The sequence below is a fragment of the Oncorhynchus masou genome, chromosome 8 (assembly GCF_036934945.1).
Source record: "Oncorhynchus masou masou isolate Uvic2021 chromosome 8, UVic_Omas_1.1, whole genome shotgun sequence".
Taxonomy (NCBI): Eukaryota; Metazoa; Chordata; class Actinopteri; order Salmoniformes; family Salmonidae; genus Oncorhynchus; species Oncorhynchus masou.
In genome coordinates, this window is record NC_088219.1 from 10985945 (window position 1) to 11113323 (window position 127379).

Genomic DNA, 127379 nt, shown 5'->3' on the forward strand with positions numbered 1-127379 from the left:
ACATGCTTAACAGCACGGAACGCTCTCCATTCCAGAATGACCTTATGATCACATACCTGGATGACAGAGAGAGAGAGATGAATGTTGTCAGCTCTTACCTTGACATAATGAAAGAGTTTCAAGTTGTGTCATCCAAGAGTGACTTTGATAAAAGAGTGCTTGATCAAGTTAATGACTATGCAGTGTGTTTGGCATTGTCATCTTTGAAGGAGGAATAGAAGCAGCTGGGAGACTTGGAGAACTACTTGAATCAAAAAGTGCTGGTTCTCAATTACAACCCCCAAATCTGGTGCAGAAAAGTGGTTTCACTCCGGTAAGGTGACCACCCTAACCAGACAAACCATATGTCTGTTCCTGGACTTCAATGAATCATACAAAGTCTTGCATTCGGCATTGCATCAATTCCAGACAAACTCATCACTGCATCCTCCATCCATGTCTATGAGAGAGGGACACTGTTGAGTCCCCAGTTTGAACTGCCATCAAAGCCAGGTGTCCCCACCATCAAGAGTCTGGAGCATGACTGTGTCCACGTGCAAATATACCCTCCCAACCTTGGCGTCAAGTCTGTGAAGTCGTACCAGGTTTTGTACCAGGCTGTGCAGGCTGAATCTGAGTGGACAGAGTCAAAGCTGATACTACCGCTAACCAGGTCACCATCAGATGTTTGAACCCCTATAAAGACTATCGCTTCAGCTGCAGGGCGCTGTGTAGACCTGTGGTGTGACCCTCTCCAGTGACTGGACAGAATAATCCAGGACCCGGCCATGTAGCCACAGAGACAATAATAGAATCTGAAAGTATCAGAGTGAACTGGGACATTCCTACCATAGTGGGAGACAATGTTGAGGTCATAGTCTATGAGGTTGACAACAGAGAGTGTGCGAAGGCTGTTGACAATAAGATGTGGCACACCATCAAAACCACCACCAGAGAGTGCACACTGGAAGGTCTAAAGCCTGAAACTGCTTACAGTGTCAGAGTCTCTGCTAACCGTGGTGAGGTAGTGAAGTTTGCTCAGTCCTGAGACTGAATTGAACACTGTCAAGATGTCTGACTCACCAAAAGTAAAACGTTTGACCGACGCAAAAAGTGATAAATTCCAGGACCAATCAGAGACGTTGCAGAAAGGCAACCTCTCAATCCATAAGCTTGCATTGAGGAAGATAAATGTGTTGATAAGAGTTTTCACCAGTACATGTTTAGGAGGCAAGTGGAGAAAGTAAATAACAAGGTAATCCTGCTTCTGGGGTCCACGGGTGCAGGAAAAACCACTCTGGTAAATGTCATGATCAACTACATTCTCGGGGTAGAGTGGGAAGATCACTACCCCTTTATGCTCATCCATGAGGTGACCAACAGGTCACAGGCTGAGAGCCAGACTTCAATTATAATATCATACGAGCTCTACAACCAGCCAAGCTTTCAGATTTCATATTCGCTGACCATTATTGACACAACAGGGTTCGGAGACACCAGAGGGGTGGTGGAGAAAGTATTCAATTGTCATACTTGAGTAAAAGTCAAAAGTCAAAGTAAATGCTATACATCAAATTCCTTATATTAAGCAAACAAAACTGCACAATTATTATAATTATTACATTTTTTTTTACGCACAGCTAGGAGCACACTCCAACACTCAGACATAATTTACAAACACAGTAGTTGTGTTAGGTGAGTCTGCCAGATCAGAGGCAGTAGGAATGACAACACATTATTATTGATAGGTGAGTGAATTGGACCATATTTCTGTCCTGCCTGAGAATTCGAAATGTAATGACTACTTTTTAGTGTCAGGGAAAATGTATGGGTGTAAAAAAGTACATATTTTCTTTAGGATTGTAGTGAAATAAAGTAAAAGTTGTCAAAAATGTAAAATAATAAAGTGAAGTACAGATATCCCACAAAACTACTTAAGTAGTAGTAGTATTTTTATTTAAAGGACAACTTCACCCAAAAACTATCTTATTGTATTTGTTTCAATAGTCCATTATTGACATGGTCCCAAAATGTTTTGCTTGTCAGCAATCAAGATATGTAACTTTCAAAATACATAAATCATTCCCGTATGATGTGTTTTGCGTCATTTAATGCTGCCTTTAGCTCTCATTCTTGAAAAGGTTGAGGACCCCTGCTTTGACCCAAATACAATGCTTTCGGTTTTAGATGTGTTCAAGACCAGTTTATTGTTAATTACCCATTCTGGCACTGACTGTAACTTCTTGCTAAGAGTCTCAGTGAGCTCACTGGCTGTAGGTGATGATGTGTAGAGTGTGCAATCATCAGCACACTCTATAGTATTTTTTTTCTTCTATATAGTAATTTTAGCTTATTGTAAGACAAATTGCAAATCATTTGTAAAAATAGAGAAGAGTAACACCCAAGGCAACTGCCCTGAGGGATACCACAATGTACATATATGATGTTAGAGAAGCTTCCATTGAACAATACTCTCTGAATTCTATTGGATAAGTAACTCTCCAATCATGTGATGTCAGGTGATGTAAAGCCATAACAAGTGAGTTTTTTTCAATAACAAATGATGATCAATAATGTCAAAGGCTGCACTGAAATCTAACAATACAGCTCCAACTATCATCTTGTTATTCATTTATTGTAGACAATCATCAGTCCGTGCATCAGTCAATGCAGTACAAGTTGAGCACCCTTCCCTATATGCATGCTGAGAGTGAGTAATTAACTTGTTCTTTAAAAAATATAATTGTATTTGTTCAAAGACAATTATCTCCATCAGTTTACTAAGAACAGGCAGAAAAAGAATTGGGCAGCTGTTAGAGCCAGCAAAGGGTGCTTTACTATTTTTGGGTAGTGGAATTATTTTAGCTTTCTTCCACACCTGTGGACATAAGCTCCTTTAGGTTTTGGTTAAAGACATGGCAAATAGGGGTGGCAATGCAGTCTGATACCATTATCATAGTTTCCCATCTAGGTTGTCTATACCTGGTTGCTTACAGTGCATTTGGAAAGTATACAGACCTATTTGACTTTTTCCAAATGTTGTTACGTTACAGCCTTATTCCATCTACACACAATACCCCATAATGACACAGCAAAAACAGGTTTTTAGTTTTAGGGGGTATTGTGTGTAGATTGATGAGGGGAAAAAAACGATTTAATCTATTTTAGAATAAGGCTGTAACGTAACAAAATGTGGAAAAAGTCAAGGGGGTCTGAATACTTTACGAATGCACTGTATCATTATTGATGGATAACGACCGTTTTTCCACACCAACTTGTCCAAATTCAAAACGGCAATCCTTCTCTTTCATTATTAGATATTTAAATCACATCAAATTGTATTTGTCACATGTTCCAAATACAAAATGCTTACTTTCAAGCCCTTAACCATCAATGCAGTTCAAAAATAGAGTTAAGAAAATATTTACTAAACTAAAGTGAGAAAAAAAAGAAAATAAAGAAAATTGCATAACAATAACGAGGCTATCGGGGTATCGGTACCGAGTCAATGTGCGGGGGTACATATTAGTCGATGTCATTGTAAAGTGACTACGCATAGATAATAAACAGCAAGTAGCAGCAGTGTAAAAACAAAAGGGTCAATGTAAACAGTCCAAGTGGCCATTTGATTAATTGTTCAGCAGTCTTATGGATTGGGATTAGAAGCTATTGAGGAGATTTTTGGTTATAGACTTCGGTACTGCTTGCCATGCGGTAGCAGAGAGAATAGTCTATGACTTGGGTGACTGGAGTCTTTGACAATTGTTGGGGCCTTCCTCTGACACATTTGTTTTAAGTTTAGTCACAACATTTCTCAATTATGTGACCCTGCTGGTCATCTATGAACATTTGAACATCTTGGCCATGTTCTGTTATAATCTCCACCCGGCACAGCCAGAAGAGGACTGGCCACCCCTCATAGCCTGGTTCCTCTCTAGGTTTCTTCCTAGGTTCTGGCCTTTCTAGGGAGTTTTTCCTGGCCACCATGCTTCTACACCTGCATTGCTTGCTGTTTGGGGTTTTAGACTGGGTTTCTGTACAGCACCTTGAGGTATCAGCTGATGTAAGAAGGGCTTTATAAATACATTTGATTTAATTTTGATTTGAATTGACAATATGTCAACCAATCACCTGAGCAGGCTGACATGTTTGCCACCGTTTTTGCATCTGTCACATCCGCTCCCCCTCTCCGGTCTACGAACCATCGGTCCTGGCAACCCATCCTTATGCACACCTGGCAACCTTTATTATGCACAATTGCGCCTCATTAGGCCCACCTGGACTTCATCACCTCCCTGATTACTTCCCCTTTATCTAAGCACTCTGTTGTTGTCACCCACCAGGCTATATCGTTTATGTTTCCATGTTTAGACGATTTTCTTTCTTTGTCCTTAAACTCACTAATTGCACTTGATTCCTGACTCACTACGTTACAGCATCCTTTCTTTGAAACATATGTTTCAAACAGTGTTCTCACGGTTAGTTTCTTAACAGGTGCATGTTTGTCAACAATTGGCAATAATAATATTACAAATAATATCTGGATTCTCCTCCTTATACACCTCTTACATCTTTAACAAAATAGTCCTGAGAAAACATTTTGTAGGATTTCTTATAACTTTAGGCTCTGTCGATACTTTGGCTTTCCCTGTTATTGTCACAAAATGGTGGTAAATGTTTTAACCCCTAAATTGACATTCAGTATTACTGAATCAGACATTGTGTAACGTGTCTATTCTTTATATTCAAAGATTACTTATTACTGACTAACATGATTTAAAACATTTTGTATTGACATAAACCTCTGACAAAATGTGCATATAGAAATGATACTATTGATTTCAATGAATGTAAGGAATGTTCTTAAATACATTGTTGGAAATGGGTTTATTGATTGCCAATTGAACATTTGTTCTTATGCATGTTTACTTCCACTGTCAATGTCCAAGTACACATTTTAGTACTTAAGAAAAGGCCACCGATCACATAATTCATAACTTAGGGGGAAGATCGGTGTGTTAAAAGGTTTTCACCTCGTTCAATTTAAAATCTGTTTTAGAAAAAGAAGTTGGATTGATAATCATGTAATGTTGTCTAATACCTAGACGGGATCAAAAGGGCCTTTATTTATTGGTTTACATACACAAAGCATCAAGACATGACAGAGACAATAGTTTGAATGTGCCGTCTGATTTGTGCAACCATAAATTGACATAGCAGTCTCGACTTTCAGTCAACTGGGCCGAACCGAAGGTGATGAACTTCAGTCGAGACAAGCCACTCACTTCCTGGTATGTAGCGCCCTCTATGCTTCACCCAGAGGAATGCTACACAATAAGGGTTGGTCCCATGGTTCGTGATTTGAGATCTGGGTCCTTTTGTATGAAGCATCTCAGTTGGAGTGATGATCTAGGATCTCAGTTGAATTTCTGATTATAAACAAGATTACAATGGACAGAGGTGCCTGAGTCAAAAAATATTGAAACAATAAAAAAATATATAATTTTCTAATCACATGTCACATGAGCCGAATACAACAGGAATACAACCTTACTTACAAGCCCTTAACAAGCCCTTAACCAACAATGCAGTTTTAAGAAAATACCTGAAAAAGTAAGAGATAAAAATAACAAATAATTAAAGAGCAGCAGTAAAATAACAATGGGGCTACCGGTACAGAATCAATATGTGGTGGCACCGGTGTACTTTTTAGATTCTCAATATGTTCACGTCACCAAATAATTGATTAAAGCACACTGTTTTGCAATGAAGGTCTACAGTACCCTCAACAGCACTCTCTGGGGTAGCACCATGGTGTAGCCGGAGGATAGCTAGTTTCCGTCCTCCTTTGGGTACATTGACTTAACTACAAATGCTAGGAGTTTCATGGTTCTCACCCATTTCCATAGACTTACACAGTAATTATGACAACTTCCGGAGGACGTCCTCCAACCTATCAGAGCTATTGCAGTATGAGCTGACATGTAGTCGATCCAATCAAAGGATCAGAAAATGAATCTAGAAAGCACAAACTACAGCTAGCTAGCACTGCAGAAAATGTCGTAAGTAGTTGACTCAAAGAGAAAGACAATAGTTTAACAGTTTTTAATAAATAATTTTCTTAAAAAATGAAGGATAATTGAGAGGAGAGAGCCATCTATATTTCCTTGTATTTTTTCCCCTTTCACCGAATGCAGCTAGCTAGTTTTTCCACCCCCTCTAGTAAAATACAAGAACGTGCCTGCAGTTACTGACATACAGAGTTTAAAGGCGGGAGGGGATGCTCCTCAAGGGAGTGTTCTGGGTCCTCGGTGACCAATAGAGGATACATATGGGCCTGATCCTTGGGCAACGGGGTAATTGCAGTGGTAATAACTCTAGTGGCCAATGTGCGGGCACAGGGAATGCAGCAACAGCCGCAAAGGGGCAGGATAGCTACAAAAACGGCAATAGACACTAGGACAGAGGAAATCAGGGTCTTATATTTACCAAATGCATCCATCCAGGAGTCCCACATAGAGGTGTCAATACCCGAATGGTATTTCATTTTAAGAGTCCGAAGTCCCTCTAAGGCAATGGTCAGACTACCATCAGTTGCTGTGTTATTGGGAATAAAGTTACAACATTGTTCACCGAACATAGCACATACGCCTCCACGTTCTGCCAACAGCATATCGACTGCGATCCTATTTTGGAAAGCCATGAGGGATGTGGCAGCCAATTGGCCATGAACAGCCTCGAATCCCTGTTGAGTCCAGTTGCCTAGTTTCTGGACATTAAAATGAATATAGTTTATCCTGTCAATATTCTTATTCACTGTGCACCACCAGCAGATTGAAGATTCAAAACCTGCAGCAACTTGATCGACTAAGTTATACTCATCTGGCACCCCCCTGGGGACCCCGATAGCATCAATGTAGGTTGGATCCCCAGCGAGTGGGCCAACTGCACGCTTGGTCCTGCTAGGCCAATATATAGGGACCTGGTTTGTTATGCGAGTTAGCAGGTCTTGGATGCCTATGGGGTAGACAGAGATGGGTAACAAGAGGTTTATGAGTGCACAGGTACCCGTGGTGTTGCAGGTGGGTTATCTTTATCCATAAGGGGCATTAGGCAGTCACTGGTAATAACGGCTGGCACTATGCGGAGCAAAGGCCTGGCTCCCATGCAAACAACACAACTTTGCAGGGTTGTATTGGCTGCTTGTTCGGTTAATAAGAGCCAATTATTGGAAAACCCCGAAATTCCAGTGGCAGTGAGTATGGTGTCATCAGAGGTGGTAGGAGTGGTGACCAAAGTTACAGGACCCCATGCTCCCTTCCCCTTAGGTTTAGAAACGTGTTTTATTTTATCGTCTTTTACAGTAATAGCAGTGGGCTGAGCCTGTTCCATACTACAGAGTTTTAATTACCAGTAGAGTTGAGCCTTGCTGGAATCTACATGTGGAGCAAGTATAAAATCCTGACAACCAGTCCCAGTGCTTGGTCGAATAATTAGTTTTAGGTTGGTACCGGTCCTAGTTAGTGACAATCTTTTCCGCCAAATAAGAACTGTTTGTTCTGATGAGTAGCTGGACCAGTCTTGACCAGTCTCAACTACCAGGTTATTCCAGGACCATTCCTCAACCCCCCCCTTTCGTCATATACCACTTAAATCTGCTGTAAGAAAGAGCATGCCCTCCCAATCCAAACCTAGCATGTCCCAGTACCCCCCATGGTAGTGTAATGGTGGTGGTTGCATTTGAGGGTACACATAGGGTGGTGCTCCTAACCTTGTCTGGGGTGCAATGTAGTTTTGTGGGTGTAGTACTTCGTTTGGGACGGGAGTGATTGGAGAGAGTGATGTCAGGGACGGTTTCAGTAAGAAGGGTCGGGGTATATGACCCCGACGTCCCATTGAATGATTGTCGTTCCATTAACCTGTTGAAACTCCCCATCCCGGATCCGGGATCGTGACTAAAGCCTCAGGCTCATTAGCATAACGCAACGTTAACGATTTCTGAAAATCGCAAATAAAATGAAAATAATGCGCCTGCTCTCAAGCTTAGCCTTTTCTTAACAACACTGTCATCTCAGATTTTCAAAATATGCTTTTGAACCATAGCAATTGACTAATTTGTGTAAGAGTATGCTAAGCTAGCTTAGCATTTTGAGTAGCATTTAGCACGTGGGTTACATTTTCACAAAAACCAGATAACCAAATAAATAAAATCATTTACCTTTGAAGAGCTTGCGGATGTTTTCAATGAGGAGACTCTCAGTTACATACCAAATGCGCAGTGTTTCCTGAAAGCGTCTGTGTGTAGGAGAAATCGTTCCGTTTTGTACATCACATTTGGCTACCGAAACGAACCGAAAATTCAGTCACCTACAACGTCAAACTTTTTCCGAATTAACTCCATAATATCGACCCTTGGCAAACGTTGTTTGGAATCAATCCTCAAGGTGTTTTTTCACATATCTCTTCATTGATATATCGTTGGGCTGGAAGCCTGCATTCTCCTCTGAATTCTGTGGAAAAATACTTGCAGCTGACTTTTGCGCACCAATTTCGGCGCAGGACACCGGTGCGGACACCTGGTAAATGTGGTCTCTTATGGTCAATCTTCCAATGATATGCCTACAAATACGTCACAATGCTGCAGACACCTTGGGGAAACGACAGAAAGGGCAGACTTACTCCTCTCGCATTCACAGCCATATAAGGAGACAATGGAAAACAGAGCCTCAAAAATCCTGCTCATTTCCTGGATGCCGTCTCATCTTGGTTTTGCCTGAAGCTCACGTTCTAGGGCACGCACAGAAAATATCTTTGCAGTTCTGGACACGTCAGAGTGTTTTCTTTCGAAAGCTATCAATTATATGCATAGTCGAGCATCTTTTTGTGACAAAATATCTTGTTTAAAACGGGAACGTTTTTCATCCAAAAATGAAATTGCGCCCCTAGAGTTAACAGGTTAACCATGTCAGAGTACCCAGAGATACTCCAAATATCAGTAGGAATATCACAAACAAGGGTTCAGACATTCCTAGCCTTGCCCAGGGAGAGCCTCTAACTGGGCGAGGTTCCTTCGTCAGGGGAGGTGGAGTTTGATGCCCCATCACCTGAGTCAGGAGTATCTTCATTTGGAATCGAATTTAGGTTGCTTAAATTAGTTCTGACTTCTGTCAGTGTTCTGGAAGGAATTGGGGCTGGAGTGCAATGTGTAAGGTGGTGCCAAGGTGTGCCTGATTTACCTTTGACCTGGACTGAGTGTGAAGTAACCTCCTTCACTTCATACGGTCCAGTCCACCTGGGTTCCAGCCACTTTCTCTTGTGGGCTTTAACCCAGTCACCAACTTTTACCTTCAGTGGTGGCGTGTCTCCCGGCAGCTCCCCCTCCTGGACCTTGTGAACCTGAGAAGAGAGTGCTGCAGAGAGTTCCGTCAATTTTTTCACATAGTCTGACATTTCAATTTGTTGCACATCAAGGGCGGGCATATGACCTCCCTCCCTTGGTGGACCAGGCATGACTCTTCCAGTCATTATCTCATGAGGAGAGAGATGGGTGCCTGCTCCTGGTGAGGCCCTCATAGCCATCAGTGCCAGGGGCAGGGCTTCAACCCATGTCAACTTCGAACCTGCACACACTTTAGCTATCTTAGCTTTCAACGTTTGGTTTGCGCGTTCCACCAGACCTTGCAACCAGGGGTGGTACACAGACCCAAATCTGTGTGTTATGCCAAATCGTTCCTCCACCTGTCTTAGGTGTTTGTTACTGAAGTGCGACCCATTGTCGGATCTGATCTGTCGTGGGATGCCATACCTGGGTATTAACTCGGTCTGTAGCCACCTAATGACTGATTTGGCATCCTCCCTTGCTGTCGGTATTGCTTCTACCCATTTGGAGAACCTATCTACCATGACTAGGAGATAACGTTTTCCTTTGGATATATTTTCAGGGCCCATGTCGGTGTAGTCTATGCTAATGTCCTGAAAACATGCATTAGGTACTGGGTAAGAACCCATCGGTGTTTGGTACGGTTTCTTTGGGTTGTGGCTGCCACAAATGTTGCATTCGTCACAAAATAAGTCAGTAATTTCTTTCATGTGAGGGTGCCACCAGATGTGCGAGACCTTTTGAAGGGTCTTCAGTTTGCCTTCAAGTGTGGGGCCATGTGCTTCTCGTAAGAGTTCTGGGCAGAGTTTTGCTGGAGCAACCAATCTTCCGTCGTGACATCTCCAGAGTTCATCTGAGCCTTTGGTTGCCCCTTTCTGTGCCCAGACTGAGTGTTCATAGGGTCCCGCTGAGTCTTGTAGCTGAGCTATATCTTTCTAGGTAAGCTCTGTCTGCGGTATTTGCGGTTGCAGTACCATTTGTTTAGGTTGGTAGCCTCCGGCTTTCTTGGCTGCTTTGTCGGCTGCATCATTCCCCGCACTGATTCTGGTTTTCAGTAGCTGGTGTCCCTTACACTTCATGATAGCTACCTGTGCAGGCAATGTTACTGACGCTATCAGTTTCTCCATCTGTGTCTTGTGTTTGATTGGAAGATTTCCTGCTGTGGTGAAGTTTCTTCTTACCCACTGTGGTCCATCAGTGTGGACTGCTCCATGGGCATAAGCTGAGTCGGTGTAAATGTTCACAGTCTTTCCTTTTGCTCTGATGAGGGCCTGTGTCAGTCCAATGATTTCAGCTAGTTGTGCAGATGCCGGCTGAGGGATGATGGCTGATTCAAGGGTGACGTGTGAGCCATCAGGGAGTTTCTGTACCACCGCATATGCTGCTATGTTTCCATCTTCTCCTTTGTAACAGCACCCATCAGTGTATAGCCATTGGTCAGGATTGGTCAGGGGTTCATTCCTCAGGTCTGGTCTCAGTTTTAGTTCTTGTGCCGCTCTCTCGGCACAAGAGTGGGGCAGTCCTTCTTCTGAGTTGAGTGCATCTGCCATGTTTTTCTCGGTGTTCACAAACATGATATGCGATTGTGTGCATTTGTTCTGGATTTTGTTTTTTCTGTCGGCGCTGAACGTGAATTCTTTACTCATCAGGTAAGCAGCGACGCCATGATGGGTGTGAATCTCCAATGGATGACACATCACGAGGTGAGCTGTTTTTTCAATAGCTTTTGCTACTGCAGCGAAGTATCTGGAGCATGTTGTCTGTCCTACCTCAATGTGGTCAAGTTTTGAGGAGTGGTACATCAGTACCTTTCTCTCCCCCTCTTGTTTCTGGAAAAGGACGGATGATGTGAATCCTTCTTTTTCAGAAACATCCAAATGGAACTTGCTGTTGTAGTTAGGTGCAATAAGTGCTGCTGCTACAGAAAGATCGGTCTTCAGGAGTGCAAAAGCTGTTGAGGCTTCTGGGGTCCAGGCCAGGGGAGCATGGAGGTTTCTTGGTCCTGCTTTACACACGATTTCCCGTAGTGGTTCCGTTCTGGCTGTATAGTAAGGGATGTGTGTACGGCTGTAGCCTGTCAATCCGAGGAATGACAACATTCCTGACACAGTGATGGGGCGTGTGTGATGTAGAATAAAGTCTCTGTGGGACTTGGTGAGTCCTGCACCCTCTCCTGAGATTTCTCTTCCCAGGAAGATGACTGTTCTTCTACAGGACTGTACTTTGCTCAGTTTGACCTTGTAGCCCTTGGCGGCTAGGAAGTCTAGCAGTGTTTTTGTCATCTGTAGGCAGAGGTCAGATGTAGGAGCTCCAAGCAGTAGGTCGTCAACGTATCGAATCAAGACTACTCCTTCTGGGATCCTGAGTTCAGACAGGTGAGTCTTCAGTATGTGGTTGAAGATTCCTGGAGAGCATCTGTAACCTTGTGGCAAAACCGCATATGTGTACTGTTGACCTTCATAGGTGAACGCAAAGATTGGTTGAGATGCTTCATCCAAAGGAATGCTGAAGAAGGCATTAGCCAGGTCAATCACAGTGAAGTACTGATGCATGGGTGACAGATTACTCAGTGTGATGTGTGGATCAGGAACAGGAAGGTCGATGGGTGCAGTGACGTCATTCACTGCTCGGAAGTCTTGGACCATCCGGTATGTCTCCCCTCCTGCTTTCAAGACAGGTAGAATGGGTGTGTTCCATGGTGAGACAGTGGGGTAGATGACACCTGTTCCCAAGAGGCCAATTTTGGTTGGTTTGATTCCCAGTGTCTGTTCGGGTTTCAGGCGGTACTGTGCTCTGTAAACCGGTGTCTGATTTGGGTTCAGTAGGGTGATGATCACTGGGGCAACTTGGAGCTGACCCACATCGAAAGGGGATGTGGTCCAGATTTTGTCATCGATAGTGGAGATCAGGGCTTTTGATGAGGGATGATCAGAGTAGGGTTTTCCATGGTGTCTTGGCAGGGGTAGACGTTCTGGGAGACAGCTTTCTTCGGTGTCTGGGTCAAGGAATCGCCACATTTTCTCCGAGGTAGCCTTGTGTATGCCAGGCGTCGAAGTGGGTTCCCAGGTCAGTTTTGAGGCGCGCCTGATCATAGGACCTAGGCTACGTGCTTCGAATCCATTGCCTACCGCCAGTGTGACATGAGGTGATGATTCGTCACCCAACATATACCAGGGTTTCAAATGTGGTTGTAGGAGGACCGGTGCTGCCACCAGTCCTCTACCATTGTGGGCCACACACAATGGTAGAACACCTGATAGTTGGGGTTAGGTGCATCATGTTCTCATCCCAGTCTTCAGTGTAGGGGCAGTCATCAGTGTCTGTTACATTGAGTGTGCAATGGATCTCAGCTTGGGGAGTTTTATAAGGGTGTAGGGTGTAGATTTGCACTTTCAGTTGGTTGAACTTGAACTGTATGTGAGGGGTGGCAGGCCCTGTGGCTAGGCATTTGAGCCAGTACACTTCCTGAGTTTCGGATAGTGAGGGCGTCGGCAGGAGTGGCATCATCAAAATTCTTACTGGGTGACCAGGTGTTGAGGAGGGAGGGTTGGTGGATACTTCCACTCCACTTTCAGTAAGATATATGGTACACCCCATTTTGCATAAAAGGTCTCGTCCTAGTAGATTAACTGGGCAGTTGGGACAATACAAGAACTGGTGTTTAAACTGAGAGTTTCGTGAAAATAAAAATAAAAGAGAGCCGCACACTCTTGGAGCTCAGATGCAAAAATTTTAATACCAACGTTTCGACAGCCAAGCTGTCTTCATCAGGGTATAATCACAAACACTGCGGGATGACTCGTTTATATAATGTCAAAGGACACAGGTGTCTGTAATCATGGCCAGGAGTGCCTAATATCATTGGTTAATAATCAAATATTAAAATGTCATACAAAGAACAGCATACAAACAAATGGATAGCATACGATCATAGATTAATTTGACTATACAAGTTTACACACAATTACAATGGCAAAGTCACAATAATCACAAGAATGGCTTCAGATCAAAGTCTACGTTGAGATCGAAGGGCGCAAGGGTCTTTAAATTAAAGATCCAGGCAGCCTCTCGTTTTAACAATAAATTATCAAGGTCACCCCTCTCCTAGGGAGGGTGACATGTTCGATGCCAATATAACGCAGAGACGAAATCGAGTGGCCTGCCTCCAAGAAGTGGGCCGCAACTGGATAAGTCAAGTTTTTACACCTAATGGTGCTACGGTGCTCTGAGATACGTACTTTTAATTTGCGCTTTGTTTTACCTACATAATTTTTACCACAAGGACAAGTTATAAGATAAATAACTGCCTTAGTGGAGCACGTAATAACACCTTTTATTGGGATCGATTTCCCTGTTTGTGGGTGTTTGAAGGATCTACATTTATAAGTGCCATTGCATTAAGCACAGCCATTACATTTGTAATTTCCATCCAGTAGGGGCGCAAATAGACGTTGTTCAGGAATATCTTGGGGTGGTAAATCAGAGTGTACCAATTGGTCTCTGAGATTTCTGCCCTGCGAGAATACGACCAAGGGAAGGTCCGAAAACACATTACCAAGACTATCATCGGATTTTAGGATGTGCCAATGTTTGTGAACAATTCCCTTAATTTGTTCAGAGCACTTTGAATAACGGGTAGTTTCTTTTTGCGAGACTTACCTTGAAAAAGGTCATGTTTTGTTTTGAATTTTCTCAATGGCAATATTAATCTGATCATTCTTGTAGCCCCTTTCCTTGAACTTTCTTTGCGTCTCAGCCATATTTCTGTCGAAATCGGACTGTTTTTTGCAAATTCCTTTGATTCGACAGAATTGGCTGTAGGGCAAACTGTTTTTCAAGGGAAGTGGGTGACAACTATCAGCCCTCAACAAACTGTTACGATCAGTAGATTTCCTGTAAAGATCAGTGTATAAAACATTATCTTCACACAAGATCAGAAGATCAAGAAAACTGATTTGACGTGTATCAAATTGCATAGTAAATCTCAGATGCTCAGAAGAGGAGTTAAGAAAAGCATGGAACGCCTGGAGCTGTTTAGCATCACCCCTCCATAGAACAAAAATATCATCAATATACCGTTTCCAAATAATGATGTGAGGCAAGAAAACATTTTTGAGAGGATTGAAAATAGACTGTTTCTCCATGTAACCCACATACAAATTAGCATAGTTAGGAGCCATGGGGGATCCCATAGCAGTCCCTTTAATCTGAATAAAGAAGTCATTTAGAAACATGAAATAGTTATGCGTGAGTACTATTTCAGCCAATGTTACAATGCATGCACTGGAAGGTAGTTCATTAGGGTCACGTTGTAAAAGAAAATGTTCCATAGCTTCAATACCGCCCTCGTGTGGAATATTAGTGTATAATGACTCAACATCAAAAGTAACTAACAAGGTATTCTCAGGGAGAGGATCAAGAGATTCAATGATAGAGATCATACTGCTGGTGTCCTTTACAAAGGAGGGTAGCTGTTCTGCGAGTGGTCTAATAAAAAAGTCAACAAAAGTAGATAGAGGGGCCGTTACTGCATCAATGCCCGCTACAATAGGGCGCCCTGGAGGTTGTGTAACATTCTTGTGTAATTTCGGCAAAGTATAGAAAGTGGCAATTTTAGGGTGTTGAATAGCCAAAAATGCATGTTCTTTTTTGGTTATCTGACCAGAACTTAAATACCCGTCTAGGACAGACAAGATAGTATTCTGAAATTGGGAAGTGGGATCACTTCTGAGTTTCTTGTAAAAGGTGTTGTCAAGCAGCTGTCTATGACACTCATGTACATAAGCTGTCCTATCCATGAGTACAACCGACCCACCCTTATCAGCAGGACGAATAAGGACTGACGTATCAGATTGTAAATCAAGCAAAGCTTGTTTTTCATTCTTGGGTAAATTAGGGAAAGATTTGGATCCCTGTTTATTCTTAAGGAGAAGTCCAACATCATGTTCCACAAGTCTGCAATATGTCTCGATAGAGTGATTGCGATTGGCTGGAGGTATAAAATAACTCTTGCTTCTAAAAGGAGTCGGAGTATGTGCAGGAGAGCAACCTACTGGTTCAATAGAAGTGTCAGAATTAGGGGAGCTAAAGTATTCCCTTAAACGGATGTTTCTGAAAAACTTAAACATGTCTACCTTAACATCAAAATCGTTGCACTGAGTTGAAGGCACAAAAGATAACCCTTTATTAAGCAAAGAGACATGGGCAGGGCTCAATATCTTGCTTGATAAATTAAAGACACTCAATCCCGTGGGTTCTGGGACCGTGTGAACGGTCTCCTCTGCCTCTGATATTCGTTTCTTCGTACCCCGTCGGGTGCGACATCTCGTCGATGCGCGTACCTGCGGCCTCCTCCGCCCTTCCGTCCGTCCAGTCTCTCGTTGGATAAAAAACTAATGCTGGAAGCCGATGAGGCGCTGGTTGTGGAGCGTTGATCAGACAAGGGTGGATAGAAGTAAGCGGCATCCCTCCTGCGTCTGTCATGGAGAGGGGGAGCAGGACCTCTTTTGTCAGGGTTTCTCCAGAAGTAGACTTTACCATCGGCCTTGTCTTTTTTGTCTTGGTTGAATTTCTTGATTTTAAGTTATTTTATTTCTGTAGACAACTTGTCCTGGAGCGCTTGGTTAGTTTTCATCAGTTCATTGAATATGCCATCATCATTAACAGCTGTTTGTAGAGCTGTGCGTTTGTCTTTAATCGTGTTATCCATTTCAATAAAATCCTTTTTCAACTGAGAGTTTCCCCAGGAGAAAGTTAAGGGGATTGTGCGGCTTTGAGCCTCAGGTGATCCCGTGACCCCCACCACCGATATGGAATCAGATGACAGCATTTGAGGGGACCTGACAGCAGAATAGGTGCATCCTGTATCTACCAGGAACTGATGGGGAACATTCTCAACTTCACACATCATTGTTGGTTCGGTGTGTAGCGGAAAGTGTTGCCTCCCTTCTCCTGCCGTGGGTGGTGGGCATCTTCAGGGCCAGGGCATGGCATTCCCGGCCATACCTTGGAACTGCGGTTGGTTGTATTCCTGCCGTTGCATGTGAGCAGATCCTGGGTGGTTGTAAGCAGGCTGTTGCTGCTGCATAAAGCTGGGTCTGGGTTGATTGTATTGTAGAGGAGGGGGTCCTCCTCTTCCTCTTCCACGTCCCCTTCCGCTCCATGAGAGTGGCTTAATGCACTCTCTAGCAAAGTGACCGGGAATTCCACAGTTATAACACTGGTAGTTTCCCCTTCTGGGTGGTCCCGTGTAGAGGCCCCGTTGAGCCCATTGAGACTGTGGGACATACTGCTGTGGGGGAGGGTACTGGGGTGGAGGAGCTCCCATTGGTGCAGGGAGTTGGGTGGTTGCCTGCTGCTGGATCATCTGAGAGACAGTCTGGGCCACTATCTGAGAGATGTCTGTTTTGGTGTCTGTTTCCTGGGTTTCTTCCACCACCATCTGTTTCTTTGGTTTTTCACCCTTCTGTGCCTCTTTTAGTTGGAGTTTCAGCAGTTGTACCTGGAGAGACTGGACCTGGTTCTCGGCTCCCCCTCTGTCTTTATTGTGTTGGGTCACATGGTGGTGCACATGAGCGTTGAATTGGACCAAGGGGAGTGCAGTCAGTCCCACTGTTCCTCTCAGTTTGGTCTTTACATCTCCTGGGGCAGCCATTGACCACCATCTCTTTCCACATGTTGAGGGTGGTGTCAGTATGGTCAAAAGGTTCTTCATGTACTGACCTCCAGGCGGTTTTAGCTCTGTCTAGGTATGCTGCTAGATGCTGACCTGGGCTGATGGTGAAGGAGGACAGGGTGGCATGGTTCTTTTCCGTAGGGTACGCTCTGCGCAGTTCATCCCATAGTGCGGTCCTGAAGCGGTCCAGGGGTAGGGTGGGTTGCTGGTATTCGAGATTGGCTGCTGTCATGATGGCAGTCATGGTGCCATGGTTGGTAGTTCTGGCCAGTAGTGCTTTCATGTCGCCCAGGCAGAGATCCAGACCGGAGGTTAGAGTCTGAAGCTGGAGTAGCCATGCTGAGGCTCCTCCATGTAGACTGGGCATTTGTTCCATCAGTGTGGTCAAATCAGTCATCTTCCAGGGCTGGTATTCTACGTAGGCTGGATCAGCTGTTGGCGCAGGGGATACATGTTGGCCCCACCCCGCTCCTGGTCCCAGTCATCTCTGGTGGTCACTCCTTTTGACCCCAGTTCAGCCAGTCTGGCAGACTTCCGGACGGGGTTCGCCCACCGGGCATCGGTTACATCAGTCACCTTTCCTTTCACTATGCCTTCAACGTGGTATTCACCCACCCTGTTGCCGTCAATGCCCAGCAGTTCTTTCGCTTGGGATATTGATGCACCTAGTTATTTTCTCATTTTCTTCACCTCATATTCTATCTCTGAGACAGTGGGGGTCCTTCTACCACTATCCTCATCATCTTCTGCTGCCTCGCTCGTGTGGCTCACAAAAGAGCCTTGCCCTGTTTGGAGGCTACCCAGGGACCGCCTTCGGTAGAAAGCAGGGTCCAGTTCTGAGAAACGTCGCCCTTCTGCACCGTTTCCCAGGCCTGGGGGGGCGCTCACGGCGCCTCCGAAATCTATGAGGTGGGAACCTATGTAGTTCCCGGGGGAGTCGTTTACTTTGCATTGAGGTTCTTGCTTCTGGGAAGTGTGTCCTGCATATGGAGTGCTGGTGGTGGGGAGTTGCTCACACAAGATCTGTCCTCCCGTTATTCCGAAGGCCACCGCCCCATCTAGTCGGCCTTTCTTTACACTCAGGACTGGTGCCTGTACTGTGGGCTGGGTCCCGGCGAGGAAAGGGTTACCATTGAACGGGTTGTGAGACGGGCTCCGGTGATTATGCTCCATTGAGTAGAGCAGGGGCTGAGCCACCTCTGTTGGTATTACTGGGTACAGTGGGGAAGGAGCGGACGCCGTGCAGGTGTTGGCTACTTGGGGAGCTGTGGGAAAACACTCGAGAGGAGCTTTGGTCTCTGCTGACGTTGCAGAGGCCACACACATCATGTCCAGTTTGTTTTTTGGTTGCACCCTCCTACTCTCTTCTATCGCCCATGTTCCTATTTTCAACTCCGCTTCTGCTCGCTCTCTCTCTTTTGTGCCTTCCTTTTTGAACAATTGAGTCTCACTTGCTGTCAATCTCTCTACGGCTTCTTCTAGCCCTTTCTGCATAGATTGGAGTTCCTCTTCTACACGAGGTCCCCCTCTAAGGTAACCTGTGTCCATTTCAGTTTTATCCCTACCCACACTTTCTTCACTTTCTTGTACTGTTCTTTCCCTCCCGCTCTATCAGTCATGCGCTGTTCTAGGTATTCATTGAACTTGAGTTTGGGTGTAGTTGAGCCAGACATGTTATCACAAAATAATTACGTGAACTGCTAAGGTAATTATTAACGTGGTTAGGCAAGATATAACTAAGGCAGTGATTATCTGAAAAAGGTCTTATTTGGCTCCTGTCTGTAATGTGTCCTCTAGGTTTCAGTCAGCCCTCTACTATGTCCTGTGTATGTGTGTTTATTTCTATCTTTGTATGCTTAGCCCGTCCTTGGTCGAGACCAGGGATGTATTCGCGGTGCCGGCACAGACTTATCTCTTGTTCCCCACCCTCGCATACAAAGATTTTATCAGTATGTGGTGACAATTACGTGTGTGTTTTTATTTCAATCTGTTCAGCGATTTATTTGGGTATTTTTTAGAAATAATTCGGCAATTTCCTTTTGGAACAATATATTAGTAAATTCAGGCGATTCTATAACAATTATCAGAACAATTTTATCCCTTTGGGAAATACCAACAGCAAAAAGAAAATCCAAACAGTCAGTATACAGCTCGGCGGCTGGGTTAATCAGCAGCCAGGCGGCTGGTATAACCAGTATTTCGGCCCGGCGGCCGTCTTTAGACTACTTTTAGTGCGTCCAATAACACGGGCTCATATGACTCAGTAACGTAGATTAGTATGGCAGTTATTCCCCAACAAATGTTTCTTTTAATTGGGTATAAATGTAGACCCGTATTTTTAATTTCCCCCGGTCACAAAATCGTGGAACGTCAACTCCAGTTCATATGATTCTCAATAATCACGTTTCATCTGTATCAATTTCACATATCATATCCAATATCCATTATGTACTAGAACACAGCCTCAGTTTAACTTCACTTCATACACAACCCATTCAGTATCTCAATATCTCAGTTCACTCAATATCTCAGTATCTCAATATCTCAGTAAAAACAAAAGATTTTATCAACACAAGATCTCTTTGAACAATGCCTTTGGTTCTTATGTCAAAATAATTTAGCAACGATTCATACTCACACTCAGTACTTCAGATCAAAATTTGGTTTAGCCTATAATACAATATGCAGATTTTGATTTAACAGGTTCTGCTTACCTTTTGGTAGAGCTCTCTGATCAGTTTCCTGAGGCAAGTCCAATGGTTGATGGTCTCCTGGATGACAGGTCACTCTTCTGTCTGAATCAAACCGAATGATTTGTCTCGTCCTCTCACACCAACTTATCATAAATCGAATTCAGGATTCAAACCATCCTCTGCTACCAAGTTTGTTAGTGTTTAAATACTGGAGAGTGAGACCAAATCAACGACGCTGGACAGAGTGGAATCAGGTGTATCAAAAAGGCAGTTTATTTAAAGTCAGAGATATCTTGTCCTGCAGTTAAGCGTGCACGGACCTAAGCATATGACTCTGCAAGGAGTCAGGTAATTAGGGTGCTTAGACAGAGTGTGCAGCGGATTTTATACATAGAATGATGTAGGTTGAGCCTCGTCGTTCTGTCTTCTGACTGGATGGTGAAGGTTGGAGGCGGGCCTGCTCGAGCCTGAGTAGGAGCCCCATTGGTGCACAGCAGAGTCCTCTGCTCTAGGCACCCGACCAGTAGAGGGGGTAGAGTGTGAGTGTTCGTGCTCATGCAATGTCTGTGTGTCCAGGAGCGTGAGATAAGGGGAGCCGGTGGTTACTGTCTTGGGCTACGGCGTTTCCTGTTTTGACAGGAGTGCTTGTAAAGACCAATATCAGTGGAACAGTTTGGCACTCAAAGCTTGTTAGTGCTGTGAGAATCTGCTAAGAACAGGACCGAGAGCAGGATGTTCTTTGTGGGTTGCGGGGGGAGTATATTTTTGAGTGATGCCAGTCATGTGTCCTTCCCTTAAGTTGTGTTGTGCAAGGATACTTGTGTTTTTGCACGTAGGCTCTATGCTTGACTGAGGACACCTAGGCAAGAGTTGTCTGAAGACAACTGGGTTGACCAGAATATTGGCTAACTAGTGATGCTTGGTTATATGATTATTTATATAACATTGCTCACCTGATATTGTTCCGAATTTAAAACTGGCCAATGGGGAGAACTGCTGGATGCAAAAGTTTCTACGACATTAATTACAAACAACTGTGCGCAGGGAGACCAAAACGACACTGCTCCAAGGATCGTAATAATCTTCTTCATCCAGAGGTAAAGCTGGCATATATACTCTTCCTCATCTGTTCGTCGTTTCATCCTTCCGTGCCCGAGCTCCCTTGGGATTTTATAGACTATACATACAAATCATCCAAGCGCACAGAACGTGTGATTAGATACCGTAAACCCATAATAATCGTGCCCGACAGTCAGTGACCCGGAAGACACAATACATCAACGATGTATTAAACAGATCATGCATCATACTTCTAATCATTGTCATTGGATACATCTCAGCAGTATTTCGGCTACAAATTTCTTCTCAGATATCCTAATCTCACACGATAACGGCAACACTGTCCTTGTTTCTTCAGCAGTCTAACATCAATATTGAGTCTAACATTAGAATTAACTCAATTTAGCAGACACTGGCAGAACATAGATTTAACAAAAGGGATATAGCATCTATGGAAAGTATTCAGACCCCTTGACTTTTTCTAAGTTTTGTTACATTACAGCCTTATTCAAAAAAATGATTAAATATATTTTTTCCCTCAGCAATCTACACACATTACCCATAAATGACAACGTGAACCCTGTTTAGAACTCTGAGACAAGATTGTGTTGAGGCACAGATCTGGGGAAGGGTACCAAAATAATTCTGCAGCATTGAAGGTCACCAAGAACACAAGTTTGGAACCAAGACTCTTCTTAGAGCTTGCCACCAACCCAAACTGAGCAATCGGGTGAGAAGGGCCTTGGTCAGGAAGGTGACCAAGAACCCGATTGACCTGGACAGGCTTACTCGCTGCCAAATGTGCTTCTACAAAGTATGAACCTGGGGTGTAAGTGCTTATGTAAATCATATCTGTATTTAAATGTACAACAGTCTAAAACATGTTCACTTTGTGTGCACCATACCCTGTAATGACAGTGAAAACATTTTATACATTTATTGAAAATGAAATGTGGGAGCTATTTAATCCATTTTGACTTCAGGCTATAACTTAATGTGGAATGCCAAGGCACTGTACATGTCAAGTGCGTCTATAAATATTGGTTCTACATATGCATTCAATTACTGTTTCCATCTACTTCACTTTTCAGACAAATCCATTGACACTACCTACCAAGGGAGTTATATTTTTTGTAGCTGCCTACATACCAAACGGATGGTGGCACTAAGACCACACTCAACGAGATGTATAAGGCCATAAGTACACAAAATACTCACCCAGAAGGGGAACTCGGGCCTTAGAGCAGGCACTCAATTGCTAACAGTATGTCACACGTGCAATGAGGGGGAAAAAAATTCCGATGCGTAAAGCCCTCCCTCGGCCTCCATTTGGCCAATCTGACCTCTATAGGAGACGTGTCAGAGGAAATGTCCTAAAAATGGGCACTCACTGTTCTGCTACTGCACCAGCACACCAAGTCGAGGGTCTAACGGCTTCATCCCCCAAGAATGCTCAGTGGTTAGCCTAGGGGGTAGAGATTGACTAGTAACTGAAAGGTTGCAAGTTCAAATCCGAGCTGACAAGGTACAAATGTCATTCTGCCCCTGAAAAGGCAGTTAACCCACTGTTCCTAGGCAGTCATTGAAAATAAGAATTTGTTAACTGACTTACCCAGTTGAGGTAAAAAAGTCAAAAGGCTCCGCGGGATATTTATGCATTGTCACCTCATCCCTACACATTACCTGCATTGCTGGTTAAGGGCTTATATGTAAGCATTTCATGGTAAGACACAGCATTTGACAAAATAGAATGTGATTAATTGATGTTGACTCAGCCGCATTCCTTGCTCCTCCCAAGTGCTGCAACTGGCCTGACAGAAATATTAACTTTACATGCTAACTTTCCAGGGACCAAGTCCTCATCCACCCTTCATTGACCAACAGACAAGTAAATTAGTGAGACAAGTATGTATATTTCAAGCTCATGACCAACAGGCTTAATGAGAACGCAGAGCCAGTATGTTCTATCACATTCACTAAATCAAAATTTGCTTCTGAAATCCAAGTGGTTCCCTTCTGCAGCAGCTGTGTTAGGACACCTGTACGTTTGTATTGAACGGGTTTGAGTCAACATCCAAAGCTAAATTAACTATCCTTAAAGGGGATATTTAACAGCTGTTTTAACCCATCCCCCAACAGGTGGCCTTAGCCACCATGTCTGAGGGACCTTACTTTCAGAAAAGTGTGGGGGGGGGGGGGTGTAAGCGATGAGGTAATCATGCAAAGATATTAAAAGCTATTATGGCACAACTCACACATCTGAATTAGTAGGCAAATGTATTACTCCTGAATTTACAGGCTTCCATAACCAGGGTTAAACAAGGCTCACATTTAATATTTTAATTATTCAACTGACACTGGGTACTGTGTGTAGGCCGGTAACAACCTCAATTTAATTCAAGCTGTAAAAAACATGGAATAGAGTCCCGGAGTGTGAACACACTGAAAGCATATACAGTTACATCTTAAAGAGGTGAAGTGCCACAGTACAACATTTACACATTTTTAAATATCCCACTCAAAGTGAGGGCCCATAAACAAACACCACTCTTTAAGTTCAGAACTAAATATCACCACTGAACAAAACTCAGACAATAGATCGGAAAGGCTCTTCTAAATTGTGATCGGGTGACTGTGCCCCTGAAGGGTAGGTTGGGGCTGAAAATCAGCAGGGGGCATCAGACGAGGAACACCTGAAATAAAACGACTGCCATTAGCTGAATAAATGGGAAGTTATCAAACACGGTGAAGTGTACTAATGTCTCAGAAAACCGAATATCACCACTGTACAATCTGACGGTAATTCCAGCTGTTTCAGTTTGGGATTCATCATAGCATAAATAAGCAATTATTCCTTCCAGCTGACCACAAGGCAGCTTGTTGCCAGGGTGAAAAGCCTTACCCCAGTTGACATGTCCAGTTCTGAGACTGCAGGGATGTTATGCAAAGGCAACCTACCTGAAAAGTAAAAAGCTTGAGTGAAAATGTACAATTTCATATAAACAAATGACAACTCATAGCCAGTCATGTTCAGAAAACCGAATATCACCACTGTACAATCTGACGGTAATTCCAGCTATTTTCAGTTTAGTATTCATCACAACCAGACAGACAAGTGACAGGTGGGGTGTAGCCCGAGGGTGTTCTGCCTACCTTTCACAGCGTTGGTTCAGTTCCACACCTGTTCAAAACAATCACAAGAGCCAAGATTTGAAAATGAATAAAAAGGCCTAATCAGTCCACTAGAAAGAACAAAACTACAGTAGGACTGTAACGTCACTGCCTGTCCTGTTCAGAAAACCGAATATCACCACTGTACAATCTGACGGTAATTCCAGCTATTTTCAGTTTAGTATTCATCACAACCAGACAGCTACTCCAAGAATGGGCCAGATGAGGTGTAGACTAGGGGGCGGGGTCATGTACCTTTAAAGATGGTCTCCACTCCAGCCACATCATTGGGTCAGTTCTACACCTGTTCAAAACCACTATTAGAATAGGCACACAATCAACTGGAGTTCACAACAGTAGAAATTGAGAGTCACTGTCTGTCATGTTCAGAAAACCGAATATCACCACTGTACAATCTGACGGTAATTCCAGCTATTTCAGTTTGGGATTCATCACAACAAGATTAGACAGCTACCCAGAGAATGGGACAGTCGAGGTGTGGGTTTAAGTCTGACCTTGGCAGATGGAGTCTCCATGCCATCAACTCATAGTGGCAGCGTCACACCTGTTAAATGGCATAGGGGTTATGAAAATTAGTAAAAGCAACTACTCATTAGCAGTTCTTAGAGAGAAACGCAACTAGAGAATTGAAAATCACTGCCTGTCGTGTTCAGAAAACCGAATATCACCACTAGACAATCTGACGGTAATTCCAGCTATTTTCAGTTTAGGATTCATCACAACCAGACAGTTAGCCAGAGTGAAAGTCTGAGGCTGGAGTGGGTGTGGTAGTTTTACCTTGAGGTGATGTCTCCACCATTAAGTCATTTGGGTGGAGTCTCCTGTTTAAAAACAATCATAGGGGTTATTAGAATCTATAAGCAGTAACCACAACTATGCATGATGATTTAAACAGCTTTGTTACTCAGTAGTTGAATAAACTCATCAGTTGTCGCATCAAACTCTTCCTATTCAAGCTTTCATCACTGACAGAGCTGTGGCTATGGTGCCTCTGATCGAAGATTCGAACAGAGAACAAGATATGACGTTCTTTTAAATTAAACTTTTACTCAATTTGTATTTGAATACATTAGTCAGGCTGAACTTTTTTTTAAATTACATTTACTTGCCGCGTGTATGGCTTCATGTGTATGGTTCAGCCACAGGTCACTGCGTAGTCTCCCAAATCTAAGAACAAAACATACAATTTCATCAAAGCATTATTGACAGGACCAGCAGTTCAACAGTGTTAGCTAACTTAAAGGGCAATGCATCTACGAGGTGGCTTTCATTGTGGATCAGATGGCTAGCTAGTAAGCTAACAGTTTAGGAATCTTCGTCAGTTTCGCGTCGGACGGCACTTCCTATATTGGTATCATCACATCCAAACTGTCCAATTAAGCCACTTGTTACTGGCCAACTTCCACACAAAGTCACAGCGCCCAAGTTTCTAAATATCACCACTGTACTATTGACAGTAACTACAGCTATTGTCTGCTTAGGATTAATCACCACCAGCCCGCCGGGGTGTGTTAATGTAATGTACCTTTTCAGATGCCTCCACACCATCCTTGGTTCTGTTGCACACCTATAAACACACCATGAGTAAAAAGAATAGAAACATAAGAGTTCATAAGGAATAGGAAATTTGAGTATGAAAATTAAAGTCATTGCCTGTCCTGTTCAGAAAACCGAATATCACCACTGTACAATCTGACGGTAATTCCAGCTATTTTCAGTTTAGGATTCATCACAACCAGACAGTTGTTAATAGTCATCGTCTCAAACGATGGAGTGGGTGTGGCAGTCTTACCTTTCGAGGTTAAGTCTACTTTAAATCAAGTCATCAGGGCAGCGTCTGTTTAAAAAAAAATATAAATAAATAAGGGTTACAATCTATAAAGGCAATAACCTAAACTTTATTTAGGAGATTACTTCTGAGCAGCGAGGTTACCGTTTTTTAAATTTTTTTTTGCAAACTCCTCCTATTCAAGCTTTCGTCACTGAAAGCACTGTGGCCATATATAGTGACTATTCAATTATTTGATCAGACTAGATACCAGTTGAAATTAAAAGACAAAATCTTAAGTGTGCCATGGAATAGCCAACCAGACATTAGTCAGGCCTAGTTAGCGGGGAAGATCCCAGTTGAATTTACCTGCCATGTGCGCAGTCATTGGCGTGTACGGCTTCAGTTGAATCCACATAGGCCAGGTACAGACAGCTAGAACAAAATGTGAGATGTATTAATGCATTTGGACTAACATTTTAAATAGTGTTAGCAAAATGAGGGCACTGCATCTGCTGTGGTGGTAACTGGTTGGTTTTCCGTGATCGTGGATCAGATGGCTAGCTAGCAAGCTAACCGTTTAGGAATCTTCGTCAGTTTCGCATCGGACGGCACTTCCTATATCGGTATCATCACATCCATAAACTAACAAAATATACCACTTGTTATTAACTCGAATGCATTAGCAGCAAGCTAACTAGAATATCTTCGCCTTGAATATAGACTTACCCCGGCATGGTTTCAAAACGTTCAGAGTTGCCCACGTGCATGGTTCTGCAAGTCCTCATGCTCCAAGGTAGCTACTGTTAACTACTTAACTAATAACCAGGGCAAGACTTACGGGACAACACTATACCAATAAGTAGATACTAAAGAAGCATTTCTAACATATCAACTTCCATAATGCAGAGGACGTTCTGCTCCAGCAAGTCATCCACAGGACTCAACAGAGAGAAGAACGCGCGAGAGAGAGAGAATAAACGTCGCCAGTCAGTATTTATAGTGCACCGGTGACGTACACCACAAATGCAGTCGGCTGAAATTTACATAAAGGCACAACGCTGGTAGGACGTCATCCAATGTGTGTGTTCCCTTCCCTACCAATCACTGCACACTTTACCAAAAGTCATGTTAAGCGTGAGAATAATGAATATAAACATTTTATTCAAACTACTCTAGAGTGAAGCAGAGATAAGCATTGGTTAAACCTTCATCATATCAGCTGTCCCAAATAGTATGAAAATGTATTTTACTTGTATGTGGGTAAAATAAAAGCATCAATCATAAAAATAAAAGTAATTTCATGGAAATATTGTACTTTTATTTTGTCGTTGATATAGGCTATTAAAGGGATTTGACTCTTGTATATGACGTTCAAAATGTTCATACTTAAAATGTTTCACAGAAGGCTTGCGCGCACTTCAGGACAGCTCACCCGCACCTCGCTCTGGTCCAGGGCGTAGTACGTGTTTCTTAATCATGTAAGAACGGGCACTACGCCCTGGACTAGAGCTAACCCACTCACTGGGAGCCTACTGGAGATGGTTGAGCTAAAACGGAGGTCCATAATTTGAGTCATCTGTTTCCACTGCTGAGTTCGCAGCTCTGGTCTGCTGCTCACTAGCCGTCTTCGGGTGGATGTAAGCAGCCCTAGGAGACTTTCTATTAGCGAAAAATACGTAATATGAGTTTCGTAGAATATATAGTGTTCTACCGCAACCTATTGACGAATTCGAGTTTACTTTTCGCACTTTCAGTGCACGTGCAAGGTAAAGTATTATTCTTTATGATTACATGATTTACTATCATGCCAATGAAGCCTTGATGTAGCGATAGTCCATCTTCATGACAACACTATCATTTGAGTTTAGTTTATTTTCACCAATTCTACATGTTGCTTGATTTTTAGCTGTGCTACAGATAGTCTGTAATGATGATTTAGGAGATTATGATACCATGTTTTACTGCATAAACGTTCCTTTTCATCGCTCCTTCATGATCTTAGATGTGTAAACTTTATAAGGTAATGTGTAAAAGTCTAGAATGGCATCATGTTCAGTCCTGTGATCTGGCTGCAAGTGACATAATGTCATGGAGACAAATAATGCCATGTAAGAGTCTCTACTTCCTTCCCCATTGCAGGGCTGGTATTTGGTTGCTATAGTTGCCAGGTGAGTGGACAAGGCTGAGTTGCCACAGTGACACTGTATACTTTTCCACCAGATAAAGCAAACCAGAGGGCCGATATGCGCCATGTTGGCAGTTTGTGAGTTTACTTTGATGTGCAGACAGCTGCCAGTGGTCTTTTGCATTGAGGTGTCACCTAGGAGATTCAGGGGACACTTCCTCTGTTGGTGTCAGACTATAGATTAGGCTACACATCAGGTTACATAATGTTCAGTTATTCCTTCTCTTTCAGCTGTTTGACGTTTAAGCCTTTCCATGGAGAAGCCCCTATTCACTCTACTCTACATCTGTATGTGAGAGAGAGAGAGAGAGAGAGAGAGAGAGAGAGAGAGAGAGAGAGAGAGAGAGAGAGAGAGAGAGAGAGAGAGAGAGAGAGAGAGAGAGAGAGAGAGAGAGAGAGAGAGAGAGAGAGATAGTGTTTCTGTGTATTTGTCCTGTCTGAGTGTGATTGTCTGCCTATGATTGTTGGAGCGTGTGCGACTGGGTCTCTTGTGTGTGTGATTGTTTGATTGTGTGTGTGTCTATGTATATCCCTACCACCCGTAACTTCCACTTGAAGAACATGTTGCCACCTGTGAGGAGAGACCGCATCATCGCTCAGCTTCCAGAGGTGACACACACCTTTTTTAGATTTTGGACAATTTTTTCTTGTGGGGATGGTTGGGTGCCTCAACATGATTACAAATCATTTGTAGACTGCAAATCGTCCACAAGAAGCCCAAACAGATATAATATTTGACTAAAACATAATAATTTCAAACCTTGCATCTGTGTATCATCACATGTCTATTGTGCATGGGAATACTTGGGAACAGATTTCACCAATTAAAATCAATTGGAGCTGATTTCCTGGTGTTTGTAAAACATTTGTATGTCCAACGATAATAAAAAATAATATTATTATAATTATTTTTGGATCAGAAAACATGGGGGAACAAATAAAACCACCAGGCTGCCAGTTGGGGTCTTTTGTGTCACACGTACACACCACCTCAGATACTAATCTAATAACGTGTCTCTGTAACACCGTGACTAACCCTTTCACAATTCTGGAACCCTGTAATGAAGCAGATGATTAGACAGTGCTGGGTGGTCATTTGCTGTTTATTAGTCTGTTTCACACACTTAATGTTCTTAGTTTTGTTCTGGACTCGGTCACTGGCTCGTGCTAATGTGCCAGAATTGAAGAGATTCCGTTCCATGTCCCCACAAGGCAGTTGTCCTTCTAGCCTCTGATTTATGTGGGATGCCAAGCTGATATACTTTCTTGCTTTGAGTTGACACCTTGTTGACACCTTGTTTAAACCTCTCTCTCTCTCTCTGTCTCTCTTTTTTCTCTCTCTGTCTCTCTCTCTCCTCTCTGTCTCTCTCCCTCCCCCCCTCTCTCTCTGTAGTGTTTTACCCCAGCTGCAGCGCTACACACTAAAGATGTCTTCCACTCACAGGTCAAGGCTGCCTGTCAGGGGCAAAAGACGGGCGCAGTGGGGTGAGATGAACACACACACACACGCACGCACGCACGCACGCACGCACACACACACACACACACACACACACACACACACACACACACACACACACACACACACACACACACACACACACACACACACACACACACACACACACACACACACACACACACACACATTTGTATATTATCAGTGTTTGACTGGACTGTTCTCTTTATGTGTCTGTAGCTTTAACATCGCCAAGGTGATTGTGGTAGGGGATGTGGCAGTTGGGAAGACATGTCTAATCAGCAGGTAAGGAAACACTACAGTCTATGGCTGCATATGAAATGGCACTCTACTCCATATTTAGTTCACTACTGTTAAGAGAGTCCTGTGGGCCGTTTGGGAAACAGTCTATGACAGATCTTATCCCCCGGGGGGCATGCTGATCTCCCTCAGGATGTGTACTTGCCAATTAAAAATACTACTGACCATTTCACTTCCTATTAGTCAGTTGTTGCCATGACACCCAGGTGAATCCACACACAGCAGAGCACCTGCCTCTTCAGAAATCAGCAAAACTGTTACCCCTGCTCTCCCCAGCTTAGGATAATAGAGACTGTTTGTTGACTAATTTGATTGACTTGTGGGTTTGATTATTGGCATATTGAAGTAAGTTAGTTCAGTGATCAAATCTCCTGAAAAGCTGCTATTTATAGTCAAAGCTTTGGGTACATGAAGAAGTATACTGTATGCTAAACTCTTAATGTAGTAATGTTTCCTCTCTATTGTTACTGTCCTATTACTCTTCTGTTACTGTCCTGTTACTGTCCTATTACTGTCCTATTACTCTTCTGTTACTGTCCTATTACTCTTCTGTTACTGTCCTGTTACCCTTCTGTTACTCTTCTGTTACTGTCCTGTTACTGTCCTGTTACTCTTCTGTTACTGTCCTGTTACCCTTCTGTTACTCTTCTGTTACTCTTCTGTTACTGTCCTGTTACTGTCCTATTACTGTCCTATTACTCTTCTGTTACTGTCCTATTACTCTTCTGTTACTGTCCTGTTACCCTTCTGTTACTCTTCTGTTACTGTCCTGTTACTTCCTGTTACTCTTCTGTTACTGTCCTGTTACCCTTCTGTTACTCTTCTGTTACTCTTCTGTTACTGTCCTGTTACTGTCCTATTACTGTCCTATTACTCTTCTGTTACTGTCCTATTACTCTTCTGTTACTGTCCTGTTACCCTTCTGTTACTCTTCTGTTACTGTCCTGTTACTGTCCTGTTACTGTCCTGTTACTGTCCTGTTACCCTTCTGTTACTGTCCTGTTACTGTCCTGTTACTGTCCTGTTACTCTTCTGTTACTGTCCTGTTACTCTTCTGTTACTGTCCTGTTACTGTCCTATTACTGTCCTATTACTCTTCTGTTACTGTCCTATTACTCTTCTGTTACTGTCCTGTTACCCTTCTGTTACTCTTCTGTTACTGTCCTGTTACTGTCCTGTTACTGTCCTGTTACTGTCCTGTTACCCTTCTGTTACTGTCCTGTTACTGTCCTGTTACTGTCCTGTTACTGTCCTGTTACTGTCCTGTTACTCTTCTGTTACTGTCCTGTTACTGTCCTGTTACTGTCCTGTTACTGTCCTGTTACTGTCCTGTTACTGTCCTGTTACTGTCCTGTTACTGTCCTGTTACTGTCCTGTTACTCTTCTGTTACTGTCCTGTTACTGTCCTGTTACTGTCCTGTTACTCTTCTGTTACTGTCCTGTTACTGTCCTGTTACTGTCCTGTTACTCTTCTGTTACTGTCCTGTTACTCTTCTGTTACTGTCCTGTTACTCTTCTGTTACTCTTCTGTTACTGTCCTGTTACTGTCCTGTTACTCTTCTGTTACTCTTCTGTTACTGTCCTGTTACTCTTCTGTTACTCTTCTGTTACTGTCCTGTTACTGTCCTGTTACTCTTCTGTTACTGTCCTGTTACTGTCCTGTTACTCTTCTGTTACTGTCCTGTTACTGTCCTGTTACTGTCCTGTTACTCTTCTGTTACTGTCCTGTTACTGTCCTGTTACTCTTCTGTTACTGTCCTGTTACTGTCCTGTTACTGTCCTGTTACTCTTCTGTTACTGTCCTGTTACTGTCCTGTTACTGTCCTGTTACTCTTCTGTTACTGTCCTGTTACTGTCCTGTTACTGTCCTGTTACTCTTCTGTTACTGTCCTGTTACTGTCCTGTTACTGTCCTGTTACTCTTCTGTTACTGTCCTGTTACTGTCCTGTTACTCTTCTGTTACTGTCCTGTTACTGTCCTGTTACTCTTCTGTTACTGTCCTGTTACTGTTTTGTTGGTGTCATGTTACTGTCCTGTTACTGTTTTGTTGGTGTCATGTTACTGTCCTGTTACTGTCCTGTTACTGTCCTGTTACTCTTCTGTTACTGTCCTGTTACTGTCCTGTTACTGTCCTGTTACTCTTCTGTTACTGTCCTGTTACTGTCCTGTTACTGTCCTGTTACTGTCCTGTTACTCTTCTGTTACTGTCCTGTTACTGTCCTGTTACTCTTCTGTTACTCTTCTGTTACTGTCCTGTTACTGTCCTGTTACTCTTCTGTTACTGTCCTGTTACTGTTTTGTTGGTGTCATGTTACTGTCCTGTTACTGTTTTGTTGGTGTCATGTTACTGTCCTGTTACCTTCCTGTTACTGTCCTGTTACCATTGTGTTACTGACCTGTTACTGTTTTGTTGGTGTCATGTTACTGTCCTGTTACCTTCCTGTTACTGTCCTGTTACCGTCCTGATACTGTCTATATATTACTCAGGTGCTGTGAGGACAGACGTTAGTCACCCAAGTGTAATAATGACATTGATTATGTAATGTCCCCCCCCCCCTCTCTCTCTCCACAGGTTCTGTAAGGACTCGTTTGATAAGAACTATAAGGCCACCATCGGAGTGGATTTTGAGATGGAGCGGTTTGAGGTGTTGGGGGTGCCCTTCAGTTTACAGCTGTGAGTGCTACACACGCACGCACGCACACACACGCACACACACACTTCACACTCATCATCCTCACCCTTTCCCCATCAATTGTCATCTGTTGCCTCTTGCTCTCACTCTCTCTCTGTCTCTCCCTCTCAGATGGGACACAGCGGGTCAGGAGAGGTTCAAGTGCATCGCCTCCACATATTACAGAGGAGCACAAGGTATGAAATCAAACACAGACGCATGTTAAAGGAAGCCCTTAATAGATGTATTGTGGTGATGCCTGCAGCCTGTCTCTTCTCTAATGTGTGTTGTTCTCCTGGTTTCTCTCAAGCCATCATAGTGGTATTTGACCTGAGCTGTGTGACCTCTCTGGACAACGCCAGGTAAGAGATGCCAACATATTACATATTGATCACATCTGCAGCATCCAGATAGAATGTCTTTTCATCATAGTATCTCAGCGGCCATCAGTCAATTTCTATGAAAGTCTACTTTATTGCATGTGATAGACATTATGTGTGTCTGTACGCGTGTTCAGGCAGTGGCTGGAAGATGCTATGAAGGAGAACGATCCCTCCAGTGTTCTGCTGTTCCTGGTCGGAACCAAGAAGGACCTCAGTGTGAGTCTGATGGAGAAGATCCAACCTGACTAAAGACAGTACAAATGATCTGTCATTGATTGATTTAAAGATGAAGTATTTCAAACTGTGTATCTCTCTCTCTTAGTCTCCTGATCAGTTGGCCTACATGGAGCAGGAGGCCATTAGACTGTCAGAGGAGATCAGAGCAGAGTACTGGACTGTGTCTGCTAAGTCAGGTAGTGCTGGGAACACACACACAAAACCACACATAACATCCCCTGGTTTACTCCCTCATGTCCCCCCATCATATCCCATTCTATCTCTCTGTGTGTTTTGCTTTCTTCCTCCCCTCAAACACTCTCTTCCCCTCCTCTCTCTCTTTCTCTCTCTCCGTCCTCCCTCCATCCTCTCCTCCTCTCTCTCTCTCTCTCCGTCCTCCCTCCATCCTCTCCTCCTCTCTCTCTCTCTCTCTCTCTCTCTCTCCGTCCTCCCTCCATCCTCTCCTCCTCCTCTCTCTCTCTCTCTCTCTCTCTCTCTCTCTCCTCTCTCCTCCCTCCATCCTCTCCTCCTCTCTCTCTCTCTTTCTCTCTCTCCGTCCTCCCTCCATCCTCTCCTCTCCTCTCTCTCTCTCTCTCTCTCTCCGTCCTCCCTCCCTCCTCTCCCTCCTCTCTCTCTCTCTCTCTCTCTCTCTCCGTCCTCCCTCCATCCTCTCCTCCTCTCTCTCTCTCTCTCTCTCTCCGTCCTCCCTCCATCCTCTCCTCCTCTCTCTCTCTCTCTCTCTCTCTCTCTCTCTCTCTCTCTCTCTCTCTCTCTCTCTCCGTCCTCCCTCCATCCTCTCCTCCTCTCTCTCTCTCTCTCTCTCTCCGTCCTCCCTCCATCCTCTATCCCTCTCCTCTCTCTCTCTCTCTCTCTCTCTCTCTCTCTCAGGGGAGAGTATTAGGGAGTTTTTCTTCCGGGTAGCGTCTCTAACCTTTGAGGCCAACGTGCTGGCAGAGCTCGAGAAGAGTGGGTCCAGACGTGTTGGTGACATTATCAGTAAGTGTATTTTATTACATGTAGGAGACAGTGGCAACGGCTTTCTACTTGCTCTCCTTTCTTCTCACATTTTAGCAACATGTTTTCTGCAGGAATCACAGAGAGCACAGAAGAAGAGTACAAACCCACCAAGAGAAAAGCAACCTGCTGCTGATGGGGAAGGATACACTTCACTACACAGGACAACACTACACAGGACAACACTACACAGGGCAACACAACACAGGACAACACTACACAGGGCAACACTACACAGGACAACACTACACAGGGCAACACTACACAGGACAACACTACACAGGGCAACACTACACAGGACAACACTACACAGGACAACACTACACAGGGCAACACAGGACAACACTACACAGGGCAACACTACACTACACAGGGCAACACTACACAGGGCAACACTACACAGGGCAACACTACACTACACAGGGCAACACTACACAGGGCAACACTACACAGGGCAACACTACACTACACAGGGCAACACTACACAGGGCAACACTACACAGGACAACACTACACAGGGCAACACAGGACAACACTACACAGAGCAACACTACACTACACAGGGCAACACTACACAGGGCAACACTACACAGGGCAACACTACACAGGGCAACACTACACAGGGCAACACTACACTACACAGGGCAACACTACACAGGACAACACTACACAGGACAACACTACACAGGACAACACTACACAGGACAACACTACACAGGACAACACTACACAGGACAACACTACACAGGGCAACACTACACAGGGCAACACTACACAGGACAACACTACACAGGACAACACAGGACAACACTACACAGGACAACACTACACAGGGCAACACTACACAGGGCAACACTACACAGGACAACACTACACAGGACAACACTACACAGGACAACACTACACAGGGCAACACTACACAGGGCAACACAGGACAACACTACACAGGACAACACTACACAGGACTACACAACACATAACACTACACAGGGCAACATAGGACAACACTACACAACACAGGACAACACTACACTACACAGCACAACACAACACAGGACAACACTACACAGGACAACACTACACAGGACAACACTACACAGGACTACACAACACATAACACTACACAGGGCAACATAGGACAACACTACACAACACAGGACAACACTACACTACACAGCACAACACAACACAGGACAACACAGGACAACACAACACAGGACAACACTACACACAACACACAACACAACACAGGACACAACACACAACACAACACAGGACACAACACAGGGTAACACAGGACAACACTACAACAACACTACACACAGGACAACACAACACAGGACGACACTACACTACACAGCACAACACAACACAGGACAACACTACACAGGACAACACTACACAGGACGACACAACACAGGACAACACTACACATAACACTACACAGGGCAACACAGGACAACACTACACTACACAGCACAACACAACACAGGACAACACTACACAGGACAACACTACACAGCACAACACAACACAGGACAACACAGGACAACACTACACAGGGCAACACTACACAGGACAACACTACACAGCACAACACAACACAGGACAACACAGGACAACACTACACAGGACAACACAACACACAACACTACTCAGGACAACACAACACACAACACAACACAGGACAACACAACACACAACACAACACAGGACAACACTACACAGGACAACACTACACAGCACAACACAACACAGGACAACACAGGACAACACTACACAGGGCAACACTACTCAGGACAACACAACACACAACACAACACAGGACAACACAACACAGGGTAACACAGGACAACACTACACAGGACAACACTACACAGCACAACACAACACAGGACAACACAGGACAACACTACACAGGGCAACACTACTCAGGACAACACAACACAACACACAACACAACACAGGACAACACAACACATGGTAACACAGGACAACACTACACAGGACAACACTACACAGCACAACACAACACAGGACAACACAGGACAACACGACACACAACACTACTCAGGACAACACAACACACAACACTACTCAGGACAACACAACACACAACACAACACAGGACAACACTACACACTGAGGATGACCACATGTGAAGATGAGAATAATACTGCTACACTCAATTCCCACAAAACAACTCTGAATACTGAAGTATGGGAGACTTGAATGCCAGAACACAATCACGCATCTGTGTGTTTGTACGATGTGAAAGTGTTGTCTCAGTGAGGACGATTCCATGGACTGTCAGCTGAACGAGAGAAGAAGTAACAGCAACAGCAATTGCATTTATCCCCATCAATCCATGGATAACAGATTGTGTTCGTAGTCTTTGTTTTACATGGTCATAAAGAGAAATAGGCAACACTTGCATGGTCTTTAAAGCAGCTTAAGAGAAATAGGCAACACGTGCATGGTCTTTAAAGCAGCTTAAGAGAAATAGGCAACACTTGCATGGTCTTTAAAGCAGCTTAAGAGAAATAGGCAACACGTGCATGGTCTTTAAAGCAGCTTAAGAGAAATAGGCGAAGCACGTGGACTGGAAGAAACCTCTATAATCACAAAACCAGGGTTTGGAGTCTAATGCTGCTCCTTTACGTGAAACCCTCTCCATAAACAACTGGAGATAGTGTAGGTCCCATAGCTTTGAGTTTTTCCTGACCATGTAACCAGACCAGGAAAAACTCTTATCTATCCCCTTCACCAGAGCCCTATGCTGTGTAGTGTAGTATGGTACAATACATGGAGCTCTGGTCTAATGTAAAGTAACTCTGGTCTAAAGTAATGTAGCTCTGGTCTAATGTAAAGTAACTCTGGTCTAAAGTAATGTAGCTCTGGTCTAATGTAAAGTAACTCTGGTCTAAAGTAATGTAGCTCTGGTCTAATGTAAAGTAACTCTGGTCTAAAGTAATGTAGCTCTGGTCTAATGTAAAGTAACTCTGGTCTAAAGTAATGTAGCTCTGGTCTAAAGTAATGCTCAACACTCAGACTTAGTTTGGTTCTCGTTTGAGATTTGGTCAGACAGATTCCTGCATTCTAGTTGAAGACGTCATCAGCAACAGGCATGCAGACCTCCGTGCGTTGGCTGGTTTATTGTCCTCCTTCGTCCCCTCCTGTCATGTGTCTGGTCTGTTAATGGGATGAGTACGCTGCCTCCCATGACCACCCAACATCCCAACCACACCACAGCCACAATATAGACTCTCAGGGCTCCTAAAATACAGCGTTTGTTTAATCACGAGAAAAGATGGAGAGAGAGTGAGAGCGATGGAGAGGGAGAGAGAATGAGAGATAGGGAGAGAGAGATAGAGAGAGAATAACATTTAATTTACATCTGATGATCTGGGGCAAATTGAATTAAGACTGTTGTGAAGAGGCCAGAAGCAGGCCAGACATTCAGGTCTACTGCTTTACCATGTCCTTGAAATGTTGTTATGACTCACTACTGATGATTGTATTACATTTGATGTGATTTGTGATATTTTATGTCCTATAAAATCAATATAGATGACTATCCTTCACTGTTAAAGATTGATTTCATTCTTCAGAAGAGTAATGGGAAGTTTATTACTATGGCCTACACAAAGAAGCAAATGCCTGTATGTGTGTGTGTTCAATAACACTGCACCAGTGAAGGCTGGTGGGAGGAGCTATTTGTATTTATTATGGATCCTCATTAGTTCCTGCCAAAGCAGCAGCTACTCTTCCTGGGGTCCAGCAAAATTAAGGCAGTTTATACCATTTAAAAAACATTACAATACATTCACAGATTTCACAACACACTGTCTGCCCTCAGGGCCCGACTCCACCACTACCACATATCTACTGTTGAAGTCAGAAGTTTACATACACTTAGGTTGGAGTCATTAAGACTTGATTTTCAACCACTCCACAAATTTCTTGTTAACAAACTAGTTTTGGCAAGTCAGTTAGGACATCTACTTTGTGCATGAAACAAGTCATTTTTTCAACAATTTTTACAGGCAGATTATTTCACCTATAATTAATTCACTCTATCACAATTCCAGTAGGTCAGACGTTTACATACACTAAGTTGACTGTGCCTTTAAACAGCTTGGAAAATTCCAGAAAATGATGTCATAGCTTTAGAAGCTTCTGATAGGCTAATTGACATCATTTGAGTCAATTGGAGGTGTACCTGTGGATGTACTTCAAGGCCTACCTTCAAACTCAGTGCCTCTTTGCTTGACATGGGAAAATCAAAAGAAATCAGCCAAGACCTCAGAAAACAAATTGTAGACCTCCACAAGTCTGGTTCATCCTTGGGAGCAATTTCCAAATGCCTGAAGGTAACATGTTCATCTGTACAAACAATAGTATACAAGTATAAACACCATGGGACCACGCATCCGTCATACCGCTCAGGAAGAAGGTGCGTTCTGTCTCCTAGAGATTAACATACTTTGGTGCGAAAAGTGCAAATCAATCCCAGTACTACAGCAAAGGACCTTGTGAAGATGCTGGAGGAAACAGGTACAAAAGTATCTATATCCACAGTAAAATGAGTCCTATATCGACATAACCTGAAAGGTCGCTCAGCAAGGAAGAAGCCACTGCTCCAAAACCCCCATAAAATAGCCAGACTTCGGTTTGCAACTGCACATGGGGACAAAGATTACACTTTTTTAAGAAATGTCCTCTGGTCTGATGAAACATAAATAGAACTGTTTGGCCATAATCACCATCATTATGTTTGGGTGAAAAAGGGGGAGGCTTGCAAGCCGAAGAACACCATCCCAACCATGAAGCACACCATCCCAACCATGAAGCACGGGTGTGGCAGCATCATGTGGGGTTGCTTTGCTGCAGGAGGAACTGGTGCAATTCACAAAATAGATGGCATCATTAGGCAGGAACATTATGTGGATATATTGAAGCAACATCTCAAGACATCAGTCAGGAAGTTACAAGTTGGTCGCAAATGGGTCTTCCAAATGGACAATGACCCCGAGCATACTTCCAAAGTTGGAAAAATGGCTTAAAATGGCTTAAGGACAACAAAGTCAAGGTATTGGAGTGGCCATCACAAAGCCCTGACATCAATCCTATAGAACATTTGTGGGCAGAACTGAAAAGCGTGTGCAAGCAAGGTGGCCTACAAACCTGACTCAGTTACACCAGCTCTGTCAGGAGTAATGGGCCTAAGTTCACCCAACTTATTGTGGGAAGCTTGTGGAAGGCTACCCGAAACATTTTACCCAAGTTAAACAATTGAAAGGCAATGCTACCAAATACTAATTGAGTGCATGTAAACTTCTGACCCACTGGGAATGTGATGAAAGAAATAAAAGCTGAAATATATCATTCTCTCTCTACATTCTTGAAATAAAGTGGTTTTCCTAACTGACCTAAAACAGGGAATTTTTACTAGGATTAAATGTCAGGAATTGTGAAAAAATGAGTTTAAATGTATTTGACTAAGGTGTATGTAAACTTCCGACTTCAACTGTACATTACTAAATCCATGTGTATGTATAGTGCTTATGTTATCGTATGTGTGTGTATGCATGTGTCTATGTTTGTGTTGCTTCACAGTCCCCATTGTTCCATAGTGTTTTTTGGATCAGTTTTTTAAATCTAAATTGTACTGCTTGCGTCAGTTACCTGATATGGAATAGAGTTCCATGTAGTCATGCCTCTATGTAGTACTGTGGAATAGAGTTCCATGTAGTCATGGTTCTATGTAGTACTGTGGAATAGAGTTCCATGTATTTATGGCTCTATGTAGTACTGTGGAATAGAGTTCCATGTAGTCATGGCTCTATGTAGTACTGTGGAATAGAGTTCCATGTAGTCATGGCTCTATGTAGTACTGTGGAATAGAGTTCCATGTAGTCATGTCTCTATGTAGTATATATAGTCATGGCTCATGTACACACACACACACACACACACCATGTAGTCACACACACATGGCTCTATGTAGTACTGTGGAATAGAGTTCCATGTAGTCATGGCTCTATGTAGTACTGTGGACTGTGGATACATACGTATATATATATATAGATAGGAGGATGGGCTCTTTGTATGGAATAAATGGAACAGAGTCACACAGACTTCAATAACACAATATGGGGACTGGGGCGTAAATAACAGAAACACTTTTATTAAAGGGATCACCGGTAGAAAAGGGCATCAGCAGTGTAATAACAGAGGCTAAACCTCTCCCTTCATCTATCCCCAAGTCATCTTCTCCCACTGACAGCTACCACAGGCTTACTGAAGGTCCAACATCTCATATTGACAATAGAAAATACAAACCCACAAGTCAACCAATTAGTTTCCAAGCCCTAAATAAAACCTATACCTCCCTGAACTAAAACATCGCTTACCAGGCAGGTTGAGTCAGGTTGATTCATCCTTATTTGCAATAATCAGCCTGAGCATGTTTAAATGAGACAATACATTGAACATGGTTTTTAGCCCAGGAGTAACCCTAGAACCCTTAGGAACCCTCAAGAACATAAAGACCAAAACTGTATATCAGCAACCCATTTGACTGTATACCAATAGAGCAAATAGTCACAATTGCAAAAACATATTTCCCAGAAAACAACACTGTGATGTGTTTGAGTGACACTAGGCAGTGTCACTTAGAGATATATGCTGTGTAAAAAATAAATAAAAAAACCTGGGGAACTCGGAAATCTCAAGACTTCCGACTTCAGTGCCTCTGACATCAGTGCGTTTAAGACAACTGGAAATCCTGAAGAAGAAAAAAACGAGCTCCATCTGGGAAAAATCGCTTTGAAAAGATAATTTAACTGAGAATTCCAAGTCAGAAACTCCGGCAATCTTTCTAGAGCTCAGACTTTCCGACCTGAAGATCACAGACGTCATAATTTGACCTCGCTTTTTTTGTTGTCTTGGAAGCACTAATACACATGGTCTTTCACCACTGATATCAATCCTTATTATGATAATGATCTGTGGATCGGACAAAAGGTCTAATGTGTTCACATTTTAGTCAGTAGCCTCCTCCCCTTCCTTTAGGACCTAGTAATAGCCCGTTAAGAGTTCACAGATCTGCACAGGTCTGGATAGATGAACGCAACACGGCAAATTAGAGCTCCACATCTCATCTTGAGGGGCTAGGTGGAACCATCTCCATAGTGATCACAGATATCCTCTCTTTGGACATCTGTGGACTTTAAGGGGGCAGGAGTTAGGAATAGAGGGACACATTTAAAACAGACCACATGTAAATGTGAGTGACGTAAATGCACACATGATGATTGAAAGTCAAGGACAAAAGGATTTAAAGAAATGCTAAGTTCACAGACACAACCGTTAAAATATCTAGTTCCACGTAAGTAAATTCACAACAAATCTTCCTATGCTTCAAACTACCAGCGGATGCTTTACAACACCAAAAATAACTTCACATGGAAAAAAGTTGTCACAGCAAAGCAAAGCTCAAGGCTTAAACCTAGTTCCTCCCTAACATACTGCCATCTCTTACAATCTAGTTCAGTTCACCTGGGACGTCGTCATGGTATCAGTTAAGAAGGTTACCGGTAGTACTAAATCTTTTATTCCGTGGTTAGAACACAGAAACAAAGTCTAGCAGCTCACTCTCTGGTCTTCCAAAGAGATATGACAGTAGAGTAGACCATGTTATATCCATACCCCGTCCGTCTGTCTAAAACCTCAAGTTTATCTTTGTTTGTACACTGACGGCAACACTAATAAACCAGTAGGTTTTTGACATAAGACAATATTAAATCTCACCAGTCTGTGTTGTTGAGGTTTCAATCATTCACACATATTAAGATGGAGTTTAAGGAGAGCGCTCTTCATATTCAATAGCAAAGATTTCTCTCAATACCAGAGACTCATAAGCATGTGTGTGTACTGTCAGAGGTGTGTGTACACACTACTGGTCAAAAGTTTTAGAATGCCTACACATTCAAAGGGTTTTTCTTAATTTATTATTTTCTACATTGTAGAACAGTGAAAAAATCAGAACTATGAAGTAACACATATGGAATCATGTAAAAAGTATTAAACAAATGAAAATATGTTATATTTGAGATTCTTCAAATATCAAGGCAAAGGTTGGCTAACAGCTTTGAAAACTATTGGCATTCTCTCAACCAGCTTCACCTGGAATGCTTTTCCAACAGTCTTAAAGGAGTTCCCACATATGCTGAGCACTTGATGGCTGATTTTTGTTCACTCTGCGGTCCAACTCATCACAAACCATCTCAATTTGATTGAGGTTGGGTGATTGTGGAGGCCAGGTAATCTGATGCAGCACTCCATCACTATCCTTCTTGGTAAAATAGCCCATACACAACTCAAATGAACTTATTCTCTGCAGCAGAGGTAACTCTGGGTCTTCCTTTCCTGTGGCGGTCCTCATGAGATCCAGTTGCATCATAGCTCGATGGTTTTTGAGACTGCACTTTAACTTCTTGGTGACAGGGGCCAGTATTTTCACGTCCGGATGAAATGCACGCCCAAATTCAACTGCCTGCTACTCCCCAGAAGATATGCATATTATTAGTAGAGTATAACAGAACTTATTTAGCAGGCGAAACCCCGAGGACCATACATTCAGATTTTTTTTTTTTAGGTCACTCTCTTTTCAATGAGTTGTCATTGGGAATCCAGATTTCCTTGCAGTTCCTACCGCTTCCACTGGATGTCAACAGTCTTTTGAAATTGGTTGAGGTTTTTCCTTTGTGTAATGAAGAAGTAGCCCTGTTCAGAACGAGGGTCACTTGTAGTGTACTGTTAGAGGTGCGTGACCAGAAAGCTAGCTACAGTTTGTTTTCCTCCTGTATTGAACACAGGTCATCCCGTCTTCAATTTTATTGATTATTTATGTAAAAAAATACCTAAAGTCGTATTACAAAAGTAGCTTGAAATGTTTTGACAAAGTTTACAGGTAACGTTTGAGATATTTTGTAGTCACATTGCGCAAGTTGGAACCGGTGTTTTTCTGGATCAAACACGCCAAATAAATTGATTGAGATATAGATATATATATAGATAGATAGATAGACGGAATTAATCGAACAAAAGGACAATTTGTGATGTTTATGGGACATATTGGAGCGCCAACAAAAGAAGCTCGTCAAAGGGAAGGCATGAATTATATTTTTATTTCTGCGTTTTGTCTCGCGCCTGCAGGGTTGAAATATGCCTTTCTCACTTTGTTTACGGAGGTGCTATCCACAGATAATAGCATTGTTTGCTTTCGCTGAAAAGTATTTTTGAAATCTGACATGTTGGCTGGATTTACAACAAGTGTAGCTTTAATTTGGTATCTTACATGTGTGATTTCATGAAATTTTGATTTTTATAGTAATTTATTTGAATTTGGCGCTCTGTATTTTCACTGGCTTTTGGCCAAGTGGGATGCTAGACTCCCACATATCCCAGAGAGGTTAAGAAACTTTCAATGTTCTTGACATTTTCTGACCTCTGGATTTCTGACCCCTGGATTGACTGACCTTCATGTCTTAAAGTAATGATGGACTGTCGTTTCTCTTTACTTATTTAAGCTGTTCTTGCCATAATATGGACTTTGTCTTTTACCAAATAGGGCTATCTTCTCTATACCACCCCTACCTTGTCAGAACACAACTGATTGGCTCAAACACATTATGAAGAAAATAAATTCTACAAATGAACTTTTAACAAGGCACACCTCTTAATTAAAATGCATTTCAGGTGACTACCTCATGAAGCTGGTTGAGACAATGCCAAGCATGTGCAAAGCTGCCATTAAGGCAAAGGGTGGCTATTTGAAGAATCTCAAAATATATTTTGATTTGTTTTAACACTTTGTTGGTTACTACATGATTCCATATGTGTTACTTCATAGTTGAGGTCTTCGCAAGTATTCTACAATATAGAAAATAGTAAAAAATAAAGAAAAACCCTTGAATGAGTAGGTGTTCTAAAACTTTAGACCAGTAGTGTAGGTTTGACAGACCATGTGAGGAGTGCAGGGTTAGGGTTCATACTGAAAACAGTGTCTTTATTCATTTTGATGCATCAATACAAAAACGCAGACAAGCTTCCTGATTGGCTCGGAAAAACGCTCGTTAGGCTGCCTCTCGCCACAACCCGCCAATCACCAGGAGGGTAAGGGGCGGGTCTATGCAGCCAAAGGGACATTACATTACCAGCCTACCACGGCATGAGACAACCCGCGAACCAATCAGATGCTTTCGGCAGCATCTCCTAATCTTTTTATAGATTTTTTAAAAAATCAAACAGGAAAAAGAAAATACAGCATACCCCATGTTATTAAAAGAAAAGGACAACGGTTGTCATGACAACCAAACAATCATTTCTCCATTAGGTCCATGTCCTATTACATCTATGTCAGCGGTTTGTTTCAAGTGTTTGGTGGTCTGTATCGACATTTCTGCCTGCCTGACATACAGAGTTAATATCCTTACTAAATAAAATACTGGACTATGTGGCCGGCAAAAATACAGTGAGGAAAGAGAGAAGGATAGACGGAAGAAGTGCCGGGAGAGAAACATGGCTAGATACACAGTAGCTAGGAACAGAATCCAATGGGACACAAGAAGAGCAGGGTTAGTTTAGTAGGCTGGGAGGAGAGGTGGAGCAGGGTTAGTTTAGTAGGCTGGGAGGAGAGGGGGAGCAGGGTTAGTTTAGTAGGCTGGGAGGAGAGGTGGAGCAGGGTTAGTTTAGTAGGCTGGGAGGAGAGGGGGAGCAGGGTTAGTTTAGTAGGCTGGGAGGAGAGGTGGAGCAGGGTTAGTTTAGTAGGCTGGGAGGAGAGGGGGAGCAGGGTTAGTTTAGTAGGCTGGGAGGAGAGGGGGAGCAGGGTTAGTTTAGTAGGCTGGGAGGAGAGGTGGAGCAGGGTTAGTTTAGTAGGCTGGGAGGAGAGGTTTAGCAGGGTTAGTTTAGTAGGCTGGGAGGAGAGGTGGAGCAGGGTTAGTTTAGTAGGCTGGGAGGAGAGGTGGAGCAGGGTTAGTTTAGTAGGCTGGGAGGAGAGGTTTAGCAGGGTTAGTTTAGTAGGCTGGGAGGAGAGGTGGAGCAGGGTTAGTTTAGTAGGCTGAGAGGATAGGGAGGAGAGGTGGAGCAGGGTTAGTTTAGTAGGCTGAGAGGATAGGGAGGAGAGGTTTAGCAGGGTTAGTTTAGTAGGCTGGGAGGAGAGGTGGAGCAGGGTTAGTTTAGTAGGCTGAGAGGATAGGGAGGAGAGGTGGAGCAGGGTTAGTTTAGTAGGCTGGGAGGAGAGGTGGAGCAGGGTTAGTTTAGTAGGCTGGGAGGAGAGGTGGAGCAGGGTTAGTTTAGTAGGCTGGGAGTAGAGGGGGAGCAGGGTTAGTTTAGTAGGCTGGGAGGAGAGGTGGAGCAGGGTTAGTTTAGTAGGCTGGGAGGAGAGGTGGAGCAGGGTTAGTTTAGTAGGCTGGGAGGAGAGGGGGAGCAGGGTTAGTTTAGTAGGCTGGGAGGAGAGGTGGAGCAGGGTTAGTTTAGTAGGCTGGGAGGAAAGGTGGAGCAGGGTTAGTTTAGTAGGCTGGGAGGATAGGGAGAAGAGGGGGAGCAGGGTTAGTTTAGTAGGCTGGGAGGAGAGGTGGAGCAGGGTTAGTTTAGTAGGCTGGGAGGAGAGGGGGAGCAGGGTTAGTTTAGTAGGCTGGGAGGAGAGGTGGAGCAGGGTTAGTTTAGTAGGCTGGGAGGAAAGGTGGAGCAGGGTTAGTTTAGTAGGCTGGGAGGATAGGGAGAAGAGGGGGAGCAGGGTTAGTTTAGTAGGCTGGGAGGAGAGGTGGAGCAGGGTTAGTTTAGTAGGCTGGGAGGAAAGGTGGAGCAGGGTTAGTTTAGTAGGCTGGGAGGAGAGGGGGAAGAGGGGGAGCAGGGTTAGTTTAGTAGGCTGGGAGGAGAGGGGGAAGAGGGGGAGCAGGGTTAGTTTAGTAGGCTGGGAGGAGAGGGGGAAGAGGGGGAGCAGGGTTAGTTTAGTAGGCTGGGAGGAGAGGGGGAAGAGGGGGAGCAGGGTTAGTTTAGTAGGCTGGGAGGAGAGGGAGTAGAGGGGGAGCAGGGTTAGTTTAGTAGGCTGGGAGGAGAGGGGGAAGAGGGGGAGCAGGGTTAGTTTAGTAGGCTGGGAGGAGAGGGAGAAGAGGGGGAGCAGGGTTAGTTTAGTAGGCTGGGAGGAGAGGGAGAAGAGGGGGAGCAGGGTTAGTTTAGTAGGCTGGGAGGAGAGGGAGAAGAGGGGGAGCAGGGTTAGTTTAGTAGGCTGGGAGGAGAGGGAGAAGAGGGGGAGCAGGGTTAGTTTAGTAGGCTGGGAGGAGAGGGCGATCTGAATGGTATGTGACTGGTCTGAGGGGGCATGCAAGTAGGCGGATGGATGGAAGGATGAGTTGATGAGAGTAAGCGGGGGTATATTTGGGGAGGAGGGGGGTATAGTCGCCCCCCGGCCTCTCCTATCGGTCCATCTCGTCCAGAAGGGGCGTGGCATCTCCAGCGATTGACATAGGCGTGCTCTGGATCATGGGGCTGGGAGAAGGTCGCGGGGTCATCCTGGGGGTCTTCTGCTTCTTCCTCTCCGCCTCCTTCTCCTGGAGCCACTGCTCCGCTACCTTGCCCCAGTCCACCGCCGTGCTGCCGCTCGACCTGCAGGGGGAGACAGTAGGGCCGGGGGGTTACGTACAGGCCAGTTAGGATGTTGTAGTCAAAAACCACCTCTGAAAGTCTGCAATCAAGTATTTAAACTAATTCCCTATAAACATTCAGAACTTTTTCATTCCAGATCGACCCGTTGCCCAGGATACATAGGCATTTCTTCAAGAATTATTCTGACATTCTAAATACTCCTAACTACTAAAAAAAAACATTTTCCATCAACTGACTCATTCCACATTCAACTGAAACACACAAATCGGTCTGTCTCTCTCCGTCTCAACTTACTTAGGCTGCTGCTGCGGAGTGCGTCCTCTGGAGGAGGACGAGGGAGTGTTGGACGAAGGTCCCTGGTGGCTGCTGTGGCCCTGGTTGCTCTGTGTGTGTCCATGGGAGTGGGAGGACTGGGGGGTGGAGGGGTACTGCGGGGTACCCATGGTCTGCTGGCTGGGGGTGGTGTATGAGTAGCTGGGGGTCATCATGGGTGTCGCCATTGGCTGTTGGGGCGTCGCAAACACCTGGAGAGAGAGAGAGAGGGAGAGAGGGAGAGAGAGAGAGAGAGAGAGAGGGAGCGAGAGAGGGAGCGAGAGAGGGACGGAGGGAGCGAGAGAGAGAGGGAGAGAGAGAGAGACGGAGGGAGCGAGAGAGAGAGAGGGAGAGAGAGAGAGACGGAGGGGGAGAGAGAGAGAGAGAGAGACGGAGGGGGAGAGAGACGGAGGGGGGGAGAGAGAGAGAGAGAGAGAGAGAGGGAGGGACGGAGGGAGAGAGAGAGAGAGAGAGAGGAGGGAGAGAGAGAGAGGACGGAGGGAGAGAAAGAGAGAGAGAGGGACGGAGGGAGAGAGAGAGAGGGACGGAGGGAGAGAGAGAGAGAGAGGGACGGAGGGAGAGAGAGAGAGAGGGACAGAGGGAGAGAGAGAGAGAGAGGGACAGAGGGAGAGAGAGAGAGAGAGAGAGAGACGGAGGGAGAGAGAGAGACGGAGGGAGAGAGAGAGAGAGAGAGAGAGAGAGAGAGAGGGAGGGACGGAGGGGGAGAGAGAGAGAGAGAGAGAGAGGGAGAGAGAGAGAGAGAGGGACGGAGGGAGAGAGAGAGAGGGACGGAGGGAGAGAAAGAGAGAGCGAGAGGGACGGAGGGAGAGAGAGAGAGAGAGGGACGGAGGGAGAGAGAGAGAGAGAGGGACGGAGGGAGAGAGAGAGAGCGAGAGGACGGAGGGAGAGAGAGAGAGAGAGGGACGGAGGGAGAGAGAGAGAGAGAGGGACAGAGGGAGAGAGAGAGAGAGAGGGACAGAGGGAGAGAGGAGAGAGAGAGAGAGGGACAGAGGGAGAGAGAGAGAGAGAGAGGGACAGAGGGAGAGAGAGAGAGAGAGGGACGGAGGGAGAGAGAGAGAGAGACGGAGAGAGAGAGAGAGAGAGAGGGACGGAGGGAGAGAGAGAGAGGGAGAGAGAGAGAGGGGGACAGAGGGAGAGAGAGAGAGAGGGACAGAGGGAGAGAGAGAGAGGAGGGAGAGGGGAGGAGGGAGAGAGAGAGAGGGACGGAGGGAGAGAGAGAGGGACGGAGGGAGAGGAGAGAGGGACGGAGGGAGAGAGAGAGAGGGACGGAGGGAGAGAGAGAGGGACGGAGGGAGAGAGAGGGACGGAGGGAGAGAGAGAGGGGACAGAGGGAGAGAGAGAGAGGGACGGAGGGAGAGAGAGAGAGGGACGGAGGGAGAGAGAGAGAGGGACGGAGGGAGAGAGAGAGAGGGACGGAGGGAGAGAGAGAGAGGGACGGAGGGAGAGAGAGAGAGGGACGGAGGGAGAGAGAGAGAGGGACGGAGGGAGAGAGAGAGAGGGACGGAGGGAGAGAGAGAGAGGGACGGAGGGAGAGAGAGAGGGACAGAGAGAGGGACGGAGGGAGAGAGAGAGGGACGGAGGGAGAGAGAGAGTGGGAAGGAGGAAGAGAAGTGGTTAAAACAAAGCACTATTTACACAGTGGCCAACAGCAGCAGAGAAAGAACATTCTACACTTCATTATTTACTTTACATCTCTCCAATGTGACAAAGACCAACGATGGATCTTTCTGCCACAACAAGCTTCCTTAGTATCACCGAGGTGGTTGCTACACACTGGCAGTGGATGAGGTTTCCTTCATCTGACCCCAATACAAAACCATTGGACCATCGGTAAGGCAATGCTAAAAATCCACTCACGTGATAGGCTGAGGAGCTGCCTCCCCCGCCCCCACTGCTGCCCCCGGTGTAACCGTATTGGCTGGAGTTCCACTGGGCAGGCGTAGTGTTAGCGTTCTGGCCCTGCCCCTGCCCCGTCACCGCGGCGATGGCACTGAACATCTGAGAGGTCATGTTGCGTGGGAGAGCGCTGACCGCTCGCGTCAGGTCTGAAAGAGACGGAGAGAGAGAAGAAAGGTTTAACCCTAAAGTAGCATCAGACATCCACCAGAATTACTAAAGTGGATATTTGACCGGATAAAATGCTTATCAACTTTAGGATTGATACATTTCGATGGGGATGAGTGTGTGTGAGAGAGACTGACCTGCGATGTTGATGTTTGCTGGTGTAGCGTTGACAGAGGCAGGTGTCCGTGTTCGACTGCTACTGCTGGGGGTGATGCCTGAGGGAGACAACGAAACAGACATTGTAACCACAGGATAGGACAGTTGTCACCAACCGGTCGAGGCATTCCTAGTCGATCACCAAACATTTCTGTAGAAAATCCAACGTTAAAGGTTGTGATAAAGGCTTGCTCTCCTTTTAAATTCATGTTGCGCTGTTGGCGAGAGGTGCGCTTGATTTGAGAAGCCCTGCGCACCAGGTAAGCAAAGTGTTCCCCATTTTGAACCATTTCAGTTGTCGGAAAAGTTAAACTGGGGGACTGGGAGATCTGTGGCTAAATCGAGTGCGCCTACTTGGGCGGCCAATCTGATATATCAAATCACAGTGCCTAAGGAGCTTCCACGACCCCAGGCCATAGCAAAGTTTGATACAAGCCCAACTTAGATGTAATAACTTGTAAAACCATGACCACAGAGAGACTGTCAAAGAATACAGCAAAGAGCTGCTCTTTTTAGGAGCGAGTTCACGTTTAAGTTTTTAATCAACACTATTACAAAACATAAAACAGCTTCTCAGTACTTCCACTGCTGCAGTGAATGAGCCAAGCGTATCGATGGTCCGGCGCTTTTAAGATTATTAGAAGCTCGTCATGGATATTTTAATATCTCTGGTCATTGGAACAACATGAATTTGTGCCTGACTAATGCAGATGCGGTGCGATTCAAGCCTCGACCACCAGGTGAACTGTGTTCCCCTTTCTGGTCAGTCTAACCAGAGGAAAGGAAGGAGAGAGCAGGGACCGTGAGAGGCAGACCCTCTGCTGCTCTCTCCCTCCCTCCGCGGAGACTAATGCTGTGTTCAAAACAACTCGGAACTCTGGGGGGGGGGGGAGACGGCCATCCAACTATCTGGACCTCTGATTTTTCAACCTGAAGATCACCGATGTCATGATTTGACCTTTGTTTTGTTTTCCGAGTTCTCAGTTGTCTTGAAAGCACCACGACCATCAGATACAGGTACCATCAGTCAAGTAAAATAAAAAAATCATTATTTACATGGCAGTGCCTCGCAAATGCTGCACCAACTGATCTATTTAGTTATCAAAGCTCGAGTTTTGATATGTAATATAGTCTGAGAAGACCAATATTGTCAGGCCAGGCATATAGCCAATATTCTATGATAACGAACTACGCTTATCACTCAAACATCATTCCTACAAAACTGTTCATGTCACATGTTTTAAGTTATCATATGAGCGGTCGATCTCGGTTTGCTTTTTGACTGCAAAAGTGATGTTGATTCAGAAAGGGTTGATGACCACTAGGAGATAAAAAAAAAAACACCTTTACAACCAATCTAATCAACATAGCACAACTACAGCAGTGGCACACAGGTCTAGAGAGATTGACAGATGTTCTAGCCAATGGGCAGGCAGTATGTACCTGGTACCGGTTCCTGGAAGTGGTCTTTGAACCAGCGGAACAGTCCGTTAACGGTGGGGAACATCTGGGAGCGGTACCGGAAGCCGTCAGGAGAGATGGTCACATACTCAACACTGCAGACACAGAGGACATCTTCAAAACCAAACCATAACTCTACTACTCTGAGCTCTGTCATAATCACACACCCTAATTCCATTGTCAACACAATAATGCTGAACAATCCTTCTAGGATTTGTATAGATGTTATTGTTACTCATTGTGTATTTATTCATTGGTGTTATTATTTGTCTATTTTGCTCTGAATTGTTGGGAAAGACACTGTTAGTCTACACCCGTTGTTTACAAAGCACGTGGACAAGTAACATTTATTTTGATTTAAGGCTGTGTGGAGAGACCCTAGTATTTCTATGGAAGAGATGAGGTCAGGGACAAGGTCCACACAATAGAAATAGAATGAACGGAACCTCCAACCCTGGCAATTAGACTGGTAAACTCGTGGGTACACTCGCAATGGCTGCATGGTATTGTGAAGCAGTCATTTCCATGGTAATGTAGAATATTCATTTAAATTACGTTAACTGATGAGGCTCATGCAATGGAATATATTTTTTTGTAAATCAAAGCAGATTGATGGGTACATGTCCTGCTTTTACTTCCTGCTTCGCTCCTATGGGTACACTCAAAATGTCTGCCAGTTCACCCATTGTGGCATCATTTACTTGGAGACACCCCTTCTATTCATTCTATTTCTATGGTTGTCAACCACTCACCAAGGTTAGGGGTTAGTTAGCTGTAGTCATGGTAACTCACCATGGTTAGGGGTTAGTTAGCTGTAGTCATGGTAACTCACCGTGGTTAGTTTGCTGTAATCATGGTAACTCACCGGGGTTAGTTCTGCTGTAGTCATGGTAACTCACCATGGTTAGGGGTTAGTTTGCTGTAGTCATGGTAACTCACCATGGTTAGGGGTTAGTTAGCTGTAGTCATGGTAACTCACCGGGGTTAGTCTGCTGTAGTCATGGTAACTCACCATGGTTAGGGGTTATGGTAACTGCTGTAGTCATGGTAACTCACCGTGGTTAGGGGTTAGTTAGCTGTAGTCATAGTAACTCACCATGGTTAGGGGTTAGGTTAGTCATGGTAACTCAGTTAGGGGTTAGTTAGCTGTAGTCATGGTAACTCACCATGGTTAGGGGTTAGTTAGCTGTAGTCATGGTAACTCACCGGGGTTAGTTTGCTGTAGTCATGGTAACTCACCGTGGTTAGGGGTTATTTAGCTGTAGTCATGGTAACTCACCGTGGTTAGGGGTTAGTTAGCTGTAGTCATAGTAACTCACCATGGTTAGGGGTTAGTTTGCTGTAGTCATGGTAACTCACCGGGGTTAGTTTGCTGTAGTCATGGTAACTCACCGTGGTTAGGGGTTATTTAGCTGTAGTCATAGTAACTCACCATGGTTAGGGGTTAGTTTGCTGTAGTCATGGTAACTCACCATGGTTAGGGGTTTTACAGGCTGAGTCATGGTAACTCACCGCTGTAGTCATGGTAACTAACCGTGGTTAGGGGTTAGTTTGCCATGTTCTACCAGGTTAGGGGTTAGTTTGCTGTAGTCATGGTAACTCACCATGGTTAGGGGTTAGTTTGCTGTAGTCATGGTAACTCACCGTGGTTAGGGGTTAGTCTGCTGTAGTCATGGTAACTCACCGTGGTTAGGGGTTAGTTAGCTGTAGTCATAGTAACTCACCATGGTTAGGGGTTAGTTTGCTGTAGTCATGGTAACTCACCGTGGTTAGGGGTTATTTAGCTGTAGTCATGGTAACTCACCGTGGTTTGCCACGAGGCTGGTATCCCAGTATGAACTTCCCTGGCAGGTCTTTACAGGCTGAGACAAAGTAGGGTATGAACGTAGGCTTCTCCTTCTTAGACCTGATCAACAACTCCTCCATTTTCTACCAGACAGACGGGGAGAGACAGGGTGATGAGGGGATGAATAGAAAGGAGATATGTAGCTCTATAAATAAAGAAAATAGAGACAAACTATGGTCACTGGAGAGATCAAACATGTTTTCTAAACAGGAAGGAGGTTATTTTCTTTGTAAGTGAATCAAAATAAACAGTTCTGTAATAGTGTCACATTCTGTGGTTAAGACAACATCCCCCCATACTTTCCTGTCCCCTCCATTATTCTCCCCCTGTACTTTCCTTCCCCTCCATTATTCTCCCCCTCCACTTTCCTGTCCCCTCCATTATTCTCCCCCTGTACTTTCCTGTCCCCTCCATTATTCTCCCCCTGTACTTTCCCTTCCCCTCCATTATTCTCCCCCTGTACTTTCCTGTCCCCTCCATTATTCTCCCCCCCCATACTTTCCTGTCCCCTCCATTATTCTCCCCCTGTACTTTCCTGTCCCCTCCATTATTCCCCCACACCCTCCTGTCCCCTCCATTATTCCCCCACCGCCCCCCACCCTCCTGTCCCCTCCATTATTCCCCCCCATCTTCCTGTCCCCTCCACCCCCCCTTCCTGTCCCCTCCATTATTCCCCCACACCCCATACCTTCCTGTCCCCTCCATTATTCCCCCACCTTCCTGTCCACTCCATTATTCCCCCCCATCTTCCCCCCTCCCCATACCTTCATGTCCCCTCCATTATTCCCCACCCCCACCTTCCTGTCCCCTCCATTATTCCCCCACCCCCCCACCTTCATGTCCCCTCCATTATTCCCCCACCCCCCACCTTCATGTCCCCTCCATTATTCCCCCACCCCCCCATACCTTCCTGTCCCCTCCGTTACAGTCCTGGAAGTACTTGTGTCCCAGCAGGTCACGAGCGAACGCTGCCATTGGCTGAATATAACGAGCTGTGATCTCATCAAGATCCTCAAACTCCTAGAGAGAGAAATGGAGAGACGAGGGACAGAGAGAAAGACAGAGAGAGAGAGGAGGAGCGGGAGAGAGATTAGTTTGAGTTGTGGAACAGGCATGTGGACAACCCATCTCTCACACACGGTCCTCACCTCAGTGTTGATCCAGAGTGTGTGTCCCAGGCTAAAGGCGTTCTCCTTGCCCTCCTCTCTCACATCAACATGCTGGTAGATGCCGTCAGCTACCTACACATAACACATCTAATTAGCATCTAACGACAAATTCAGTCAACACACCGCGACATTAACGGTTCATTGAATGAGGGAATTATTTTATAAAGACGAACAGTATTTGGTTGTAATTGAAATGTTGCTGGTAGGCCAACCTCCCTCCAGGAGATTCCAGGAGAGCTACTGGGCATGCAGGCTTTTGGTGCAGCCCTGCTCGGACACACAACATTGTAAAGAAAATCCGCTGTTCCAACAGGACCTTGATAAGCTGACTGGTGTTTGAGCAGGGTTAGATCAAAAGCCTGCACAGCCAGTAGCTCTCGAGATGGAGGGTTGACCTGTGTTTTATACAGTAGCCTATCAGGGCACTATTTTACTGTGGGGGGGGGGTTTGGCACCCATCTACATCCCCTCCCCTCTCCAGACGTCCTCTCCCCTCTCCAGACACCCCCCCCCCCCTCTCCAGATGTCCCTTCCACATGACAACGTCTCCCTGACCTATCACCCCCTCCATACCTTCCAGGTGACAGTAAGGTGGTTCTCTCCCTTGCTGCTGGGCCTGATAACAACATCTCCCTGGTCCATGGACTCCATCATCTTCTCAGCCTGCTTGAAGTTAATGTTGTGGAAGGATGGGTGTGCAATCACACGTTTTATATAGGCTGGAGAGAGAAGAGAGGGGACAAGAGGGTGAATGGAGGGAGGAAAAAGAGGGAGGATGGGAAAGGGGAATAACTTTAAGAACATTGAAGTCTTGACCCTGACCCTGACCCAGTGTACTAACTGGTTCTCTGTATAATACTGTTTACTAACTGGTTCTCTGTACAATACTGTTTACTAACTGGTTCTCTGTATAATACTGTTTACTAACTGGTTCTCTGTATAATAGTGTTTACTAACTGGTTCTCTGTATAATAGTGTTTACTAACTGGTTCTCTATATAATACTGTTTACTGGCTGTTTACTAACTGGTTCTCTATATAATACTGTTTACTGGCTGTTTACTAACTGGTTCTCTGTATAATACTGCTTACTAACTGGTTCTCTGTATAATACTGTTTACTAACTGGTTCTCTGTATAATAGTGTTTACTAACTGGTTCTCTGTATAATAGTGTTTACTAACTGGTTCTCTATATAATACTGTTTACTGGCTGTTTACTAACTGGTTCTCTATATAATACTGTTTACTGGCTGTTTACTAACTGGTTCTCTGTATAATACTGCTTACTAACTGGTTCTCTGTATAATACTGTTTACTAACTGGTTCTCTGTATAATAGTGTTTACTAACTGGTTCTCTGTATAATAGTGTTTACTAACTGGTTCTCTATATAATACTGTTTACTGGCTGTTTACTAACTGGTTCTCTATATAATACTGTTTACTGGCTGTTTACTAACTGGTTCTCTGTTTAATACTGCTTACTAACTGGTTCTCTGTATAATACTGTTTACTAACTGGTTCTCTGTATAATACTGTTTACTAACTGGTTCTCTATATAATACTGTTTACTGGCTGTTTACTAACTGGTTCTCTGTATAATACTGCTTACTAACTGGTTCTCTGTATAATACTGCTTACTAACTGGTTCTCTGTATAATACTGCTTACTAACTGGTTCTCTGTATAATAGTGTTTACTAACTGGTTCTCTGTATAATAGTGTTTACTAACTGGTTCTCTATATAATACTGTTTACTGGCTGTTTACTAACTGGTTCTCTATATAATACTGTTTACTGGCTGTTTACTAACTGGTTCATTATATAATACTGTTTACTGGCTGTTTACTAACTGGTTCTCTGTATAATACTGTTTACTAACTGGTTCTCTGTATAATACTGTTTACTGGCTGTTTACTAACTGGTTCTCTGTATAATACTGTTTACTAACTGGTTCTCTGTATAATACTGTTTACTGGCTGTTTACTAACTGGTTCTCTGTATAATACTGCTTACTAACTGGTTCTCTGTATAATACTGCTTACTAACTGGTTCTCTGTATAATACTGCTTACTGGCTGTTTACTAACTGGTTCTCTGTATAATACTGCTTACTAACTGGTTCTCTGTATAATACTGTTTACTAACTGGTTCTCTGTATAATACTGTTTACTAACTGGTTCTCTGTATAATACTGTTTACTAACTGGTTCTCTATATAATACTGTTTAAAGGGCTGTTTACTAACTGGTTCTCTATATAATACGGTTTACTGGCTGTTTACTAACTGGTTCTCTGTATAATACTGTTTACTAACTGGTTCTCTGTATAATACTGTTTACTAACTGGTTCTCTGTATAATACTGCTTACTAACTAGTTCTCTGTATAATACTGCTTACTAACTGGTTCTCTGTATAATACTGTTTACTAACTAGTTCTCTGTATAATACTGTTTACTGGCTGTTTACTAACTAGTTCTCTGTATAATACAGTTTACTAACTAGTTCTCTATAATGCTGTTTACTAACTAGTTCTCTATATAATACTGTTTAAAGGGCTGTTTACTAACTGGTTCTCTATATAATACGGTTTACTGGCTGTATACGAACTGGTTCTCTGTATAATACTGTTTACTGGCTGTATACTAACTGGTTCTCTATATAATACGGTTTACCGGCTGTTTACTAACTGGTTCTCTGTATAATACTGCTTACTAACTGGTTCTCTGTATAATACTGCTTACTAACTGGTTCTGTATATAATACGGTTTACTGGCTGTTTACTAACTGGTTCTCTGTATAATACTGCTTACTAACTGGTTCTCTGTATAATACTGTTTACTAACTAGTTATTTGTATAATACTGTTTACTAACTGGTTCTCTGTATAATACTGTTTACTAACTAGTTCTTTGTATAATACTGTTTACTAACTAGTTCTCTGTATAATACTGTTTACTAACTGGTTCTCTGTATAATACTGTTTACTAACTGGTTCTCTGTATAATACTGTTTACTAACTGGTTCTCTGTATAATACTGTTTACTAACTGGTTCTCTGTATAATACTGTTTACTAACTGGTTCTCTGTATAATACTGCTTACTAACTGGTTCTCTGTATAATACTGCTTACTAACTGGTTCTCTGTATAATACTGTATAATACTGTTTACTAACTGGTTCTCTATATAATACGGTTTACTGGCTGTATACGAACTGGTTCTCTGTATAATACTGTTTACTGGCTGTATACTAACTGGTTCTCTATATAATACGGTTTACCGGCTGTTTACTAACTGGTTCTCTGTATAATACTGCTTACTAACTGGTTCTCTGTATAATACTGCTTACTAACTGGTTCTGTATATAATACGGTTTACTGGCTGTTTACTAACTGGTTCTCTGTATAATACTGCTTACTAACTGGTTCTCTGTATAATACTGTTTACTAACTAGTTCTTTGTATAATACTGTTTACTAACTGGTTCTCTGTATAATACTGTTTACTAACTAGTTCTCTGTATAATACTGTTTACTAACTGGTTCTCTGTATAATACTGTTTACTAACTGGTTCTCTGTATAATGTTTACTGTTTACTAACTGGTTCTCTGTATAATACTGTTTACTAACTGGTTCTCTGTATAATACTGTTTACTAACTGGTTCTCTGTATAATACTGTTTACTAACTGGTTCTCTGTATAATACTGCTTACTAACTGGTTCTCTGTATAATACTGCTTACTAACTGGTTCTCTGTATAATACTGTATAATACTGTTTACTAACTGGTTCTCTGTATAATACTGCTTACTAACTGGTTCTCTGTATAATACTGCTTACTAACTAGTTCTCTGTATAATACTGTTTACTAACTGGTTCTTTGTATAATACTGTTTACTAACTAGTTCTCTGTATAATACTGTTTACTAACTGGTTCTCTGTATAATACTGTTTACTAACTGGTTCTCTGTATAATACTGTTTACTAACTAGTTCTCTGTATAATACTGTTTACTGGCTGTTTACTAACTAGTTCTCTGTATAATACTGTTTACTGGCTGTTTACTAACTAGTTCTCTGTATAATACTGTTTACTAACTGGTTCTCTGTATAATACTGTTTACTAACTAGTTCTCTGTATAATACTGTTTACTAACTGGTTCTCTGTATAATACTGTTTACTAACTAGTTCTCTGTATAATACAGTTTACTAACTAGTTCTCTATAATGCTGTTTACTAACTGGTTCTCTGCTGTTTCTTCTTGCGTTCCTCCTCTGTCTTGGTGTCCTCTGTCTCCGTGTCGAAGTCGTAGTAACTGTCTTTAGGGAGCTTCCACTCGTTGTTTTTATCCATCAGGTCAGACGTACGACATGTCAGGTCCACGTTGAACTTCTCAATGTCAATCTTCATGATGCGACAGTGTACCGTCATACCCACCTGGGAGAGGAGGAGTTAGGTGAACACTTGCACAGGCACTGAAACAGCTGAACCAACTTCAGTCACCAACAGATCGAGTCCTGAAGAGAGAGAGAGCTAGAAGATGGGGAATCAAAGCCTTGGTGGGTGTGCTCGAAAGGACCAGAGTAGTATGTGTGTGTGTTGGTTTGTGTGACAGTGTGTATGGCAGGTCTGCGTGTCTCACCTTCACCCTCTCCTCAGGGTGTTTGACCACCTTGTCACTGAGAAACTTGGTGGGGATAAAGCCCTGGACACCGTTGTCCATCCGAGCCCTCACACCTATAGCCTGGCCAGGACACGAACCACTGTCAAAATGGTTCCACACCTAGCAGAGAGAGAGAGAGAGAAAGAGATGAAGAGAGAGGGAGAGGAAGAGAGAGAGGAAGAGAGAGGGAGAGAGAGGGAGAGGAAGAGAGAGAGGGAGGGAGAGGGGGGAAGAGAGAGAGGGGAAGAGAGAGAGAGAGAGGAAGAGAGAGAGGAGAGAGGGAGAGAGAGAGAGAGGGGGAAGAGAGAGAGAGGGGAAGAGAGAGAGGGGGAAGAGAGAGAGAGAGAGGGGAAGAGAGAGGGGAAGAGAGAGGGAAGAGAGAGGGGAAGAGAGAGAGGGGAAGAGAGAGAGGGAGAGAGAGAGGGGAAGAGAGAGGGAAGAGAGAGAGGGGAAGAGAGAATGGGAGAGAGAGAGAGGGAGAGAGAGAGAGGAAGAGAGGAAGAGAAAGAGAGGAAGAGAAAGAGAGGAAGAGAGACAGAGGAAGAGAGAGAGGAGAGGAAGAGAGAGAGGAGAGGAAGAGAGAGAGGAGAGGAAGAGAGAGAGGAGAGGAAGAGAGAGAGGAGAGGAAGAGAATGTTGGAGGAGAATGTAAAGGTAGGCAGAAAGCAAGAGCAAACAAATCATTTAGAAAGAAATAATCCATCATGTGGAGATATTAGAACACATCAGAGAGACGTCAGAGTCCTGCGGAACATGACTTCTCACCTCGCTGAGTTCAGGGAAGTTGTCCTGTTGACAGAAGGGGCACTGCCACAGCCCTGTAGCGTCGTTCCTAATGGCCTGGTCATAACTCTCCCCCTGGGGGCGCCGGTGAGCTATACCGGTCACAACACTGGTGATCAGCTTACCTGGAGACAGAGACGGGGCAACTGTAGAATCTGACGGAATCTGAGCGTTTGTGTGAAGGCAGTGTGAGTGAATTAGGGTGGCTTTTATACCTACATAGAAGGTAGAGGTGTGTGTATACCTATATAGAAGGTAGAGGTGCGTGTATACCTGTATAGAAGGTAAAGGTGTGTGTATACCTGTATAGAAGGTAGAGGTGCGTGTATACCTGTATAGAAGTTAGAGGTGCGTGTATACCTATATAGAAGTTAGAGGTGCGTGTGTACCTGTATAGAAGGTAGAGGTGCGTGTATACCTATATAGAAGGTAGAGGTGTGTGTACCTATATAGAAGGTAGAGGTGTGTGTACCTATATAGAAGGTAGAGGTGTGTGTACCTATATAGAAGGTAGAGGTGTGTGTACCTATATAGAAGGTAGAGGTGTGTGTACCTATATAGAAGGTAGAGGTGTGTGTACCTATATAGAAGGTAGAGGTGTGTGTACCTATATAGAAGGTAGAGGTGTGTGTACCTATATAGAAGGTAGAGGTGTGTGTACCTATATAGAAGGTAGAGGTGTGTGTACCTATATAGAAGGTAGAGGTGTGTGTATACCTATATAGAAGGTAGAGGTGTGTGTATACCTATATAGAAGGTAGAGGTGTGTATACCTATATAGAAGGTAGAGGTGTGTATACCTATATAGAAGGTAGAGGTGTGTATACCTATATAGAAGGTAGAGGTGTGTATACCTACATAGAAGGTAGAGGTGTGTATACCTACATAGAAGGTAGAGGTGTGTGTATACCTACATAGAAGGTAGAGGTGTGTGTATACCTACATAGAAGGTAGAGGTGTGTGTACCTATATATAAGGTAGAGGTGTGTGTACCTATATAGAAGGTAGAGGTGTGTATACCTATATAGAAGGTAGAGGTGTGTATACCTATATAGAAGGTAGAGGTGTGTATACCTATATAGAAGGTAGAGGTGTGTATACCTACATAGAAGGTAGAGGTGTGTGTATACCTATATAGAAGGTAGAGGTGTGTATACCTACATAGAAGGTAGAGGTGTGTATACCTATATAGAAGGTAGAGGTGTGTATACCTATATAGAAGGTAGAGGTGTGTATACCTACATAGAAGGTAGAGGTGTGTGTATACCTATATAGAAGGTAGAGGTGTGTATACCTACATAGAAGGTAGAGGTGTGTGTATACCTACATAGAAGGTAGAGGTGTGTGTATACCTATATAGAAGGTAGAGGTGTGTATACCTACATAGAAGGTAGAGGTGTGTGTATACCTATATAGAAGGTAGAGGTGTGTGTATACCTACATAGAAGGTAGAGGTGTGTGTATACCTACATAGAAGGTAGAGGTGTGTGTATACCTATATAGAAGGTCTCTGGTGTCTCCTTGGTAAGCAGGTTAAACACCTCCTCAGTGTTAGGAGCTCTGTAGGGAACTCTCAAGTCCTTATACCTGCAGCTCAACTCAGCACGGATATCATACAGGGTGATGCCCTTGTTACCATAACCCTACAACCACAGGAAAAACACAGGTTAGTGTGTAAAAATGATATGCCCTGGTTACCATAACCCTACAACCACAGGAAAAACACTGGCTAGTGTGTAAAAATGATATGCCCTTGTTACCATAACCCTACAACCACAGGAAAAACACTGGCTAGTGTGTAAAAATGATATGCCCTGGTTACCATAACCCTACAACCACAGGAAAAACACTGGCTAGTGTGTAAAAATGATATGCCCTGGTTACCATAACCCTACAACCACAGGAAAAACACTGGCTAGTGTGTAAAAATGATATGCCCTGGTTACCATAACCCTACAACCACAGGAAAAACACTGGCTAGTGTGTAAAAATGATATGCCCTGGTTACCATAACCCTACAACCACAGGAAAAACACTGGCTAGTGTGTAAAAATGATATGCCCTGGTTACCATAACCCTACAACCACAGGAAGGACAACTTCCGGCGCCGACAGAGATGGCCGCCTCGCTTCGCGTTCCTAGGAAACTATGCAGTTTTTTTTTTTTTTTGTGTTATTTCTTACATTAGTATCCCAGGTCATCTTAGGTTTCATTACATACAGTCGAGAAGAACTACTAAATATAAGATCAGCGTCAACTCACCATCAGTACGACCAAGAATATGTTTTTCGCGACGCGGATCCTGTGTTCTGCCTTACAAACAGGACAACGGAATGGATCGCGGAAACGAGGCGGTCTTCTGGTCAGACTCCGGAGACGGGCACACCGTGCACCACTCCCTAGCATTCTTCTTGCCAATGTCCAGTCTCTTGACAACAAGGTTGATGAAATCCGAGCAAGGGTAGCATTCCAGAGGGACATCAGAGACTGTAACGTTCTGTGCTTCACGGAAACATGGCTCACTGGAGAGACGCTATCCGAAGCGGTGCAGCCAACGGGTTTCTCCACGCATCGCGCCGACAGAAACAAACACCTTTCTGGTAAGAAGAGGGGTGGGGGCGTATGCCTTATGTCTAACGAGGCATGGTGCGATGAAAGAAACATACAGGAACTCAAATCCTTCTGTTCACCTGATTTAGAATTCCTCACAATCAAATGTAGACCGCATTATCTACCAAGAGAATTCTCTTCGATTATAATCACAGCAGACACATCGATGGCTCTGAACAAACTTTATTTAACTCTTTGCAAACTGGAAACCATTTATCCGGAGGCTGCATTCATTGTTGCTGGGGATTTTAACAAGGCTAATCTGAAAACAAGACTCCCTAAATTTTATCAGCATATCGATTGCGCAACCAGGGGTGGAAAAACCTTGGATCACTGTTACTCTAACTTCCGCGACGCATATAAGGCCCTGCCCCGCCCCCCTTTCGGAAAAGCTGACCACGACTCCATTTTGCTGATACCTGCCTACAGACAAAAACTAAAACAAGAAGCTCCCACGCTGAGGTCTGTCCAACGCTGGTCCGACCAAGCTGACTCCACACTCCAAGACTGCTTCCATCACGTGGACTGGGACATGTTTCATATTGCGTCAGATAACAACATTGACGAATACACTGATTCAGTGTGCGAGTTCATTAGAACGTGCGTTGAAGATGTCGTTCCCATAGCAACGATTAAAACATTCCCTAACCAGAAACCGTGGATTGATGGCAGCATTCGCGTGAAACTGAAAGCGCGAACCACTGCTTTTAATCAGGGCAAGGTGTCTGGTAACATGACTGAATACAAACAGTGCAGCTATTCCCTCCGTAAGGCTATCAAACAAGCTAAGCATCAGTACAGAGACAAAGTACAATCTCAAGTCAACGGCTCAGACACAAGAGGCATGTGGCAGGGTCTACAGTCAATCACGGACTACAAGATGAAATCCAGCTCAGTCACGGACCAGGATGTCTTGCTCCTAGGCAGACTAAATAACTTTTTTGCCCGCCTTGAGGACAATACAGTGCCACTGACACGGCCTGCAACCAAAACATGCGGTCTCTCCTTCACTGCAGCCGAGGTGAGTAAAACATTTAAACGTGTTAACCCTCGCAAGGCTGCAGGCCTAGACGGCATCCACAGCCGCGCCCTCAAAGCATGCGCAGACCAGTTGGCTGGTGTGTTTACGGACATATTCAATCAATCCCTATACCAGTCTGCTGTTCCCACATGCTTCAAGAGGGCCACCATTGTTCCTGTTCCCAAGAAAGCTAAGGTAACTGAGCTAAACGACTACCGCCCCGTAGCACTCACTTCCGTCATCATGAAGTGCTTTGAGAGACTAGTCAAGGACCATATCACCTCCACCCTACCTGACACCCTAGACCCACTCCAATTTGCTTACCGCCCAAATAGGTCCACAGACGATGCAATCTCAACCACACTGCACACTGCCCTAACCCATCTGGACGAGAGGAATACCTATGTGAGAATGCTGTTCATCGACTACAGCTCGGCATTCAACACCATAGTACCCTCCAAGCTCGTCATCAAGCTCGAGACCCTGGGTCTCGACCCCGCCCTGTGCAACTGGGTACTGGACTTCCTGACGGGCCGCCCCCAGGTGGTGAGGGTAGGTAACAACATCTCCTCCCCGCTGATCCTCAACACTGGGGCCCCACAAGGGTGCGTTCTGAGCCCTCTCCTGTACTCCCTGTTCACCCACGACTGCGTGGCCACGCACGCCTCCAACTCAATCATCAGGTTTGCGGACGACAACAGTGGTAGGCTTGATTACCAACAACGACGAGACGGCCTACAGGGAGGAGGTGAGGGCCCTCGGAGTGTGGTGTCAGGAAAATAACCTCACACTCAACGTCAACAAAACTAAGGAGATGATTGTGGACTTCAGGAAACAGCAGAGGGAACACCCCCCTATCCACATCGATGGAACAGTAGTGGAGAGAGTAGCAAGTTTTAAGTTCCTCGGCATACACATCATAGACAAATTGAATTGGTCCACTCACACAGACAGCATCGTGAAGAAGGCGCAGCAGCGCCTCTTCAAACTCAGGAGGCTGAAGAAATTCGGCTTGTCACCAAAAGCACTCACAAACTTCTACAGATGCATAATCGAGAGCATCCTGGCAGGCTGTATCAACGCCTGGTACGGCAACTGCTCCGCCCTCAACCGTAAGGCTCTCCAGAGGGTAGTGAGGTCTGCACAACGCATCACCGGGGGCAAACTACCTGCCCTCCAGGACACCTACACCCCCCGATGTTACAGGAAGGCCATAAAGATCATCAAGGATATCAACCAACCGAGCCACTGCCTGTTCACCCCGCTATCATCCAGAAGGCGAGGTCAGTACAGGTGCATCAAAGCTGGGACCGAGAGACAGAAAAACAGCTTCTATCTCAAAGCCATCAGACTGTTAAACAGCCACCACTAACATTGAGTGGCTGCTGCCAACACACTGACACTGACTCAACTCCAGCCACTTTAATAATGGGAATTGATGGGAAATGATGTAAATATATCACTAGCCACTTTAAACAATGCTACCTTATATAATGTTAATAACCCTACATTATTCATCTCATATGCATACGTATATACTGTACTCTATATCATCGACTGCATCCTTATGTAATACATGTATCACTAGCCACTTTAACTATGCCACTTTGTTTACATACTCATCTCATATGTATATACTGTACTCGATACCATCTACTGTATCTTGCCTATGCTGCTCTGTACCATCACTCATTCATATATCCTTATGTACATATTCTTTATCCCCTTACACTGTGTATAAGACAGTAGTTTAGGAATTGTTAGTTAGATTACTTGTTGGTTATTACTACATTGTCGGAACTAGAAGCACAAGCATTTCGCTACACTCGCATTAACATCTGCTAACCATGTGTATGTGACAAATAAAATTTGATTTGGAAAAACACAGGTTAGTGTGTAAAAATGATATGCCCTGGTTACCATAACCCTACAACCCTATTGCTGGAGAGATCCTCCTGTAGGTTTTAACTCCAACCCTGTTCCTGGAGAGAAACCCTCCTGTAGGATTTAACTCCAACCCTGTTCCCGGAGAGAAACCCTCCTGTAGGTTTTAACTCCAACCCTGTTCCTGGAGAGATATCCTCCTGTAGGATTTAACTCCAACCCTGTTCCTGGAGAGAAACCCTCCTGTAGGTTTTAACTCCAACCCTGTTCCTGGAGAGAAACCCTCCTGTAGGATTTAACTCCAACCCTGTTCCCGGAGAGAAACCCTCCTGTAGGATTTAACTCCAACCCTGTTCCTGGAGAGATATCCTCCTGTAGGATTTAACTCCAACCCTGTTCCTGGAGAGATATCCTCCTGTAGGTTTTAACTCCAACCCTGTTCCTGGAGAGAAACCCTCCTGTAGGTTTTAACTCCAACCCTGTTCCCGGAGAGAAACCCTCCTGTAGGATTTAACTCCAACCCTGTTCCTGGAGAGATATCCTCCTGTAGGATTTAACTCCAACCCTGTTCCTGGAGAGATATCCTCCTGTAGGATTTAACTCCAACCCTGTTCCTATAACACCTATGACACCTATGACAGCTCTGACACCTATGACAGCTCTGACACCTATGACAGCTATGACACCTAAGACAGCTATGACACCTAAGACAGCTATAACACCTATGACAGCTATAACACCTATGACAGCTATAACACCTATGACAGCTATAACACCTATGACAGCTATAACACCTATGACAGCTATAACACCTATGACAGCTATAACACCTATGACAGCTATAACACCTATGACAGCTATAACACCTATGACAGCTATAACACCTATGACAGCTATGACACCTATGACAGCTATGACACCTATGACACCTATGACAGCTATGACACCTATGACAGCTATGACACCTATGACAGCTATGACAGCTATGACAGCTATAACACCTATGACAGCTATGACACCTATGACAGCTATGACAGCTATAACACCTATGACAGCTATAACACCTATGACAGCTATAACACCTATGACAGCTATAACACCTATGACAGCTATGACAGCTATAACACCTATGACAGCTATAACACCTATGACAGCTATAACACCTATGACAGCTATAACACCTATGACAGCTATAACACCTATGACAGCTATAACACCTATGACAGCTATAACACCTATGACAGCTATAACACCTATGACAGCTATGACACCTATGACAGCTATGACACCTATGACAGCTATGACACCTATGACAGCTATGACACCTATGACAGCTATGACAGCTATGACAGCTATGACAGCTATGACACCTATGACAGCTATAACACCTATGACAGCTATAACACCTATAACTATAACCCCTTGTCTCTTCCTGTACCTGTCTCTCCAGCTCCTCAGCAAAAGCATCCAGGTCCAGGTCTTTGAGGCGCTCCGGGTTTTCCAGGATTTCCTCCAGCGCTCCGGCCGGGTTGGCGTCCTCCGCTGACTCGTCGTATTCCAGAGCGTCCACCGCCATCTTTCTCGCCCACTCATATGTCTCCGGGTGCACCCGGGACCCATCCAGAACCTCGATGTATGAGTCAGTACTGGAGAGATGTGAGAGAAATGAGGGTGGAGAGGAGAAAGAGAGAGAGGTGAGGGTGGAGAGGAGAAAGAGAGAGAGGTGAGGGTGGAGAGGAGAAAGAGAGAGAGGTGAGGGTGGAGAGGAGAAAGAGAGAGAGGTGAGGGTGGAGAGGAGAAAGAGAGAGAGGAGAGGGTGAGAGAGGAGAAAGAGAGAGAGGTGAGGGTGGAGAGGAGAAAGAGAGAGAGGTGAGGGTGGAGAGGAGAAAGAGAGAGAGGTGAGGGTGGAGAGGAGAAAGAGAGAGGTGAGGGTGGAGAGGAGAGAGAGGTGAGGGTGGAGAGGAGAAAGAGAGAGAGGTGAGGGTGGAGAGGAGAAAGAGAGAGAGGTGAGGGTGGAGAGGAGAAAGAGAGAGAGGTGAGGGTGGAGAGGAGAAAGAGAGAGAGGTGAGGGTGGAGAGGAGAAAGAGAGAGAGGTGAGAGGAGAGAGAGAGGTGAGGGGGAGAGAAGAGAGTGCATCAACAACATACAGGGGACTATGGATACACCATGGATAAATATTCATACCCTCCTGGCACAGCCAACCACGTACCTGTCTCCGAGAGAGGCGGTGTCTATCTTGATGAAGCCGGCACAGTTGATGAAGACCTTGGGGCCCATGTGACACATAGTGACCAGCTGAGTCCTGTTCTCCAGACGAGTGTTATTCTGCTTCAGGATCTGGACCAGGAGAGAAACATTACAGACCATGTCCAGGGATGAAGCACCACACACACACACACACACACACACACACACACACACACACACACACAGAGAGAGAGACAATACAGACCATGGAGAGGTGTGGAGCAAACACTAAGGAGCAACAGACATACTGAACAAGGCTCTGACTCAAAACCTGCACTGGCCGAGAGAGAGACAGACACCGAGAGAGAGAGACAGACAAAGAGACCGAGAGAGACCGAGAAAGAGACCGAGAGAGACCGAGAAAGAGAGACCGAGAGAGAGAAAGAGAGACCAAGAGAGAGAGAGAGACAGACAGACAGACCGAGAGAGACCGTGAGACACAGACCTTGAGCAGGTGTGATCCCTTCCTGAGTCCGAGGCCACAGACGAACTGAACCAGGCTCTGTGTGTAGGGGTGAGAGATGGCTCTGTTCACATCCACCCCCACCTCGTTGACCCGGTTTATAAACTCACAGTACAGAGCACTCAGCAGGTCCTCCTTAACTACATGCTCCTGGAGGGTGAGGGAAAGTGTTCAAGCAACATCAAATAATGTCCCCAGTACCTGCAAAGTCCACTTAAAAGGACAATTCCAACCCAAAATGGCATAGATCAGACGAAGCCTCCCCCCGTTCACACACACTCTGACCTGTAGAGGGTGTAATTTGAGGCAGAGGATGTCTTCGTCGGAGCTGCAGACCTGAGCGTACTCCACTAGAGGATCCTGAATCTTCCTGGCTACTGACACAGCCTGGCGCAGCAGGGGAGGGTAGTCACGGAACTCAGTCTGGGGGGGGATAGAGAGCATAGAAACATGGTTAGATTAGTGTGACAAATTTTCATTTTCACAAAGTCTGCTGCCTCAGTTTGTATGATGGCAATTTGCATATACTCCAGAATGTTATGAAGAGTGATCAGATGAATTGCAATTAATTGCAAAGTCCCTCTGACATGCAAATCCCCCCAAAAACATTTCCACTGCATTACAGCCCTGCCACAAAAGGACCAGCTGACATCGGTGATTCTCTCGTTAACACAGGTGTGAGTGTTGACGAGGACAAGGCTGGAGATCACTCGGTCATGCTGATTGAGTTCGAACAACAGGCTGGAAGCTTCAAAAGGAGGGTAAGTGCTTGGAATCATTGTTCTTCCTCTGTCAACCATGATTACCTGCAAGGAAACACGTGCTGCCATCAGTGTTTTGCACAAGAAGGGCTTCACAGTCAAGGTAATTGCTGCCAGTAAGATTGCACCTAAATCAACAAATTATCAGATCATCAAGAAGTTCAAGGAGAGCAGTTCAATTGTTGTGAAGAAAGCTTCAGGGCACCCAAGAAAGTCCAGCAAGCGCCAGGACCTAAAGTCTCCTAAAGTTGATTCAGCTGCGGGATCGGTGCACAACCAGTACAGAGCTTGCTCAGAAGTGGCAGCAGGCAGGTATGAGTGCATCTGCACACACAGTGAGGTGAAGACTTTGGAGGATGGCCTGGTGTCAAGAAGGGCAGAGAAGCCACTTCTTTCCAGGAAAAACATCAGGGACAGACTGATATTCTGCAAAAGGTACAGGGATTGGACTGCTGAGGACTGGGGTAAAGCCATTTTCTCTGATGAATCCCCTTTCCGATTGTTTGGGGCATCCGGAAAAAAAGCTTGTCTGGAGAAGACAAGGTGAGGGCTACCATCAGTCCTGTGTCATGCCAACAGTAAAGCATCCTGAGACCATTCATGTGTGGGGTTGCTTCTCAGCCAAGGGAGTGGGCTCACCCATAATTTTGCCAAAGAACACAGCACTGAATAAAGAATGGTACCAACACATACTCCGAGAGCAACTTCACCCAACCATCCAGGAACAGTTTGGTGACGAACAATGCCGTTTCCAGCATGACGGAGCACCTTGCCATAAGGCAAAAGCTCAGGGAACAAAACATTGATATTTTGGGTCCATGGCCAGGAAACTCCCCAGACCTTAATACCATTGAGAACTTGTGGTCAATCCTCAAGAGGCGGGTAGACAAACAAAAACCCACAAATTTTGAACAACTCCAAGCATTGATTATGCAAGAATGGGCAGCCATCAGTCAGGATGTGGCCCAGAAGTTAATTGACAGCATGCCAGGGCGGATTGCAGAAGTCTTGAAAAAGAAGTGTCAACACTGCAAATATTGACTCTTTGCATCAACTTCATGTAATTGTCAATAAAAGCCTTTGACACGTATGAAATGCTTGTAATTATACTTCAGTATCCCATAGTAACATCTGACAAAAATATCTAAAGACACTGAAGCAGCAAACTTTGTGAAAATTAATATTTGTGTCATTCTCAAAACTTTTGGCCACGACTGTAGATGCAGCTATGTATTCATGCTGCAAGTGTCCAACTTGATTTCTTGGATTTCATGTGGACTGTGTGTACAGTATGTGTTTAAGGAGTGTGTGTGTGTGTACCTGAGATTTGGTACTGTTCATATAGAGCATGGCCAGTTCGTTGTCTACCAGCTCCACTCCCACAGCAGGCAGAGAAGACTCCTGCTCCAACTCACTCACTGTCCTCTTAATGTCCTCCATTATCATGTGGGCATCCCTACACACACACACACACACACACACACACACACACACACACACACACACACACACACACACACACACACACACACACACACAATTAGTTCCTAGGCAACAAACAGAACACGCACAGGGAACTGAGGAAGTTCTTTCTGAAAATGTCCAATAGAAAAGAACAGGCCAGGTGTCCTGGTGACAGGTGTCCTGGTGCTTTGCTTCCAGGAGGGTATGAAAGACAAGTAGAGGAGTAGTGGAACTCACCTATTCTCCCCGGCAACAGCCACCACATGAGGCTTCTTACTGGTCAGGAACTTCTTCAGGTTCTCAATGTCCTGGAGCTGAGGAGACCAAACACACCATCAGATCACTAGAATACAGGTAGTCTGGCGGTTAAGAGTGTTGGGCCAGTCACCGAAAGGTTGCTGGTTTTGAATTTCCGAGGCGACTAGGTGATAAATCTCTTGATGTGCCCTTGAGCAAGGCACTTAAACCTACTTGCTCCTGTAAGTTGCTCTGGATAAGAGCGTCTGCTAAATGACTCCAATATAAATGCGGTACAGCCTCAAATCAAACACACTGAGATCAGCAACAAGGTTTTCCCCATAGCAGCCTATAGGCCAGCTGACATCGAGACGGGGGCAATGGCTGAGGAGGGGGGAAGAAGAGACGGGGGAAAGGAGAGACGGGGGAAAGGAGAGACGGGGGGGAAAGGAGAGACGGGGGGAGAAGGAGAGACGGGGGGAGAAGGAGAGACGGGGGAGGAGGAGAGACGGGGGGAGGAGAGAGGGGGGAGAGGAGAGACGGGGGAGAAGGAGAGACGGGGGAGAAGGAGAGACGGGGGGAGAAGGAGAGACGGGGGAGAAGGAGAGACGGGGGAGAAGGAGAGACGGGGGGAGAAGGAGAGACGGGGGGGAGGAGAGGGGGGGGGAGGAGAGGACGGGGGGGAGGAGAGACGGGGGGGAGGGGGAGAGACGGGGGGGAGGGAGGACGGGGGGGAGGGAGGGAGAGACGGGGGGGGGAGAGACGGGGGGGGAGGAGAGAGAGACGGGGGGAAGGAAGGAGGGCAGAGTTGAGGAGAGGCAGGAGATTCTTGTCGTCCGTCTCTCTGTACCTTTTTGTCTCTCTCGTCCTCCTTCCATGCGTTCCTCCTCTTCAGGAAGTAGGGCAGACGGAGGAAGTCCACGACCTCTCCCTCTCCGTTGATCAGTGAACAGAACACTGGCGTGTCTCTATGGTAACAGAATTACAACGTTTAGTTATCACTCATTGAAACATATCACAAATCATTTATGGTGGCTGTTTATTTAGTGGTACAAAATACAAGGATGGAAGACACCTTATGAATCTTTGACACACACACACCTGCTGTCTGCGAAGGCCACTCCCAGGACTCTGATGCCTTTTCCTTGACTCTCATCCATCAGATCATCATCCTCCTCCTCCGCCTGCTGGTCTGGTCTGTAAGGAGCCACCTTCAGCCAGTTATACAGCCTCCTGCAACACGACTGGGGTCAAAGGTGAAGAGGAATTATACACCACGTGAGCTAATTTACGCTTGAAACACTTATTCACAAGAAGTGCTGGAACAAGTGGAATTCACAAATCTCCAATGATCGGGTCATGTCAACTCACCACCCTAAGGGATACAGAGAGTCCTGGAAGTAGCTAGGTTTGTTGTAACATGGTCTACCTTGATGATGTTTTCCTTGGCCTCAGCGATGAGTTTGTTCTTGAGTTCCTTGGCCATCTGAGGGTAGAGGAACTGTGTGAGGGAGCGTTCGATGGCCAGGGTCCTCTGTCTGTTCCACTCCTGCACCTGGTGACTGAACTCATCTCTGTAGTAAAACTGCTTGATCTCATCAAAGTATGTCTGGTCACCTGCAACCCTGGGGAGAGGGGGGTGGCAGAGAGAGAGATGGAGAGAGGGGGTTGGAAGAGAGCGAGATGGAGAGAGGTGAGAGAGAGGGAGGGGGTAAGTTTGACCATTCAGAGAGACAAACTTTAACTCATGAGTTTGGCCCATAGAGATAGATAGAGGACTCATCTTTGTATCTGTGCCATTAGAGCGGCTGTGATAGCATGGACAGCGCGATTGAGGCTATTCTGAAGTAGTCCATTTTCTTCTTCACGATTGGCTGATCCTTCCTAATGCCCCGGTTGTACATAACTCCAACAGGGTCACCAGGAGGCATCAGCCAATGAAGTTGGGAGTCCTACCCAGTTGACTACATTAAAAAGGTGGAAGCCCTCAATGGTGCTGCCTATGCTAATACAACCTTTCATTCTCTATGGTTTGGCCCTCCATCTTACCCTTCGACCCATATGGAGGTCGATGCCTCCGCGCCTTACCCTTTGACCCCTAGGAGGTCGATGCAGATGTCTATGGTGAGAAGCCCCTCCTCCTCAGCCTGGCACATCTTTAAGAACTGGTCTCCGTTCAGTTCCTTCACCGGCTTGTTCTTCAGGTACTTGAAGGAGTAGCCAAAGTGGGCCTCGTCCATGTCCTAAAACAAACCAGGTCAACATGAGGACAGAGAAGAGGATCACGTCTCAAACCAGACATTTCTACACCATTTGTTGTAGGAGTCAAGTTAATAGGACACGGTATATTCTACACACTCACATGAACGCTAAACGGTATAAGATCAACATGCTGTTGTTTTGTTGTGTTTGTTATGTTGGCTGTGGTCTAAAGACAGATCTCACTGAGTTTGTTATGCATGTTAGTCCAGCACTGGATCCCAGGTTAGTTCCTTCTCGGTTAAACAATAGTAAAGGAATGGTGATACAGAGCAAAGTTAACACAACCTGTCTCTACTCTGGAGACCTACCATCAATAACATTACACAGCCCATCTACCTACCATCAATAACATTACACAGCCCGTCTACCTACCATCAATAACATTACACAGCCCGTCTCTACTCTGGAGACCTACCATCAATAACATTACACAGCCTGTCTACCTACCATCAATAACATTACACAGCCCGTCTCTACTCTGGAGACCTACCATCAATAACATTACACAGCCCGTCTCTACTCTGGAGACCTACCATCAATAACATGAACATGGTTAATGCAGTGGTTCCCGTACCTTCTTCCCCTTCTTGGTGGGCTTGATGTTGATCTTGGCTCTCTCCTGGAACGTCTGTCTGAGGACGTGTCTGACCAGAGGCTCCCTGGCAATCTGCATCGCAACCATATAACGGGTCCCCTCCAACACCACCTCGGGGCTGTTAAACTGGCTACACACACACAGAGGGAGAGCTAGGGGGGTCTGTGTGTATGTGTGGTTAACTGCAGACTTATTCTTTGGCCAACTCTACAGAGTTAAGCGTTTTACCCTGCTCTGTGTGTGTGTGTCGTTACGTTAAGCATTTTACCCTGCTCTGTGTGTGTGTGTGTCGTTACGTTAACCTTTTTACCCTGCTCTGTGTGTGTGTGTGTGTGTGTGTGTCGTTACGTTAAGCGTTTTACCTTGCTCTTTGCGTGTGTCGTTACGTTAAGCGTTTTACCCTGCTCTGTGTGTGTGTGTCGTTACGTTAAGCGTTTTACCCTGCTCTGTGTGTGTGTGTGTCGTTACGTTAAGCGTTTTACCCTGCTCTGTGTGTGTGTGTCGTTACGTTAAGCGTTTTACCCTGCTCTTTGTGTGTGTCGTTACGTTAAGCGTTTTACCCTGCTCTGTGTGTGTGTGTCGTTACGTTAAGCGTTTTACCCTGCTCTGTGTGTGTGTGTCGTTACGTTAAGCTTTTTACCCTGCTCTGTGTGTGTGTGTCTTTACGTTAAGCTTTTTACCCTGCTCTGTGTGTGTGTGTCTTTACGTTAAGCGTTTTACCCTGCTCTGTGTGTGTGTGTCGTTACGTTAAGCGTTTTACCCTGCTCTGTGTGTGTGTGTCGTTACGTTAAGCGTTTTACCCTGCTCTGTGTGTGTGTGTGGTTACCTGCAGACGTAGTCTTTAGCCAACTCTACAGGCTCGGCAGGGAACTGCTCTGTCTCGTGACGCTGGTAGCTGTCTCTCAGATTCTCTCCAAACTGCTCTGGAGTCAGACCAAACTTCTTAGCCAGGCCATCTGTGTGTGTGTGTGTGTGAGCGAGAGAAAAATAAACAGAGAAGCTGTTAGTTCCCGATGCGACGCGTCGTGACATTAACAGAGAAGCTGTTAGTTCCCGACGCGTCGTGACATTAACAGAGAAGCTGTTAGTTCCCGACGCGTCATGACATTAACAGAGAAGCTGTTAGTTCCCGACGCGTCGTGACATTAACAGAGAAGCTGTTAGTTCCCGATGCGTCGTGACATTAACAGAGAAGCTGTTAGTTCCCGATTAACAGCGTCGTGACATTAACAGAGAAGCTGTTAGTTCCCGACATTAACGTCGTGACATTAACAGAGAAGCTGTTAGTTCCCGATGCGTCGTGACATTAACAGAGAAGCTGTTAGTTCCCGATGCGTCGTGACATTAACAGAGAAGCTGTTAGTTCCCGATGCGTCGTGACATTAACAGAGAAGCTGTTAGTTCCCGATGCGTCGTGACATTAACAGAGAAGCTGTTAGTTCCCGACGCGTCGTGACATTAACAGAGAAGCTGTTAGTTCCCGACGTCGTGACATTAACAGAGAAGCTGTTAGTTCCCAATGCGATGCGTCGTGACATTAACAGAGAAGCTGTTAGTTCCCGATGCGACGCGTCGTGACATTAACATGTCCCAGTGCATTCATAATGTACCACGTCAGCCTCTGCAGAATTTGAAAAGGATGGGACAGATTGCCAGAAGTAATGTCTTGAGGCAGAGCAGGGAATAATTTCTTCACGTTTCACATGTCAAGCCCCTTTCAGCAATCACAAGAACAATGAAGTCAAGCTTAGGTCCCACTCAGTACAGATAAATAGACGAGAGGTCAGAGGTGACTCACCGAGCCCAGCGCTCTGACAGATGCTGTACATGTCTCTACGAGATGCCAGCTTCAGGTCCGGCCCCTTCTCTTCCTCCACCTCCTCCTCTTCCTCCACCTCTTCCTCCTCACCTGAAAGGAATTGGAAAAGACATGTGTAGAGTGTGGAAATGACAAAAAAAAGTCAAAACAGGGTTGTTGAAAAGGTGGTTATTTTACTTTATATAAACAACGACACCTTGCTTTGATATTTTAGCTTCAGGGTGTGATTTCAAAGAAATAAGGTAACATCGAAATCCTCTTGGCAGCCATTTTGATCTCCTTATCAAATAATTTCTGGGTTAACAATATAGTTATTCACTATTATAGTAATCAGTTATAATTATCCACATGGCCTCCAACCTTCCTCGTTGACCTCAATCTTCTTCTTCTTCTTCTTCTTCTTGCTGGCAGCTTTGGCTGCGTTCTGCATCTTGGGGATGTCTCGGCCATAGTACAGAAGGAAGTGACTATACACGTCACTCAGCTCATCTATGGACTGGACATCTTTCAGTCTGCAGGGGGTAGAGGAGGAGGAGGGAGAAGGGGGTAGAGGAGGAGGGAGAAGGGGGTAGAGGAGGAGGGAGAAGGGGGTAGAGGAGGAGGGAGAAGGGGGTAGAGGAGGAGGCCGAGGAGGAGGCAGGGGGTAAAGGAGGAGGCCGAGGAGGAGGCAGGAGGCCGAGGAGGAGGCAGGGGGTAGAGGAGGAGGCAGGGGGTAGAGGAGGAGGCAGGGGGTAGAGGAGGAAAAAGGAGGTAGAAGAGGAAGAAAAAGGAGGTAGAGGAGGAAGAAAAAGGAGGTAGAGGAGGAGGCAGGGGGTAGAGGAGGAGGGAGAAGGGGGTAGAGGAAGAGGCAGGGGGTAGAGGAGGAGGCAGGGGGTAGAGGAGGAGGCAGGGGGTAGAGGAGGAGGCAGGGGGTAGAGGAGGAGGCAGGGGGTAGAGGAGGAGGCAGAGGAGGAGGCAGGGGGTAGAGGAGGAGGCAGGGGGTAGAGGAGGAGAAGGGCGAGGGCAGCGGAGAAGAGGATTGGAGAGGGGAACAGTAAGAGTAGCTGGACTTTACTAAATGGGTCCTGGCTTCTGTGAAGACATGGGGCTATGAGGCTTCTGAACTTGGATGTACTACCATGTTATGGGAAGTCTTGACTTTCTAGACACAGACTGAGCCTAGCCCTGAGAAGAAAACACATCTCTATGCTTCATCTGTATCCGGGAAACTGGCCCTTAGTGCATTACAACACCTGAACACACGTTGTGGGAAAGCCAGCATCATGAAGAAATGATCCCTGAACATCCTTTATTTGTCCTTTTAGACCTGTTGCTTTAAAGACAATGTACAGGACTGAGCTTGTCAATCACGGGTCCCATTGACCGTCTTAATACCCACCTCTCCATGGATACTTATTTACATTTACATTTAAGTCATTTAGCAGATGCTCTTATCCAGAGCGACTTACAACTTATTCTGGTCTAAAGTAGTGCACTATGTAGTGTGCCATTTTGGAAGCAGCCCCTTATGTCCTCGGACCTTGTGTGGAACCGTACCTCTCCATATCAGCAGTGTCCAGGGGCCTGATGCCGTCAGCCAGGGGCTTGTCGGGGTCGGCAGAGATCTGCTCATACTGGTACCCCTGCATCCTCCGGAACAGACGTGTCAGGTTCTGCTTCCTGCTCTTCAGCTGGCACCACTGAGGTCAGGGGTCGAGGGACAGGAAGTGGGTCAATACGAGGAGAATCAACAATGGAACGAGGCTTTGAGATTGCATCAACTGTAAAGGTTACTAACTGCTGGTAAACGCAGAGGCGTGTGAGCCTCATGGCCTCATGTCACATGTCAAAGGTCATCCTTTACCTTCTCGTCCCACTGCCAGACCTTCCACAGGTCGTTGATGTTGAGCTCCGGTTCTACGTACTCCTTCCTGTAGAACGCGATGAATGGAACCTGGAGGAGACAGAGAGAGACACACACACACACAGTTAAAGCCTTAGCCACCACGCACTGTTAGCGCCTTAGCCACCACGCACGCACACACACACTGTGTTAGAGCCTTAGCCACTACACACACACACACCGTTAGAGCCTTAGCCACTACACACACACACACCGTTAGAGCCTTAGCCACTACACACACACACCGTTAGAGCCTTAGCCACTACACACACACACCGTTAAAGCCTTAGCCACTACACACACACACTGTTAGAGCCTTAGCCACTACACACACACACACCGTTAGAGCCTTAGCCACTACACACACACACACCGTTAGAGCCTTAGCCACTACACACACACACCGTTAGACCCTTAGCCACTACACACACACACCGTTAGAGCCTTAGCCACTACACACACACACCGTTAGAGCCTTAGCCACTACACACACACCGTTAGAGCCTTAGCCACTACACACACACACCGTTAGAGCCTTAGCCACTACACACACACACACCGTTAGAGCCTTAGCCACTACACACACACACACCGTTAGAGCCTTAGCCACTACACACACACACACCGTTAGAGCCTCAGCCACTACACACACACACACACCGTTAGAGGCTTAGCCACTACACACACACACACCGTTAGAGCCTTAGCCACTACACACACACACACCGTTAGAGCCTTAGCCACTACACACACACACACCGTTAGAGCCTTAGCCACTACACACACACACACCGTTAGAGCCTTAGCCACTACACACACACACACACTGTTAGAGCCTTAGCCACTACACACACACACACCCACTACACACACACACACCGTTAGAGCCTTAGCCACTACACACACACACACACTGTTAGAGCCTTAGCCACTACACACACACACACCGTTAGAGCCTTAGCCACTACACACACACACACACTGTTAGAGCCTTAGCCACTACACACACACACACACCGTTAGAGCCTTAGCCACTACACACACACACACTGTTAGAGCCTTAGCCACTACACACACACACACCGTTAGAGCCTTAGCCACTACACACACACACACCGTTAGAGCCTTAGCCACTACACACACACACACCGTTAGAGCCTTAGCCACTACACACACACACACTGTTAGAGCCTTAGCCACTACACACACACACACTGTTAGAGCCTTAGCCACTACACACACTGTTACAGCCTTAGCCACTACACACACTGTTAGAGCCTTAGCCACTACACACACACACACACATTAGAGCCTTAGCCACTACACACACACACACATTAGAGCCTTAGCCACTACACACACACACACATTAGAGCCTTAGCCACTACACACACACACACACACATTAGAGCCTTAGCCACTACACACACACACACACACATTAGAGCCTTAGCCACTACACACACACACACACACACATTAGAGCCTTAGCCACTACACACACACACACACACATTAGAGCCTTAGCCACTACACACACACACACACACACACATTAGAGCCTTAGCCACTACACACACACACTGTTAGTATCAGGGCAGGGTACCTCAAAATGCTGATTCCTCATGAAGTTGAGGGCCTCCTTAATCTTGGCGATGGTGCTGGGGCCCTTCCTGCTAAAGTTAGTGGTGGCTCCTCTGTCCAGGTAATCTGTACTCTCCTGAACACACAGACAACAGTTGTTTTAAAAACAAAGTAAAAAATAGTATGATAGTGGACTGAGAAGGTATGGTCTGTGCTGAGCTGTTCACGTGTTTCAGCTGTATGAGAATAGTAAGGGTAATGGGCTGTTCACGTGTTTCAGCTGTATGAGAATAGTAAGGGTAATGAGCTGTTCACGTGTTTCAGCTGTATGAGAATAGTAAGGGTAATGGGCTGTTCACGTGTTTCAGCTGTATGATAATAGTAAGGGTAATGGGCTGTTCACGTGTTTCAGCTGTATGAGAATAGTAAGGGTAATGAGCTGTTCACGTGTTTCAGCTGTATGAGAATAGTAAGGGTAATGAGCTGTTCACGTGTTTCAGCTGTATGATAATAGTAAGGGTAATGGGCTGTTCACGTGTTTTACGATTTCATGAAAACCCCTAAATTCATGTTCCTTCTTTGTCCTGGTTTCATATGGAATCACTCTCCACAGCAGGTCAGAGGCTCAAACCTGTATAGAAATGACGGGGGTGGGTGGGCTGAGGTAGTGTGTGTGTGTGCAGTCAGTGTGTGTGTGCAGTCAGTGCGTGTGTGCAGTCAGTGCGCGTGTGTAGTCAGTGCGCGTGTGTGTGTGTAGTCAGTGTGTGTGTGTAGTCAGTGTGCGTGTGTGTGTGTAGTCAGTGTGCGTGTGTGTGTGTAGTCAGTGTGCGTGTAGTCAGTGTGCGTGTGTGTGTGTAGTCAGTGTGCGTGTGTAGTCAGTGTGCGTGTGTGTAGTCAGTGTGCGTGTGTGTAGTCAGTGCGCGTGTGCAGTCAGTGCGCGTGTGCAGTCAGTGCGCGTGTGCAGTCAGTGCGCGTGTGCAGTCAGTGCGCGTGTGCAGTCAGTGCGCGTGTGTGAAACAGTCAGTGCAACCCTGTGCCTGTCAGTGCGCTGTGCAGTCAGTGCGCGGTGCAGTCAGTGCCTGGTCAGTCATGTGCAGTCAGTGCTGGGCTCGTGCAGTCAGTGCTCTTCCGTGTGCAGTCAGTGCGCGTGTGCAGTCAGTGCGCGTGTGCAGTCAGTGCATGTGCAGTCCTCCTGCTTCCTGTGCAGTCAGTAAGCACCGTGCAGTCAGTGCGCAAAGTCAGTGCCGTGTGTCCTGTGTAGTCAGGAGGGTGTGTGTGTAGTCAGTGCGAACAGAGTGTGTGTAGTCAGTGCTGTGTGTGTGTGTAGTCAGTGCGCGTGTGTGTGTGTAGTCAGTGTGCGTGTGTGTGTGTAGTCAGTGTGTGTGTGTAGTCAGTGTGTGTGTGTAGTCAGTGTGTGTGTGTAGTCAGTGTGGTCAGAGATTCCTACCTGCATGGAGATGGTGGGGGTTGAGAAAGCATTTCTGTAGATCCACTCTGCCTCTTCCTCCAACTCATCATCCTCAGCAGGCTTCACTGGGATGGAGCGCAGCTACGGGGCAGAGCACGGACAGGGTGTGAGACGCACTCAGCTTCATTAACATATCGCAACTAGATTCAAGGACACAGGGGGGTGAAACAGACACACAACCCTACCTGGAACCTCTCTGGCATGTCTGTGGAGCGGATCTCGTTGTCCTGGTCAGTCATGTGACTACTCTCCAGCTCGCTGGGCTCGTAGAGCTCGAAGATGCTCTTCCTCCCCACCCTCCTCTTCGTTGGCTTCTTGGGCCGGTCCCAGCCCTCTTCATCCTGGTCCTCCTCCTCTTCCTCACCCTGTTCATAAGCACCGTCGGCGTCGAACTCCGCAAAGTCAAAGTCGCCCCCGAAGATCTCCTGAGCTTCCTGGAGGGCCCTGTAGACGGGGACAGAGGAACAGAGGGGACACAGGTCAAAACATGCTGCTCTCAATGGATGTTCTGCATTACCTGGAAGGAAACCACGAGGATGGATGGGATCGTATACAGGTCTGTCCACAATAACCCTGAGGAGGAGGTGAACACTATCCCTAACCCTGAGGAGGTGGTGAACACTATCCCTAACCCTGAGGAGGAGGTGAACACTATCCCTAACCCTGAGGAGGTGGTGAACACTATCCCTAACCCTGAGGAGGAGGTGAACACTATCCCTAACCCTGAGGAGGAGGTGAACACTATCCCTAACCCTGAGGAGGAGGTGAACACTATCCCTAACCCCGAGGAGGTGGTGAACACTATCCCTAACCCCGAGGAGGAGGTGAACACTATCCCTAACCCTGAGGAGGAGGTGAACACTATCCCTAACCCTGAGGAGGAGGTGAACACTATCCCTAACCCTGAGGAGGTGGTGAACACTATCCCTAACCCTGAGGAGGAGGTGAACACTATCCCTAACCCTGAGGAGGAGGTGAACACTATCCCTAACCCTGAGGAGGAGGTGAACACTATCCCTAACCCCGAGGAGGTGAACACTATCCCTAAACCCGAGGAGGAGGTGAACACTATCCCTAACCCTGAGGAGGTGGTGAACACTATCCCTAACCCTGAGGAGGAGGTGAACACTATCCCTAACCCTGAGGAGGAGGTGAACACTATCCCTAACCCTGAGGAGGAGGTGAACACTATCCCTAACCCTGAGGAGGAGGTGAACACTATCCCTAACCCTGAGGAGGAGGTGAACACTATCCCCAACCCTGAGGAGGTGGTGAACACTATCCCTAACCCTGAGGAGGAGGTGAACACTCACGCATCTGTGTATCCTGAGAACTTCTTGCTTCTCCTCTTGGTGATAGGCTGGCCATCGTCGTCCACGATAAAGTCATCAATATCTGAGGAAATACGATTATCAGAGCCAGGAAGTTTTCAGACATTTTCTTTTGTCCTGTAATATGTTTATATTTGCTTATATAGAACGGAGTTTCTCAAAAAGAATTTCAGGTATTAAATGTGTAACATTATCATCAAAAATACCCGACTCCTCCTCTCCCTCCTCTTCCTCTTCTTCGTCGAGGCGTTCACCATGGCGACGTAGGGGCGGGTCGACTGTCTCTCCCTCCTCCAGCTCCCCCTCTCCGTCCTCGTCATCTCCTCTGTGGAAGATCTCGTCTGCGATCTGGTCCTTCTCGTCATCTTCATCATCATCCATCGTCTTCACACGGTCATACTTCTTCTTCTGCCAGGACAACAGAGGACGGAGAGAGACGTTTAAACTGGGGTCCATGTCCTCAGAGAGGACAACAGAGGACGGAGAGAACGTTTAAACTGGGGTCCATGTCCTCAGAGAGGACGGAGAGAGACGTTTAAACTGGGGTCCATGTCCTCAGAGAGGACAACAGAGGACGGAGAGAGACGTTTAAACTGGGTCCATGTCCTCAGAGAGGATGGCGAGGAGGGGGTAAGACGTTTAAACTGGGGTCCATGTCCTCAGAGAGGAGGGCGAGGAGGGGGTAAGACGTTTAAACTGGGGTCCATGTCCTCAGAGAGGATGGCGAGGAGGGGGTAAGACGTTTAAACTGGGGTCCATGTCCTCAGAGAGGATGGCGAGGAGGGGGTAAGACGTTTAAACTGGGGCCCATGTCCTCAGAGAGGATGGCGAGGAGGGGGTAAGACATTTAAACTGGGGTCCATGTCCTCAGAGAGGATGGCGAGGAGGGGGTATGACGTTTAAACTGGGGTCCATGTCCTCAGAGAGGATGGCGAGGAGGGGGTAAGATGTTTAAACTAGGGCCCATTTCAGGTTATGCATTTATATGATACTTGAATATATTATCATGACTCATTTGAATCACAAAGCATCTCAGTGTAGGAGTGCTGATATAGGATCAATTTAGCCTTTTTGATAACAATTACATAATTATAATTGAAGTGATTGCTTACCCTAACCCAGACAGGAAGGAACTGCTAACCCTAACACCGACAGGAAGTGAGTGCTTACCCTCCTTTTGACTTTGACTCCCAAGTTCTCCTCAATGAGATCCAGATCATCATCATCCAGGTAGTCATCATAGTCTGGGGAGGAAGGGAGTGAGAGAGAGGGGGAAAGACGGAGGGAGGGTAGAAAGAGGGTGAGGGAGGAAAGGAACGAGGGGGGGAGAGAGATAGAGGGAAAAGTGTGACAGAAGAAATTAGTTTACATAAAATATATTTCATTTATCTACTAGGCAAGACTGTCAATTTTGGGGGAATGAAATTTCACAGCCCTGAAGCCCAAACTTACTGCGTTTCTTGCGTCTGTGTCTGACTTCATCCTCTGAGTCGCTGCCGCTGCCTGCTCCTCCACTTTTCTTCTCTTCCTCTTCCTCATCTTCATCCACATCATCGTCGATGAGCCCCATCAGGTTCCCGTGCTCATCCTGGTCCTCTGTGTTTAACTCTTCCTCCTCTTCCTCTGTAGGGGGTTGGAGGAAGAATTAAACACACATGCAAACATTTGCTCATAAACTAAACACACTGATGAAGACATGATATAGGAATTACATGGGCAGAGAGACAATCATGCGTCACACTCACACCTTCTGATGATTCCATACAAAATCAGTACATTGTAATCATGTGCTCACCATCATCCATAAACGCCTGGGTCTTTTTAGGCTTCAGGTCTTTCTCTTCAAACTCCTCCTCCGACTCCTCAGCCTCGCTATCGATGAAGTCAGACATGTCTGCAAGGCCTGGACACACACGCTACAGGTTAACACAAGGATCGCACTAAAAGAGAGAATTTGTATCATCATTGTATCTCAGAGTTGCTTTAACAGTCCTGCTGTCAGTTTTAAAAAATGCACCAAACCAGGAAAGCTAGTAATGGCACTCGATCCTGCATAACAACGTTCAGAATAGAGAATCGTGGACGGATTGAGAAACGTAAGGAGTTGCGCGACTCTGGCACAACACGTTCACACAGATGATGGACGTCTCACGCACACAAAACACCAGTGAACAGAGAATACACATTTAGATGCTACAGTACCTAGCTAGTTAACGCTAGGTACGGTTAATTAAGAAACCAATGTTGCGCTGGGATGCTTGGTTTTCTTGCCAACCATCTCTGCGGTTTTATAGGACGCTTACATAACTAGCTAACTATGCTTTTTGTTAGTTTTGAACTTTATATCTCAGTAGCTAATTAGCTATATACCCATGCTAACTGGCTAGCAAGCACAAACACTCCATTAGTTAAACGAAGTTAAACGTAAAGGGCTTTCGTTAGCCATGTGGCGACTTTCAGTTGTTATATTACCAAGACACGTTGATAATGAACTCTGAATTGTGTATCCTTGACTTCAGTTAGCAATATGTTTTGTTGCTAAAAATCAAGATACTGGGAGACAACAACAAGGCCCCTGTAGTTAGTTAACTTAGCCAGGAGGACAACAGTCAATGCTATTGTTCCCATGTTGTTGGCGCGGGATTATTTCACTGGACACCAAACTCATTTTGTTAAAATAACTTACTTCTCCCTGCGACGATACTTGACCTAAATCCTTGAAATGTAGAAGGATATGTCGCTATGCTATATCTTCGCGCAAGCTTGTAATAATAAAAATGGCTGATGAATAGCGGCGTGTTGAATTCCGGTGGTGAGGAAACTTCCGACTCCGTGTGAAGTGGTTTGTTCTCGTGGAGCCCAACCACTCCCTCTGGTGGACAATATTATAACGTCAAGTCCTGAGACCACGTTCCGCAGCGATAAAAAGGAAAATAACGAACTAAGTATTGATTTCAAGGTAAAAACAAACGAAGTAGACTCATAAGTACTTCAAATGTATAACAAAATCCGCAAATGCCACATTACTTTTAATCTAAAATGAGTCATCCGCGCCAGCAGGGGGCGCCCTCCTCCCCCACGGTACCATTTCCATGACGTAGCAGAAACTAATGAACATCGCGGAGTTGTGTTGAGTGGCAGCTGCGAGCGGTAATGGATAACTGTACTGGTCATTCACACTTTTTATTGAGCGCTTTCTTATTGACATGTTTATTTGGGCTATCGCTCGGGACGGAACTGAGCTTTGTGACTTGCGGCTCTGTTGTAAAGCTGTTAAATGTAAAGCACAATGTCAGACTGCACTCTCACGACGTGCGCTACGGCTCCGGTGAGTCAATGTGTTCTTGCTATCTAGCCAACTGCCAGCGTCTACTAGTAGCTAACTATAGCTTGGATACAGAGAAATGGGAAAACGGCTTGACTTGATTATATTCTCTCTCTTCTCCATTGTTCTCACGCATGTTTCTGTTTGCCTAACGGTGTATTTGCCTCTCTCTGTCCTGCCAGGCAGCGGGCAGCAGTCAGTAACAGGCGTGACCACGGTGGAGGACAGTAACAGCTACTGGAGTGTACGGGGCACCAGCGGGGCCCAGTGTCACCGGGGGACTCCTATTAAGTGTGGTCAGACCATCCGCCTCACACATGTCAACACTGGACGCAACCTGCACAGCCACTACTTCTCCTCTCCGCTTTCCTCCAACCAGGTCAAGGGAAACATTGTGTTTGTGACCCAAATGACACCCTATTCCCTATTTAGACCAGGGCCCATATAGCTATAGTTAAAGGGCCCATAAGGTTCTGGTCGAAAGTAGTGTTCTGTATAGCGCAGGGGTACTCAACTCTGACCCTACGAGGTCCGGAGCTGGTTTTCTGTTCTACCTGATCATTACTTTGCACACAACTGGTGTGACGGGTCTAAATCAGTCCCTGATTAGGGGAAACAATGAAAAAAGGCAGTGGAACTGTCCTTTGAGGTCCAGAGTTGAGTTTGAAGGGTATAGGGAATAGGCTGTCATTTGGGGTGAATGTCTGTCAATATTTGTTTATTCTGTTTTGAAACACTTTAGCCTGGCTCACTGTGTGGAGATGTGTATCACCATGTTTCACAAGAGGTCTGGACTAGAGGTCGACTGATTAATCGGAATGGCCGATTTTTAATTAGGGCCGATTTCCAGTTTTCATAAAAATCGGTATTTTTGGGCGCAGATTTAAAAAATATATTTTTTCATATTTTTATTTTATAATATATACCTTTATATTTATCTAGGCAAGTCAGTTAAGGACACATTCTTATTTTCAATGACGGCCTAGGAACGGTGGGTTAACTGACTCGTTCAGGGGCAGAATGACAGATTTTCACCTTGTCAGCTCGGGGGATCTAATCTTGCAACCTTACAGTTAACTAGTCCAACGCAATAACTACCTGCCTCTCTCTCGTTGCACTCCACGAGGAGACTGCCTGCTACGCGAATGCAGTAAGCCAAGGTAAGTTGCTAGCTAGCATTAAACTTATAAAAAACAATCAATCATAATCACTAGTTAACTACACATGGTTGATGATATTACTAGATAATATCTAACATGTCCTGCATTGCATATAATCTGACTGAGCATACAAGTATCTGACTGAACGGTGGTAGGCAGAAGCACGTAAACATTCATTCAAACAGCACTTTCGTGCGTTTTGCCAGCAGCTCTTCATTGCGCTGTTTATGACTTCAAGCCTATCAACTCCCGAGATGAGACTGGTGTAACCGAAGTGAAATGGCTGGCTAGTTAGCGCGCGCTAATAGCATTTCAAACGTCACTCGCTCTGAGACTTGGAGTAGTTGTTCCCCTTGCTCTGAGACTTGGAGTAGTTGTTCCCCTTGCTCTGAGACTTGGAGTAGTTGTTCCCCTTGCTCTGAGACTTGGAGTAGTTGTTCCCCTTGCTCTGAGACTTGGAGTAGTTGTTCCCCTTGCTCTGAGACTTGGAGTAGTTGTTCCCCTTGCTCTGAGACTTGGAGTAGTTGTTCCCCTTGCTCTGAGACTTGGAGTAGTTGTTCCCCTTGCTCTGAGACTTGGAGTAGTTGTTCCCCTTGCTCTGAGACTTGGAGTAGTTGTTCCCCTTGCTCTGCATGGGTAAAGCTGCTTCGATGGTGGCTGTTGTCCATGTGTTCCTGGTTCGAGCCCAGGTAGGAGTGAGGAGAGGGACAGAAGCTATACTGTTACACTGGCAATACTAAAGTGCCTATAAGATCATCCAATAGTCCAAGGTTAATGAAATACAAATGGTATAGAGGGACATAAGTCCTATAATAACTACAAGCTAAAACTTCTTACCTGGGAATATTGAAGACTCATGTTAAAAGGAACCACCAGCTTTCATATGTTCTCACGTCCTGAGCAAGGAACTGAAACGTTAGCTTTCTTACATGGCCCATATTGCACTTTTACTTTCTTCTCCAACACTTTGTTTTTGCATTTATTTAAACCAAATTGAACATGTTTCATTATTTTGACATCAGTGACATTGGCGATGTGATCTATAAAATAGCCTCCAACACTCTACTCAGCCAACTGGATGTAGTCTATCACAGTGCCATCCGTTTTGTCACCAAAGCCCCATATACTACCCACCACTGCGACCTGTACGCTCTCGTTGGCTGGCCCTCGCTTCATACTCGTCGCCAAACCCACTGGCTACATGTTATCTACAAGTCTCTGCTAGGTAAAGCCCCGCCCTATCTCAGCTCGCTGGTCACCATAGCAGCACCCACTCGTAGCACACACTCCAGCAGGTATATCTCACTGTTCACCCCCAAAGCCAATTCCTACTTTGGTCGCCTTTCCTTCCAGTTCTCTGCTGCCACTGACTGGAACAAACTTATTATTTTTCTCCTTTTGCACCACAGTATCTCTACTTGCACATCCATCTTTTGCACATCTACCATTCCAGTGTTTAATTGTCATATTGTAATTACTTCGCCACCATGGCCTATTTATTGCCTTAACTCCCTTATTTGCACTCACTGTTTATAGACTTTAAAAAAAAAAATTTCCTACTGTATTATTGACTGTATGTTTTGTTCATTCCATGTGTAACTCTGTGTTGTTGTATGTGTCAAACTGCTATGCTTTATCTTGGCCAGGTCGCAGTTGCAAATGAGAACTTGCTCTCAACTAGCTTACCTGGTTAAATAAATAAATAAATATTTTTTTTACATGATTTTATTGATGTATTATATTAATTAAGTTAAAATAAGTATTCATTCAGTATTGTTGTAATTGCCATTATTACAAATAAATAAATAAAAATCGACCGATTTAATCAGTATTGGCTTTTTTGGTCCTCCAATAATCGGTATCGACGTTGAAAAATCATAATCGGTCGACCTCTCGTCTGGACGTTGTCCTTGATGCTGGATTGAACCCCTGCTCTCTGTTGCCCTCAATCACTAACTACAATACTAAAAAGATATATCATTGTATAACTGTTCATGCTTTCTCTGGTCCTCTTTCTTTCTCCCTCCCCCGTGCTCTCTCTCCCTCTCCCCCCTCTCTCAGGAGGTGAGTGCGTTTGGTGAGGAGGGCGAGGGGGACCACCTGGATGAGTGGACGGTGCAGTGTGGAGGGGCGGTGTGGCAGCGCGAGGAGGCTGTCCGCTTCCAGCACGCCTCCACCGATGCGTTACTATCGATTACGGGGGAGCAGTACGGCCGGCCCATCCATGGGCAGAGGGAAGTGCACGCCATGATGGGCCCCAGCCAGCACAGCCTGTGGAGGGCCATGGAGGGGGTTTATATGAAGCCCAGTGAAAGCCCACTAGGGAACAAGGACTACAGCCATCCTCTACACACAGAGTTCTGATTCAATCGGTCTACAGCCATCCTCTACACACAGACTGACTACAGCCATCCTCTACACACAGACTGACTACAGCCATCCTCTACACACAGACTGACTACAGCCATCCTCTACACACAGACTGACTACAGCCATCCTCTACACACAGACTGACTACAGCCATCCTCTACACAATAGTTTTGATTATCAATCAACCTGACCTGGCTCTATATACCATTTTCTTCCCTGTTGTCTCTCTCTCTCGCCCCCCCCCCCCAAACACCCTCACGCACAGTGGATCTCATCTGGGGGTTGCCAGGACAACTACAGAACTCTTTGACCAATCTCTGTCACCTGACCTCATCAACAGAGAGTATTTGATACACTAAACGAATGCTGCTACAAGATGTAGTAAATACTATTTTCTATTTCCCCTCCACACGCCTCCTCCCGACGTGGTACTCTCCCCTCCACACGCCTCCTCCCGACGTGGTACTCTCCCCTCCACACGCCTCCTCCCGACGCGGTACCCTCCCCTCCTCCCGACGCGGTACCCTCCCCTCCTCCCGACGCGGTACCCTCCCCTCCTCCCGACGCGGTACCCTCCCCTCCTCCCGACGCGGTACCCTCCCCTCCTCCCGACGCGGTACTCTCCCCTACTCTCGACGCGGTACTCTCCCCTCCTCGGTACTCTCGACGCGGTACTCTCCCCTCCTCCCGACGTGGTACTCTCCCCTCCACACGCCTCCTCCCGACGTGGTACTCTCCCCTCCACACGCCTCCTCCCGACGTGGTACTCTCCCCTCCTCCCGACGTGGTACTCCAACATAGACATGCAAAGATATGTGAGACACCAGAACAAAAACAGCTAGTGATTGTATTGTTCTGTATGTCAGAGGTGCTACATAGCCATTTTGCTAGAGCCTCTAAGATGGTGCGCGGCCCCGTGTCTGACTGGTTATAGGATAGGGTAAATATGACTTCATTGGTCTCCTGATATGATCAACAACAGACTACGGTCCATATCAATTCTGCAGGTTTGTGTTGATTGTGCACAGAAACGCTAAATGGAGGCCAGTGGGAAGAGTGTTTATTTTAAAAAAAACAAGTCTTGTGCATCTGCAAACATACGAAAAACAACCAGCCTTGTTACGGTGCCTTTTATTACATTATCGATTTCCCTCTACTATTCAAACAAGTGTTGTATCAATAAAGAGGAGCAATTTGAACCGTTTTAAAGAAACATTTGAATCCTAGCACACTGCCTATCCCCACAATTCTCTTCTTTACCATGAACGAGTAGGGTTTCTTTGTTTGACTTGATTTCAGTTTAAGTCCATACAGTATTACATATCCCTTCCAGTGACTAAGCTGAAACATGAAGTGTACCATAATTCTCTGTCCACTACAGTATTATATCACAGTAAGTGTTAAGGAGTAGATTCCATTCAGGAAATTCATAACCTGAATCATAATTCCAATTGAGGAACGGAAAGGAACGTCCCCCGTTGAAAATGCAAGGCACTTTTTGAGTCTAGAATTTCTCAATTCACCTTCTAGAACTAACCTAATTGGATTGGATTTGACCCCAGCCACGCTGTCATTGTCCCAGGGGTTGACAGCTACAGCCTGTCTGGTCTGACGTGGGTCTTACAAAGTGTTTTATATCAGCTGTCTGTGTGTTCATTTCAACACAAAGATTTGTTTTCACAAGACTTGTACATGATTGTAATAGATACCTCAGATTAAATGGGTGTTTTGTGCTAACCAGTGTTATGTTCTCTGTCTGTCCTTGGTTGATGACTCGTCTGTATCGTCAGGAAAGGTCTTCTCTCTTCAGATTTCTACCCTCGTCATCAATGGCTCTTAATACTTTTTATTACAGAGAAATAACAACACTTAAAGTGATGATCCAGAGATTTTGTATAATTTCAGCCAGAAGGTTTGAAAGTGGTGCTCATGTCACAAGCCAAAACGGGTCCCTGAAAATTGTGCACTACTGTATGATATGTTAGGTCCTGCAAAAAATGATTTTGTGTGTAATATATATATATATATATATATTACACACACACACTACTGTTCAAAAGTTTGGGACCACTTAGAAATGTCCTTGTTTTTAAAAGAAAAGCCAAAAATGTTGTCCATTAAAATAACATCAAATTGATCAGAAATACAGTGTCGACATTGTTAATGTTGTAAATGACTATTGTAGCTGGAACCGGCTGATTTTTAATGGAGTATCTACATCAGCGAAGAGAGGCCTATTATCCGCAACCATCACTCCTGTGTTCCAATGGCACGTTGTGTTTGCTAATCCAAGTTTATCATTTAAAAAGGCTAATTGATCATTAGAAAACCCTTTGCAATTATGTTAGAACAGCTGAACAGCTGTTGTTCTGGTTTAAAGAAGCAATTAAACTGGCCTCCTTTAGACTAGTTGAGTACCTGGAGCATCAGCATTTGTGGGTTCGATTACAGGCTCAAAATGGACAAAAACAAAGAACCTTATTCTGAAACACATCAGTCTATTCTTGTTCTGAGCAATGAAGGCTATACCATGTGAGAAATCGCCTTGAAACTGAAGATTTCGTACAAAGCTGTGTGCTACTTCCTTCATAGATCCGAGAACACTGTCTAACCAGAATAGAAAGAGGACTGGGAGGCCCCGGTGCACAACTGAGCTTGAGGACAAGTACATTAGAGTGTGTAGTTTGAGAAGCAGATGCGTCTCAAGTCCTCAACTGACAGCTTCATTAAATAGTACCCGCAAAACACCCGTCTCAACGTCAACAGTGATGAGGCGACTCCGGGATGCTGGTCATTCTTGGCAGAGTTGCAAAGAAAAAGCCATATTTCAGACTGGCCAATAAAAAGAAAAGATTAAGATGGGCCAAAGAACACAGACACTGGACAGAGGAATTCTGCCTAGAAGGCTGCATCCCGGAGTCGCCTCTTCACTGGTGACGTTGAGACTGGTGTTTTGCTTCGTGAATCTTCATGAATCAGCCTTTTAAAATGATAAACTTGGATTAGCTAACACCATTGGAACACAGAAGTGATGGTTGCTGATAATGGGCCTCTGTACAGCTATGTCGATATTCCATTAAAATATATTTTTCCAGCTACAATAGTCATTTACAACATTAACAATGTCTACACTGTATTTCTGATCAATTGGATGTTATTTTAATGGACAAAAACAGTGCTTTCCTTTTAAAAACAAGGACATTTCTATGTGACCCCAAACTTTTGAACGGTTGTGTGTGTGTATATATGTGTATATATATATATAACTCAGCAAAGGGAACATCCTCTCACTGTCAAAACTTATCATGTGTAAATATTTGTATGAACATAATAACAATATTCAACCACTGCGACATAAACTGAACAAGTCCCAAGCTCAGTCCGATGATGCTGTGACACACCGCGCCAGACCACCACGGACCCTCCACCTCCAATTCGATCTCGCTCCAGGGTACAGGCCTCGGTGTAACGCTCATTCCTTCGATGAAAAACACAATTCCGACCATCACCCTTGGTGAGACAAAACCGCAACTCGTCAGTGAAAAGCACTTTTTGCCAGTCCTGTCTGGTCCAGCAACGGTGGGTTTGTGCCCATAGGCGACGTTGTTGCAGGTGATGTCTGGTGAGGACCTGCCTTACAACAGGCCTACAAGCCCTCAGTCCAGCCTCTCTCAGCCTATTGCAGACAGTCTGAGCACAGATGGAGGGATTGTGCGTTCCTGGTGTAACTCGGGCAGTTGTTGCCATCCTGTGCCTGTCCCGTGTGATGTTCAGATGTACCGATCCTGTGCTGGTGTTGTTACACGTGGTCTGCCACTGCGAGGACGATCGGCTATCCGTCTCCCTGTTGCGCTGTCTTAGGCGTCTCACAGTACGGACATGCAATTTATTGCCCTGGCCACATCTGCAGTCCTCCTTGCGGCATGCCTTAAGGCACGTTCATACAGATGAGCAGGGACCCTGGGCATCTTTCTTTTGGTGTTTTTCAGAGTCAGTAGAATGGCCTCTTTAGTGTCCTAAGTTTTCATAGCTGTGACCTTAATTGCATACCGTCTGTAAGCTGTTAGTGTCTTAACAACCATTCCACAGGTTTATGTTCATGCATTATTTATGGTTCATTGAACAAACATGGGACACAGTGTTTAAAACCTTTACAATGAAGATCTGTGAAGTTATTTGGATTTTTACGAATTATTTTTGAAAGAGTGCTGAAAAAGGGACGTTTCTTTTTTTGCTGAGTTCATATAAATGTATTTTTTGCAATTTGTATTGACATGTTAGGAATTCCAATTCATACAATATGTTACGAATTGGTCAGTGCTTTAGATCCTGGACTGCATCTTTAATGTTCAATGCCGTGGAGATTGTGAGAGCTGAAACTCTGTAGCTACAGGTAATACACAACTGTTTACATTATGTACTTCAATGTAACTACACAGTATTGGAGCAACTTGCCTCTATTCAATCTGGATCAGATAGCAAAGTTAATTTCCCATTGAGCCGACATATGAGGGATATATGCACTGTTTACCATGAATGCAGTCTTGGCTAACTTGGCAATCACGCTGCAATGCTGAACTTCTGCGATACTGATTGAATATAGAGCCCTTGACATAAAGAGAGTTTGACTATTCATTATGCATACACACGTTTGAGTGAAAGATGAGAATTTTATTGACCCAGACTCACAGTGACAGAGGTAGACTTCACCGTACCAGTGGAATATTCTTCTCACAAAGACTGGCCAACAGGTAGATGTGCTCCTTGGCCCACTGGTAGTGCACAGAATAAACACTCAGGGCATAGAACTCAAATGTGACATAGAACTCAAGAACCTAATATAGAACTCCATGAAATGACATAGAGCTGTGTGTGAGTGCGTCTGTGTGTGCATTCCTGTGTGACGTGTGTACAGTCATAGCAGGTGTGTCTGTAGTGCTCTAGGGTCTGTGTGTAGAGTATGAAGGAGAAGATGTGAGAGAAGTGGGCTGTCTGAACCCGAAGAGACTGTTCCTCAGACATAATATACACTGGGGAAATGATTGGGGTTGCCTTAGTAATGTTGACATGAACCAACAGCAATATGTTTTGCATGTTGTATATTGTCATCCTTGAGGTGTTTCCAGACTAAATTAGACAGCCTTAACTGTAATATTTTAATGCATTGCTCAACAAATCCCTATTGTAACTAATGTGTATTATGTTAGGTTATGCATATGACAGTGTTAAGGGGCGGCAGGGTAGCCTAGTGGTTAGAGCGTTGGACTAGGAACCGAAAGGTTGCAAGTTCAAATCCCCGAGCTGACAAGGTATAAATCTGTCGTTCTGCCCCTGAACAGGGAGTCAACCCACTGTTCCTAGGCCGTCATTGAAAATAAGAATTTGTTCTTAATTATCTGACTTGCCAAGTTAAATAAAGGTAAAAAAATAAGTGGCCTTTATAACAATGTTTTGGGAGTCCAATACCAGTAGCTCCTCGCTCTCCTCGGGGCTAGCGGCTGACTGGATGTGTCTCTGCAGTGCGGTCACCTGGGCGTCTGATCTCTCCATGTAGTCTCTGGGTTACATGACTCACCTGTGATGTAGTGTAAACACCTGGACAAGGTAAATGTGATACAAGGTAAATGTGATACATGTTGTAAACACCTGGACAAGGTAAATGGTGATACATGTTGTAAACACCTGGACAAGGTAAATGTGATACATGTTGTAAACACCTGGACAAGGTAAAGGTGATACATGTTGTAAACACCTGGACAAGGTAAAGGTGATACAAGGTAAAGGTGATACATGGTTGTGAAACTGTAAACACCTGGACAGTGTAAAGGTGATACATGCTGTAAACACCTGGACAAGGTAAAGGTGATACAAGGTAAAGGTGATACATGCTGTAAACACCTGGACAAGGTAAAGGTGATACAAGGTAAAGGTGATACATGCTGTAAACACCTGGACAGTGTAAAGGTGATACATGCTGTAAACACCTGGACAGTGTAAAGGTGATACATGCTGTAAACACCTGGACAAGGTAAAGGTGATACATGTTGTAAACACCTGGACAAGGTAAAGGTGATACATGTTGTAAACACCTGGACAAGGTAAAGGTGATACGTGTTGTAAACACCTGGACAAGGTAAAGGTGATACGTGTTGTAAACACGTGGACAAGGTAAAGGTGATACAAGGTAAAGGTGATACGTGTTGTAAACACCTGGACAAGGTAAAGGTGATACGTGTTGTAAACACCTGGACAGTGTAAAGGTGATACAAGGTAAAGGTGATACAAGGTAAATGTGATACATGCTGTTAACACCTGGACAAGGTAAAGGTGATGCGTGTTGTAAACACCTGGACAAGGTAAAGGTGATACAAGGTAAAGGTGATACGTGTTGTAAACACCTGGACAGTGTAAAGGTGATACATGTTGTAAACACCTGGACAAGGTAAAGGTGATACATGTTGTAAACACCTGGACAAGGTAAAGGTGATACGTGTTGTAAACACCTGGACAAGGTAAAGGTGATACATGTTGTAAACATTTAACATTTACATTTAAGTCATTTAGCAGACGCTCTTATCCAGAGCGACTTACAAATTGGTGAATTCACCTTCTGACATCCAGTGGAACAGCCATTTTACAATAGTGCATCTAAATGGACATTTAAGGGGATACGTGTTGTAAAACCTGGATTACTTATCCTATCCTAGGTATTCCTTGAAGAGGTGATACGGGTTTGGACAAGGTGTCTCCGGAAGGTGGTGATTGAAACTCCGCTGTCCTGGTAAACACCTGGACAGTGTAAAGGTGATTTGTTCCACCATTGGGGGGCCAGAAAGGTGATACATGCTGTAAACAGTTTTGACTGGGCTGAGCGGGAACTGTACTTGTAAACAGTGGTAGGGAAAGGCGAGCATGCCACCTGGAGTGTGGATGAACGGACAGTGCCCTTGTTTGGGTGTAGGGCCTGATCAGAGCCTGGACAAGGTAAAGGTGATACGGTGCCATGTTCCACCTGGACAGCTCCGTAGGCAAACACCATAAAGTGATTGTAGCGGATGCATGCTGTAAACACCTGGAAGCCAGTGGAGAGAGTAAACACCTGGAGGTAAAGGTGATACAAGGTAAATGTGACGCTGAAGAACTTGGGAAGGTTGAACACCAGACAGGCTAAAGGTGATACGTTCTGGATGAAAGTTGATACGGGTTTAATGACACAGGCAGGGAGCCCAGCCAACAAAGCGATACGTTGCACCTGTAATCCAGACGGGAGATGACAAGTGCCTGGATTAGGACCTGCGCCGCTGTCCTGTGTGAGGCAGGTAAAGGTGATACATGCTCTAAACACCTGGACAAGGAAAGGTGATTGTAGAGCATGAACCTAAAGGATACGGGCCACCTGGACATGATGTTGGTTGAGAACGACAGGTAAAGTGTTGTCCACCTGGATCACGCCAAGGTTCTGTAAACACCTGGGAGGAAAGGACACAATGGAGTTGTCATACCGTGATGGCGAGATCATGGAAACGGGCAGTCCTTCCCCTGGGAGGAAGAGTGATCCGTAAACACCTGCCAGTGTAAAGGTTCAGCTGTAAACACCTGACAGGTGGTGATACCGTCATCCACACCTGACAAGGTAAAGGTGATCTGCCAAACATGCAGAAAGGTGATACGATTGTAAACACCTGGACCTGGTCATCACCTGAAGGGGGATACAGGTAAACACCTGACAGTTAAAGGTGTACGTGTTGTAAACACCTGCATAGCAATGATAGGAAAGACCATGTGAGGTTATGACAGAGCCAAGTGACTTGTAAACACCTGGACAGTATAGGTGATACATGCTGTAAACACCTGGACAGAAAGGGCCACCTACAAGAACATGAGTAAACACCTGGGGGACACCAGGTAAAGGTGATACATGCGTAAACACCTGGACAGCTGGAGACAGATTCATGCTCTAAACGCCACCTGGTAAAGGTGCGACCTGGACAGGTAGGACGCAATCATGCGTAAACACCTGGACAAGGAGATGCCCAACTCGGAGAGGGTGGAAAGGAGGATCTGATGGTTCACAGTAAACACCTGGACAGGTAAAGCCGATACAAGGTCTGGACAAGAAGGATGAGAGCAGAGGAGAAGGTAAAGTGATAGCTTTAGCAAACACCTGGACAAGGAAAGCGCACCTGGACAAGGTAAAGATACATGCTGTAAAAGACAGTGTAAAGTGATCAGTTGAATGACAAGGTAAAGTGATACTTGAAACCTGACTGATTGGATCAAGAAACACATGGACAGTGTAAAGAGATAGCGGGAGAGCTGGCCAAGGACGCTGTAAACACCTGGACAAGAAAGTTTTGGATACATGAAACACCTGGAAAGAAGGGATACTGGTCTGATACATGTTGACACCTGGACGGAGGTGATCGGACAGTGTAAAGGTGATTTTTAAACAGGACAGGTAAAGGTGATACATGTCGTAAACACCTGGAAGACGGAAGGTGACGTTGCCACCTGGACAGGTCAGGGATGAAACACCTGTTGATGAAACACCTGGACGAAAGGTGAGGTAAACACCTGGACAAAAGGTGAAAGGTCTCCGGAAATGGTCTGGAAACACCTGGACAGAGGAAAGGTGATACGGGTCAACACCTGGGCAGGTTGTTGGGCGGCCGTAAACACCTGGACAAGGTAAAGGTGATACATTTCATCTGGACAGAGGAAAGGGGAGAAAGAGGTCAAACACACAAGGTAGGGCAGTGTGAGCAGAACCTGGACAAGGGAAAGGTGATCGTTTGAAACTTGGACAAAAAGGTGATACAAGGTAAATGTGATACATGCGAGGTGATCGGATGTCGTCGAACACTTCTTTTCAAAATGGTTGACAAGGGAAAGGTGATCTGCAGAAACACCTGGACAAGGAGGGATACAAGGTAGGGGAGGAGGTGATTCAGGAAACACCTGGACAGGTAAAGGTGGCAAAACACCTGAGCTTAAACACCTGGACAAGGGTTAGAGTGATACAGATGCACCTGGACATTGTAAAGGTGAGTGGTAAACACCTGAAAGTGGCTTTAAACACCTGAGACAGAGGAGGAAAATGTAAACACCTGGAGGGTGAAAGGATGATAGGTCCGTAAACACCTGGACAAGGCGAAGGTGATACTCCATTTAAACACCTGGACAGTGTAAAGGTGCTCTGTTCTGTGAAACACCTGGACAATGAAAGTGATACATGAGCCACCTGGAGCGGGAAAGGACCGAGCACCTGGACTGGAGGATAGGGGTAAACACCTGGACAGTCAAAGGATGCAGAAAGGACCTGGAAGTAAACACCCGGACAGTGTAAAGTTGATACATGCTGTAAAACACCTGGAGGGTTGAAACACCTGGCAGAATCAGGAGATAGGTTGGAGAAGGTATGAGCAGACAGGGAAGAGATGATAGGAAACACCTGGACAGAGGAGAGAGATAGCGGGGTAAAGGTGATACATGCTGTAAACACCTGGACAGTGAAGGTGATGGGACGGCGCTGAAGGTAAAGGTGATCCGAGTAGGAGCAGTGTAAACACCTGGGAAGTGTTGGATGTAAACACCTGGACAGGGTAAAGGATACAAGGTAGTGGTCGGAAACACCTGGACAGGGGTGATACATTGCAATGGACAGTGGAAGGTGATACAGCATCTAGTAAAGATGAAAGGTGATACGTGTTGTAAACACCTGCCAGTTAAAGGTGAGTAAACACCTGGGGTAAAGGTGATACATGTGTAAACACCTGGACAAAAAGGTGATACAGTGTAAACACCTGAAGGAGGCAGACATGGTAAACACCTGGACAAGTCAAAGGTGAGACGTGGGACAGATGATAAAGGACAGTCGCACCTGGACTGTGTAAAGTGATACATGCTGTAAACACCTGGAAAGGAAAGCTCATCAAGGCATCAAGCTCATTGATGAACACCTGGACGAAAGGGAACCTGGTAAACACCTGGACAAGGTAAATGATAAGGATGTTAAACACCTTGAAAGGGCTGGTAACTGTGACAGCATGGAATTCAAAGGAGGCGATAGACAGATGGGTAAGGGGAGAAAGAGAGAATGACCACTTGGGAAAGATGAGGATCCCGGTGATACCACACCGCTGACCAGAAGCTCTGGACGGGGGTGATGCGTAAACACACGTGGGCGGACGAAGAAAGAGTTGTAAACACCTGGACAGTAGGAGTAAACACCTGCAGTGTTATCTGTGGTGATCCATGTTTGATACAGTGCCACCTGGACAGTCGTAAAGGTGACTGGAAACACCTGGACAAGGTAAAGGCATAGGCTGAGATGAACTCTGCCTTGTTGGCACCTGGACAGAAAGGATACATGTTCCAGAGGCTACCGGAGACCTGGAACTCCACGTGGGTCGTGTTGTAAACACCTGGGACCACCAGATTAGGGTGGCCGCGGCCACGCGGTGCGGTGTAAACACCTGGAAAGTGTAAAGGTGATTCGTGTTGTACAGACCTGGACAAGGTAAAGGTGATACATGTTGTAAACACCTGGACAAGGTAAAGGTGATACAAGGTAAATGTGATACATGCTGTAAACACCTGGACAAGGTAAAGGTGATACAAGGTAAAGGTGATACATGTTGTAAACACCTGGAAAGTGTAAAGGTGATACGTGTTGTAAACACCTGGACAAGGTAAAGGTGATACATGTTGTAAACACCTGGACAGTGTAAAGGTGATACATGCTGTAAACACCTGGACAAAAGGTGATAAAGGTGATACGTGTTGTAAACACCTGGACAAGGTAAAGGTGATACATGTTGTAAACACCTGGACAAGGTAAAGGTGATACATGGACAAGGTAAACACCTGGACAAGGTAAAGGTGATACAAGGTAAATGTGATACATGCTGTAAACACCTGGACAAGGTAAATGTGATACATGTTGTAAACACCTGGACAAGGTAAAGGTGATACATGCTGTAAACACCTGGACAAGGTAAAGGTGATACATGCTGTAAACACCTGGACAAGGTAAATGTGATTCGTGTTGTACAGACCTGGACAAGGTAAAGGTGATACATGTTGTAAACACCTGGACAAGGTAAAGGTGATACAAGGTAAATGTGATACATGCTGTAAACACCTGGACAAGGTAAAGGTGATACAAGGTAAAGGTGATACATGTTGTAAACACCTGGAAAGTGTAAAGGTGATACGTGTTGTAAACACCTGGACAAGGTAAAGGTGATACATGTTGTAAACACCTGGACAGTGTAAAGGTGATACATGCTGTAAACACCTGGAAAGTGTAAAGGTGATACGTGTTGTAAACACCTGGACAAGGTAAAGGTGATACATGTTGTAAACACCTGGACAAGGTAAAGGTGATACATGCTGTAAACACCTGGACAAGGTAAAGGTGATACAAGGTAAATGTGATACATGCTGTAAACACCTGGACAAGGTAAATGTGATACATGTTGTAAACACCTGGACAAGGTAAAGGTGATACATGCTGTAAACACCTGGACAAGGTAAAGGTGATACATGCTGTAAACACCTGGACAAGGTAAATGTGATACAAGGTAAAGGTGATACATGCTGTAAACACCTGGACAAGGTAAAGGTGATACATGCTGTAAACACCTGGACAAGGTAAATGTGATACAAGGTAAAGGTGATACATGCTGTAAACACCTGGACAAGGTAAAGGTGATACAAGGTAAAGGTGATACATGCTGTAAACACCTGGACAAGGTAAAGGTGATACAAGGTAAAGGTGATACAAGGTAAATGTGATACATGCTGTAAACACCTGGACAGTGTAAAGGTGATATGTGTTGTAAACACCTGGACAGGGTAAAGTTGATACATGCTGTAAACACCTGGACAGTGTAAAGGTGATACAAGGTAAAGTTGATACATGCTGTAAACACCTGGACAAGGTAAATGTGATACAAGGTAAAGGTGATACAAGGTAAATGTGATACATGCTGTAAACACCTGGACAAGGTAAAGGTGATACATGTTGTAAACACCTGGACAGTGTAAAGGTGATACGTGTTGTAAACACCTGGACAAGGTAAAGGTGATACATGTTGTAAACACCTTGACAAGGTAAAGGTGATACAAGGTAAACACCTGTGATACATGCTGTAAACACCTGGACAAAAGGTGAATGTGAAACACCTGGACAAGGTAAAGGTGATACATGGTAAACACCTGTGTAAAGATACATGCTGTAAACACCTGGACAAGGTAAAGGTGATACATGTTGTAAACACCTGGACAGTGTAAAGGTGATACGTGTTGTAAACACCTGGACAAGGTAAAGGTGATACATGTTGTAAACACCTGGACAAGGTAAAGGTGATACAAGGTAAAGGTGATACATGCTGTAAACACCTGGACAAGGTAAAGGTGATACATGTTGTAAACACCTGGACAAGGTAAAGGTGATACAAGGTAAATGTGATACATGCTGTAAACACTTGGACAAGGTAAATGTGATACATGTTGTAAACACCTGGACAGTGTAAAGGTGATACGTGTTGTAAACACCTGGACAAGGTAAAGGTGATACATGTTGTAAACACCTGGACAAGGTAAAGGTGATACATGCTGTAAACACCTGGACAAGGTAAAGGTGATACAAGGTAAATGTGATACATGCAGTAAACACCTGGACAGGGTAAAGGTGATACAAGGTAAATGTGATACATGCTGTAAACACCTGGACAAGGTAAAGGTGATACAAGGTAAATGTGATACATGCAGTAAACACCTGGACAGGGTAAAGTTGATACATGCTGTAAACACCTGGACAAGGTAAAGGTGATACAAGGTAAAGGTGATACACGCTGTAAACACCTGGACAAGGTAAAGGTGATACAAGGTAAAGGTGATACATGTTGTAAACACCTGGACAAGGTAAAGGTGATACAAGGTAAAGGTGATACACGCTGTAAACACCTGGACAAGGTAAAGGTGATACAAGGTAAAGGTGATACATGTTGTAAACACCTGGACAAGGTAAAGGTGATACAAGGTAAAGGTGATACAAGGTAAATGTGATACATGTTGTAAACACCTGGACAGTGTAAAGGTGATACGTGTTGTAAACACCTGGACAAGGTAAAGGTGATACATGCTGTAAACACCTGGACAGTATAAAGGTGATACGTGTTGTAAACACCTGGACAAGGTAAAGTTGATACATGCTGTAAACACCTGGACAGTGTAAAGGTGATACAAGGTAAAGGTGATACAAGGTAAATGTGATACATGCTGTAAACACCTGGACAAGGTAAAGGTGTAAACACCTACAAGGTAAAGGTGATACATGTTGTAAACACCTGGACAAGGTAAATGTGATACAAGGTAAAGGTGATACATGCTGTAAACACCTGGACAAGGTAAAGGTGATACAAGGTAAAGGTGATACAAGGTAAAGGTGATACAAGGTAAATGTGATACATGTTGTAAACACCTGGACAGTGTAAAGGTGATACGTGTTGTAAACACCTGGACAAGGTAAAGGTGATACATGCTGTAAACACCTGGACAGTGTAAAGGTGATACGTGTTGTAAACACCTGGACAAGGTAAAGTTGATACATGCTGTAAACACCTGGACAGTGTAAAGGTGATACAAGGTAAAGGTGATACAAGGTAAATGTGATACATGCTGTAAACACCTGGACAAGGTAAATGTGAAACACCTACAAGGTAAAGGTGATACAAGGTAAATGTGATACATGCTGTAAACACCTGGACAAAAGGTAAACATGGTGATACAAGGTAAATGTGATACAATGTAAAGGTGATACATGTTGTAAACACCTGGACAAGGTAAAGGTGATACAACAAGGTAAAGGTGATACAAGGTAAAGGTGAAACACCTGGACAAGGTAAAGGTGATACATGTTGTAAACACCTGGACAAAAGGTAAAGGTGATACAAGGTAAAGGTGATACATGTTGTAAACACCTGGACAAGGTAAAGGTGATACAAGGTAAATGTGATACATGCTGTAAACACCTGGACAAGGTAAATGTGATACAAGGTAAAGGTGATACAAGGTAAATGTGATACATGCTGTAAACACCTGGACAAGGTAAAGGTGATACATGTTGTAAACACCTGGACAGTGTAAAGGTGATACAAGGTAAACACCTGATACAAGGTAAAGGTGATACATGTTGTAAACACCTGGACAAGGTAAAGGTGATACATGGTAAAGGTGAAGGTACATGTTGTAAACACCTGGACAAGGTAAAGGTGATACAAGGTAAAGGTGATACATGCTGTAAACACCTGGACAAGGTAAAGGTGATACATGGTGAATCACCTGGACAGTGTAAAGGTGATTGTAAAGGTGATACACTGTAAACTGGACAGTAAAGGTGATACTGCTAAACACCTGGACAGTTAAATGTAAATGTAATACAAGGTAAAGGTGATACAAGGTAAATGTGATACATGCTGTAAACACCTGGACAGGGTAAAGGTGATACAAGGTAAAGGTGATACAAGGTAAAGGTGATACATGCTGTAAACACCTGGACAGTGTAAAGGTGATACGTGTTGTAAACACCTGGACAAGGTAAAGGTGATACATGCTGTAAACACCTGGACAGTGTAAAGGTGATACAAGGTAAAGGTGATACAAGGTAAATGTGATACATGCTGTAAACACCTGGACAGTGTAAAGGTGATACAAGGTAAAGGTGATACAAGGTAAAGGTGATACGTGTTGTAAACACCTGGACAAGGTAAAGTTGATACATGCTGTAAACACCTGGACAGTGTAAAGGTGATACAAGGTAAAGGTGATACAAGGTAAAGGTGATACAAGGTAAATGTGATACATGCTGTAAACACCTGGACAGTGTAAAGGTGATACGTGTTGTAAACACCTGGACAAGGTAAAGTTGATACATGCTGTAAACACCTGGACAGTGTAAAGGTGATACAAGGTAAATGTGATACATGCTGTAAACACCTGGACAAGGTAAAGGTGATACAAGGTAAAGGTGATACATGCTGTAAACACCTGGACAAGGTAAAGGTGATACAAGGTAAAGGTGATACAAGGTAAATGTGATACATGCTGTAAACACCTGGACAGTGTAAAGGTGATACATGCTGTAAACACCTGGACAAGGTAAAGGTGATACATGCTGTAAACACCTGGACAGTGTAAAGGTGATACGTGTTGTAAACACCTGGACAAGGTAAAGGTGATACATGCTGTAAACACCTGGACAGTGTAAAGGTGATACATGTTGTAAACACCTTGACAAGGTAAAGGTGATACATGCTGTAAACACCTGGACAAGGTAAAGGTGATACATGCTGTAAACACCTGGACAGTGTAAAGGTGATACATGCTGTAAACACCTGGACAGTGTAAAGGTGATACGTGTTGTAAACACCTGGACAAGGTAAAGGTGATACGTGTTGTAAACACCTGGACAGTGTAAAGTTGATACATGCTGTAAACACCTGGACAGTGTAAAGGTGATACGTGTTGTAAACACCTGGACAAGGTAAAGGTGATACATGTTGTAAACACCTTGACAAGGTAAAGGTGATACATGCTGTAAACACCTGGACAGTGTAAAGGTGATACATGTTGTAAACACCTGGACAAGGTAAAGGTGATACAAGGTAAAGGTGATACATGCTGTAAACACCTGGACAGTGTAAAGGTGATACATGCTGTAAACACCTGGACAGTGTAAAGGTGATACATGTTGTAAACACCTGGACAGTGTAAAGGTGATACATGCTGTAAACACCTGGACAGTGTAAAGGTGATACATGTTGTAAACACCTGGACAGTGTAAAGGTGATACATGCTGTAAACACCTGGACAGTGTAAAGGTGATACATGTTGTAAACACCTGGACAGTGTAAAGGTGATACATGTTGTAAACACCTGGACAGTGTAAAGGTGATACATGTTGTAAACACCTGGACAGTGTAAAGGTGATACATGTTGTAAACACCTGGACAGTGTAAAGGTGATACATGTTGTAAACACCTGGACAGTGTAAAGGTGATACGTGTTGTAAACACCTGGACAAGGTAAAGGTGATACGTGTTGTAAACACCTGGACAGTGTAAAGGTGATACATGTTGTAAACACCTGGACAGTGTAAAGGTGATACATGCTGTAAACACCTGGACAGTGTAAAGGTGATACGTGTTGTGTACCACACCACCATGTTCATGGTAAAACCACTGATAGATTCAGCTACTCCTTCAGAATAATAAGAAACCAGATGATACTGAACAACATGATCAGATGTGACATTTAACCAAAACGTTGAGATAAAGTGCATTCGGAAAGTATTCAGACCCCTTCACCTTTTCAACATTTTGTTATACGTTACAACCAGTGCCGATCCATCATTCAGGGCAGGTTTTGGGGGTTTGCCTGTTTTGCATGTTATTTTGGCATTAATAAGTGTCACATATCAGTTGGCAAACAATGTAATAAATATTATTCATTGAGTTAATAAAGCCGCATGCAAACATGGTGTTTTTGTTTTCTTGAGCAAGACATCTCCAAAATGCAGGTGTTTCAGACTCGCTCAGTGCTTTCTGTGTTAGTGGGGCAAGCCAGCAGAAAATACAGAGCAGTGCGCCGTGATTGGCTCAGTGTTCTGTCAGTCATGGGGAAACTACGTCACTGCGAAGTCTGAGGGGAGACCTTAGAAAATTCTAGCCCTAGGGAGCCTAGGGAGTTACATAGGAAGTGCCCATCCAAGAAGACTGAAGGTCATTGGCCACAGATAAAATGATGTCAATTCACATTATATGTACAGTAGTTTTGATTGGACTGATCAGGTCAACATCATACTTACAAAATCTTAGCTCGCAGTCATCATCATGAATCAAGTCGACAATCTACTGGAAAATCCTTTTCAATTCTTGTCAAATGAAAATAAATAATGAAGAGAAATGATAGATAAAACGCATCAGTGCTCATCGGCCATTGGACATTAACATTACACAAGAAGTTGGAAATCGCAAATTCAACATTGAGCGGTTTGGGAGGAAGCGAGCACAACACAATCAGCTGAGTCCAAAAATATGTTGTATGCACTGCATAAATGATGTAATATGCCAGGGACATTTCTCTACAACAGGTTATAGGCTACATGTGCACCACCAAGTCAGAACAGTAGGCGAAATTAAGAGGGGATAACAGACCAAATTATTAGCGTGAGGCAGATGGGCTACTGACAGCTTTTACACAACATACACTTAGTATTACTTTCTTAGCTACAGTACACATACATTGGCTTGCAAAACTATTCACCCCCCTTGGCATTTTTCCTATTTTGTTGCCTTACAACCTGGAATTCCAAAAGATTTTAGGGGGGTTTGTATAATTTGATTTACACAACATGCCTATCACTTTGAAGATGCAAAATATATTTTTTTGTGAATCAAACAAGAAATAAGACCAAAAAAAGAACACTTGAACGTGCATAACTATTCATCCTCCCCAAAGTCAATACTTTGTAGAGCCACTTTTTGCAACAAAAGCACATCTAGCCACTTGGATTTTTGCTCATTCCTCAAGGCAAAACTTCTCCAGATCCTTCAAGTTGGAAGGGTTTCGCTGGTGTACAGCAGTCATTAAGTCATACCACAGATTCTCAACTGAATTGAAGTCTGTTTTTTTTGTTGTTTTTTTGCAAAAAGTAAATGAGTGAAAACAGGTTTCTAAAAATAATAATATAAATACCTTATTGACAGAAGTATTCAGACCCTTTGCTATGAAACTCCAAATTGACCTCAGGTGCATCCTGTTTCCATTGATCATCTTTGAGATGTTTCTATAACTTGATTGGAGTCAACCTGTGGTAAATTCAATTGATTGGACACGATCCAGGGTGGATTACATCTGGCCGTCCCATAGGGCGGCGCATGTTGTCCGGGCCCAGCGTCGTCCGGGTTTGGCCGGGGTAGGCCATCATTGTAGATAAGAATTTGTTCTTAACTGACTTGCCTAGTTAAATAAAGGTTACATTTGAAACATATATATAATAATTTGGAAAAGCACACACCTGTTTATATAAAGGTCCAACAGTTGACAGTGCATCTTAGAGCAAAAACCAAGCCATGAGGTCGAAGAAATTCTCAGAGACAGGATTGTGCCGAGGCACAGATCGTCGGGAGGGTACCAAAAAATGTCTGCAGCATTGAAGGTCCCCAAGAACACAGGGGCCTCCATCATTCTGACGCAGCTCCAGAGTTCCTCTGTGGAGATGGGATAACCTTCCAGAAGGACAATCATCCCTGCAGCACTTCACCAATCAGGCCTTTATGATAAAGTGGCCAGACCGAAGCCACTCCTCAGTAAAAGGAACATGACAACCCGCTTGGAGTTTGCCAAAAGGCACCTAAAGGACAAGATTCTCTGGCCTGATGAAACAAAGAATGAACTCTTGTTCTGAATGCCAAGCGCCACCTCTGGAGGAAACCAGACACCGCAACTTGCACCTTCATCTTCTGCACATTCTACCATTCCAGTGTTTAATTGCTAAATTGAAATTACTTCGCCACCATGGCCTATTTATTGCCTTACCTCTCTTATCCTACCTCATTTGCACATGCTGTATATAGACTTTTCTACTGTATTATTGATTGTATGTTTGTTTATTCCATGTGTAACTCTGTGTTGTTGTATGTGTCGAACTGCTTTGCTTTATCTTGGCCAGGTCGCAGTTACATGTTAGTGCATGTTAGTGCAGCGTGTAAACGCAGCTTAAAACAGGTACAGTATAATGGTGAATTTATCTATAGCTCTGTCAGATGCAGCCCTCTGCTGCCACACAGTGGCCAAGTTATGAAAGGTATACATGTAAAACATGACTTTTGGGAAGTGGTCTATTCATTCCCTGGAAAAACAGAACTGTTTTTTTGTTTCTATATATATATAAAAAGATTTTATTGCATAACCACAGGTTGATTATGTTTATACAGACTACATATCTTTATTTGTATGTTACCATCATTAATATTGCTGTTTTTCTTTCTTTTTAGATTTCTCTCTGTGCAATACATAAACATATTTTTTGACATTTATATAATCTCAAACAATGGAGGCTGGTGGGAGGAGCTGGAGGAGGATGGGCTCATTGTAAAGGCTTGAATGGAATAAATGTAACGGTATCAAACATATGCAAACCAAATGTTTGACTCTGTTCCATTTATTCCATTCCAGACATTAAAATGAGCCTGTCCTTCTATAGCTCCTCCCACCAGCCTCCATTGATCGCAAAACCACAGGTCTCCAAACCACCAGTACTGGTTATAGACGCTCTCTCTTAGCCCAAGTACATCCCCTTTACCAGGTTGAAAAATATATGACAGAAACATTTACAATATTAAAACTATGACTAATATAGATACACATTACGATTAGATGCTGGTGTCAGGGACCATTATGGCTTATAACAATAATAGACTAATGTACCAATGGGCCAGAATGTTCCTCTGCAATCACATATAAATATATTTAGATGTCTGAGACAGCAAGATGACTTTGAGTGTGAAGAACTACACTACATGGCCATAAATATCTATACATTATAGTAGCCTAAACATGTGGTATTGAGAGCGAAAACATTTCAACAATGAAAAGACCTCTGCAAACGAATATACTTTGACTTGAACACGTTCCTGTGTGAAGAACAGTATGTATTTCAGAGTAGCAGCACTGATTCGCTCCATCCTGTCCATAGATCAGCCTCTCCTACTCAGAGACGTTTGATACATGTGTCCCCGGGCCTCAGTGAGTCATGCAGTCCTATGACAAGCAGTGTAAAAGAGATGAAACAGCTCGGTGGTGATTATGGCCATGTGACCTTGTATTTGCATATTTATGACCGAATATTCCCCTCTGCATTCTGATTTGATTAATAGCTGGAATAAATAGAGAATTCAGTATAAATCTGAAAGTAAAATGTGACAGTAGTTCATACACACAGTACACACATTTAAAATCAAGGCCATAGGAAAGGTTGAATTGATTTTAACCTTCATCCTCCAAAGGAAAGGAATACTAAAATAGCAGCTACATGCATATTGATGTAGAGGTAATGGAATATATATTTTAGTATAAATATTTGATCTGTCCTGGTCTGAGCGAGTAGTTCATCATAAAAGGTTGCTTCTCTTCCTCTGCCCTCGCTCGTTCACTCCCCAAGTCCTTCTCACAGATCTAAGACCTCTGACTGGGCCCGTATTCAGTCTAGGATCAGCACCCCCTCCCTGTCGGTATAATCTTAATGATTATGATTTAAAAGGGAAAACGGATCCTCGAACAGCCGTCATACTCTGAGATGCTTGGTGAATATGGGCCCTGGTACAGTAGGTGCCAAGAAAACCGTCCTTTAGATTGGATAAATGCTGGAGATTCCACCATGTTACTTTCATCCATCCAGTCAGATTGGACAGGAGGTGGAGATTCCACCATGTTACTTTCATCCATCCAGTCAGATTGGACAGGAGGTGGAGATTCCACCATGTTGCATTCATCCATCCAGTCAGATTGGACAGGAGGTGGAGATTCCACCATGTTACTTTCATCCATCCAGTCAGATTGGACAGGAGGTGGAGATTCCACCATGTTGCATTCATCCATCCAGTCAGATTGGACAGGAGGTGGAGATTCCACCATGTTGCATTCATCCATCCAGTCAGATTGGACAGGAGGTGGACGTTCCACCATGTTGCATTCATCCATCCAGTCAGATTGGACAGGAGGTGGAGATTCCACCATGTTGCATTCATCCATCCAGTCAGATTGGACAGGAGGTGGACGTTCCACCATGTTGCATTCATCCATCCAGTCAGATTGGACAGGAGGTGGAGATTCCACCATGTTACTTTCATCCATCCAGTCAGATTGGACAGGAGGTGGAGATTCCACCATGTTGCATTCATCCATCCAGTCAGATTGGACAGGAGGTGGAGATTCCACCATGTTGCATTCATCCATCCAGTCAGATTGGACAGGAGGTGGAGATTCCACCATGTTGCATTCATCCATCCAGTCAGATTGGACAGGAGGTGGAGATTCCACCATGTTGCATTCATCCATTCAGTCAGATTGGACAGGAGGTGGACGTTCCACCATGTTGCATTCATCCATCCAGTCAGTCCTGTCAGATCTGTAAAGGCGAGCGAACGTGGGCTGAGTGGGGAAAACAACAACTTTCTGGAATGAAAAGCAATTTTACCTGGTCAAAGACATTTCAGACCACAACCTTATTATTCATGGACCAAGAAGGCCAGGTGGTTCCTGTTCCAAGCCTTTGGGGACAGTTGACACAGAACAACGCCCTATGGACACATAGAGTGACACGACATACGGTAAATATTGTGCATACATACAGTGCCTTTAAATATCCACGGAGTCACATGCAGTGCATACAGACAGACACAGAGACAGACAGACAGTCGACTATACTGTAGCAACATTGTGAGGGAGGGAATGTCAGGTGTAGAATGATGCCTATGTGATTTAAGACTATGGAAGTCAGCTGAGCTAAAGCCTAGGGGTTTGTTCTGGGAGCTAACACGAGTTTGTCCTCAAGTCGCGAACCATCTCTGTTACAGTGTAAACATACATTGGTATAATGTCCACAGGTGAGTGACTATAAAATGTAAATATAAGATAGTAGAATAATAATAAAAAATAACAGATTAACACATTTAGATACAGTTTAAAACATTAAACAGCAGGAGCGCTAGTCAGGTAATGTTTCCCTCCTGAAGTAAACCCAGAACCAAAAGTTCAGTTAAAAATTAGGAATGGCTCAAAGCACCTGATGCATGTTCAATAGATTGCTTTTGATTAAACAATTGATCTTTTAAATAGGAGGTTAAAAAAAAACATTTATTTTAAAGGGGTGGTTAGAAAATCATTCTTAAAGGGGTGGCCTTCTGATACAGAAATGAAAGGAATCCCTTTATGCCCACAACATATAAAAGATTGCTTTGTATCATGTCCGGTCTGTTCATCAAGTCCTCTTAGTGTTTTTGATTTGATTTTTTCCACTGAAAACGACATTTTCCATGTGTGTCCTTCAGTACTTGCACTCTCTTGTCTGTTTACTGTTCATGATATAAATCAAAACAAACGTCATTAAAATAACAGATAGTTGTCCTTCACAGAGGTGTTTGGGTTCTGGCTGGTCTGTCTTCCTGTCTTCCTGTTTTTGCTGCAGAGAGAGGAAGTGAGGTCATTTAACTGTAAGGCCCACTCCCCAGGCTCACAGTGTGATTGGCTTACTCCATGCCATTCCGCAGCATCTGATTGGCCGCGATGAGCATGACGCTGATAATGAAGGCCATGGCAAAGGCGCAGATCAGGCTCTTCCTCACGCATGTCTGTCTGTTCTTCTTCTTAGGATGGACTAAATAAGAGAAGAGATGAGAGGAGAGAAGAGGAGGGGAAGAGGAGAGAAGAGGAGAGAAGAGGAGAGAAGAGGGGAAGAGGAGAGAAGAGGAGGGGAAGAGGAGAGAAGAAGAGAGGAAGAGGAGAGAAGAGGAGGGGAAGAAGAGTGAAGAGGAGGGGAAGAGGAGGGGAAGAGGAGAGAAGAGGAGAGAAGAGGAGAGAAGAGGAGGGGAAGGGGAGAGAAGAGGAGGGGAAGAGGAGAGAAGATGAGGAGAAGAGGAGGGGAAGAGGGAAGAAGAGGAGGGGAAGAGGAGAGGAAGAGGAGGGGAAGAGGAGAGAAGAGGCGGGGGGAGAGAAGAGGAGGGGAAGAGGAGAGAAGAGGAGGGGAAGAGGGGAGAAGAGGAAGGGAAGAGGAGAGAAGAGGAGGGGAAGAGGAGAGAAGAGGAGGGGAAGAGGAGAGAAGAGGAGGGGAAGAGGAGAGAAGAAGAGGAGAGAAGAGGTGAGAAGAGGAGAGAAGAGGAGAGAAGAGGAGGGGAAGAGGGGAGAAGAGGAGGGGAAGAGGAAAGGAAGAGGAGGGGAAGAGGAGAGAAGAGGAGGGGAAGAGGAGAGAAGAGGAGGGGAAGAGGAGAGAAGAGGAGGGGAAGAGGGGAGAGGGGGAGGAGAAGAGGAGAGAAGAGGATCAGCCTAGAGCAGTACAGAAACCAGTCTAGAACAGCACAGACATCAGCCTGGAGCAGCACAGACATCAGCCTGGAACAGCACAGACATCAGCCTGGAGCAGCACAGACATCAGCCTGGAAGAGCACAGACACTAGCCTAGAACAGCACAGACATCAGCCTGGAACAGCACAGACATCAGCCTGGAGCAGCACAGACATCAGCCTGGAACAGCACAGACATCAGCCTAGAACAGCACAGACATCAGCCTGGAACAGCACAGACATCAGCCTGGAACAGCACAGACACTAGCCTAGAACAGCACAGACATCAGCCTGGAACAGCACAGACACTAGCCTAGAACAGCACAGACATCAGCCTAGAACAGCACAGACATCAGCCTGGAACAGCACAGACATCAGCCTGGAACAGCACAGACATCAGCCTGGAACAGCACAGACACTAGCCTAGAACAGCACAGACATCAGCCTGGAACAGCACAGACATCAGCCTAGAAGAGCACAGACACTAGCCTAGAACAGCACAGACATCAGCCTGGAAGAGCACAGACACTAGCCTAGAACAGCACAGACATCAGCCTGGAACAGCACAGACATCAGCCTGGAGCAGCACAGACATCAGCCTAGAACAGCACAGACATCAGCCTGGAACAGCACAGACATCAGCCTGGAACAGCACAGACACTAGCCTAGAACAGCACAGACATCAGCCTGGAACAGCACAGACATCAGCCTAGAACAGCACAAACATCAGCCTGGAGCAGCACAGACATCAGCCTGGAGCAGCCCAGACACTAGCCTAGAACAGCACAGACATCAGCCTGGAACAGCACAGACACTAGCCTAGAGCAGCACAGACATCAGCCTGGAACAGCACAGACACTAGCCTAGAACAGCACAGACATCAGCCTGGAACAGCACAGACACTAGCCTAGAACAGCACAGACATCAGCCTGGAGCAGCCCAGACACCAGCCGAGAGCAGCACAGACATCAGCCTGGAGCAGCCCAGACACTAGTCTAGAGCAGTACAGACATCAGCCTAGAGCAGCACAGACATCAGCCTGGAGCAGCACAGACACTAGCCTAGAGCAGTACAGAAACCAGCCTAGAGCAGTACAGACATCAGCCTGGAGCAGCACAGACATCAGCCTGGAACAGCACAGACATCAGCCTGGAACAGCACAGACATCAGCCTGGAACAGCACAGACATCAGCCTGGAACAGCACAGACATCAGCCTGGAACAGCACAGACATCAGCCTGGAAGAGCACAGACATCAGCCTGGAAGAGCACAGACATCAGCCTAGAACAGCACAGACATAAACCTGGAGCAGCACAGACATCAGCCTGGAGCAGCACAGACATCAGCCTGGAACAGCACAGACATCAGCCTGGAACAGCACAGACATCAGCCTGGAAGAGCACAGACACTAGCCTAGAACAGCACAGACATCAGCCTGGAACAGCACAGACATCAGCCTGGAACAGCACAGACATCAGCCTGGAACAGCACAGACATCAGCCTGGAAGAGCACAGACACTAGCCTAGAACAGCACAGACATCAGCCTGGAACAGCACAGACATCAGCCTAGAACAGCACAGACATCAGCCTGGAACAGCACAGACATCAGCCTGGAACAGCACAGACACTAGCCTAGAACAGCACAGACATCAGCCTGGAACAGCACAGACATCAGCCTAGAACAGCACAGACATCAGCCTGGAGCAGCACAGACATCAGCCTGGAGCAGCCCAGACACTAGCCTAGAACAGCACAGACATCAGCCTGGAACAGCACAGACACTAGCCTAGAGCAGCACAGACATCAGCCTGGAACAGCACAGACACTAGCCTAGAACAGCACAGACATCAGCCTGGAACAGCACAGACACTAGCCTAGAACAGCACAGACATCAGCCTGGAGCAGCCCAGACACCAGCCTAGAGCAGCACAGACATCAGCCTGGAGCAGCCCAGACACCAGCCTAGAGCAGCACAGACATCAGCCTAGAGCAGCACAGACATCAGCCTGGAGCAGCACAGACACTAGCCTAGAGCAGTACAGAAACCAGCCTAGAACAGCACAGACATCAGCCTGGAGCAGTACAGACATCAGCCTGGAACAGCACAGACATCAGCCTAGAACAGCACAGACATCAGCCTGGAACAGCACAGACATCAGCCTGGAACAGCACAGACACTAGTCTAGAGCAGTACAGACATCAGCCTGGAACAGCACAGACATCAGCCTAGAACAGCACAGACATCAGCCTGGAACAGCACAGACACTAGCCTAGAACAGCACAGACATCAGCCTGGAGCAGCCCAGACACCAGCCTAGAGCAGCACAGACATCAGCCTGGAGCAGCCCAGACACCAGCCTAGAGCAGCACAGACATCAGCCTGGAGCAGCACAGACATCAGCCTGGAGCAGTACAGAAACCAGCCTAGAGCAGTACAGACATCAGCCTGGAGCAGCCCAGACACCAGCCTAGAGCAGTACAGACATCAGCCTAGAGCAGCACAGACATCAGCCTGGAGCAGTACAGAAACCAGCCTAGAGCAGTACAGACATCAGCCTGGAACAGCCCAGACACTAGCCTAGAGCAGCACAGAAACCAGCCTAGAGCAGTACAGACATCAGCCTGGAACAGCCCAGACACTAGCCTAGAGCAGCACAGAAACCAGCCTAGAGCAGCACAGACATCAGCCTGGAGCAGCCCAGACATCAGCCTAGAGCAGCACAGACACTAGCCTAGAGCAGTACAGACATCAGCCTGGAGCAGCACAGACACCAGCCTGAAGCAGACCAGACATCAGCCTGGAGCAGCCCAGACCAGACACACAGAGACAGTAACCCAGACACACACAGATGTGTCTAATGGAGTCCGACAGACTGAATTCCCACAGGGTCGGATAAAGAGAAGGAAGAAGAAAGGGTAGGAGGATAGAGACATGAGAGGAAGGGAGAGAGAGAGATAGGAAGGATTGAGGGAGAGGGCAGAAGGAGAGGAAGATAATCTTTGGTTTAGCTTCCAATTTCACTTTTGGTTTCTTCTCTCTCTCCCTTCCCCTCTGCACTCCACTCCTGTTTCTCTTCCATTATCTTCTCTCCCAGACCCTCCTTTTCTCTCCTTCGCTCATTTACTGGAATCCCTTCATCTCGTTCTCGACATTTACATTTCAACCATTTATCCTATCCAGAGTGACAAGACGAACTACAGTTAAATTCCCTGTTCAAGGACACATCGGCAGATTTCTTACCTAGTTGGATCAGGGATTTGAACCAGCAACCTTTCGGTTACTGGCCCTACACTCTTAACTGCTAGGCTCTCTGTCTCTGTCTCTGTCTCAATTGTTTTCCTCAAACTTTGTCTGGTCGTGGCAGACTAGCAGTCTTTCTCTCCTTCCTTCCTTCATCATCTCTCACTCTCCTCACTTCCTCTTCTTTCTCTCTGAGAGTTACCTATCTAATAAAACACAGAGGGTTTTCTTTAATGGAAGCTTAACTAATGCAAATTTGGTAAGTGTGGTGTACCGCAAGTCAGCTGGCAAGGGCCATTATTGTTTTCTGTTTTTACTAATGACCTTCCATTGACATTGAATAAAGCATGTGTGTCAGTTGGTCCTGAACAGAGCAGCACGTATTGCACTTAGATGTACACGGAGGGCGAATGTCAGCAACTTCGTAAACATTAACATGCATGTCAATCTCTCCTGGCTCAAAGTTGAGGAGAGATTGAATGTATCACCATTGGTCTTTATGCGAGGTATTGATGTGTTGAAGGTACAGAACTGTCTGTTCAAACAGTTGACACACAGTTTGGACACTGATCTGTTCAACACAAGACATGAAATCAGAGGTCTCTTCACAGTCCCCAGGTCCAGAAAAGAGGCTGAGAAACACACAGAGCCATGACTACATCCAGAAAAAAACAGATAAAGAACACCTTACAACACAACAGGGATTGTGAACAGACACAAACATTTTAATATATCTTGCATTGTAATTTGCACTGTGTTATGTATTGTATCATGTAGGTAAGAGGCCTTGAACAAATCTTTGGCTTGTGTGATCCGGAACGGCTCATAGGGCAGGAGCCATCACCTGTTTCTGAAACGTGAGGCAGAGGCAGGAGATTATGTATATTATGTAGTGTTATGTATATTACGTATATTATGTAGGATTATGTAGTATTATGTATGTTATGTATATTATGTAGTATTATGCATATTATGTAGTATTATGTATATTATGTAGGATTATGTAGTATTATGAATGTTATTTATATTATGTAGTATTATGTACATTATGTATATTATGTAGTATTATGTATATTATGTAGTATTATGTATATTATGTAGTATTATGTATATTATGTAGTATTATGTAGTATTATGTATATTATGTAGTATTATGTATATTATGTAGTATTATGTAGTATTATGTATATTATGTAGTATTATGTATATTATGTAGTATTATGTATATTACGTATACACTGTGTCTCTCTCTACCCTGCTCTCTGTCACCCCCCTCCCCCTCCCCCAACTCCCTCTCTCACCTCCCTCGTATTCGGGGCAGTTCCCTGTCTCGTTGAGGCTCTCCTCTTCGTTGATGATGATGTTCTCGATGTCCTTCATCGTCAGGTGGTCTCGGAATGCGTGAAACAGAACCTGCTTCAGCTCGTCCAGGGACATCTGCTGGATGTCAAACTGCAGGGGCAAGACACACACAGATACACACCAAGGTCAAATCATATAATTTTTTTCCCCTTCTCATTTGTGTGTGTGTGTGTTTGTGTATATGTGTGTGTATTTGTGTGTGTGTGTGTGTGTGTGTTAGTGTGCGTGCGTGTGTGTGAAAGTGATTTATGACGCTCTGAGCGGAGCAAGTCTCATTCCAATCAAAAGTCAGTATGAGGTCTCTGAGGTTTTCATTTCTAAATGTATAATTCATTTTACTTTTTGGAGTGTTCTACTCTGCATCTGCCCCTCCCTCCCACCCTACCTCCCTCCCTTCCTAATACGGGAGAGGGGAAAAAGGAGAGAGATAGAAAGAAAGACAGGGAGTAGGAGAGAGAGAGAAAAATAAAGGGATGGAGTGAGTGAGTGAGAGAGAAAAAGAGAGAGAAAGAGAGAAAAAGGAAAAAACAAAGAGGGAGTAAGAGAGAGAGAGAGGGAGAGAGAGGGAGAGAAGGAGAGAGAGAGGGAGAGAGAGAGAGGGAGTGAGAGGGAGAGAGGGAGTGAGTGAGAGGGAGTGAGAGGGAGTGAGAGGGAGAGAGGGAGAGAGAGAGGGAGAGAGAGAGAGGGAGTGAGAGGGAGAGAGGGAGTGAGAGGGAGAGAGGGAGAACTATTTTGTTCCCCTGCCACTATGGACAGAATGACCTGAGAAGCAGGTACACCTGAGGAGGGAATGAGAGTAGAGTAGCAGGTACACCTGTGGAGTGAATGAGAAGAGAGTAGCAGGTATACCTGTGGAGTGAATGAGAGGAGAGTAGCAGGTACACCTGTGGAGTGAATGAGAAGGAGAGTAGAGGTATACCTGTGGAGTGAGAGGGTACACCTGTGGAGTGAATGAGAGGAGAGTAGCAGGTATACCTGTGGAGTGAATGAGAGGAGAGTAGCAGGTATACCTGTGGAGTGAATGAGAGAGAGTAGCAGGTACACCTGTGGAGTGAATGAGAGGTAATGACCTGTGGGAGTGAATGAGAGGAGAGTAGCAGGTAGTGGTGAATGAGAGGAGAGTAGCAGGTATACCTTTGTGGAGTGAATGAGAGGAGAGTAGCAGGTACACCTGTGGACTTTGGTACAGAATGACCTGAGAGTAGCAGGTACACCTGTGGAGTGAATGAGAGGAGAGAGTAGCAGGTATACCTGTGGAGGAATGAGAGGAGAGTAGCAGGTACACCTGTGGAGTGAATGAGAAGAGAGTAGCAGGTACACCTGTGGAGTGAATGAGAGGAGAGTAGCAGGTACACCTGTGGAGTGAATGAGAGGAGAGTAGCAGGTATACCTGTGGAGTGAATGAGAGAGAGTAGCAGGTACACCTGTGGAGTGAATGAGAGGCAGGTACCTGTGGAGTGAATGAGAGGAGAGTAGCAGGTACACCTGTGGAGTGAATGAGAGGAGAGTAGCAGGTATACCTGTGGAGTGAATGAGAGGAGAGTAGCAGGTACACCTGTGGAGTGAATGAGAGGAGAGTAGCAGGTATACCTGTGGAGGGAATGAGAGGAGAGTAGCAGGTACACCTGTGGAGTGAATGAGAGGAGAGTAGCAGGTACACCTGTGGAGGGAATGAGAGGAGAGTAGCAGGTACACCTGTGGAGTGAATGAGAGGAGAGTAGCAGGTACACCTGTGGAGGGAATGAGAGGAGAGTAGCAGGTACACCTGTGGAGGGAATGAGAGGAGAGTAGCAGGTACACCTGTGGAGTGAATGAGAGGAGAGTAGCAGGTATATCTGTGGAGTGAAGGATGGGCCAGAATATACCTGAGAGGATGGGCTCCCACTCCAAGGGACCACACACACACACACACACACACACACACACACACACACACACACACACACACACACACACACACACACACACACCACACTAAATGTTGATCTGCCGTTCGTCTGCCGTTTGTTGCCGTACGTTTTAGGGACCACAAGCTGGTGGACGTCTGACTGATGTCATTTTCACGTTATTCTACCTGTAGAATTGGTTTGCAGTCGGTTTAAAAGTTACGGCTGGCACTCTGTTCAGAGGTGCTAAGTACTCTCGGCCCGCAAACATTACCAGTGTGTCCGTGCCCTAAGATCTCCCTCTCTCCTTCTGGGGCCCATTCCCCAATCCCTAAAACCTCCAAGCCCTATGTCTTATAAAATGAGATGTGATTGGTATAAAGTGATATGGTGAAAATTCGACCTAGCCTATCAGAGAACAAGATGAAACTATTACATTAATATAATCCTCTCAGATCTCCACAACTGCATATTATGGTTTGAGGGTTGATTTGGGCCCAGGTGTCTCTCTACCCAGGTGTCTCTCTACCCAGGTGTCTCTCAACCCAGGTGTTTCTCTACCCAGGTGTCTCTCTACCCAGGTGTCTCTCTACCCAGGTGTTTCTCTACCCATGTGTCTCTCTACCCAGGTGTCTCTCTACCCAGGTGTTTCTCTACCCATGTGTCTCTCTACCCAGGTGTCTCTCTACCCAGGTGTTTTTTATTTGTTACTGTTGCCCTGAGGTTTGCTCTTTTGAAGGGTTTAAATCCAGGTCAGTTGTCAGTTTTAAATCAATGTACAAATTAGAAGAGAATGATTCATTGATTGATTGATTAATTAATGGGATGTGTGTATTCAGTGGTGGGCCGTCAGGGCCAGCAAGGCCTTCTCTGCTGGCCTAAACATTATCAGAATATATATTTTTTTTAAATATATTTTCCCACAAATATGTATTAAATTATTCCCCAGAGTAAGAGTTACACTCTTCATTTCATAGCGTTCCTCTTGGTTGCACTGCTTCCAGCCCCAGGTTGAGATTTGGAGGGCTGGTATTTATGTTAGATATTTTATCCAATCATATTCAGCCATCATGTGTTGCCAGGGGTCTAAAATCTGCCCTCAGGCCCTCAGAATCAACAGTGCGGGCGCTTGTAGCTTAAAGTGAATGGAAATTAAAATGTAGTGTCAACCAATCAGCTTTAAAGTTGGCTATTGTACGTCTGCTGGCTGGCTCCAGTGTTACACAGGAGCCAGCTAGCAGGCGTAGTGCGTGCTCGTTTTTTGATTGGATTACCAATATTGAGAGGCAGGTCCTATATGGGCAGGTCTTAGAACTAGGAAGCTGAAATTGATCAACAAATTAAGTTGCGTACTACTAAGCTGTTTTTTCAACCCACAATGGCGGAAGGAGAAGATATCGATTTGGTCGAGGATATAATTATAACTCCATTCTCAAGACAAACTTTTCAAGAAAAGTTAGACATTGTCAGGAGAGGTAGACGCCGCCTGTCACAGGCGGGAAAGGGGTTCGTTCGCTACTTTCAATTATGGGCGCTATCAATGACTCACAGGTCTCTCTGAATGTCTGTCTCTCTGCTGTTATCACTCTATCCTGTCTGTCTCTCTGCTGTTATCACTCTATCCTGTCTGTCTCTCTGCTGTTATCACTCTATCCTGTCTGTCTCTCTGCTGTTATCACTCTATCCTGTCTGTCTCTCTGCTGTTATCACTCTATCCTGTCTGTCTCCCTGATGTCATCACTCTATCCTGTCTGTCTCTCTGCTGTCATCACTCTATCCTGTCTGTCTCTCTGATGTTATCACTCTATCCTGTCTGTCTCTCTGATGTCATCACTCTATCCTGTCTGTCTCTATGCTGTTATCATTCTATCCTGTCTGTCTCTCTGCTGTTATCACTCTATCCTGTCTGTCTCTCTGCTGTTATCCAATATCCTGTCTGTCTCTAATCACACCACACACAGGCTGTGTTCAAAATTGCACCCTATTCACTCAATGGGCAAAAGTAGTGTATTTTAAATTGAAAAGGGTTCTATTTGGTACGCAGACACAATCAATGGGATATCTCCACCACTTGCATTATCGACGTCCTGCCAGTGGTATTATAGCAAAATGGGTGGTATTAAAGCAGAATGGAGACATTACAGAGTGTTCTGCCAGTGGTATTATAGCAGAATGGAGACAACATTACAGAGTGTCCTGCCAGTGGTATTAAAGCAGAATGGAGACATTACAGAGTGTCCTGCCAGTGGTATTAAAGCAGAATGGAGAGCATTACAGAGTGTCCTGCCAGTGGTATTATAGCAGAATGGAGACATTACAGAGTGTCCTGCCAGTGGTATTATAGCAGAATGGAGACGACATTACAGAGTGTCCTGCCAGTGGTATTATAGCAGAATGGAGACATTACAGAGTGTTCTGCAGGTGGTATTAAAGCAGAATGGAGACATTATTAGTGGTATTAGCAGAATGGAGACATTACAGAGTGTCCTGCCAGTGGTATTATAGCAGAATGGAGACAACATTACAGAGTGTCCTGCCAGTGGTATTATAGCAGAATGGAGACATTACAGAGTGTCCTGCCAGTGGTATTATAGCAGAATGGAGACAACATTACAGAGTGTCCTTGGTATTATAGCAGAATGAGTGTCCTGCCAGTGGTATTATAGCAGAATGGAGACAACATTACAGAGTGTCCTGCCAGTGGTATTATAGCAGAATGGAGACATTACAGAGTGTCCTGCCAGTGGTATTATAGCAGAATGGCCAGTGGTATTATAGCAGACCTGCCAGTGATATTATAGCAGAATGTGTGTCCTGCCAGTGGTATTATAGCAGAATGGAGACATTACAGAGTGTCCTGCCAGTGGTATTATAGCAGAATGGAGACATTACAGAGTGTTCTGCCAGTGGTATTATAGCAGAATGGAGACATTTACAGAGTGTTCTGCCAGTGGTATTATAGCAGAATGGAGACATTACAGAGTGTCCTGCCAGTGGTATGATATAGCAGAATGGAGACGAATTACAGAGTGTCCTGCCAGTGGTATTATAGCAGAATGGAGACATTACAGAGTGTCCTGCCAGTGGTATTATAGCAGAATGGAGACATTACAGAGTGTCCTGCCAGTGGTATTATAGCAGAATGGAGACATTACAGAGTGTCCTGCCAGTGGTATTAAAGCAGAATGGAGACATTACAGAGTGTCCTGTGGTATTATAGCAGAATGGAGACTGAATGGAGACATGTCCTGCCAGTGGTATTATAGCAGAATGGAGACATTACAGAGTGTCCTGCCAGTGGTATTATAGCAGAATGGAGACATTACAGAGTGTCCTGCCAGTGGTATTATAGAGAATGTCCTGCCAGTGGTATTATAGCAGAATGGAGACATTACAGAGTGTCCTGCCAGTGGTATTATAGCAGAATAGCAGAATGGATTATAGCAGAATGGAGACATTACAGAGTGTCCTGCCAGTGGTATTATAGCAGAATGGAGACATTACAGAGTGTCCTGCCAGTGGTATTATAGCAGAATGGAGACATTACAGAGTGTCCTGCCAGTGGTATTATAGCAGAATGGAGACATTACAGAGTGTCCTGCCAGTGGTATTATAGCAGAATGGAGACAGAGTGTCCTGGAGACCAGTGGTATTATAGCAGAATGGAGACATTACAGAGTGTCCTGCCAGTGGTATTATGGAGCAGAATGGAGACATTACAGAGTGTCCTGCCACAGAGGTCCTGTCCTGCCAGTGGTACTATATGGAGACATTACAGAGTGTCCTGAGTGGTATTATAGCAGAATGGAGACATTACAGAGTGTCCTGCCAGTGGTATTATAGCAGAATGGATAGCAGAATGGAATGGAGACATTACAGAGTGTCCTGCCAGTGGTATTATAGCAGAATGGAGACATTACAGAGTGTCCTGCCAGTGGTATTATAGCAGAATGGAGACATTACAGAGTGTCCTGCAAGTGGTATTATAGCAGAGGAGACATGTCCTGCCAGTGGTATTATAGCAGAATGGAGACATTACAGAGTGTCCTGCCAGTGGTATTAAAGCAGAATGGAGTGGTATTATAGCAGAATGGAGACATTACCTCCTGCCAGTGGTATTATAGCAGAATGGAGAGACATTACAGAGTGTTCTGCCAGTGGTATTATAGCAGAATGGAGACATTACAGAGTGTCCTGCCAGTGGTATTATAGCAGAATGGAGACGACATTACAGAGTGTCCTGCCAGTGGTATTATAGCAGAATGGAGACATTACAGAGTGTCCTGCCAGTGGTATTATAGCAGAATGGAGACATTACAGAGTGTCCTGCCAGTGGTATTATAGCAGAATGGAGACGACATTACAGAGTGTCCTGCCAGTGGTATTATAGCAGAATGGAGACGTTACAGAGTGTCCTGGAATAACAGACGGTTCGATCTCATCAAAAATAGACATTTAGGATTCTAAAAGTTTGTCTCATTTGGTCTGATTTACAGTTGTAACGTGGTGGTGTGTGTGTGTGTGTGTGTGTGTGTGTGTCTGTATGTGTGTGTCTGTATGTGTGTGTGTGTGTGTGTGTGTGTGTGTGTGTGTGTGTGTGTGTGTCTGTATGTGTGTGTGTGTGTGTCTGTATGTGTGTGTGTGTGTGTGTGTGTGTGTGTGTGTGTGTGTGTGTCTGTATGTGTGTGTGTGTGTGTATCTGTGTGTGTGTCTGTATGTGTGTGTGTGTCTGTATGTGTGTGGGTGTCTGTGTGTGTGTGTGTGTGTGTGTGTGTGTGTGTGTGTGTGTGTCTGTATGTATGTGTGTGTCTGTATGTATGTGTGTGTGTGTGTGTCTGTATGTATGTGTGTGTGTGTGTGTGTCTGTATTTGTGTGTGTGTCTGTATGTGTGTGTGTGTCTGTATGTGTGTGTGTGTCTGTATGTGTGTGTGTGTGTCTGTATCTGTGTGTGTGTCTGTATGTGTGTGTGTGTCTGTATGTGTGTGGGTGTCTCTGTGTGTGTGTGGGTGTCTCTGTGTGTGTCACATCCTGACCTTAGTTCCTTTTTTATGTCTCTAATTTAGTTTGGTCAAGGCGTGAGTTGGGGTGGGCATTCTATGTTTGTTCTGTGTGTTTATAGTTCTATGTGTTTGGCCTGGTATGGTTCCCAATCAGAGGCAGCTGTCAATCGTTGTCAATCATTGAGAACCATACTTAGGCAGCCTGTTTTCCCACTATGGGTTGTGGGTAGTTGTTTTCTGTGTCTGTGTTTTCACCATACAGAACTGTTTCAATTTTCGCTGTTTCACGTTTGTTATTTTGTGTTCAGTTGTAATATATTTAACATGGACACGTACCACGCTGCATATTGGTATGCTGCTTACTGATCCTCCCTATTCCTGTTCCCCAGATGAAGAAGATTTTTACAGTGTGTGTGTGTGTGTGTGTGTGTGTGTGTGTGTGTGTGTGTGTGAGGAGGACAAAGAACAGAAAAGTTCTATTGATTCCAATCTCAGCGCACGTGTCACCTTTCTAAGTGATTTACACCTCAATTACACACACACACACACACACACACACACACACACACACACACACACACACACACACACACACACACACACACACACACACACACACACACACACACACACACACACCGCTAGAATAATACAGGAATAGAAACATCCCAGGGAAGGGATAGAATGATTCCACCCCCTCACACCCACAGGGTCGATGAGGACAAGTCAGAGTGGTAGAAGATGCTGTATATATTAGAAGACTCTCATAGCCTGCATCTGCATTGCTTTGCTCTGAGGGTTTTTAGGCTGGGTTTCTGTAAAGCACTTTGAGACTGCGGATGTAAAAAGGGCTTTATAAAATACATGTGATTAATTGATAAGACATCCATATTTAGCGGGGGGTGAACAGTTTAAATGACATATGAAGATAAGGTCAATAATCAGTGAAGATGAAATCAATCATCTCCAGTCAATGAGTGACGTCGGGGGTCAAGGGTCATGCAGGGTCAGTCTGAACAAAACACTCAGCATACAGACTCACTCTACACAGTCTCTAAGTAACTGTTGAATACTGTTATACAACACAACACTTCACTCCAACTACAATAACTGCTGTCTGCTGTCATCACCACGATAGATGGCAAGCAAATCAAACAATACTTGGATGTAGCCATCTGTATTGAACAAAAACAAATATGAAATACATTAATTAGGTGCTAATCTATGGATTTCACATGACTGGGAATGCAGATATACATCTGTTGGTCACAGATACCTTAAAAAAGTTAGGGGGTGGATCAGAAACCATTTGTCTCATGCAGCACGACATAGAGTTGATCAGGCTGTTGATTGTGGCCTGTGGAATGTTGTCCCACTCCTCTTCAATGGCTGTGCAAAGTGAAGTTATTGGATATGGGTGGGAACTCGAACACACTGTCGTACACGTCGATCCAGAGCATCCCAAACATGCTCAATGGCTGACATGGTGAGTGTGCAGGCCATGGAAGAACTGGGACATTTTCAGCTTCCAGGAATTGTTTACAGATCCTTGCGACATGGGGCTGTGCATTATCATGCTGAATGAGGTGATGGCTGCGGATGAATGGAACAACAATGGGCCTCAGGATTTTGTCACGATATCTCTGTGCATTCAAATTGCCATAGATTAAATGCAATTGTGTACTTTGTCTGTAGCTTATGCCTGCCCATACCATAACCCCACCACTATCATGGGGCACTCTGTTCACAACGTTGACATCAGCAAACCGCTCACCCACACGACATCATACACTTGTGAGGCCAGTTGGACGTACTGCCCATTTCTCTACAATGATGCTGGAGGAGGCTTATGGTAGAGAAATTAACATTAAATGATCTGGAAACAGCTCCTGTAGACATTCCTGCAGTCAACATGCCAATTGCACGCTCCTTCAAAACTTGAGACATCTGTGGCATTTTAGAGTGGCCTTTCATTGTCCCCAGCACAAGGTGCACCTGTGTAAGTATCATGCTGTTTTCAGCTTCTTGAAATGCCACACCTGTCAGGTGGATGGATTATCTTGGCAAAGGAGAAATGCTGTCTGTCTGTCTGTCTGTCTGTCAGTCAGTCAGTCGGTCAGTCAGTCGGTCAGTTGGTCAGTCTCATTTCAAAGGCAAGACAAGCCTGTGTTAACACACGCACGCACACACACACACACAGATTGGAAGAGAGGACGTGCTGAGACCTGTCAGAGCCTGTTGTTTTCAGTCAACCCTGCTGTGTGATGTAGCATATGTGTGTGTGTGTGTGTGTGTGTGTGTGTGTGTGTGTGTGTGTGTGTGTGTGTGTGTGTGTGTGTGTGTGTGTGTATGTGTGTGTGTGTGTGTTTGTGTTTGTGTGTGTGTGCGCATGTGTGTTTGTTTGTGTGTGTTTGTGTGTGTGCTTGTGTGTGTGTGTGTATTGTGTGTGTGTGTGTGTGTTTGTGTACGTGTGTTTGTGTGTGTGTGTGTTAACAGTAAGTGACAGACTGAGGGTGTCCAGACACATCAATCACAGCCAGATAGACGTTCGTGCTGTCCTTGTGTCTCACAACTGATAATTCACGGTTGTGTGTGTTTCTTTTACCTCTTCCTGATTTCTCCAAGTTTGTTTCCGGATCGACAAGCCCAGGGCCCATATTCACATCTTAGAGTAGGAGTGCTGATCTAGGATCAGTTTAGCATTTTAAATCACAATGAAAACGATTCTATAGACAGATGGGACCAACTCTGATCTGTGAATACAGGCACTCTCTGTTGTCTCTGGACATGATTTTTATCAGTGTCAGATTCTCAGCTTTTTTTCTATCATGGGGGGGGAAGGGGTTAATTATGCAAATATCAACAGTGTTGCTGCTATGTGGTCCTGGCAGGGATCTATCAACTAGGGGTTACACAGCAGATATCAGAAGGACTTCAACCTCAAGTCACAACTGATTACATTCAGAAGGACTCTGGGGTTCCATTCAGTCTCTCCAGACCACACAGGCTTTCCATTCACCTCTTCACTGATTTCTCCAAGGGATTACGGATATCAGAAGGACTCTGTTCCATTCAGTCTTCCGGGATTACACAGCAGATATCAGAAGGACTCTGCCTCTCCAGGGCCCATATCAGAAGGACTCCATTCATCTTAGAGGGATTAGGAGTGCTGATTACTATCAGAAGGACTCTGGGGTTCCATTCAGTTTTACACAGCAGATATCAGAAGGACTATGGGGTTCCATTCAGTCTCTCCAGACAGGGATTACAAGCAGATATCAGAAGGACTATGGGGTTCCATATAGTCTCTCCAGACAGGGATTACAGATATCAGAAGGACTCATACTCTCTCCAGACAGGGATTACACAGCAGATATCAGAAGGACTCTGGGGTTCCAATACAGACAGGGATTACAACAGATATCAGAAGGACTCTGTTCCATTCAGTCTCTGACAGACATGATTTTTATAGTCTCTCAGATTCTATCAGAAGGACTCTTTTTCAGTCTCTCCAGACAGGGATTACACAGCAGATATCAGGGACTCTGGGGTTCATTCAGTCTCTCCAGACAGGGATTACACAGCAGATATCAGAAGGACTCTGGGGTTCATTCAGTCTCTCCAGACAGGGATTACACAGCAGATATCAGAAGGACTCTGGGGTTCCATTCAGTCTCTCCAGACAGGGATTACACAGCAGATATCAGAAGGACTATGGGGTTCCATTCAGTCTCTCCAGACAGGGATTACAGTATCAGGTTCCATTCAGTCTCTCCAGACAGGGTTACACAGCAGATATCAGAAGGACTCTGGGGTTCCATTCAGTCTCTCCAGACAGGGGTTACACAGCAGATATCAGAAGGACTCTGGGGTTCCATTCAGTCTCTCCAGACACACAGCAGATATCACACATTCAGTCTCTCCAGACACACAGCAGATATCACTCTGGGGTTCCATTCACACACCACACATATCACACACTCTCCAGACACACAGCAGATATCACACCATTCACACACACAGACACACACTCTCCAGACAGGGATTACACAGCACACACACACACACACACACACCACTCTCCAGACAGGGATTACACAACAGATATCAGAAGGACTCTGGGGTTCCATTCAGTCTCTCCAGACAGGGATTACACAGCAGATATCAGAAGGACTATGGGGTTCCATATAGTCTCTCCAGACAGGGATTACACCAGAGGACTCTGGGGTTCCATTCAAGGCAGGGATTTGCAGATATCAGAAGGACTATGGGGTTCCATTCAGTCTCTCCAGACAGGGATTACACAGTATCAGTGGGGTTTTAGTCTCTCCAGACAGCACAGCAGAGTGGGGTTCCATTCAGTCTCTCCAGACAGGGATTACAATCAGCAGATATCAGCAGGACTCTGTGGGTTCCATTCAGTCCTCCAGGCAGGGATTACACAGCAGATATCAGAAGGACTCTGGGGTTCCATTCAGTCTCCAGACAGGGATTACACAGCAGATATCAGAAGGACTCTTTCCATTCAGTCTCTCCAGACAGGGATTACACAGCAGATATCAGAAGGACTCTGGGGTTCCATTCAGTCTCTCCAGACAGGGATTACACAGCAGATATCAGAAGGACTCTGGGGTTCATTCAGTCTCTCAGACAGGGAGACAGATCTGGGGTTCCATTCAGTCTCTCCAGACAGGGATATCAGAAGGACTCTGGGGTTCCATTCAGTCTCTCCAGATTACACACAGATATCAGAAGGACTCTGGGGTTCCATTCAGTCTCTCCAGACAGGGATTACACAGCAGATATCAGAAGGACTCTGGGGTTCCATTCAGTCTCTCCAGACAGGGATTACACAGCAGATATCAGAAGGACTCTGGGGTTCCATTCAGTCTCTCCAGACAGGGATTACACAGCACATATCAGGACTCTGGGGTTCCATTCAGTCTCTCCAGACAGGGGTTATATCAGAAGGACATTCAGTCTCTCCAGGCAGGGATTACACACCAGATATCAGAAGGACTCAGAAGGACTATCTGGGGTTCCATTCAGTCTCTCCAGACAGGGATTACACAGCAGATATCAGAAGGACTCTGGGGTTCCATTCAGTCTCTCCAGACAGGGATTACACAGCAGATATCAGAA

At 45.0% G+C, this 127379-nt stretch overlaps 4 protein-coding genes, 2 long non-coding RNA genes and 9 other non-coding genes across 19 annotated transcripts in view; 3 read left to right on the plus strand and 12 right to left on the minus strand.

Moving 5' to 3' along the window:
• Positions 1-20336: 20336 nt before the first annotated feature.
• Positions 20337-21835, plus strand: LOC135544070 (uncharacterized). Its single transcript, XR_010456298.1, has 2 exons — positions 20337-20823; positions 21328-21835. It is a non-coding gene; the product is annotated as an uncharacterized LOC135544070 (long non-coding RNA).
• Positions 21836-23147: 1312 nt separating this feature from the next.
• LOC135544068 (uncharacterized) lies at positions 23148-26735 on the minus strand. Of its 5 annotated transcripts, none has more exons than XR_010456296.1 (11): positions 26475-26735; positions 26115-26180; positions 25770-25814; positions 25503-25544; positions 25087-25144; positions 24755-24798; positions 24472-24521; positions 24212-24273; positions 23939-23966; positions 23688-23743; positions 23148-23478 (listed from the first exon to the last, which is right to left on the minus strand). It is a non-coding gene; the product is annotated as an uncharacterized LOC135544068 (long non-coding RNA). The 5 variants fall into 5 exon arrangements; XR_010456295.1 differs by having other exon boundaries at positions 24212-24260; positions 25083-25144; XR_010456294.1 differs by having other exon boundaries at positions 24212-24260; positions 25077-25144.
• LOC135544778 (small nucleolar RNA SNORD65) lies at positions 23547-23620 on the minus strand. The gene has a single exon (XR_010456398.1). It is a non-coding gene; the product is annotated as a small nucleolar RNA SNORD65 (small nucleolar RNA).
• On the minus strand, positions 23814-23888 carry LOC135544772 (small nucleolar RNA SNORD65). Its single transcript, XR_010456393.1, has one exon. It is a non-coding gene; the product is annotated as a small nucleolar RNA SNORD65 (small nucleolar RNA).
• LOC135544775 (small nucleolar RNA SNORD65) lies at positions 24076-24150 on the minus strand. Its single transcript, XR_010456395.1, has one exon. It is a non-coding gene; the product is annotated as a small nucleolar RNA SNORD65 (small nucleolar RNA).
• LOC135544777 (small nucleolar RNA SNORD65) lies at positions 24341-24414 on the minus strand. Its single transcript, XR_010456397.1, has one exon. It is a non-coding gene; the product is annotated as a small nucleolar RNA SNORD65 (small nucleolar RNA).
• On the minus strand, positions 24625-24699 carry LOC135544771 (small nucleolar RNA SNORD65). Its single transcript, XR_010456392.1, has one exon. It is a non-coding gene; the product is annotated as a small nucleolar RNA SNORD65 (small nucleolar RNA).
• LOC135544764 (small nucleolar RNA SNORD49) lies at positions 24880-24947 on the minus strand. Its single transcript, XR_010456385.1, has one exon. It is a non-coding gene; the product is annotated as a small nucleolar RNA SNORD49 (small nucleolar RNA).
• On the minus strand, positions 25269-25342 carry LOC135544762 (small nucleolar RNA SNORD49). The gene has a single exon (XR_010456383.1). It is a non-coding gene; the product is annotated as a small nucleolar RNA SNORD49 (small nucleolar RNA).
• On the minus strand, positions 25638-25712 carry LOC135544776 (small nucleolar RNA SNORD65). Its single transcript, XR_010456396.1, has one exon. It is a non-coding gene; the product is annotated as a small nucleolar RNA SNORD65 (small nucleolar RNA).
• Positions 26296-26385, minus strand: LOC135544763 (small nucleolar RNA SNORD49). Its single transcript, XR_010456384.1, has one exon. It is a non-coding gene; the product is annotated as a small nucleolar RNA SNORD49 (small nucleolar RNA).
• A 461-nt stretch (positions 26736-27196) lies between the features above and the next one.
• rab34b (RAB34, member RAS oncogene family b) lies at positions 27197-35222 on the plus strand. Its single transcript, XM_064971436.1, has 12 exons — positions 27197-27514; positions 27888-27916; positions 28165-28542; positions 29327-29418; positions 29633-29698; positions 32286-32387; positions 32518-32582; positions 32696-32747; positions 32903-32984; positions 33091-33181; positions 33873-33980; positions 34073-35222. Exons 3-12 carry the CDS (start codon positions 28456-28458, stop codon positions 34132-34134), a joined length of 807 nt encoding a protein of 268 aa, XP_064827508.1. The 5' UTR covers positions 27197-27514; positions 27888-27916; positions 28165-28455; the 3' UTR covers positions 34135-35222.
• Positions 35223-46345: 11123 nt separating this feature from the next.
• Positions 46346-83581, minus strand: supt6h (SPT6 homolog, histone chaperone and transcription elongation factor). The gene is made up of 38 exons (XM_064971438.1): positions 83452-83581; positions 82561-82668; positions 82218-82388; positions 81936-82009; positions 80972-81173; positions 80748-80829; positions 79620-79878; positions 79414-79515; positions 77989-78102; positions 76344-76433; positions 76037-76179; positions 74861-75012; positions 74480-74590; positions 73508-73637; positions 72661-72811; positions 71913-72067; positions 71254-71449; positions 70926-71068; positions 70675-70792; positions 69825-69901; positions 69444-69579; positions 67648-67785; positions 67345-67512; positions 66862-66989; positions 66091-66298; positions 60633-60780; positions 59120-59262; positions 58335-58475; positions 57934-58129; positions 54273-54418; positions 53679-53771; positions 53437-53550; positions 52489-52613; positions 50667-50779; positions 49205-49282; positions 48861-49048; positions 46965-47194; positions 46346-46670 (listed from the first exon to the last, which is right to left on the minus strand). The coding sequence occupies exons 2-38, from the start codon at positions 82655-82657 to the stop codon at positions 46481-46483; spliced, it is 5250 nt and encodes a 1749-aa protein (XP_064827510.1). The 5' UTR covers positions 82658-82668; positions 83452-83581; the 3' UTR covers positions 46346-46480.
• A 287-nt stretch (positions 83582-83868) lies between these two features.
• On the plus strand, positions 83869-89357 carry sdf2 (stromal cell-derived factor 2). Its single transcript, XM_064971439.1, has 3 exons — positions 83869-84093; positions 84273-84469; positions 87312-89357. Exons 1-3 carry the CDS (start codon positions 83919-83921, stop codon positions 87612-87614), a joined length of 675 nt encoding a protein of 224 aa, XP_064827511.1. The 5' UTR covers positions 83869-83918; the 3' UTR covers positions 87615-89357.
• A 19666-nt stretch (positions 89358-109023) lies between these two features.
• Positions 109024-127379, minus strand: part of LOC135543854 (calcium-binding protein 8-like) — a 73707-nt gene continuing 55351 nt past the window's right edge. The window contains exons 5-6 of the mRNA XM_064971177.1: positions 115290-115440; positions 109024-110064 (exon numbers count right to left, since the gene is read on the minus strand). Coding sequence (XP_064827249.1) covers positions 109937-110064; positions 115290-115440 — 279 coding nt within the window. The 3' untranslated portion in view covers positions 109024-109936. The remainder of the gene's footprint in view (positions 110065-115289; positions 115441-127379) is intronic.

What these genes read in the sequence shown, in the direction of transcription:
- sdf2 (XM_064971439.1), top strand. Translation starts at nt 83,919, where the DNA reads ATGGATAACTGTACTGGTCATTCACACTTTTTATTGAGCGCTTTCTTA. An exon ending in CGACGTGCGCTACGGCTCCG is followed by an intron (nt 84,094 to 84,272) that starts GTGAGTCAATGT and finishes CTGTCCTGCCAG; the next exon opens with GCAGCGGGCAGCAGTCAGTA. An exon ending in CTCCGCTTTCCTCCAACCAG is followed by an intron (nt 84,470 to 87,311) that starts GTCAAGGGAAAC and finishes CCCCTCTCTCAG; the next exon opens with GAGGTGAGTGCGTTTGGTGA.
- supt6h (XM_064971438.1), bottom strand. Translation starts at nt 82,657, where the DNA reads ATGTCTGACTTCATCGATAGCGAGGCTGAGGAGTCGGAGGAGGAGTTT. An exon ending in GATTGAGGTCAACGAGGAAG is followed by an intron (nt 74,591 to 74,860) that starts GTTGGAGGCCAT and finishes AATTCCTTTCAG; the next exon opens with GTGAGGAGGAAGAGGTGGAG. An exon ending in AGCAAACATCAACATCGCAG is followed by an intron (nt 49,049 to 49,204) that starts GTCAGTCTCTCT and finishes CGTCTCTTTCAG; the next exon opens with ACCTGACGCGAGCGGTCAGC.
- rab34b (XM_064971436.1), top strand. Translation starts at nt 28,456, where the DNA reads ATGTATATCCCTACCACCCGTAACTTCCACTTGAAGAACATGTTGCCA. An exon ending in AAGACATGTCTAATCAGCAG is followed by an intron (nt 29,699 to 32,285) that starts GTAAGGAAACAC and finishes CTCTCTCCACAG; the next exon opens with GTTCTGTAAGGACTCGTTTG. An exon ending in GTGCCCTTCAGTTTACAGCT is followed by an intron (nt 32,388 to 32,517) that starts GTGAGTGCTACA and finishes TCTCCCTCTCAG; the next exon opens with ATGGGACACAGCGGGTCAGG.